Raw genomic sequence first — 121,896 nt, forward strand, 5'->3', positions numbered from 1 at the left:
GTTCAGTTGAACGGAACAGCGAAAATGCACGCCTATAGCCGGTTAAAGCTCATCTGCCTATTGCGATGGTAAATGTACAGAGATATAAGTGTTCCACTAGTTCTATAAAATCAACGAAAATCGGACAAGTGTCAGTCGGACTCGCTCACGAAGGGTTCCGTACCATCGTACCAGAAATACCTAACCCTATGCCTAGGACCGTAACTAAAAGTAAACTTAGCTAACTACACACTGAATTAACATCAAACTATGATTAAATCTAAAAAAAAACTATACCAATTCGAGAGAATCACTCATAGGTGCACTATCATTTCCGAAACTCTCGCAGGTTTGCTAAAAATAGAGTTCAAAATACCAAGTTAAAAAAAAAATAGTTCACACATAAGTTTTTCTTTCTTAAAATCGGTTCATTAGTTTAGGAGCTACGATGCCACAGACAAATACACAGATACACACGTACAGCTTAAAACATCCCTCTTTTTGGGTCGGGGGTTAAAAATAACAAACAAACTGCTCAGCTTTCAAACCTTCCGTGGCCGGGTTTCAGGCTGTTCATATACTTAGAATCTATGTACCTACCTTGTATTTTGCAAATTGAAATCCATGTAGCGTAGGCCCGTCACGTCCTTTGTTAAGGGTTCCTATAATCCTTCAAAGGGTCCACATCTTAGCGGATGACAAGAGGAACGAATTAGGTATGAAAGTTCCTATCCTAATCTCTTCTAATAAGTAACTTACTTATTTACATAAGCAACTTAAAAAAGAGACTATAAAAAGATGATAGTAAGGTGTGGTAAGGTATTAATTAATCCATATTAGAAATACGATAGTAAAGTATGTTTGTTTGTTGGTTGGTTTGTCCTTCAATCATGCCGTAACGGAGCAGCATTAAGTTTTACATCGATACAATAATTAAAGACCTGAATAATGACATATGCTGCTTTTTAGGGTTCCGTAGGTACATCAAAAGGAAAAACGGAACCCTTATAGGATAACTTTGTTGTCTGTCTGTCTGTCTGTCTGTCCGTCCGTCCGGCCGTCGTGTCTGTCAAGAAACCTATAGGTTACTTCCCGTTGACCTAGAATCGTGAAATCTGGAATATTATCCCGGAAAACCCCTCGTAGACGAAGTCGCGGGCATAATCTAATTTTATATTTAAACATTTAGATTAATTTTAAAGAAAAAGGAATTGCTTTAAATCTAACAATTATATTAAAAAGTATAAGTTGAATAAGATTATTATGTACCTACTTATAAGGTACTTTCAGACATTTTAGTTTGTCTGTCAATCCGCACTTGGCCAGCGTGCTTTACGTGCCAAACCCTTCTCATTCAGAGAGGAGACCTGTGTTCAGTAGTGAACTGGCGACGGATTGTTGTTGTTGTTGATGATGATTTTGAAACGTTTGCGGCTTCCATGTAAAATGTCACTAGGACCTTTAACGGTGAAGGAAACCTGCAACCTGACACAGCTACGGCTACAGGCTGAGGAGCCGACTGAATTACTTCCTACTCCTAATACAGCTTTGCGCTTAGTTGGAGGGGAAAGGGGAATATTAGTTATGATTAACATGGCTAATATTCTTTTAAAAAAAAAAAAAACCTGTCTGCCAATCCGCACTTGGCCAGCATGGTACACTATGGCCTAAACCCTTCTCATTCTGAGGAGAAACCCCCGCTCTATAGTGGGCTGGTAGTTTTTATGATGATGATAGGATATTTCTAGTAGGTTTGTCAATAAAATATCGAAATCCCATCTAAATCCCTGCCAGTAACGTTATGTGAAAGTCACAAAGATCCTAATAAAATGGATTCTTAAATACGATTATTGTCCTCGACACGGGTCCAAATTCTGTGAGACTTGACTTTGTCAGCTAAAGGAAAATAACCGTGAAATCGTCCCGAATAAGTAGGCAGGGATATTTGTTTTATATAGGCCGTCGTGAAGGCGAAATCCTGCGATATTTTACTGAAGAATTTCAATATTAAAGTTTATATAAACATTCTGAAGGACCATGCATTAGAGCTAACCTATATTTTATTGCTTGCTAGCGAATAAAAAATCAATACCGATTTTGATACGAAGTAGGTATTACTTTTATTTGGGTTTTTCTTTTAGAAAAGAATATTAGCCTTGCTAATCATGACTAAACTCCCCTTTCCCTCCAATTAAGCGTTGGGGTCCAAGCCTCCAAATAAGGGTGGGGTTTGGACCGCCGACTTTTGGGAATTCAGTCCGCTCCTTAACCGTTGAGCTATCGTGACTTCAAGGTTGATCTAGATAACACTAGAAGTTCTTACACTTTGTTGTAGTGTTATGAGTCTGCCTTTCCGATGGCAGACTCATAAAACACAATAAAAACATAAATAATAATTAAACGTGTTTTGATCAAGTTTATTATAACTCCAAACGAGTAACGTAAAACAATATTCTAAATCCGATCCTTCCAACAAAAAGCATCTCTAATCGTGGTTCGCGTGAATTGTTGCGAACTTTTTGGTTTAATGAAGAGTTTATAATTACTTTTGTGGGAACTTTTCATCGGGAAATATCTATTTTCTTTTCCTGAGTGCTCGGGAATCAAGGTGGACCATTTCACAGATAGCATGTGAAAAATCATGTGAAAAGCATTTTCACATAGGTACATTTGCTACCTTAAGTAGCCTGTGAAGATTATGAAGCAAAATTTCACAGTATGAAAATTATTACATATTTAAATCCGCTTTATTGTTTAAATTTCGCGTTCGCACGGTAGACGACCTGAGCTAAAGATCGCACAAGCGAGAACATTGGCACGAGCAAAAGCGATTCACACTTAGGTAAGTACCTACTAACCTGCAATCATAAAATTTACATTCCGTGAAAACCAAGCTGTTGATTATGGGCATATCAATTCCTAGTTAAATAATAATAATTAATGTAGCAAACTGTTGTGAGTGCGAAAATTGAATAATCACTTTCGATGAAAAGTCGCCTGTGAAATCGAATGTGAAAAAAAAAATTTCAGCAAATGAAAATGATCCCATCGCTACTCGGGATTTTCACCGCAATATCGCTGTGAGTGGCTTAAATTACAAAACCCAATTAAGTATAAGGAGACGCACGAGTTATTAAGATAATTTTACAATGAGACTGCATAATATCTCGAGAGAAACTTCTCTAGGGCTCTGGTTTAATGAGAAGAGCGAAATTGCGAAGATTTTGTGTGCGTTAATTTTTTCTCTATTACTTACCTACTGTCTTTTACTTCGATACACAGACACGTTCGATTCTTTGCGGGAACTGTTTTTTTGCAGGATCAAATTTAGTGGCAATGTTATTCCAATCCACGCGTTCACATAAGCATACGATTGCAGGATCCGGCAAAAAAACGGATCCTGCTAAATTTGAATTCCGATTTTCCGACTACAAATCCGACCGGACGGTCATAGTATAAATGCCGGATCCGATTTAGTAGTAACATTATTTTCAAACATGCTGGGATCAAGAATCCGGCAAAAAAACCAGACAAGGTGAATCGAACGCGGTATCAATTCACTCAGTTGATTGGCTTTAAAAATTAAAGTTGTTGTTAAACGCAAGTTGGCAATAAGTTTTCGTGATGATAATTATTGCACGAACTTCAAAAAGTCAATTGATCACCGGCGCCGTTTACGCCGGACGGGCCGTGTAAACACACTATCCGGTTTTACAAGATCCGATAAAAAGTAGATCCGACAAAACTTGACGCCGTGTGAACGGGGCTAATATCTCAAATCATTAAAAAAACAGCGTTTCTGGCATATTTTATTCACTGATTTTTCTTAAAATCTCCGTATTTTTCACGAAAAAAACGTTTTCAGAGCACGATAATATTTTCAGCGTTGAAACGTTCAGTCTCAAATCCTATTAAGTATAAAGAAAAGATCCAATTCTCCGTCGGAACACGTTAATACCTTAAGCGTGGCTGTATCTAAAGTAATGTTCCAGATTTCTCTACATTTTACCTGTACTTCACAGAGTAAAGGAAAAAGATAGACGGATTCAGAAAATCAAGAGACTTCAACAACGGGAGCCGATATTTGAGATTTCTGTACATTTTCTTGCACTGCATTCACTAAACGAAAAGATAGACGGACCCCAAAAAGTAAAAGATTTCGATAACTCGATCGCGTAATATTTTATGAATCTTGAACGTTATTTATTTATTAAAATCTTCACACATAAATCATGGTTGTTACATTCAATAACATAACAAGGGAAAAGGGTTTCCTTTTTCTTTAGTCTATGCATTTTACCCGTACCAAGAATTCAGATTTTAAAAGTTTCCTAGAACACAGGATATTCTCGTATGCTAAACGTTTTTACTGACGCGAATGAAAAGAGGACCGTTAAAAATAAAAAGGGTGTAAAGACTTTAAGTGCAGTGTTGCGCTTTCTAGAGTGAAAAAATGTTCAAGACACATTTCCCTATCCATAACATAAGATTATAAATGCGAGAGTAGGTAAGTATGTTTCTTTGTTGGCTTATTGGTTTGTTGTTCTTCAAAAACATCGCGACGGGGTAGTTTTCTATTTTAGAATGTACAGATAAGCAAAGCCCTTTCACATTATGATATCTATCCCCCCCCCCCCCCCCCCCCTTTACAAAACTAAAAATAATTTGAATTTTTTTTGATTCCCATGATCATGTCGATGGCTTTAAAAGTTAATGAAATAATCAACTGTGACAAACAGACGGACGGACGGAGAAAGTCGCACCGTAAGGGGTCCATTTATTACCATTTTGGTAGGGAACCATAACGATTGGTAGAACTACAAGTGAAAAGTCTAAGTTTTCACTTGTTTTTGTAACATCTCCACTGTTTACTTATTTTCGCAATAAAGAAATTTGATTTGATTTAACTTTGAAATGGCGTTTCGGTTGCGGCATATAAACAATAATATAATGCAATATAATGTATTCTACATACAGTCCACACAGTCCAATAAACTCATACTTTTAGGCAAACAATGTGATAGAGTACGAGATTACGAGGTTAGGGAATGTCGGGTTGGTGAACCGACGGCCGACGTGCCCGAATACTTTCCCTCGGAATGCAGGTCGGATTGAATGAGATTTAGAAACATTGCGCCGAAACCTGACTGGAATGTGGGGAATACTTTTTATAGAACTTTCTAGAACGTGTGTTATATAATTTTGCTAGCTTAGCCTTCGTCCACGTGGACTAAACAAGTTTCAAACCCCTATTTACCTCCTTAGGGGTTGACTTTTCAAAAATCCTTAGCGAATCCTTACTTAGCGGATGTCTACGTCATAATAGCAGATATCAGCCCGACCCGTCCAGTAATTTGAGATGTGTGTTGATATATCTATTCATCATCATCATCATGATCAACCCATTTCCGCCCCACTACTGAGTACGGGTCTCCGAATGAAAAGGGTTTAGGCCATAGTCTGCCACGCTGGCCCAATGCAGATTGGCAGATAAATCTATTAGTGATGTCTAATTAGGTGACTAACTGTCGCGCTCCGGTTTCGCACGGGTGGTCGTAGGAAGCTTTTCTAAAAAACACTGACTGTTGGAGAAAACTCAAAAATCTGTTTAGTATCTTTATAATATGCTCTGGTTCACCTACTTTAAACTCCTGTACCAAAGGTCAAGACCGATGCAAGGGTTAAAAGGTAACATACAGGTGATATACAAATAAGCAGAATGGAATCATGAATGACGAGTGTATATTGTATAATGTATATATAATAATATATAATAGTATACCTATATAATAAAATTTATAATGTATATTGCATAATGTATTGTAATGCCTACCGAATTCAAATAGCAACATTTTTGTTATGTAAAATTGTATTTCGTTAGCTCGGGATAAACGATATTTCAGCCGACTTCCAAGAAGGAGGTGGTTTTCAATTCGGTCCGTATTTTTTTTTGAGAAGATATTTTTAAAATTGCACTAGCTTTGAGGCACAGCACAGGGAGGCGCAATACTGTGGTGTATAGAACTCCGGGCTACGAGAGACCTATCGGATGTCTATCGGTTAGTGATGATGACGATAATGACTGACTTTGAAACTATAAAAGAACTCGACACGGCCTACGAGGTAGCTAGTTACCTACGTATTTAAAATACCTAATATATTAAACATAACAAGGAGAATTACCTATTTACAGAATTTATTACTGCTAGTCCTTAGTAGGTACTTCATTGAAGTAGAAAATCATCGTAGAAAATGTACAGTAGTGCATATAGCCTAGGAGCAGGCGACTTTGATTTTGATCTGAATTTGTGGCTATATTTGCGGATGGCATAACATCAGGATTCAGGAATTTTGGCAATGCAGGCCGGCAGCGAGATTGAAATGTTTGCTTTCGGAATGCTGTAGTGATTGGACGTCTGTGTGTATCCAGAGTTTAACACAAATCTCGTTTGAATTTTGGATCGCATTGTACCGAGAACTGACTGGAAAGTCAAGACTCAAGCGCTTACAAAATCTCTGTTTTAGAATTTAACAAAGTTATTTACATAGACCGTACCTATAACATATTGCTCTGTGATATTCGGCTTGACCATAGAGATAGGGCTTGACTGTTAGGTACTCTCTCCTTATTGGCTAAAATACACTTATGCAACAAGACTAAAACAAAATATTCAGCCACAGTATTCAGCTAATCACAGCAATTGAGATTGTCGCAATGTTATCATCACAGCTTTCGCAATCGATTTACAATTTTGCAGGTCAATGACCAGTTGAACCGTTCGGAAAGTTAAAGCAACTAAAGGAAAATATTTTTATCAATCGGATTTTATAAATCGCTAATTTGTGATCAAATTAACGTAAAATAGATAAAGTAATATTCTGAATAAATTATTATGATCAGTAATCATGGTCATAGCACAATTACGATATCTGAAATCTGAATATGACATAAAGCGCACACTTTATTTCAGAACGTCCCTATACAACAAAGTGTCAAACAGCAAACTTGTCATTTGTGACTAACTTCATGGCGATTTCGAAACCGAAACAACGAATACGAAAATTATAAAACAAATCTGTGATTAGTGATTACTGTGGGCGTTGCCACATTGTTTCTGATAATAATAATTCAATGAATTTTACAAAGATAACTCGCTAAGGCTTTCGCATCCTTTAGCAGTGTGCTAGATAGCAAGTATTTAATAGATAAGAGGTAAATGTGTCACACTTCATTTCGGTAAAAGTTATTGTCACAAACTTTTTAAAGTGTTTTTTCAATTTTAAGATTTTCGTTTAAAAGTTTCAATACATATGTATTTAGATGAGTTTAATTTATGTGGTTAGTGTTTTAACTTGTAGTTTAAGTCACCAGTGATTCAACAGAAGCGAAACCAAAATATACACAAGTAATATCAAATATGTGAATGAATCATTAAAAATTCTTATTAGACCGTAACTGATCCTGTGAAAATGTTTACAAAAGTGTTATTAACGTTATTTATATTATGTACAAATGTGAAATCTCAGTCAAATAAAGATCTTTACAATGGACAGTTTAACAATGATTACTATAATACCCAACCGCAAGACAAGCCTCGCGATACTAGGCTCCCTAAGCCAGGGGATAGTGACTACAGAACTTATGTGTATAATAACAGGAGGTACGGAACAGACCCGTCGAGATACAACCCATATAATCCTAACATAAACCAACCTGGTGGATTTCCATATAATCCGATTATTACAAATCCACTTGATGATCAGTTTAAATACAATACTGTGAGTATGACAAATTTTACATTTTACTACTTAATACCTCATTAGGCTATCCGTATCTTACAGAGCAAGTTAAATCATATGTCCCCATTATTACCATTAACATAATTTTCTAATAACAATTGTTAAACCAGAGAGTGTTAAACTGTGTCATCCTCTTAGTCAAGCTGGATCCAGAAAGATTTTCTTTAAATTTAAAAATAGATTAGCGCTTGGCTGCAATCAGACCTGCTGGCTAGTGATAATGCAGCCTAAGATGAAGTGCACTTCACTAGAAGATGCCTATTCACTCTAGACTTAAATGTACCCATATTTAAAGTGAAGAGGAAAACTGGTACAGGAAAAGTATTCCATATCCAAGCAGTTCAAATTAGAAATGAGAAACTATTAATATTATGTCACCATTATTATTTTATTAATTAAATTAATGAGTGATGCAGAGGTTAATATTTCTTCTTCTTCTTCTTTTGGACTTATTTCCTTTTCTTCAACAGAACAGAGACCCAAATAATCCTGATGCCTTATTTCCCGGAGTGTTGGGAGGCTGGAGGGAGGACCTGCAAGGGCGAGAGAGGAGGGACTCTCGACAGCTAAAGAGGGACATATTTGTTAACACTAACTTTGGACAGGTTCAGGGGTTCAAGGTAATAGTTTTAAGCTGGTGATTGATTTGTCACCTGCATTATTAGAACTTAGTGTTAAGGTGAAAGCGACGGGCCTGCCCGCGAAATTCAAATTTAATTTGGTTTTTCGCATTTTTAAACTAATACGACAACGTAGGCTTATGGCATTTTCAATTGCGACAATGGCAGTATCATCCTCACAGGTTTATATAAAAATCTTTACTTGAAAGAGTCCAGTTTAAGAAATTAATTCTAGTATCGACTAATGTGTCAGAATTAGTTGTTGAGATGATGATTAATTTCACATTCAAAACACATACTTAACAAACAAAAAGGACAATAGATTAATTATTATGTATACTGTGACCGAAATGCGAATGTTGAGTGTGTGGTGTGACAAGAATGGATAAGATAAAGAATGAATATGGGGAAGTTTGAAAGTAGCATCAGTGGTAGAAACGATGAGGGGTAATAGACTGGCATGGTATGGACATGTAATGCGGAGGGAAGAAAGTCATATCACTGGAAGAATTTTAAATATGCATGTGGAAGGAAAAAAGAGGAGAGGATGACCAAAGAAAAACTGGTGTGAAGGAGGGTATGTATTTGTTTGAAAGGAGAGATAAAGGAAACAAGATGTTGTGCTGACCCTGTCTGTATAATATAATATAGTGGATATAAGTCATAGCACCATTACTTGCAGTGTACTCTGTTAGCTTAATAACTACTAAATAAAATACTATCTAATGATACTTTTCAGGTATATTTATATGACAATCCAGACCCCTTATCTGGGTATAGACCCTGGCTAACACCAGTTGAAAGAATACAGGGAGAAGTTTCAGTATTTCTGGGTATACCGTATGCGCGACCACCTGTTCTTGAAGGGAGATTTAAGGTAAATACTAAATATAACTCGATCAACAAAAAATACAAATCTGCTATCTTAGATTTGAAAATGAACATTATTCCTAGTCATGTCTCCCAAAAACCACTATTATGCACATGTTAACACTAATATGCATATTTCTGCCATTTTCGCTGCCACCCTCAAATTAAAAATGGAAGTAATTATTGTAATCAGCATCTAGAAAATCCTATTTCCAAAAAAAAGAGTCTTTAAATCCTTAAAGTTAAAAGTCCTTAAATTGAAAAATGAAACCTCTTTCATAATCAGCACCTTGAAAAACTCTGGAATTACCCTCATAGGCATTCTTGGATACGAGGACATTGAAATATGTATAACATTTTTGTAATCAGCTTCCCAAAAAAGCAAACATGACACCCATTTGCATTTTCCAAAAAAGTGTTGCTGCCAGTTTTCTTCTTTTCTTCTCTATGGCTCTTTGTACTGCGGTTTTGTGGTACGCAATAATTCCACCAATGTAATTTTTTTAATTTATGTCATTGATATTACAAACTCACTGGCTGACACTGACATATGAATTGTTGCAGCCCCCGCGTCAGCACCCTGGCTGGCAATTAATGCAGGCGGTGGACTGGGGCCCGGCCTGCCCGCAGCCTGTGCGTTTCACGGGCGCCACTAAGGCCATCCGCGATATGGACGAGGACTGCCTCTACTTGAACATTTTCTCCCCCAATGTGAGTATTACAGTCCCCTTTATAGGTAACAGTACCCTGGCTGGCAACTAATGCAGGTGGTAGATTAGGCCCCGCCTGCCCGCAGCCCGTGCATTTCACGGGCGCCACCAAGGCCATCCGCGATATGGACGAGGACTGCCTCTACTTGAACATTTTCTCCCCCAATGTGAGTATTACAGTCCCCTGTATAGGTAACAGTACCCTGGCTGGCAATTAATGCTGGCGATGGACTAGGGCCCGGCCTGTCCGCAGCCCGTGCGTTTCACGGGCGCCACCAAGGCCATCCGCGATATGGACGAGGACTGCCTCTACTTGAACATTTTCTCCCCTAATGTGAGTATTACAGTCCCCTGTATAGGTAACAGTACCCTGGCTGGCAATTAATGCAGGCAATGCATTGGGGCCCAGCTTGCCTGCAGTTTATGTTTGTTGTTGAGCCAAAAAATAAATGCATCTTTATCCAATCTTTATCTTTAGTTCCCAATAAAATGAAACCTTGCACCTTTCAGTCATTTGCTTCACTGTGTCCTACAATTTAAAGGCTCTCTCTCTTTGTATATCATTGTCTCTCTCTCTCTTTCTCTCGCTTTCTTTCCACTCTCTCCCTTTCCCCTCCATTTCTCTTTCTCTCTCTGTAACTCTCTGTCTCTATCTCTTCAACGGAGATGACTCGTGAGTTAGGCTGCTTGGTTGAGAGATAAGAGCCTTGATTTTTACGTTAACTGTCCTGTTAACGTAAAAATCAAGGCTCTTATAATCACTGACACCCTCCTGAAAATCTCGAACCATGTCAGTTAAATCGTACTCCTATAGTTACAAAATTTCAATTTCTCTCGTTAGTATTGCAGTAATTAATTGAGGCATAAATGTCCTGCATTTAGAGTGGCCACACGCTGTTCGTCACGCGTGATTGGGCCATTGATGTCGCCGATGCAGTCGGGAGAGGCGGACTGCTCTTATTGGACCAATTAACTCTCGCTTGCCTCATTAATGACGCGATTCATACTTTAGTATCTGAGTACAGAAATAATATAATATCCTAAAGATCTTTTCATACGCCATGGTCTTTTGCCGCCTGAATTCATCCCTGAGACTCGTTTGATGTCGTCTGTTCATCTGATGGAGCGGTTTTCCAATGGTGAGGTCCCAAGATGCTAGGATGGCAACCTTGTACCGGAAAGCGCAGCGTTGGAAGAAGCCAATTATTTATTGTGGTATATTTGAATTTCTCTCGTCAGTATTGCAATAATTAATTGAGGCATAAATGTCCTGCAATTAGAGTGGCCGCACCTTGTTTGTCACTGACACTCTCCTGAAAATCTCGAGCCGTGTCAGTGAAATCGTATTGCTATAATTACAAAATTTCAATTTCACTCGTCAGTATTGCAGTAATTAATTAAGGCATAAATGTCCTGCAATTAGAGTGGCCGCACGCTGTTCGTCACGCGTGATTGGACCATTGATGTCGCCGATGCGGTCTGGAGCGGCGAACTACTCAAATTGGACCAATTAACTCTCGGCGTGCCTTATTAATGACGTGAATCATATTTTACTATGTGTGTATGAATTGGTACATATTTAAGCACCTGTTTCCATGGGAAGTTAGTTTATGATGCCCAAAAAAAGCGCGCTGAATTGAGAAACTCCTTTTTGGAAGTTGGTTAAATAGATAGTAAAGTGCATAAAAATGAAGATAATAATTAAATTAGTCTTATATTGAGGTCCAAAGGTAAATCTAAGATAGCTAAATCAAAGGTTTGTATTTGGCATATTTTTTTATTTAAGTTTAAAGTATAGGTACATTTTTTTAAGGGTGTATAAATATTTCTATCGCAAAAAGAGTCATCGTTTTTAAAAGAGCTGGGTACCTTGAATTACTTGTCCTTGCTTTACCATACCTACTATATACTTACCTACCTCCTGTATACCTATGAGTATTATACACTCCCTTGGCAATTTATTGTATTCATGTTAGTCTAGTATCTAGATCATACATTGTGCTGCAAATGAATCATGCGCCTACTACCTACTGTAAATATTATCAGATGAACTAGTTTAATTGTCCAATGATTAACCTTAAATCATGTTCCAAAGACTCAGAACGCAAGGTTTTAAAGGCAGAACGAGATTCATAAACTAACTTTATGAATTCATAACTCAATGCTGTTTATAAATGTATTTTTTTTTCAAGAATTCTTAAATCTTAACATAAATTAACTAGTTTATGCCCGCGACTTCGCATGGACTCCACAAATTTCAAACTACTACTTTGCCCTCTTAAGGGCTGAATTTTTAAAGATCCGTTCTTAGCGGATATCTACGTCATTAAAGCTATATCTGCATGCCAAATTTCAGCCCGATCCTTCTGTAGTTTTTTTATTACTCAGATACAAGTTAGCCCTTGACTGCAATCTCACCTGGTGGTAAGTGATGATCCAGTCTAAAATGAAAGCGGGCTAACCTGGAAGGGGTATGGCGGTTTTTCATTAAACCCATCGTACATCGTACTTCGTTTGAGCTGTATGTTTATAGATCAGTCAGTCAGTTTATCTTTTTTTTTTTCAGACCGAAGCAGGATCCACAGCGCAAAAATACCCCGTAATGGTGTACATACACGGTGGACAATTCGCTTCGGGTGCTTCCAATCTCTTTCCTGCTCATGTACTGGCCGCCTTCTACGATGTTGTGGTTGTCTCGTACAATTACAGACTTGGTGCTTTGGGTAAGACCCTAGTAGTGTGTATAAATAATATAATAATATAAATGTGCAGTATAAAAATATAATATACTAGCGGATAACTGGCGTGGCTACTATGCTTAAAAAAGAATGTGCCTAGCTTTAGTCTATTACCATCTTCACAGTATTGCCTTTCTAATGAAACCAATTGACCAATTTTTATTATACCAGGTTTCCTTTCCACGGGCGATGAGAACTCCCCAGGAAACTATGGAATCCTGGACCAGGCGATGGCTCTCCGCTGGATCCGGGATAACATCGCGCGGTTCAACGGTGACCCGGGATCAATCACCCTGTTCGGTCCCGGGGCAGGCGCCGCATCGGCCGGGCTACTTGCTGTTGCGCCACAGACCCGGGATATCGTTGCCAGGGTTATAGCACAGGTGAATTGCATCATCATCACCGGCTCACTACTGAGCACGGGTCTCCTCTCACTATGAGAAGGATTTGGCCATCACCCTGGCCAAGTATTGATTGGCAGACTTCACACACCTTTGAGAACATTATGGAGAACTCTCAGGCATAGGTTTCCTCACCATGTGGACCTTCATAGTTCAAGCAAGTGATATTTAAATTTTTTTAAACGCACATAACTGAAAAGTTAGGTGCGTGCTTGAATCGAAGCCCCGACCTCCCGAATAGGAGGCTGACGTTCTAACCACTAGGCTATCATGACATTAGTTCGCGCCAAACTTTTGACTTCCATTTTTGATGGCCGAAAAATATCTTTAGTTGTAGCTCTTATACTTAAACTTGTTTGCACAGTTACTTGTTATGTTGCTTGATAAGTTTCAAAATGTTTCAATTGATGAAATAAATTAATTGACGCATTCGCAGAAGTTCTTGTCCTTCAACTATATTTACTTTCTTATTTACAAAGTCTTATTCCATGAGATATATCTTATTCGGGGTATATTTATTGTTGTACGTTGTTTCAGGCTGAAATCTATACAGCGCACCATGACTTTACTCAAACTTAAGACACTAAAACGAGACAGCGTTATACCGCTGGCATAAATCTGTCTCATTTTAACTAAAACTTTTTTTTGTTTTAATTATTTAGACTAGCGCTTGGCTGCAATCAGACCTGCTAGCAAGTGATGATGCAGCCTAAGATGGAGTGCGCTTGCCTAGAAGTTGCTATTCACTCTTGACTTGAAGGTACCCATATTATAGGTGGAGGGGAAAACTGACGCCGGAAGGGTGTTCCATATCCTAGCGGTTAAGTCTAAGCAATGTTGAATTGCGCTATATCTATAGATTTCAACCGCAGTCTCAACTAATACCATAATGTCTTTTCAGAGTGGCTCAGCGTTAGCAGATTGGGCGATGATAGAGGATAAATACAGAGTACAGAACACATCTCTAGTGTTTGGGAGGCTGCTGGGGTGCCCAATAGATTCCTCGTGGAAACTGGTCAACTGTTTGCGACAAGGGAGGAGTTTCTATGAATTGGGGAATGCTGAATTTCAGGTAACATTCACTTATCTGTGAAAGTAAGCATTTTGATTACATAATTATTGGACCATTTAGGAAGTTTTGTTCTTTGATTGAAGACGATTTTTTTAAATTCAGATACAAGTTAGCCCTTGACTGCAATCTCACCTGGTGGTATGTGATGATGCAAAAGCGGGCCAACCTGGAAGGTTGGTTTCTACACGGCATCATACTGGAAAGCTTAATCGCTTGGCGGCACGGCTTTGCCGGTAGGGTGTTAACTAGCCACGGCCGGAGCTTCCCACCAGACCAGATCAGAATTTAGAAATTACAAAATTCTAAAACTCGCCGGGAATCGAACCCGGGACCTCCCCACTTATAAGACCACAGCGCTTACTATTCCACCAGGGAGGTCGTCAAAGTTCTACTAGAGTAGTACTAGAGTTATGTAAAGATAATTGAGTGCAAGCCCACCTATGTCGCTTGAATAACTAAAAAGATTTACAGATTTCTGTCTTTTATTCTAACGCCTTTGCCAACAAAGAGACCAACAAAAGTTTTTCGATTTCAGCCAAATGTAGGTTTCATACCATGGGGTCCAGTACTGGAAAACAACTTCACTTTCCCTGGGGACGAATGGTACGAGGGTTGGCGGGAGAGGGACTGGCATTTCCTCTCTACAATGCCTGAGGAGTTGGTGGCGCGGAGACAATTCAACCCTGCACTGCGGTATATGACCGGCGTCACTACTCAAGAAGCTGCTTATGTATTATGTAAGTATGATACTTACATTAAGTCATTATATAGTTACACAAAAACCTAAAAAAATACGACATGTTTTTTTTTGTATGGAATTCGAATGATTGCAATAGCATATAATATGAATTAAAGCGAGAAAATACGCCTGTTTTGTATAACTGCAATTTCAAAGCAAAAAGAGGGCCTTTCAGTGCCACACCACAGCGCGAAAAAGCAGCATGCAGCATATACAAAATAGATTAACCACAAGACGAAAATTTGCAGCCACGTTTACTGGTTGTTTTGAACATGTGCCAACCAATAAAACTTAATAAAATAGTATTATTATTAAAGCTTTATTTTTCTTACACATTAACAATTTTTCACAATTTTTGCTTTAGCTTGTTTTTAGTGTATGGTCCCTTGCAAGTAGCCTTTATCTTTTTCCAGACAAAATGGTATTAAAAGTTTAAAATTGCTATTTTGCTCTTATATTGTACTCTATTTCAGATACAAACGACTCCCTAGCGCCAGACTACATGATCTACGAGCGATGGTTCGACCAGAAAGTGCAAGAGTTCGTGCTCCGATACAACTACACGCTCAACCCTAGAGGAGTGTACGAAGCAATACGGTACATGTACACCTACCATCCCGAGCCGCACAACGTCAGCGCTATACGCGATCAGTACATACATGTGAGTATGAAAACTATGCAAGGTGTGTCTAAAGCTTATGAGAAATGTGGAGTGGCACAGGGGTGGCATTTAAGACCATTGCTATTAAAGTAATCATACGATAACTACAGTTGTGTGCACATAATTAAGAATGTCTACCTACTTCATGGTAAATAGTAACTGTAGAAAACAACTTGTTATAATTGTCATATAAAATTTAAGCCTCAATAGCTCAACGGTTATAGAAGTGGAGTGAAATCTGAAAGGTCGGCGGTTCAAACCCCACCCGTTGCAGTCTTGTTGTACCCACTCCTAGCACAAGCTTAACGCTTAGTTAGTTGGTTTTTTATTAAAAAAAAAAAACCATTCCTAACTTTTAACTATTTTAATAATTTTAATTTATTGTTACAGTTCCTATCAGACTTCCTCTACCGAGCGCCAACAGACAAAATGGTGAAACTTCTCCTCGAACAAAACGTCCCAGTCTACATGTACGTGCTCAACACGACTGTGGAAGCCTTCCAGTGGCCTCAGTGGCGACAGTACGCCCACGATACTGAGCATTTCTTCCTCGTCGGAGCGCCTTTTATGGACCAGGAGTTCTTTCCGAGGAGGCAAAGGATAGACCGACAAGCCTGGACCCCTAATGATCGAAATATGAGTCACTTCTTCATGAAGGCTTATGCTGACTTCGCGAGGTTTGGGTGAGTGTAAATTGTCATTATATTTTTTGGCATTTTCATTGCCAGGAATGGATGAGGAAGATTTATCCAGACAGGTGTCCAAAATAGTCTAGTTTTCTTAAACTCGAAATTTCTCTATCGCGATTCATCTGCGTACAGCGACATCTAGTTTGGACTTTGATGAAAACATTCTAAGGATAACCTAATTAAAAATTTAGTCACTTTTCAGATCTTCATGTCACTCAATCAGGTCTAAGCTTAGGTCAGGTACATCCATGCAAAAAATCACGCCGATGAATTGCTCCTCTGCAGCGTGATTGAAGGACAAACCACAAACAAACACATGTTCGCATTTATGATTGGTGTAGTGATTTGAGCAAATAAAACTGTTTTATCTTTAGCGCACACTGGCATGAGGGTGTAAAAAAAAATTTTCATTTTTTTTTTTTTTCAGAAATCCAACCCGTTCGCGCATCCTCGGCCTGCACTTCGAAATGGCACAAGCGGGACAACTCCGATATCTAAACCTCAATACAACATTCAACTCTAGTATCCAACTCAACTATAGACAGACTGAATTGGCCTTCTGGACGGTCTACCTACCCACTGTCATCGGTAGAATGCTGCCCACATACCGGCCTATCACTGAGGTAACGTACCCTTGATTTTTGGGGTTCCGTGCCTCCTGAGAAAAAACCAAGCGCGAGTCAGACTCGCGCACCGAGGGTGACCGTACTCAAGTACTTTTTAGATATTTTGCATGATATATCAAAAATTATTATGCATAAAAATAAATAGAAATCTGTTAGAATTCACAAAAAAAGGCCTTTCATATGATACCACACTTGAGGTGATACAGGGAATTCAAAGACCTGCATACTACAGAAGAAGAAATAAGAAGAAACAACACGATGAAATTGCCACCAACACCTGGTCTCATACATCAAATTTTTGCACCCAGTTCTGGTGGGAGCCTCAGCAGCCGCTACAGATCGCGTTCTGGTCGGTTTCCAGCGTCTGCATCATGCTCATAGTGTTACTCGTCGTCTTGTGTATGCTGTGGAGGAACGCCAAGAGGTAACCTTTTTATTTTCACTCATCATTGAGTTTTATTCCCAAAGAATTAACTGTATACCTAACATTCTTTGTAACAATAATAAAGACTGTGACTGAATGGCGTGGCCCAGTTGGGAAACGAAAGAGACCTAGGTAGACCTGTCGAAAGCTGGGAAAATGAAATCAAAGAAACGGGAGGCATAAATTGGAAAAAAAGGCCCTAGACAGGAAGACCTGGAGAAATCTGGAGGAGGCCTTTACTCAATGAGAGGTCCTTAATATTAAAATGAAAATTATTTTTTTTTGTCAACCAATTCTTTGTTTAGAAATTTATTAAGGATAAATATAAGGCTTTTTTATTTTATCTTTGTAACAATATCAGCAATATTATTTGTTTTAATGACGTTTTTACATCAGATACTGACCCGAAGATTTAACCAGATCAGTATTGTACAGCACTACCACTTTTATAAGTTACGTCGATGTACTTGCGCAGAAATCTATTTTTGAATGGCGTGAAAATATTTCAGCCAATCATAGCGCGCGTCCGTACGCTATTCGTTGTTGCCTACGCGCCATGTTTTGTACGCGAGAATTGTGAGAGATAGCACGGGTCTCTGTTGTTGCGTTTAAAATCTTAACCTCAAGCAATAAGGTCTGAATTTCATTGGCGTACATTTGGTTTTAGCTTATTTTGCAGATGTGACTTATAAAAGTGTTGGTGGAAAACTCATTTCGAGTCAGTAACTGAGCCAATATAAATACGGCTTAACAGATAGTATTTTAATATTAACCTTTAGTATAGTAAATAAACTACTAATGCTGGTTTAAGAGTGATCTTTGCATTAATAACTAAAAAAACTAACCTACAAATTGTTCTGAAACAGGGCGATACCTCCAAAGTGGAAAATGGTACCCACCACGTAGGTGAATTTATACTAACTTATTTATGACATGGGTTTAAATGCATGACAATTTCACTGCACTATTTAGTTACTTGCTTACATTCAATGCTTTTATTAACTTTTTAATTATTTTGCAAACACACAAAGTTAGCTTCTTAATAAAAATGGAGTAGAATTTTTCAGCAATCTTGTAATTTATTAAGGCTTTGGGTTTTTAGTGCTTTAATATATTTTTGTTTTAATTTTTATCTGCATTTTTGCGATCCAAGCTCTATATTGAGTCCTAAAAAGCAAACATTAATGAAAATTGCAGCAGTGAGGTTATTTTAGTCTGACTAAATATCTTTGTCTCTATCGGCCCATTGGTTTTTACAAGTTTTTACGTGATACAAGCACCATTCTTAAAGTTAATTTAACTGTGTAACTATTATACATGATTTAAACTCATCATTAAGGTGCTAAACGACTTACGGTATTTGACTGTGCAATGCGCAGTCATACGCCTCGTGTTTGAATTAGACTAGCTACTTTTTGCTTGCACTATACGTAACCAATAATATAACTCATTAAAATCCTTATCCATGCGAAAGTGTGTCTGTCTGTCTGTCTGTCTGCTACGTTTTCACGGCCCAACCGCTGAACCGATTTTAATGAAATTTGGTACAGACTTGGGATACATCCCGGGGAAGGATATAGGCTACTTTTTATTCCGGAAAATCAAAAAGTTCCTACGGAATTTAAAAAAATCTGAAATCCACGCGGGCGAAGCCGCGGGCATCGTCTAGTTGTAAATATATTCGTTACAGAGAAAACGACCGCTATTATAACGGCGACATATTCATGGTGCCGGAGATCGAGGACAGCGGCATTGACAACACCACGCGCTCCCGAGACAACATCTACGAGTACAGGGACGTGCCCGTCAAGAGGCCGCCTACGCCGCAAACGCTTAGAACGGTAACTTGGTTTGAGGGGAAAAAGTAAAAAAAAACCGGCCAAGTGAGAGTCAGACTCGCGCACTGAGGGTTCCGTACGCGGGTATTTTTTCAACATTTTGCACGATAAATCAAAAACGATTATGCAAAAAATAAATAAAAATCTGTTTTAGAATATACAGGTAAAGCCCTTTCATATGATATCCCGCTTGGTATAGTTATCTTACTTTGAAAATTGAACACATTTTAATTTTTTTTCTGTGATGGAACCACAAATTCGCGGTTTTCGGATTTTTTCATGTACTTGTGCTGTAAGACCTACCTACCTGCCAAATTTCATGATTCAAGGTCAACGGGAAGTACCCTATAGGTTTTCTTGACAGACACGACAGACGAACAGACAGACAAAGTGATCCTATAAAGGTTCCGTTTTCCCTTTTGAGGTACGGAACCCTAAAACAACATACCTTTTACAGAAAGTACTTGTGCCTTAGTAAAAACTAGTATCACATTCAACTAGGTCCATAGACAGGACATGAGACGTTTAGAGAACTTCCATTAAACTTATTTCAATTAAGGCTTAAACGGTGGCTAATAGAAAGGTGCTTCTACACAGTAGATGAATTTTTGACATTCAAAGAATAGTAGTTTAAATAAATGAATCTTTAATATGAATGACTCTGTAACTTAAATATGAATGACCTTGTACAAATTTTGCATGCCTGATTATGTAAGGTGAAACATTTCTACTAAACATTTAATAACACCTAACTGTAAACAAAAAATGTTTCTGCAAATAAAAATCTTGTATCTTGTATGACGTTTACACAATTACAAACACCACGTGGAATGGGAGGACGTTGTTCTTGTCTAGGGGTTCTTTAATTTTAAATTTTGTCTTGTTTCAGATAAGCCAACCCCAAACACTCCAATCGTCCCGAGCGCCGTCAGAAGCGTCCACAGAGTCGGCCATATCGCTGAAGGAGGGCGTGGTGTCCAGGACCCCCGACCCCCGCCTCCCCGCGCCGCTGCCGCGCGCGAGGTCCCGCACCACTCTAGTACACGGGGTGCCTCAGACCACTGTGTGATGAGTGACCTCCTCAGAGTAGTGTAACTCCCCACACACAGGGTCCTATCTTACATTTTCTAAGTGTATATCTTAAAATTAAAAATGTTCTTATTTTGAAATTAAAAAAGTAATCGATGAAAGCGCCACATTTTCCGTAAAATCAACTTTATAGCTAATTTTGCGAAATAGGTGCTTTTCTCATTGATCATTCAACTTGAAAAAAATAAAACAAACCACTTGAAATGAATATTTTTGACCACGAAGTTGAATGAGTATATCAGCGCAAATTCGATGAAATCAAATTCGGGTAAATACTAGTTCACGCTGTAATGCATTAGTTAAGTGGAATTTACATTACAAAATTAGTGGCACGAAATTAGTTTCACGACATTAATTTCACTATCAATTGCACATGTAAACGTCTAATTTCGTAATACATGCATCTGATTTCCTAATGCATGCATTACGAAATTAGATGTTCGTGATCGTGCCACTAATTTCGTAATGTGAATTCCGCTTAACTAATGCATTACAGCGTGAATTAGTATTTACCCGAATTTGATTTCATCGAATTTGCGCTGATATACTCATTCAACTTCGAGGTCAAAAATATTCATTTCAAGTGATTTGTTTTATTTTTTTCAAGTTGAATGATCAATGAGAAAAGCACCTATTTCGCAAAATTAGCTATAAATTTGATTTTTCGGAAAATGTGGCGCTTTCATCGATTGCATTTTTAATTTCAAAATAATTCACAAACCTCGTGATGAGGCATTATGATATAAAAAATATGAGATTACTGAAAGTTGCAGCTTTTTATAGACGTATTATTAGAACAGTAACTATTGTGTTCATATTGTATTGATAAGGTTTTATGACTTCGTATCTTTTGCAGCTATTTAGAATATATTGTTTTTATAAAGCATTCCATGTATAAATATTATATTAATACCACCGCTAGCGTACATAAGTAATGTTTAAATAATGTAATTTCAGGTACGTATAACTGAGTATGTTCCTGCTGTAGTGGAGGGGAGCGGGAGGGGTGTGATGACGTGACGCGCAAGCTCTGTGATTGGTCAACTTGTGGCAACTGTCTCCCTCCCGCACCGCTCCACCGCAGGAGTCTACTCAGTTATGCGCTATACCTATAGTGTAATGCTTTACCTCATATCCAATTTTGTGACAATGTTGCCATTATAGGCTTTAGACTGAACTGAGTAGTTTTTTATACAGCAAATATGTTAGCTGTAGACACATCACAGCATCATAGCTACATTGACCGCGACAGTCAAGTAAGCGATTGACGTATTAAGTGGAACGAACAACGCACAGGACAATTTGTTCGAAGCATGAAGCTATATTGCTATAATTGCGTTCTTAGCTAAGTTACCAAGAATTTTGGTTGTTCTAACAGTAATAATATTAAGTAGGAATACAGTTTATCCATCAAACAGGTCTACATTGCGTTTATGATGATTTTTATTTAACTACTGAAAAACTACGTTTTAAGCCCTGTATATTATGTTTGAACTTTTTTTGTTTCCTAGTAACTCAAACAGCCTTTTATACAGTACCCGGCAGGAAATATTGTACATCCTTTAGAAAGAGATAACGGTTTCGTAGAGCGTTGACTCTGTCGTTGAGGCCGACAAAACATCACATAAGTATGAGTGACAGAGACAACGCTCTACAAAGCTGAAATTTCCTTCTAAAGGTCGATGTGTAATATTCCTTGTCGGCTACTGTATAGTTCGCGGCAGGTCAAGATGGCAATCGGGGTAAGAGGCGAGGGTGATGTTGAATAAATTTTGACGCTACGGTAAATCCAACTTGGTGCAAATAACAACATAAATTGGAGACAATTGTATGACATTTCACTCAATTCCCCGCAAGCCGCTCTGTACATTTGTTTCTGAACTGTAGGATTGCCAAGCTATACTGATGACTTATTTCATCAAATAAGAACGCTAGGAAGAGTTGCAATAATTAATTTCGCAATCGTTTGCTTCGCTTATAGAAAAGCTTAAGTATTTATAAATATATCGTACAACGGCGTATATTACGTCATAATATTATAAGGATTTTGTAGGTTAACATGTTTTGTAGGATTTTTATAACGAAAAATGTGATTTGTATTCACCGCGACTTGGTATCCAGCACAGTAGGATCAGCGCAGACCGGCCAGTGAAGTGTTCGAGCATATTTATTACCGATATTTAAATATCAACCTCATTCAATCCATACTAATATTAATTATAAATGCGAAAGTGTCTGTCTGTCTGCTACGTTTTCACGGCCCAACCGCTGAACCGATTTTAATGGGTACAGACATGGGATACATCCCGGGGAAGGACATAGGCTATTTTTAATCCCGGAAAATCAAAGAGTTCCTATGGGATTTTAAAAACCGAAATCCACGCGGGCGAAGCCGCGGGCATCCTCTAGTTAAAAATATCATATTGTTGCTTGACAGACATGACAGACAGACAGACAAGACAGACAACAAAGTGATCCTATGAGGATTCCTTTTTCCTGTTGTGGTACGGAACCCTAAAAATAAAGTAAACAGCAATTTATAGTGGTTAATTTAATGGTGGTATCATAATGGTTAGTTTAATTTCGGCCGTTAAAACTTCTTACAAATCTATGCGAATGGAATAAGGACGATATTAATTTGTCCTTCCGAAAAGTGCCCGATCAAATGCTTTCGCTGTCAGATGTTTGGTCTTCGCTTATCCTAAGCTTAATTTTATATAGGTTAATTATTATTTAAGATAAATTATGTGTTATGTGTAAATGTTTGTGATCGTCCAACCGTCCATTTATTATCTTGGGCCTTTAGGCCTGAATGAATTGTGAAATTAAAGTATTTATTGGTATCTTTTTACAACTTAATAAATGAAATAAAACACATTGCAGTCAGTGTAAATTATATATTTAAAATAAATAATTATTTACAATTATTGAATGTTTTATTTTTCGGCAGTACATAGTACGTACCTTAATAAAATATACCTTGGGTAGTAGGTTGCGTACGAGCAATGTACATGATACCATTCGACAGCGCAATTTGATATGAACTCAGCCGGGCGATTCGGTAAGTTATCGTACGTACGTTATCGTTCGATAACTTACCGAATCGAGTGTTCTGAATCGCCCGGCTGGTTGGCCGTTATTTTGACATTGCAGTTCACAAAATGATAGACCCCGCAGTATACACCATTGACGTATTATAAAGGTTTACACCATTTACACAATGACCCAAGTTCTAATAGCACCTCCACATGCTTGCGACATACAGCCAAGCATCGATAAACACCACACAGTACTTTTTAATTTTTATAGACAATATTTAGCTTGCAGCCAATCGGATCGAACGACAAGCGCTCCCAAGCGTTGGCAAGCATACGGAAACATCCATCCACACCCTTGCCAGTGTTTGTTGTTTGCTGTTTGTTGCAAGCATGTGGCGCTGCCATAATAAAGTAAAACAATGGTGCCAACATGATGGCAAGTTATAGTGAACGTTCAACGTTCTGTAGAAAAACGTGGAGGCTTAGCGGTAGTAGTTCGCAGAAATGCTCCATTAGGTATCTAGTTCAATCTGAGATTGTTTTCTAACACCCATTGCCACTTTTTGACACTCTCTTTTAATAATAATAATACTCAAGTATAGCGCAAAGAGCAATGTATCTAATGTAAGTAACTTAGTTACGCTTACATGTTTTTCATAGGTTGAAGTCAAAAAATAAAATAACTAAGATCATATAAATAATCACAATATTTATTCGTAGTTCATTGCGGGTTGTCAGTGTTTGCACTTGCAAATCTCTGGTAGCGCGCGCGCAGTGTATGGCGCGCAGGCAGGACCGCACACCCGCTGTGCTTCGGGTGAGCCTAATGGTAGCAGCTTGCCGGGATGCTCCATAAGATCCACTACGTAGTTTACTCTGAGCAGACCCGCTGGGAAGTTAAGGGGTTTGTCGAGAATTTCATTCTGAAAAATATTGTTTCTTTTAAATTCAAGGACCGGCCAAGTGAAAGTCAGACTCGCGCACGGAGGCCTCCTTACTCGGGTATTTTTTCCGACATTTTGCAGGATAAATCTAAAACTTTTATGCATAGAAATAAATAAAACGTGTTTTAGAATATATAGGTAAAGCAGTTTCATATGATACCTACCCCACTCAGTGTAGTATACTTTGGATATTGAAAATACTATTATTTTTTTTGGGGAAAACCACAAATTCACGGTTTCCGGATTGTTTCCTTTACTTGTGCTATAAGACCTACCTACCTGCCAAACTTCATGATTCAACGGGACATGAGTCAACGGAAAGTAAGTACTCTATAGGTTTCTTAACAAACACGCAACAGACAGACATACAGACAACAAAGTGATCCTATAAGGGTTTCATTTTTCCTTTTGAGAACTAAATAACAGTTCAAATTCATACCGGGTCTATTTCAGGGACAGCGATCTCACACCAGGCATGAGCACTAGAGCGTCTATGCAGAGCGCAGGGCAGACCACATCGGTCGGCTAGCACCTTATACAGCAGGGCTCGCTCCAACTGGCCGCCACACTTGATGTACCCCAGACCGACTAGACGGGAGTTGAGCTCATGCTGAAATGTAAGTTTTTTTTAAATTCAATATAGGCAAGCGCTTGACCACAATCACACTTGATGGAAAGTGATGATGTGGTCTAAGATAGGACGCGTTTACCTAGAAGGTGCCTACAAGGTACAAGGTAGAAGAGTACAAGTTTCTGGGCGTAAATTACTTATCAACATTTAAATCAGATAAATGGCACATAGTTTTACTAGTTCCTATGATTGTTGAATGTCCTGACTTAATAATCGGTGTTTGACAACTGTTCAAATCAGTATCTTTTTATCAAACATCAAAACACGCGCTTAGTATAAGAGTTTCTATGAAATGCTGGCATGTGACGTCACAGTGATTTAATATAATCGTTATTACATTCAATTATTATCAGATACTCAAATACCCCCGTTGTACAACATCCTTTTTTCCACACAGTCTCAAACTGTGGAACCAACTCCCATCGGCGGTGTTCCCACTAGATCACAATATGGGGTTATTCTAGGGGCGCACCAACGAATTTCTGAAAGGCCGGCAATGCATCGGCGGTACCTCCAGTGCTGCAAATGTTCACGGGCGGCGGTAATCACTTAACATCAGGTGACCCGCCTGCTTGTTTGCTCGCTATTTTTGATTTAAAAAAAAATACACAGCGATTTTATGCAAAGCGTTGAGCCAAGTCGCGCAGCAATTTTAAGTTTCGCGACTAGGCGGCTTTGCTCTTACCATCAGGTCCGCCAGATGTAAGTTGACACTGGGCATGGAACAATCCTGCTCCTGTGTCAGGCCGCACATTTGCTCCGCCACGAACTCTCCTAACAGTTGCGCGCGTTGCTTGAGCGACGTCGACACTTCATCGCACTTATCGCGGTACCTAACCAGAAGATATTCTCAGAATTTTGTTGTGGTTATTGTTACTTTTCATACTTACCAAAAGTCGAAGGTTTTTTTTTATATAAAACACCACCACACTATTTTTTGTTTGACCACACTAAACATGACATATTAGCCATCACTAGCCATGTTATAAATGCGAAAGTGTGTTTGTTTGTTGGTTTATTAGTTTGCCTTACAATCATGTCGACTCACAACAGAGATCGACGTGATTCTTTGCTATGATATAGTTAAAAACCTGGTTGTCTCCAGGTTTTTAACTTGCTACTTGCTATCCCGGAAAATCTAAGAGTTCCAAAGGGATTTTTATAAATGTAAATCCACACGAATGAAGTCGCGGGCATCAAAGTCAAGTTATAAGCAAAGGCTCTAAGTTACAACTTACATCAAAAAACTTCAATAAAGATTTGGTTTACGTAACAATGTATTTTTCTCTTTAATCAAGTCAAGAGACTTTTAAGAAAGAAGTAGGGAACTTACCTAACTTCATAATGTGCGTCTTCTATTTCGAAGTAGTGTAGAGATTTAGCACTGGAATAAAAAATCAGTTCATATTCACAAAGATTTTCAAGATATTTAAAGTAAGAAACAATCTAAACAACTTTCTTTTTCATTGAACTTCATTGGTGAGAAAACCTGCATCCTGAGAGTTCTCCATAATGTTCTCAAAGATGTGTGAAGTCTGCCAATCTACACTCGGCCAGCGTTGTAGACTATGGCCAAACTTCTCATTCTGAGAAGAGACCCGTACACAATGAGCCGACGATGGGTTGATAATTGTTGTGAGTATCTCAGAATAATGTCAGTTGTCAGCCGCATACATGTTTATTAGCACAACATGGTGGCAGCGGTGGGATACTTACGGGTCGCCAAACCAGAGGCGCAGGCGCAACAGATAGTTGCGCAAATTGACGTCGTCAGCTATAACGGGGATCCGATCCGACCCCGATGTCGTCAATCTTGATTCTGAGCGACGATCTGAAGGCAAAAGTTTTGGATTAAGTGTTGCACCACTTGTTATCTTTCAATAAAATACTGGACCAATCTTGAAGAAGTTTAGCACAGCAATAGCATTCATCCTGGAGACGGATAAAGAATACCTTTTATCCCGAGATGACAAAGAGCTCTTACGGGATCACGGGAAAATCTAAATATATAAGGGGAAGTCGCAGGCAAAAGAAATTTTCGATAGGTAGGCGACGGAATCCCTCTGCGTCAATTTTTTTTTGTAAAAAAAAACAGGTAACTATTCTTCTAGTCTTCTTGGGTTCAACTGTTATAGAGAGCATATAAGCGTATTTTCTAGGATCTAATCGGACAAGTTCTCAGCTGCCCTAAAGAATTTGCCAGTAATAGTTGGCAGATTGGTTGATTTTGAGTATCAAGACAGACGGTTTGTTAATGTCCGCATGCTTTGCAAAGCATGCAGTAGTAACAAATGGACACAACATTAATTTTTATTATAGCTTGTAACTGGTGCCAATAAAGGTACGAATTATTGAAAATAGCGGCGTTAATCATTGCCTCTCACACTCCCTCTCACACCTGTGTAGTGAGTATGAGTGAGATAAAATAATTAGCGCCGCTTCGTTTCGATTCGTTTCTTTATTGGAACGAATATAATATCACAGATCATATCAATCCAACTCACATGGAGACCTGATATCGAGGCCGGAGGCGACGTCGTAGGCCGGTTGGTGGAACATGCAAATGTATACGGGGTCTTTGTAAGGCTCCGGTGCGACGTATAACTGGTGTACGGTGGGAAATGATTCGCCCAAGCGCTTTTGTGCGTAAAAACCTTCCTGAAATTGGAGAAATAATACAGTTCGATTTTGAATTGGGCCAGTAAACAAATAAATAAATATTCATCTATTCATAGATACTCATCTTTATTTAGATAGAATTTAGATTTTGAAAATCACCTGGGAACTCTTTGATTTTCCAGGATAAAAAGTAGCCTTCAGTCCAGGTCTTCAACTATATTCATGTAAAATACCAGGTCAATATCGGTTGCGCCCTCGCAACGTTATTGAAGGACGAACGAACAAACCATGACCATTTCCGATGGAAATGAACGTTACTTTAAAAAAACTGAGTAAGGGCGATTACGCACTGCATCCAATTCGAATCCATGAAAATACGTTCCAAAGTAGTCATAGAACTATTCGTAACTATTGCTCCAACTTCCGTCATCTGAGTTCTCTCCGTCATCCGTGAGAATATCTCGGATGTGCCTCGGACTCAAATCGGACATATACGTAGGGGAAAGGGGAGTATTAGTCATGATTAGCATGGCGAATATTCTTTTAAAAAAAAAGTGAAAAAAAAATGTCAAAGGTGAATCGCTTGGATTTGGATCAGAGAGCGCGTAAGCAATAACCGAGTTCATTGCGAGTTTTTATATGCGTGTTTTCATGGACTCGGATCGGATGATTTAAGGAATTTAAGTTCAAAAATACTAAAACTAGAACCTGTGTAAAATCATTGATATCCAGTCGTCCGGTATACGCAAACTTCGCAGAGGGGTGATGGCGGAATATCTCCTCTAATGCCGGCTCCCACGCGCTCACTACGTACCGAGCTTGTTTATTTTCCACCATACTGCAAGTTATATACCACTTTTTAAAGTTGGCCCTTATGTCCGTCTAACCTTTTAGGGGCTTCCGAGACGGTCAAACACGTAGTTTTGTTTTGCTTAATCAAGCTGCTTGACGGTCGTATCAAGCTGCTTGATACAACCAAGCAGCTTATTCAAGCGATGGTACGGAACCGTTCAGTGTGAGTTCGACTGGCACTTGACCGGTTTTTTTGCTTCAACTCTACTTGATGTCTAAACATTAACGAAATGAAATTGGATATATTTAATATGCTACGAGTATATTCTGTTGCGAGAAAACTTACTAATGGATAGTCCCAAGCTCAAGGTAAACGTCTGCCCCTTCCTCCGTGACGCTCGCACAAATAAGCGTGCACAGTGCCGTGCGCAGGCCTACGTGCTCAATGCACAAGTTGCTTGAAATCACCTACAAATTAACTATACAAAGAATACAAAGCTTAATTTGCTATAAGCGGAAAAAGGCGAATCTATATGGTACAACATGCCGCATGAGACATGCACTACCCGCCCTCCCACTGCTGAGTATACAGGAAAAGCCAGCCACCAAGCAAGCCCCAAATACCACCACGCAACACAACACAAATCCACCACGACGACGCACGTTTCGCTCCGACACCGGAGCATCCTCAGGAGATGTAGACCTTACAATGCACAATTGCGATTTGAGAACATTATGGAGAACTTTTAGCATGCAGATTTTCTTACCATGTTTTACTTTTCCTCACGTTATAAAAAAAAATGGTTTATTGCCGCCAAAATTTTACAAAGTGACTACTTATTCTAAAGCAAGTGATGCACATAACTCCAAAAATTACAGGCGCGTACCCGGAATCGAACCGCAGACCTCCTGAATAGATTGACTTGGTAACCACTAGACCAAAATGGTTTCCAAGGTTAAAATCAATGTAAACGTCATGATGTGGTCAAGCTTGATCGTGAAAAACCAAAATCGTACCTCTTCGCCTTGTTTCGACGTAAATAACTCCTTGGCTACATCTTCCCTCATGAGTCCTCTCAAAACTGTGCATGTCATTATTTTCAAATAAATATCGATGCGCTGAAAATTTACAGGGTCATTATTGACTATGAATAACAAAACCGGCCAAGTGCGAGTCGTACTCGCACAGAATGGTTCCGTACCATCGTATAAGGTAATATAGCACTATGTACTTTCAAATTTCCATGGCGGCGGTTTTAAAATTTTTACTAAATATGTGTTTGTTATAGCGGCAATAGAAATACACGCTTTGTGAAAATTTTAACTCTCTACTGTTCATGAGATTATAGCCCATTAACAGCCAGACAGACAGACGGACTTCAAGTATGGATTCCTAATAAGTAATCAATGAAGATATTGCTTTATATTCAATCAAATTAAACCTGAAAAAAATTGTTATTTGCCTGTAAAATGTTAAGCAGTTCCTGCATGAAGTCAGCATTGAGCATGGCTTTGGTGCTGACGTGGTAGTTCAGCAGATTGATGTAACATTGCACCGCCAGCCTCTGCGCTTCTATCGGGTTGTCTTTAACTGGAAATGTGATAATAATATAAAATATGTTTGGTACGCTCAAAGACCGAAAACGCTTATTGAGCGAAAAAAACAGCTCACAAGTCACAACGCGTTGTGGCAATCACTAGGCCACGACGCTTCTGAGCACTAAACCAAAACAAAATCTGGTATCTAACGTATTTGCACTGAATATATTTGAAAACCTCCACTTTTTAAAAATAATTCAGAATAAATACTTAGAGTCTGGGATTTTCCTTGATATCTGAAGACACTCTGTTTTTAAGAGAAGTCTCTTGCCAATGGGATGTTAGGTAGGTATCTACTTGTAGCAAAATTGTTGCTGGTATTTCTGGTACAGTACTTGTGGTAAGTTTTAGTAAGATGAATTCTATGTGAGCATACTAACACTTCTTGTTGATATTTCTCAAGGAAGCGAAGGTCTTCGGCTCGACGAGACTGAAAGCCGCTTTAGGAATGATGCGGCAAAGCTCTGCCAATGCGCGTAGAGAATTCATGCGGATATAGAACCACACCGCTCCGTCGTCACTGAGAATAGCTAAGGATAATGAAAAAAAAAAATATTTTAAAATAAGAATAAGAAGATAACAGCACGAAGAAAAAAAATTGCAGAGTGGAGTGCGACTGTGGGTTACTTTCTGAATTTATTTATTTACTGCTTTCCACCAAGTATACTTAAAACTAAATGATAATGGAAAATACGAGGACATCGCTTCACCCGCTTCCACGCTTTCTGCGTGAACACACATTTAAAAGGAGATTTACCAGAAGATTTAGAATCTGACAGAATTTCGTGCAGTATTTCTTAATTAACTTAGTACAAAATCAGTAAAAAAATACATATATGAAAAATCTTAAAACACTAAAGGTCTAGCGCATAACTCAATAGGCGCCTGCGACAGCGGAGGGATGCGGGAGGGGTGACAGTTGTCACAAGTTGACGAATGTTGTCTTTCTCTAAACTGTTAGAATATCTGCATCTTTTTCTTTTTAACATCGCTAAAAAAGGACGTAATATGAATTTTACATTTAAAGAACCCCAATTTTAGTGCACGCTACAAAAACAATAGGCTCGCGACGTGCAGCTAAGTTACGAGATTTGACAGCTCTAAATTAAATTAAAAACTATCAAACCGTATCTGTCCTTTTCATTGTTACATTAGTAAGAAGAGGATACGAATACTCTAAAATTTAGTTGTAACTACTCAGAATCAAACTACCAACTTACCGCAAAGCGCTTCAATGATGTTGGTATCCGACATTCGCACAGCGGATGGAAGCAACTTGGTCATGTTGGCAACGCCCATCGCGGCATCGGCTAACAAGTCCACGTTGGAACTGAGCAATTGGTGACAGAACACCAGGTCCGTTCCCGTTTGATACAGAGCCTGATATAGTGATTTTTATTTTTACGTGTTTACTTTATAGGAACGCCTTAATAAATGGGAAACGCATGGATGGGATATGTTGAAAATGTATTCAGTTCTATTCAGCCGCAATATGATCTAATGATATAGTGCCCGGAAAACAACTTGAACATTGACGCGATTGGCTGGTGAATGGCGGGTGCACGCGATTGGTTGATCAGTCGATCCTTGTTTATCCCGGATTCGGAATTTTCCCCCACTTCTTTTTTTCTTCTATCTTGACAGGTTTCCGCACCTAAAGGCGCATTTTCACTAGGCGACATGTCGCAGATACTTGTCGCTCGACATTCACGTAGTTGTCTCTGTAAAAGTTGTGGGACAATGTCCCGCGACATATGACTCGTTCTCATTGGCCAGTCGTGATCAGTATGTCGCCCGAGGAAGTAGTGCTGTTCAGTGCAGTGGAACACAAAGCGACACACGTTCTCACCACTCAAAGCCTGTCCGGCGATTGTCGAGGGACACGAAGGTCGCGCGCGTCGACGCTCGCAGACCATCGACTAGCGACAAGTTGCGCGACACGTAAATATCCCAAGCGATGTCGGACGACGTCGGGCGACATGGCGCGGGACACGTGAATTTCGTGTCGAGCGACAGAGTCGCGCAACAAATGTCCCCTAGTGAAAATGCGGCTTAATAAACGTTTCCATCTATTGTTGGCGCAATGCCCCGCCCCGCCGGAGTCGATACTCTAGCCCCCCAAGCTCGCCCCAGAAGCTAAGTAGACCGAAGTGCGACCCTTAATCATGTCTTTCCAGCGTATGTCTTGCAAAGCCATATTTCGTTTTGAAGACTGGGGTATCTTAGTATAAGAGAGTCACCAATTACACAGTGGAGTTGACTAAATGTCCGTGACTAAAATACTTACCTACTACGTGTACCACGTAGAAAGAGCTAGATATTTACTAACATCTCTCCCATTAGCAGTAAAGGACATCCTAGTCAGCACAGCTAGGCAGTGGGGCTTCATAGCGGGCAAGGCCATCTCAAGGTACGCCAGTAGTCGAAGGATACACCCCGACTGGTACAGATGGCTTGCGTTCTCTTCAGTCTCCACGTAATTGCGTAACACGCTTAACACTTGGGTGTGGACGTCACGGAACTCATAGGACTGTAGAAAAATATTAAGTCAAAAAAAAAAGTCAAAATCATTTATTCAAAGTAGGTACAATTGTACTCCTTTTGATGGTGGAATTTGTTAAACTATTTAGTTTATTTATTTTTAGTCAAAAGCTTTTCTGGATGTTTTTGAATACCTAATAATATAAATCTTTTGTTGCACTTTCTTCTTGAAGAGATCAGAAGGAAACTAGCTAATAAGGTCGGTAAAAAGGTAAAATTTAGATGTGCATCTCTGGACTTAGGTGCAAGAATCTCTTGAGGGCAGGCTTTTAGCAACTCACTTGAAATTGTCCATCCACCTAGTGACATGAGGAATTTATATAAGGAATAGAAATAGATTTACCTCCAAAATGTCGCAAAGGTCCAGCACGCCAGTGGACGCGCGGAATGTCCTCTGCACATTCTGATCCTTGTATCGGCATATCAGCTGGTCCACGGTCTTCAGGGCCGCGTGCTGTATCGCCAGATACGAGCTCTGCATCAGAGCTAGGATGGACGGCCAGCTGAATTGCTGGCTCTTTGTTACTTCTGTAGCGCATATGGGGTCTTCCAGCAAATTGCTTAAGGTCTGGAAAAATAAGCTGTTGTTTCGGCTAGGGGCAAGTCTATTAGGTGGAATGAGACATATTTGAATGGTAGGGGAACGCCATATCAACGTAGATAAGTCGAAGAATTTTCTTGCGATATTGATCTTAGCTTTCGGAAATTATTTAGATCGATAGTAGATATACTCGTAGAGCAACTTGAAAGCAAAATAACTATATGATTTTTATGGTTTTTACTAGTTATATCTCCAAAACATTAAAGCAGAACACTATGGTCAGTTAAATTGTAAAATCATTCCATAAATGTAGCTACGTTTTATACATCTGCAGGAGACAATACCGCCAAGGCAACATCAAAATCATCAAATTAATCGTAGTAGAATAGGTAGATTTTTAGATATTTCCCAACAAGGTGTTTTCCTATAGGTTCATACTTATTTTGCGAAAATAGTACCTGTAAACAATTCTTCTGAACATCCGGATCGAGGCTGTTCTTCATACGAGAGCAAAGACTGTTGAGAATGTTAGCTGACACCAGTTGCTCGCAGCCGAGAGGCTCCCTCGTCAGTTCCGACAACACCAGCGACGCAAACTCCAACACGAATATATCCTCTATCTGTTTCAAGTACAGAAAGATTTTACTTGTGAAAAGCTTTCTTGCCACTTAATCCATTTGCAAGATTCCATAATTTGCAAAGTAAATCAATCTATCAAGCATAAAAATCTTTGCTAGCTTTTTCGCATTTGCAATATTAGTATGGACTATGGGAGTATGGATAGAAGTTGATAGACGTTTCATAGGTATACCCTTCTATAAATCTGGTCTGGAAGGACTGTAGGTGATTTCAACATCCTCCATCCTCTTGAATTAAGTTATTCAGCGGTTGTTGCAATTTGGTATACTGAACTAGTTAGGCCATAAGTGAGATTTTCTCATTTATCTCAGGCGATAAAAATCTAGATCCAAATCCAGCAATTAAAAAAGTATAAGCAATAGATTTCTGACTTACCTTTCCTATCATAAAGGCAACTTTCCTCAAGTTCTGCGGATCAGACAACACCTGCTCCGGGCCACGGGGTAACTGACACAACTGAGCGAGGGCCTTCAGCGCGAACCGCTTGATGTTCAGCTCGGGGTGCTCAATGTGAGGCAGGATGTACTTGATAGCGTTCAGGTTGAACAACACGTAACGGTTTTGCATCTCTTGAGCTGCGAACTTCGTTATTGCTCGCAGGGTCTGTTAATAGTTGTAGGTATGTACTGCTATAGTAGATTATTGCTAAATGGTAATAAAATTGGTATCAGGAAGGTCAGCCGTGTTTCTTGCTGGTTCTTCTCGGTAGGAAAGGCATTCTGAACTAGTAGTAGATGCCCTTGACGATTCAAAAGTGTACTTGTAAAAGTTTAATTGAATAAAAATATTTTGAATTTGAATTTATCGTAGTCAAAAACCTACATTCCGCCAAGGTGGAGCCGAGGGGCAGCGTTCTCTTATAAGTCAAACTTTATTTAGATATCATGATCAACCCATTTCCGCCCCACTACTGAGTACGGGTCTCCTCTCAGAATGAGAAGGGTTTAGGCCATAGTCTGCCACGCTGGCCCAATGCGGATTGGCAGACTTCACACACCTTTGAGAACATGGAGAACTCTCAGGCATGCAGGTTTCCTCACGATGTTTTCCTTCACCGTTAAAGCAAGTGATATTTAATTGCTTAAAACGCACATAACTGAAAAGTTAGTGGTGCGTGCCCAGGATCGAACCCCCGACCTCCGATTAGTAGGCGGACGTTCTAACCACTAGGCTATCACAGCTTTATTTAGATAGGTTCTATGCAATGGCATAAAAGTGGTGACGAGCGGCAACTGGAACAGGCTAACCCTTTGAATCTCCACCATGTTTTCTTTTCATTAAACTAATGCCAACCCTATGTTCCCGTAAATAAAACTGGCTTTAAGTTGTTATCAAAAAACTTGGCTGTATTAGTTATACTCCGTAGTTTTGCATCGGGCGTAAGTCAGCCAAATGCCAACTGAGCTGTCCCTACTCCCAATACGTCGTCGTACGCACCAGTGTAAGAATGCACCTTCGTGACTCGTGTAGGTACTTACCTATTGTATAGAGCAGACCTTCTGTAACATTTTTTTTTTTTTGGTAAAGCCTACACGACCAAGTAAAAGGTCTGAAGATTAACGATGGAAAGACATTACCTGACATAATATTTCGGGCTCAGTGGATTCAAGGAGTAAAATCGCGGTATGAGCAGTCTCCGGCGTGATATTATAAGGATGGAATGTAAGGTCCTTCTTCTCGGCGGACCGGTTCTCCCTATCCTTTTGTAGAGGTTTTGCCATTTTCTCAAAAGATGGGAGTACGCTTAAATTGAGCTTATTTATTCAAAAAAAAGTAAATATCGTGGGGGAAACATCGAAAAAATTATATTTTTTTTAAATGTCTTTGTGACACATTTTGAAGTTTTCATTTCCGACATTCAAGCGTCAAAATTTATGATCTTTGCTCTTGAACTGCAAAGAGTTTAAATAAATTCTACGAAGGAGTTTTTACCTGCCTTCAGATCATTTAGAGCCATTCCATTTAGAGAGTTTTAAAAATGAATTTGACTTTGTTTTTCAAACATAACTGTCAAGTTGGTAGATTTATATGATTTATTTATTCTTTGGAGAGTTTATGTACGGTGAATATAGATTTATATAAACTTTATGCGTAGGAGAAATATATTTGTGCGTTGTATAGGTTTTATAGCTCGCAAGTTTAGAGCTCTCCAGGAAGTATGGATACTGCCGTGGTGGGGCGGCGGGGGATTGGTCACAGCCCCTCTTTGGGCTCTCGATGCATTCGTGCTAGTTGTAAAGATTTGTTCAACGTGTGCTATGGCGGTGTTCAGAGTTTTCATACCGCCTGCGATGAAGAGTTTGTACGGAGAAACTGTATTGGTATGAAAAAGTCTTACACTAAATTTTAATTGATGAAGCGTGTTGGTAAAGGGATTAGACATTTCGGTATCAAATAGGCACTAAACATTATTAAAAGCACGGTATAGCCTCCTATGTTAAGTAAATTACTATTTAACCATACGAGCTGGTGGTAGTGTGGTGGCCTTGCACCGGAAAGCTGAGGTTGGCAGGTCCCTTACTAGATGGACATTTGGCATCTAACAAGTTACAGGAAGCCGCTGGATTAAGGCAGCGCAAGACCGTGGCATGTGAAAGGGGAAGCCCCTACAAGGGGCTTATATTCAGCAATGGACGTCAATTGGTAAAGCGAAGTTTAAAGAGAAGAAACCAACGGCTATTTAAAGCGACCATAGAGATTTTCCTGATTTTTACAACTTAGATGAAGCCACAACGAGGCGATATTCATATAGTCCTTCAAATTATAAAATGGAAGACCTTTTTGTAAATCTACTGAATGCACCTTTAAAACATATAGGTATAGAGTATAGACAGGAGTAGAATAACAAGGCGTTCAATAAACTCTTTCAGATAACTGGCGCAGGCGGAGGGATAGGACGAGAGCTGGCTATTCAGTTCGCAGAGTTGGGTGCCACAGTTGTATGCTGGGACATTGATGCCAGACGAAACAATGCTGTTGTCAATGAAATCAGGAAGAAGGACGGAGATGTAATTCACCTTACTTAGAATTTTTAGTGTTATTTATCTTTTTGACACTACCGCAAAAATTCTTTCATGCCTTTAAAGCAGGTAAACTAGAAAAGAATATCTCTAGAAACAGTCTAGGGCACACGTTATAAATTTTTTTACAATGTCAAAGTAACCATCCCAAAATATGTTCATGAATTATATTCCAGTGTTTCGGCTACACAGTAGATGTAACAGTACGAGAACAAGTGTTGGCTCTGGCGGCACACATGCGACGGCAACTGACGGATATTTCTATAGTCGTGAGCAACGCGGGCGCCTTGACCTGCGCACCGCTAACTAACTTACGACCTGAAACTGTAGCCAGACTCGTTGAGGTCAACCTTTTGGCACATTTTTGGGTAAGCTTTAACTAACGACTAATTTAACGATAACAGCTGATCTACCTCATATCTCATGGATATCTTGCTGGCCAATAACCTGGCTCTTTCATTGAAAAGACGAAGCATAAAACCACGTGAAATAATCCCAAGTAAATAGGTCTCAAATGATCATGGATTTAGATTACCTACAAAATATGTCTACAGGAAATAAAATCTTGGGAGCCTTTTTTCAGGTCATCCAAGCGTTTTTGCCAAATATGATAGAGCGTCAACAAGGACACATAGTTGCGATCAACTCCAGCGCTGGTCTGATGCCCTGTGCTGATATGGTGCCTTATTGCGCGGCTAAGTTTGGACTTAGAGGTACATTAATCTTCATATTAATAGATTAGATCAATGATTGAATTTGATTGAAATAGAAGTTAAAGGATTTTTTATCCAAATAAACTATTAAAAATGCTTTAGAATCGTCAAAAGAATCTTCCACTAGTTCGGAATTCCAGCAAAAAACTGGCAGTTGTGAGTTGTGTTCTTTGACGCATCTTTTTTTTTAATGAAAATTAAGGATGTTTCTAACATTCTAGTGCCATTCGCTCTTCAGCTAAGCATGAAACGCCATAGTCAAATTGGTTATATCCAAACTTGATAAAAATGTCAGGGATAAAAATCCTTGCTCATATGATCATAAGTTTCATTTACAATTATTCTCATTTTAATTCAGTTTACTATTGCGATTGACGAGAACAAAATGATCCGGCTCGAAGGACCAATTTCCGAAATGCCAACTATATTACTTTTTTCCAATAAAGAAACAACTTTTTAACGATATTTAATCAGGTTTAATGGACTCACTGAGCGAAGAGCTCCGTCTGGACACGTGGACTAAGAACATAAACACCACATCAGTTTACTTGGCGTCTATTTCCACGGGTCTCTATCCACCACCTACCCACCGGTTTGTCTACTGGTATTCTGAGATCACAGCGCAAGAGGCCGCGAGAATTATAATTGAAGGTATATTTACTTGTCGAACTTTTTTTGAAGTCTATTTAAAATATGTAATACCCGCATGCTCCGTAAGAAATTGTTAAAATGTGAAATCTTCCGGATTATCGTTTCCATAATTTTCTCAGAGAAATACCTATGCATGTTTTTAAGCGTATTTATTTAGTTTTTTTTTTCAATATAAAAATGCTCAAGTAAAACTATATAAAAATTATTGAAAGGACTCCAAAATATAATATTTAAAGGATCAAAGACAAAGCTAAGAGTTTTGACGGCAGAAATATATGTCGCAGGTAAACAGATGGGCCTTTAAGACTCCCATGGGAACTCTTTGATTTTTCGGGATAAAAGTAACCTATGTCCGTCCCTGGTATGTAAGCTAACTCTTTAATAAACATCAAAATTGGTTAAACTGTTGGGCCGTGAAAAGCTAGCAGACAGATAGACAGACACTTTCTGACATTTATAATATTAAGTTTGGATAAGTCGCAACTAACTGTTTCTATTAAATTTTTGCAGGTATTCGTAAAAATAAGAAGTGTATCAGCATACCTTCACTGATGAAATCGCTCATAGACCTTAACAACCTTATGCCGTACAGGATAAGGATCATTTTCGCTGATTTCTTCAATTTTGGACATCGAGGCTGGTTTTGTTTTTGCTAAAATGTAACTAATACTAAGCTTGTTCTTGTAGTTTCTCTCTGTATTCACAAAATCTTCTGTGCTACCTACTATTTTAGAGATTTTACGATTTAGTGGTAAAATAATAATTCTGTCTTATAATATATACATTACTTTGTGTGTTTAAGTTTTATTGTACTAATAAATAATTAAATGAATTTATTAATCTTTCTTTTTATTGATTTAAAAATTAATACTTTGAAATATGAAAAAAAAAATTACACTTTCAATACACTTTGGTCCTCTGGTACATTATAGCAGTCCTCTCCTTGCTTCCTTCTCTATTCTCGCTCTCCTGCCAATTATTTTCAAGAGAGCTTCTAAGATTCAAGTCCCGAATTTTAGAATTGTTTCATTTTGTTTTTAACATGTATGACCTTGGCCAATGTTATTTAGTATCAATATGGTCAAATAACTATTATCAGATTGACCACCATTAGCAATATTAGCCAAGCAATTTGGGCAAATGTTTGCAAATCCATCTTGTATAACATTTCCTCTGATTTATCAGCAATCTTGACAAATATGCTCAGGCAACTTATAACTGTCAACAGATTGGCCACACTTTTCACACATGACCATTTCAATGTGTTCCAACACATGATCATCCTTCATTTTCACGTCCGTAAATCCTTTGTGACAAATATGGCACTTGAAGCACTTTGGCGCATGTTGGAGCGAATGGTTCCTCAGAGTTGATTGGTTGGCGAAACTGCGTCCACAAGATTCGCACAGATGTCTAATGGATTCCTTTGCCTGCGTGTGTTTTTGGACATGGCAGAATATTTTCTTGCGATCCTGTGACGTGAAACTACACACTTTACATCTGGAAGAGTTACATTTTCTTTTTATTTAGTTTCAACTGCAGAGCTGAAATATACATACTATACTTCTGTATTCCACATGGGAAAGCGAAAGCCACACAACCCATAAACGGGCAGGATTTAGATATATACTTATTGAGAATGAAGTTACCAAACTGATTGAAAAAACTGCCAAAATGATTGCTAGACTGTAACAGACTCTAATATCTAATTTTTTTTTTTTAAAGATGATGCCACAAATGTTGAAAAATAATATGGATTTTTATTTACATGTTATCCTTATTATACTACCACACTAATATTATAAATGCAAATTACTGTCTGTCAGTTACCTCAACCACTAAACTGATCTTGGAGAAAGGAGATCATTATTTTTGGACCTTTTCTGAAAGTGCCGGCCAACGAAAAAAAATGGTACGGATCGTTAGAACTAGCCATTTGGAGTAATAGTTAATATGGCAGAAAAGTTGTAGGATTGCTCTGAACCAAGTTATACAAGGTCGAAGATTCGTCATTTTCATACATTTTATTGATTTCTAAAAGTGCTGGGAAACATAAAATAATGTTAGATATTGCTAGAACTAATGATTTGAAGCAATTGTCATTATGACCCGAAGGCTGTGGGGCCATTATATGTCGTGTTATACAAGTTATACAAAAAATTAATATACTTTGTATAATTAATTGTAACCGATTTTATGATTTTGTTACTGTTCTGATTGTTTTATACGAATTTGAATACACATACAATTATTTTGACTCCCACGAAGTGCTGGATCAGCTGCAATGTGGACAAAATTCGTTTATACATACCTGGATTGTATGCGGCCTTGTAATACTAGGTGATCTCATCCAGCCATCTCCCAAACTTCTGCCACTGGGATATCTCCGGCGAGCTCTGTGATGAATACACTATTTGGTTATAAGTACTGTTCACCATAGTAACTACGGGCTTGCTTCAGTCGATAGCTGCCCAAAGCTTCGATTCTTCTGTGAATCTAGGAAAGTCATTGAACGGAGGATGTCGGCTTCCATGGCCTGGAAATGAGCTCTTCTTCTATTATAATTATTGTGTGTGATAACAAGTTCTGCTAAACTGTTTTGCGCATTGACCAGTTCATGGATTTTGTCAAGGAAATCACGTCATTGTCTATCAGAACATGATAGCTGTTTAGCGATGTTACCGCGATCATGAAATAATCGATCACGTTACTTAATGCCCGGTCACTCTGATTAATCCTGAGCAAACGAAAATCTCTTTTCAAGCAATTGTTCATCACTTCCACCATCCAGCGGCAAATGGTAACAAGCTTAGATTTATTGGTTTGGTCAGTAATTAGCTGGGTTTCATTTAAATATTTTGTTTCTAGCATTTGTGTCACATAACCGCATGCCTCAAGAAAGAAAGGCTATCTATAAAGGGCATGTACAGACAGATACAGGCGTGTACATATATCTTCAGAAAAGCACTAATTACTTTTTTTAGTGAAAATCGTACCCTAACCACAAGTTCCGAAACCACTAAAAGCCTTTATATTTGTTGCGATGGAACAATAATCTACACGCTGCAGCAACTTACAATGCCTAGATTTTAAATGATACCTTAAATGATATAGAAGATTTTTACTGGATTCTTATCTTAGTTCATGGTTTTAGAGATACCATAAACAATCTTGAGGTAATCTTTCTTTTTTGAGGTGTGCGGTTATGTGGCACAAATGCCAGTAACAAAACATCAGTAAAAACCCAGCTAACTACTGACGAAGCCAATAAATCTAGACTTTTTACCATTTGCTGCTGGATAATGTAAATGATTAACGACCGCTTTGGAAGAGATTTTTGTTTACTCAGGGTTATTCAGGATTTGTAACCGGACATTAAGTAACATGATCGATTATTTCAGGATTTTGTCAGCATTGCTGAACGGCTATCATGTTCTGATAGACAACAACGTGCATGCACGTGATTTTCTTGACGTAATCCATGATCGGCCAGTGAGCAAAACAGTTCAGCAGAACTTGTTATCAAAAACAATATGTAATTATAATAGAAGGAGAGCTCATTTCCAGGCTATGGAAGCCAACATCCTCCGTTCAATGACTTTCCTAGATTCACAAAAGAATCGACGCAGGTTGCTTTGGGCAGCTATCGACTGAAGCAAGCCCGTAGTTACTATGGTGAACAGTACTTATAACCAAATGGTGTAATCATCACAGAGCTCGCCGGAGATATCCCAGTGGCAGAAGTTTGGGAGATGGCTGGATGAGATCACCTAGTATTACAAGGCCGCATACAATCCAGGTATGTATAAACGAATTTTGTCCACATTGCAGCTGATCCAGCACTTCGTGGGAGTCAAAATAATTGTACGTGTATTCAAATTCATATAAAACAATCAGAACAGTAACAAAATCATAAAATCGGTTACAATTAATTATACAAATTATATTAATTTTTTGTATAACTTGTACAACACGACATATAATGGCCCCACAGCCTTCGGGTCATAATGACAATTGCTTCAAATCATTAGTTCTAGCAATATCTAACATTATTTTATGTTTCCCAGCACTTTTAGAAATCAATAAAATGTATGAAAATGACGAATCTTCGACCTTGTATAACTTGGTTCAGAGCAATCCTACAACTTTTCTGCCATATTAACTATTAATCCAAATGGCTAGTTCTAACGATCCGTACCATGTTTTTTCGTTGGCCGGCACTTTCAGAAAAGGCCCAAAAATGTATGGAGCTAGAATGATCTCCTTTGGCAAAGAGACAGATTGCATCCTGGAGATAGACGTAGGATACATTTTATCCTAGAAAATCCAAGTTCCTATAATATTTTCCAAAACCTAAAAATTTTGTTTAGAATAATGAGCAGAATTACCTGTATAATAAATTATCCATCTTATCATGATCTTCTTTCCTATGTTTAGCTAAAGCTTCCTCTCCAATGAATGTGTGACCACATATGTCACAAATTCTTTCCTCTGACTTCTTGATGTGTCCTTTAGCATGCTTATACAGTTGGAACCTGATGAAAATAATTACAGGTAACTATTAGGTATCTAAGTAAAGGTGAGCCGTGATAGCCCAGTGGTAAAGATATCCACCTCCTATTCAGGTGAGAGGTTCAGTCCTGGGCTTGCAACTTTAACTTTTTGGAATTAGGTGCGTTTTAAGCACTAAAATTGCTTTAAGAGGGCTCTCTCCGTCACTCGTTTCCACTCGTTTCATACAATCGTAGTTCCAATTTCATTTGAAAACTAAGCAACCTAAGTCCATGAAATTTTGCAGACATATTCTAGAAACTAATATCTATGTCTGTGGTTTTCCAGATTTCTGTTAAAATATTCGGTTTCAAAGTTACGCGGTCTTAAAATTTTCATACAAATCTTGGAGCCCCCGTAATTTTAAAACTACATATTTTTAGAAAAATCTAAAACACCACAGACACAGATATTAGTTTCTAGAATATGTCTGCAAAATTTCATGGACTTTGCTTGCTTAATATTCAAATGAAATTGGAACTACGATTGTATGAAACGAGTGGAAACGAATGACGGAGAGAGCCCTGTTAATGGTGAAGGAAAACATCGGGACTTCGTCTGTGTTGGCATTTGCTGGCGCGCGTGTGGTGCCTTTTTGGAGTGTTTTTTTGTTGGAAGTGGCCAGTTTTTGTATTTTACTGGTGTTTTATGGTGGTGGAACTGACTGGGAAGCGCTCTAAAGGGACGCACGCGTGTGTCGGCAGGCACTGGCACAGACGAAGTTCATACTTGTAAATAACTACAAACTTGACATTGGCTAATCAGTGTAAAGCTAGATGAGAGAAAAAAAAGGCAAACATCGTGAGGAAACCTGCATAGCCTGACAGTTCTCCATAATGTTCTCAAATATATGTTAAGTCTCCCAATCTGCACTTGGCTAGCATGGTGGACTATAGCCAAACCCTTCTCATTGGGAGAAGAGACTGGCAATCAACCCAATCATCATGATGATGAACCCAATCATCATGTTGATGAACTAAAGGTTTGAATCAAGGTTTCAATCAATCAATGAACTAAGCACTATATAAGCCATTCCAAACAAGGATTTTTCACTCTATGGCATTAAAACAAAAGATGAAGTGACTAAGTTAGAACCTCATTAAAATCCACTGATTTAGAAATTTTAAGCACAGACAAATGATTATGGCTTTGTGTTATACTATTTAGAGATACAAACCTTTCATTAAAAGTCTCCCCACACTGCTTACATGAATAGACAAAGCCCATAGATGCTATATGATCAATCTCACAGTTCTTACAATGCTTCAACAGCTTCTCTTTACTATCAAACCTTTTACCACAGTGGCAAGTTAAAGGTGTTACCACAGAGTGAGTCAATGTATGTTCTCTCATTTTTTGTTTAGAATCAAACAATATGTTACAGTACACACAAGTCCTTAACGCATTATCACAAATACTCAAATGATGCGACAACTTTTGTATTGTATCCAATTTAGTCTTGCAAGCGAAACAAGACAGTTTTTCTACACTTTTAATTTCATTTTTTGGTATTGATCTCTTCATTATTTCCTTAAATATTTTTATATCTGCGTCTAAAATATCAATGTCCATTTTTGTTGTTTGGGATTTATTTGGTGATTCTTTCTTTTTAGGGCTTGGTAGTTTGATGGTTTTGCCATTAATAAGTTTAGTTGAGTCTGCACCTTCAGTTCTGTCTAGCATATTTACTATAGATGGAATGTCTTCTTTACCTGAAAATGAAAAACAAAATTGTTAAGTACTCAATGAATTGTAACTAAAAAATACAGCTTGTAACTAAAAAGTACATATTAATTTATAATATATATTGATATTTAACTATATAATATATAACTATATTGAATTATAACTTATCTTAAAATAAAAGTACTAGGTAAATAATAATCATTTCATTTTATCCAATTATTGGGAATCAAAGCCAGCCACTATTTTTTATGACTTACCCAAGTTATTCAAATATTCCTCAATATTTTCCGTGTTATTGAGAAACTCTAGCAGTGAGTCAGAGTTGTACTCTGAGTCTGGAAGAGGTTGGACCTGCGTTTTGGTTTCTACAGATTTTTTGGACTTTTCTTGTAAAGCTGATTCCAACCAATCTTGCGAACAGCGGGCGTTCAATTGGAAATTATAAAACTCATTCAACTGAGCCACACAGGACTCACAAATGCCTTTAGGAAGATCATCGTTTGCAGAAATATTTATAGGAAGACACGATTTTATATGCAGGTTTATAGAGTCCTCTAGTATCGACACATGCCTGGACTCTATGTCTAAGCAGATGCGGCAACAGTTCTGCACATTATCGCTCATTTTCTAAATTCTTAATAATATGTACTTACTGTTTTCCCAAATAAAATTAAAATCACGTTAAATAAAACTGAACGGATTATTTTTTTTATTGTGTTGTTTGTAAACAGAAAAAAAAATTCGTTCAAAATTTTAAACCAAATTGTCTTTTCCTCGTGGATTTAGGAAGTGATAATTCATATCTTTTCCTACATATTAAATCCGTATAAACTCAGTGGCTTGCTAGGGTAATGACCTTTGATTTGTCATTTGATATAAGGAGGTAATATTAAATAATAAAGGTTAGGTTTTTAACTTAATCAATTCTTGAACGAACATTTGTGTAACTGGGTCACATTTGTCAAACGGTTGCGGGTTGTCAAATGTCAACACTTGTCAGAACCTGGGAATTCGCAAATCCATCAGGCGCGAAATACCATAAAATATCTGCAAAAATAAATACCTACCTACCTACCTACATAATATTTTTCAAAGATATTAATTACCAACCTCGAGTTTGCAAGGTTGCGAATAAGATATTCCAGATCAGTGCACACAGTGGTTAATTACCTATTAGATAGTATGACAACGGAGTACATCTATTTAAAATAATAGACCGCATCTTCAAGAAAGCTTGTTTTAAGACTTTTTATGATGTCCTCTAGAGGAGAGAATTCAAATTTCGAAGCAGAAGAATCTCTGCTGTACTCTGCGCGACATGGAGAGTTAACTGTAGTTAAAGCACTTTTAGATGAGAAGAGGGAAGGGAAATTAACTTTGGACATCAACTGTAAAGGTAAGCTAATATTTACTATTATATTCACGCGCCCCGGCTTCACACGAGGGGGTAGAGCTACTTATTCCAGAGATAAAAATTATTCAGTATCAACTCCAATGAGTTGATAATATTAATAATATTAGTGTAATTTATTAGTATGGATAAGCTGCACTTCGATTCTGCAAAAGTTGCATCAATTATTATTACAATCTCAATGCTTGTGTTTGGCTGAATTTATGGTATTCGTCTTACAACAAGGCACTGTAACCAAAAGTCAACATATATGTGAATAGCTATCAACATACCACTCTCAGGCCCTTGGGCCTTGGTCACTGTTTGAAGCCTTTTATGATTTGTACTTTCTTTTACAGGTAAAAGTAAAAGCAACCTAGGATGGACACCACTACACCTGGCGACATACTTTGGTCACAAAGAAGTCGTGGAAGCACTGATGGACGCAGGAGCAGATGTGGATGAAGTGAATGACTCTGGAGACACAGCCTTACATAAGGCTTCATTTATTGGCAATGAGGTAGATTAACATAGAAATATATTATTCAGATTGCATTTAAGGCTGTTTTATGCCACAGCAACACAGTGAGTCATTGAGGCATGACATAGGTTCCAATGCATGAATAACTTAAAATATAGCAAAATCATTGCCAGATATTGCAATATTCTAACTCTACAGTATGATGCATTCATGGTGTGAAATAAACTGTGGATTTAAGGCTTCAAAATTGATGTTTTGATTTGTAGCATGCAGCATTGTCCAAGATATGTTGCTTCTACAGAAAAATACAGCAAGAGTCACTATTTTTTTAAACATATTTGCGCAGTGAGCCTTCTGTATACTTAGTATGAAATTGTACATCTCAGCACTGTTGATAGAATTTATGCATCGAAACACATCAGAGTTAGAATAAAATGATCCTTAATTGCTTCAAAGTTTGAGTTTGTCCATACATCAACAGCCAATGCTTGAAGCAGCCACCATATTAAATTAAAATCGTTGGTATCTACTAAATTTTTTACTTTAAATCAAGATTGTTAAGGTGTTATTGTGTTTCAATACTCAAATTCTGTCAACGCTTGCAAGATGTTAAATCTCATACTAACGGCACTGTACATGTCAAATATTGTAGTGCCTGGCAAACAATTTGAGTATTGACGTGATTGCCTGGCGAATGGTGGATGCACGCAATTGGTTGGTCAATCGGCGCGAGATTGATACGTCGACTTTCGCTTCCTGGAATTGTCAACTTTCCCCATTTACACTGCTTCAGGTCCAAATTATTTGCTGGGCACTACATCATATCTGTGTGTAGAGACCACTACAGTACCTATACACCCACTTTTATTGTCTTCAGGAGCTAGTAATCCTCCTGCTAAACTACAAAGCAGATGTGAACATAATGAATGGTGAAGGGAAGACGGCGATTGACGTGTGCAAGACACAAGATGTTCAGAGGCTGCTCGAGGCAGCAGGACTTGCTGAGAGGAGAGACAGAGAGAGGAAACTGTTGACTGCTGCTAGAGAGGGACGGGTAGATGAAGTGCAGGAATTGGTATGATTTTTTAATAAGTACCTTATTTTACTACTAAAATATGCACTGCTTTTGTGCTAAGGTATTTGATGACTTCCTTGGCACAGCTGTGAGTGTAGTTGTGAGGTGGGAGGGCCCAGGTTCGATTCTCGTCCAGCGCAATTTGGTAATTTATATTTTTTTATTGTCTCTGGTCTCATCTGGTGAGAGGCTACGGCCGTGGCAAGTTACCGCAGTTACCTACTGCGCAAAGCCGTGCCGTCTAGCGATTTAGCGTTCAGATACGGTGCCGTGTAGAAACTGATAAGAGGTATTGGTTTAATAAAACTGCCATACCCCTTCCAAGTTAGTCTGCTTTCATAAACTGCATCATCACTTAACACCAGGTGAGATTGCAGTCAAAAGCTAACTTGTAATAGAATTGAAAAAAAGTGTACTGTTACCCCTTTCACAGTTGTCCCTGCAGAAAAAATAATACTTAGGAATAGGTTCCACTATTTTTATATTGATTCTTTTAGCAACAGTTGGTTTAATTGGTCGATATTATTTCAGCTAAGCAGCTCGAACCCCCCAAGTATCAACTGCGTGGACGCTCAAGGCAACACTTGCCTGCACTGCACAGCTTACCGAGGCCACGCCAGGGTCGCGGTGTTGTTGTTACAGAATGGAATTGATACCACACTGAGAAACAATAGCGGTAAGTGCATCCCTGTATCCACGCGGATGACATTGCGAGTATCATTTAGTGATTCCATAAATTAATTCAGCAACCCTGATTTATTGGAAAATGATACCAAACTCCTGAAATGATAGACAAACAAATTCCTGAAAGAACGGCAACGCGTCGGCGGTTCCTCTGGTGCTGCAAATGTTCATGGGCGGCGGTACTCACTTAATATCAGGTGACCCGCTTGCCCGTTTGCTCGCTATTTTTTATTTAAAAAAAAAAACATTTACTTTAAAAATCTGGATGGCTCCAGTGCTAAAATCCTTTCCGGAGCCCTAAGAAAATCTCTCACCATATTTTGCCCTTTTTTTATCGTGTAAAGATAGGACTAAACGTTTTACAATGATATATTCACAGCATTAAAAAACTTGTTGAAATCTGTAAATGAAGATATAAATAGTAGTTTTACAATTATATATTCATAGCATTAAAAAGCTCGTAAATAATGAAGATAATTGTGAATGTTGTAGGTCAGCTAGCAATAGACTTGGCGAAAGATAACGAGATGCGTGAAGTGCTAAACGTTCGGCCCGTGCAGAGGTTACAGCGAACAGCCGTCAGGTTCGAAGGACCGCTCATGAAACGTTCGCGGTTTCTTGGCTGGCGACCAATTTGGGTGAGTTTGGAAATACTTATATAATCCAAATATATAAAAGGAAAAGCTGACTGACTGATCTAACAAACAAACACACTGTCGCATTTATAATAATATGGGCAATGAAGAATCTGCTAATAACTTATTTCTTCTTCTAGGAAAATACATCCAGAACAGAGATTTATACAATTATTGTGTACTAGCTGATGCCCACGACTTCGTTCGCGTGGATGTGGTTTTTTTAAAAATCCTGTGGGAACTCTTTGATTTTCCGGGATAAAAAGTAGCCTATGTGCTAATCCAGAGTATAATCTATCTCCATTCTAAATTTCAGCCCAATTCGTTCAGTAGTTTTTGCGTGAAGGAGTAACAAACATACACACACACACACACACACACACAAACTTTCGCCTTTATAATATTAGTGTGATCTGTTGAGCAGGGCGTGCTTCAGCGCGGAGTGTTCCTATACTACGGGTCGAGAGCGGAGGCCGCCAGGGAGGGCGGGCGGTGGCGCGACCGCAAGTACCTGGACGGCGCCAAGCTGAGCGCGCCGGACTCCGAGCCCGCGCTGCTCGTGGTCAACTACAGCGATGGCGATAACCACAGGCTTGCTGTGCCGCAGGGGGAGAGCGTCAACGCGTGTCGACAGGTACATATTAACAAGTGTAAATTAAAAATTTTCAACACCCCCGACAAGTGAAGGTTACAGTAACTAGAAAAGAGCTGATAACATTCAAACGGCTGAACCGATTTTCTTGGACTATTCCAAAGTATCTGAGTTTTCCAAAACATAATTTTCAAATAAATAATTATGTATCTAGGCAACGTCCATCTTGACAGCTTGACATTTGTCAATTGACACTTGAATATTATGAACCTAAGGGTTATCTAACCTTCTTTTCTACAAGAAAACTAGAAAAGAGCTGATAACTTTTAAACAGCTGAACCAATTTTTTTGGATTATAGCTAAGAACACTCTCAATCAAGCCACCTTTCAAACAAAAAAAAGTAATTAAAATTGGTTCATTCGTTTAGGCGCTACGATGCCACAGACAGATACACAGATATACAGACACACAGATACACAGATACACACGTCAAACTTATAACACCCCTCTTTTTGGGTCGGGGGTTAAAAAGATCTTAAAAAACCGGCCAAGTGCGAGTTGGACTCGCACACGAAGGGTTTCGTACCATCGTGTACATAAATAACACTTTTTAATATGTTATAATTTTCATGGCAGTCATTTTTTCCGTACCTAAAGGGACTGTCTGTCTGTCCGCGTGTCACAGGCCCCTAGCTCGTAGACGAAATGAGTTACAAATCTGAAATTTTGGTATTTAGTGTAGAACATTGACCCAAAACTAAATATGGAATTAGAAATTCAATTAAATAATTTTTCAGGGGGGCTCCCATACATGATAAAGTGGCCAGATTTTTTTTTATCCTACGCTAACTTGTGGGGTATCATTGTTTAAATCTCATTGAGTAGAGTACAAATGTATTTTTTTTTATCTTAAAAAATAATCAAATGAGGGGCCTTCAGTGTCAGTTTTAGGCCATTTTTTTTTGTGACGGGGGCTATCTCAAAAACTAAATTAGTTAGGAACATGAAAGTTCGGTAAATTTCGGTAAAGGGCACTAAAAAGAGTCTTTAAATTTCATTTTCATTTTCCGTCCTTTTTTAGCAATATTAAAAAGAAAAAGATGTGCTCTAAATTTAGTTTACCTAGAGTAAAACGTCATGATTAACCCCATGCTTGAATATTATTTTTGAACGCACACGGAGACGAACGACGAAATTATTTTTCTTGCTCTAGTCTTGGATCACCGCACTAAAAGAGCACATAGCATACTCCGGCCACTACCTGTGGGCCGGCGCGCCTCCCGACTCCGCTCGAGAAGCCACGGAAGACCTGGAGGACGAGTGTAAACCATTAGGTACGTTGGAGTTTTCATTTTTGAAGTATTAGCTACAGGCATAACATATAACTGAGTAGGTTCCTGTGTGAGGGGTGTGATGACGGGACGCGAGAGCTCAGTGATTCGTCGACTTGTGACAACTGTCACCCTCCCGCACCGCTCCACTACCGCAGGAGCCTCCTCAGTTTAAAAAAATAGCGAGCTAACAAGCAAGCGGGTCACCTGATGTTAAGTGATTACCGCTGCCCATGAAGATTTGCAGCATCAGAGGAACGGCCGATCGTTGCGTTGCCGGCCTTTCCGGAATTTGTGTTGTGTTTCAGTTGTATGCTATAACTATAATTTAAGCTATCATTTTTTTATTATCTTTGCTCATAATAATGTGATTTGTTGCTAAAATGTAATTTGCTTTCCTGTAGATTACATATAGATGTTACTACATACATACGTATATGAATACCGGTACTTATTTAATACTCAACATTTTAAAAAGTGGACGTCATTTTGAATTTCTTTGTTATTGGAACGAATTCTTTTAAAGTCGATATCGGGGGATATACTTATCATTTAAAAAAATCTATGGCCAAAATTTTAAAGATGCCCGCCGAATAATGAATTTGTTGCGAATATAAACCAAAGAAGTTTCACTTCTTCCACATGTAAGCTAATGATACATGCAACCGTCTTTACTTTCATTTCATCCCATGTAGATTTATTTCACGTTTTCAGTTAAAGTGTGACTTGTTTATTGTAAGCTATCGCGTGGTATTAGTATCGCTCGTTTATCCGTAGGCTCAATGCAAGACGCACTAACTACGGCGACCAATAGCCTGGCGCTGCTCGACACGCAGTTGCGCGAGTGCGCCGCGATAGTGGCCGCGCTCGACAAGAGCGTCAACGTCGGCAACTCGCTACACCACTCCGCTTATATGGTATGCAACATTAGTATCGCACCTGTATCCATAGGCTCGATGCAAGACGCACTAACTACGGCGACCAATAAGCCTGGCGCTGCTCGACACACAGTTGCGCGAGTGCGCCGCGATAGTCGCCGCGCTCGACAAGAGCGTCAACGTCGGCAACTCGCTACACCACTCCGCTTACATGGTATGCAACATTAGTATCGCACCTGTATCCGTGGGCTCAATGCAAGACGCACTAACTACGGCGACCAATAGCCTGGCGCTGCTCGACACGCAGTTGCGCGAGTGCGCCGCGATAGTGGCCGCGCTCGACAAGAGCGTCAACGTCGGCAACTCGCTACACCACTCCGCTTATATGGTATGCAACATTAGTATCGCACCTGTATCCATAGGCTCGATGCAAGACGCACTAACTACGGCGACCAATAGCCTGGCGCTGCTCGACACACAGTTGCGCGAGTGCGCCGCGATAGTCGCCGCGCTCGACAAGAGCGTCAACGTCGGCAACTCGCTACACCACTCCGCTTATATGGTATGCAACATTAGTATCGCACCTGTATCCATAGGCTCGATGCAAGACGCACTAACTACGGCGACCAATAAGCCTGGCGCTGCTCGACACACAGTTGCGCGAGTGCGCCGCGATAGTCGCCGCGCTCGACAAGAGCATCAACGTCGGCAACTCGCTACACCACTCCGCTTATATGGTATGCAACATTAGTATCGCACCTGTATCCATAGGCTCGATGCAAGACGCACTAACTACGGCGACCAATAAGCCTGGCGCTGCTCGACACACAGTTGCGCGAGTGCGCCGCGATAGTGGCCGCGCTCGACAAGAGCGTCAACGTCGGCAACTCGCTACACCACTCCGCTTACATGGTATGCAACATTAGTATCGCACCTGTATCCGTGGGCTTAATGCAAGACGCACTAACTACGGCGACCAATAGCCTGGCGCTGCTCGACACGCAGTTGCGCGAGTGCGCCGCGATAGTGGCCGCGCTCGACAAGAGCGTCAACGTCGGCAACTCGCTACACCACTCCGCTTATATGGTATGCAACATTAGTATCGCACCTGTATCCATAGGCTCGATGCAAGACGCACTAACTACGGCGACCAATAAGCCTGGCGCTGCTCGACACACAGTTGCGCGAGTGCGCCGCGATAGTCGCCGCGCTCGACAAGAGCGTCAACGTCGGCAACTCGCTACACCACTCCGCTTACATGGTATGCAACATTAGTATCGCACCTGTATCCGTGGGCTTAATGCAAGACGCACTAACTACGGCGACCAATAGCCTGGCGCTGCTCGACACGCAGTTGCGCGAGTGCGCCGCGATAGTGGCCGCGCTCGACAAGAGCGTCAACGTCGGCAACTCGCTACACCACTCCGCTTACATGGTATGCAACATTAGTATCGCACCTGTATCCGTGGGCTTAATGCAAGACGCACTAACTACGGCGACCAATAGCCTGGCGCTGCTCGACACGCAGTTGCGCGAGTGCGCCGCGATAGTGGCCGCGCTCGACAAGAGCGTCAACGTCGGCAACTCGCTACACCACTCCGCTTACATGGTATGCAACATTAGTATCGCACCTGTATCCGTGGGCTTAATGCAAGACGCACTAACTACGGCGACCAATAGCCTGGCGCTGCTCGACACGCAGTTGCGCGAGTGCGCCGCGATAGTGGCCGCGCTCGACAAGAGCGTCAACGTCGGCAACTCGCTATACCACTCCGCTTATATGGTATGCAACATTAGTATCGCACCTGTATCCATAGGCTCGATGCAAGACGCACTAACTACGGCGACCAATAAGCCTGGCGCTGCTCGACACACAGTTGCGCGAGTGCGCCGCGATAGTCGCCGCGCTCGACAAGAGCGTCAACGTCGGCAACTCGCTACACCACTCCGCTTACATGGTATGCAACATTAGTATCGCACCTGTATCCGTGGGCTTAATGCAAGACGCACTAACTACGGCGACCAATAGCCTGGCGCTGCTCGACACGCAGTTGCGCGAGTGCGCCGCGATAGTCGCCGCGCTCGACAAGAGCGTCAACGTCGGCAACTCGCTACACCACTCCGCTTACATGGTATGCAACATTAGTATCGCACCTGTATCCGTGGGCTTAATGCAAGACGCACTAACTACGGCGACCAATAGCCTGGCGCTGCTCGACACGCAGTTGCGCGAGTGCGCCGCGATAGTGGCCGCGCTCGACAAGAGCGTCAACGTCGGCAACTCGCTACACCACTCCGCTTACATGGTATGCAACATTAGTATCGCACCTGTATCCGTGGGCTTAATGCAAGACGCACTAACTACGGCGACCAATAAGCCTGGCGCTGCTCGACACGCAGTTGCGCGAGTGCGCCGCGATAGTGGCCGCGCTCGACAAGAGCGTCAACGTCGGCAACTCGCTACACCACTCCGCTTACATGGTATGCAACATTAGTATCGCACCTGTTACGTGGGCTCAATGCAAGACGCACTAACTACGGCGACCAATAGCCTGGCGCTGCTCGACACACAGTTGCGCGAGTGCGCCGCGATAGTGGCCGCGCTCGACAAGAGCGTCAACGTCGGCAACTCGCTACACCACTCCGCTTACATGGTATGCAACATTAGTATCGCACCTGTTACGTGGGCTCAATGCAAGACGCACTAACTACGGCGACCAATAGCCTGGCGCTGCTCGACACACAGTTGCGCGAGTGCGCCGCGATAGTGGCCGCGCTCGACAAGAGCGTCAACGTCGGCAACTCGCTACACCACTCCGCTTACATGGTATGCAACATTAGTATCGCACCTGTTACGTGGGCTCAATGCAAGACGCACTAACTACGGCGACCAATAGCCTGGCGCTGCTCGACACACAGTTGCGCGAGTGCGCCGCGATAGTCGCCGCGCTCGACAAGAGCGTCAACGTCGGCAACTCGCTACACCACTCCGCTTACATGGTATGCAACATTAGTATCGCACCTGTTACGTGGGCTCAATGCAAGACGCACTAACTACGGCGACCAATAGCCTGGCGCTGCTCGACACACAGTTGCGCGAGTGCGCCGCGATAGTCGCCGCGCTCGACAAGAGCGTCAACGTCGGCAACTCGCTACGCCACTCCGCTTACATGGTATGCAACATTAGTGTCACTCTTTAGTCTATGGCTGAGGTCTATAGAGTGTACTTTGACTTTGCCTAGACTCAAGATCGACTTAAAACGTGACATTTATTATTTATATTAGTACAGTACAACCAAATTAATAATGCGCATGCAGATCTTCGCTAATTGTCGTATTCCGAATCATTGAATCGTAAGAGCCCTAAACAATGCACTTGCATTTTGCACCTTGTCATAAACAAATAGGAGTTAATATCATGTGTGTCATACGACCGTTGCCGAACAGTGACGAAGATTTCTATGCGCATTATTAATTTGGTTGTACTGTACCAGTGTTTGGTGACCAATATAGCGTGATCAAATGTTTGTCAGAGGTTCCAACACGCGTGCGGTTCGGGGCAGTCCGCGCTCGCAGCGCTGCGACACTGCGCCGCGCTGGTGGCGCAGGCACGCGACAGGGACAAACACGCTCTCGCCACACAGGTACGCCTTTATAACCTCTATACAATAGTATACAATCCATAAGCACACCCCTAACACTCTTGACAAGCGAATTGACTATTACTACAATCGGCACATCGGCCTGACCGCACACGATTTGTTTGTGTGTGGTTAAAAGTGGCGGGTTGCGGTGCGTTTTAAAATCCATGAATTTAAATCAATCAAAATCCCGTGCGGAATTCATTCCGGAGTGCGCGCGCTTCTATGTAGGTCTATAGTTCACAGAGAAAGCGTACGGAAATTTACCGTGGTGCACGTTAGCTCTAATTTGTAGTGCTGAGCGGGACAAGGATAACGCTATATGCAAGCCATTAATGTATCGATAAAAGTTGATCGAACGCTCCGAATACCTACTGGAAATAAATAACTACTTATCGCTATCCCACTTTGACTGCCTAGTAATAGCTCTCGCTCTCGGTCAGACACCACTGGAGCCCGATCTCCCCCGCATCACTCCACTACCGCAGGAGCCTCCTCAGTGCACTATTCCTATAGTGTTGACAGTTTCATAGAGCACGATTTTTGTGTGTGTGGTTTCTATAAGTATTAATTTAATGGTTTTATCTTTCTCTGTACACAGATAGAGAGAAACAGAGTGCTGGAAGAAGCGTTAGCGGCGCTGGCGAGAACGCATCATGCGCTTGAAATGTCGGTGGCGGAAGAACTTACGAAGGTAGAACTTTTTATGTTTTTTTTTTATGGACTGTCTAAACTGAAACAAAATGTCTAGACTATATAAATTTCAAACTCCTATTTTACTCCCTTAGGGCTTGAATTTTCAAAAATCGTTTCTTAGCGGATATCTACGTCATAATATCGTCTATTTGCATGCGTTTGAGTCCGATCCGTCCAGTAGTTTGAATTGTACGTTGATAGATCTATCAGTGGGTCACCTTTTCATTTTGTATTTTTAGATTGATACTCTGGTGTTAAGATTGATTTATTGTTTGCAGAGCAAAAGAAAAAAGAAAAACTCGCAATCGAATAACGACTCGAAAGATAATTTCTACGACGTTTACGAAGGTATGTTTATGACACTTTTTCCCAACAAAGGTATGTTGTATGACACGTTTTCCCAGCAAATGTATGTTGTATGACACGTTTTCCCAGCAAATGTATGTTGTATGACACGTTTTCCCAGCAAAAGTATGTTGTATGACATGTTTTCCCAGCAAATGTATGTTGTATGACACGTTATCCCAGCAAATGTATATTGTATGTCACATGTTCTCAGCTATGTATGTTGTATGACACGTTTTCCCAGCAAATGTATGTTGTATGACACGTTTAACCCAGCAAGTATGCTGTATGACACGTTTTCACAGCGAAGTATGTTGTGTGACACGTTTTCCCAGCAAATGTATGTTGTATGACACGTTTAACCCAGCAAGTATGTTGTATGACACGTTTTCACAGCGAAGTATGTTGTGTGACACGTTTTCCCAGCAAAGGTATGTTGTTTGACATGTTTTCCCAGCAAAAGTATGAAGTAGTATGAGTCGTTTTCTTTGCTACGGACACTGTCTAACACCTTGTATTCTTGGTGTTTTTAAGAGAGTTTTAATTTTTGAGATTTGTCTTGTGTGTATAGATTCGGATGACGACACGCTGGTGACGGCGGGATTAAACAGTCCTTTAGGAGCCCTCAGCCCGTGGGGCAGCAGCCCTGACCTGACGAGGCGGACCCCTATTGGCAGTGTAGATGGTGACGGTAAGTTGTTTGGTATTCCATTTCCATTTGTACACCACTTTATTTTTACCCCTTTCACAAAAAACGTTAATAATTTATATATTCTTTTAACTCAACTTTCCGAAATTGAAATAACTCATAACGGAAAAGAAACACATTTTAACTGAAGAAGGTTTAATTTTCCCGACTAACTACAACTAATAGAATTTTTTAGGTTTCAATTATAGTGCAAAGTATTTGCTATACTTATGAAAACTTCTCATAGGTGAAAGAACGCCAACGAACGAAGACCGCGAAGATTTCGACCGTCGGTTATCCATGGCGTCATTCTCGTCCGGGTCCCCACAGTCCTTGCACACAGCGCTGAGCCCCGCCAGCTCCAGGGGCACGCTGGTGTCCCAGGGCGGGCACGTGTACAGAAACGCACGACCTTACAAAAAGACCACTAAACCCAGGTAGGATAACTTTCATACCTCCATATCATCCATCCATCCATACATCCATACATCCATATCATCACTTAGGTTCTGTATCTATGTATTCTCCTTATCATCACTTAGGTTATGTAAGTTGAAATTAGCAACTTTACAGGAAGATTTAAAAAACTTGAGCAAATGAGCAGGCAGGTCACCAAATGTTAAGTGATTACCGCCGCCCATGAACATTTGCAGCACCAGAGGAACCGCCGACGCATTGCCGGCCTTTCAGGGCTTTGTTGATCCGGCCCTTGAATAACCCCACGTTGTAATCTAGTGGGAACACCGCCAATGGGAGTTGATGGAAAACTTGCTATTTGCAGAGGTTTGGATTGTTTGATGGATACCGTGGTGATACGTTTTTTTCTTCTTTGTTGGACGTTTTCTTGTTTCTGATTGGCAGAAATGCGCAACTCTCGATTCTCTAGCAAATGGCTTCAAAGTGTTAAAGCCGTTCCGTTCAGAGCGGTGGCCGTAGATTTAGGGACGAACTTGAATTTTAAAACAAGGCAGTTAAGGTCCATTTTTAGTCCAGTTTTGACGCTCGTCGCGGGCTGATTGCGTTAGACTTTATTACGTCTTTAGTTAATTTTTTTAATAATTTCTGTTATTTTTAATTTTTAACCCTGTTTTATTTTTTGTTTCAGTTCAAAATGGTCCCTTTGAATTTGGTTTCCATTTACAAATTATTATAAGTTAAAAATATAAAGTTGACTATGACTAATTATGAAAAATACATATTTTATGAAGCACAAAATATTTCCGATTCTTATGAATTTTCTGTGATATTATTGGCAGTTTTAAAACAAATTAATAAATATTTTTAGCATATGATAATGATTACTGAATTTATAAATTAATTATTTTATTGTTGTTGACTTTCCATGTGTGACATTTTGATTTATGTTAAAAATAAGTGTTTTTATTTTGAATTGCATCTTATGAGTACAAGCATTTATAAACATTCCTAACCTTTTTTTAATACTTAAATGCAACATAATTGTCTGTCTGTCGATTTATGATTATATTATATTTATTAAGGATAAAATAAACTGGACCCATTAAGATCTGTTTTATACACTGCGTAGTCATTCGTTTCGTTTTCAGCTTTGACTACTTTTTTGCGATCACTAGTAATCGTAAAATTAAATTTCTCAACTTTGTGCTAGACTTTGGTTTGGTTATCACACTAATATTATAAAGGCGAAAGTTTGTATGTGTGTGTGTGTGTGTGTGTATATTTGTTACTCCTTCACGCAAAAACTACTGAACGGATTTGGCTGAAATTTAGAATGGAAATAGATATTATCCTGGATTAGCACATAGGCTACTTTTTATCCCGGAAAATCAAAGAGTTCCCATGGGATTTCGAAAAACTTAAATCCACGCGGACGAAGTCGCGGGCATCGGCTAGTTTTAAATACACTCGAAAAATACAAGTAGGTACCTGAGGTTATTATTGGCTATAAAGGCTGATTTACGCCGAAACAACAACATGCGACAATTTGGTATGCTCCAGCGGGCTCTGGATTCTAACTGGTCCTTTTGAGCCTTAGTCCATTTAACGACAATGCAACATCATGCTATAGAATTGCAATGTTACGGCACTAGAATCTGCCACATGACACAAGGTATTGCCATGACGGACAATTGTTACTATATTATACGACTAAATTATTATGCATTATTGCACCATAGCTGTGTAAAAAGACCTATGTAAAATAAGAGTTATTAGCTCTAGATTTAAGTTTACGTAATTAATTATCACTATTACATCTTACTAATTCAACAACTGACCATCAAAGAGGAGTGTACAATGGCACCCAATTTGAATAAATTATTTGACTTGTACGTATGTAGGTACGTGTCATGTGCCTTTCGTGGCATGCCACAATGTCGCACCATGTTGCTCTGGCGTAAATGTAGCTTAACTAGAAAATAATTGAGAATGTTTGTGATAAACGTAATATTAAGAATTTATTTTGTTATTATTTGTATTGTTCGTGATTTTATATTTGATATGGAAATAAAGATTATGTATTTCTTATTTTTATTTTTTATTTATTTAATCCTATAAGTTTTTCTTTTACAAAAATAGGTACAACCCATCGAAAAGCATGGGTCTCTTCTCAAAATGAGAAGGGTTTAGGCCATAAACCACCACGCCGCTGCCCAAGTGTGGGTTAACAGACTTAACACAGCTTTTTTAAAACTGTATCTTACTTACTTAAATTATTAATTACATAAATAATATTTATGTTATATGACTTTCGCCGTTTCGCCGAATTAGTGCCTTTACTTCGCATCGCCCTTTGAAAAAGGACCTCAGACTGGTTCAAATAATAGTCAGGCATGTTCTGACTCACGTGAGTCCAGCCTTAATTTGGATATCACTTACGAAAGTTTAAACACTAAGAATCATATTCGTTTTATGGTGAAATAGTGAAAGCGATTGCGATTTTGCGTACCTTTTTCGAAAATGGCACACGTGAAATCGTTTTAATCTGTTCTGGCGCTGAATATAATTCCACAGAGGCAGTCACTTCATAAAACTGTATCTAGGGAGTAGGTAGGTAGGTACATACCTGCGACATTTGGCGAATTTTCACCGCTATTATTGTGGTGCTGTCACCGTGTCAGTGGGTGAGGGGGTGGTAAGGACCGCCGCACATTTCCTACTAGGGCTTACTGAAGACTAGAAGAAACTTTTGTTTTTGGGGTTCCGTACCGCAAAAGGAAAAACGGAACCCTTATAGGACCACTTTGTTGTCTGTCTGTCCGTCTGTCGTGTCTGTCAAGAAAACCTATTAGGGTAGGTTCCCTATTCCCGTTGAGCTAGAATCACGAAATTTGGCAGGTAGGTAAGTCTTATAGCACAAGTAAAGGAAAAACTCCGAAAACCATGAATTTGTGGTTACATCACAATTATAAAATTAAAATGTGTTTGAATTTTCATAGTAAGATACCTAACTATACCAAGTGGGGTATCATATGAAAGGGCTTTACTTGTACATTCTAAAACAGATTTTTATAGTAGTAGTTAGTATATAGTAGTAGTAGTATAGTAGTTAGTGTATAGTATTTCATAGTAGTTTTTGATTCATCGTGCAAAATGTCGGAAAAAATACCCGAGTACGGAACCCTCGGAGCGCGAGTCTGACTCGCACTTGGCCGATTTTTTTTTTTAATTCATAGACTATCTATCTACTGACTAACGCTCGGCTGCGCACAGATCCGCTGGCAAATAAAGAGCACGCTTGCCTAGAAGATGCCTATATTCACTCTTAACTTAAATATGTACATGTACGAGTATTAAAAGTGAAGGGGGAAAACTGATCCTGGGAGGGTATATCCTAGCAGGTCGAATTAGAAACGAGGAAGCAAATCGCTTTGCAGGTTTCCGTTGAATTATGTATCCGTACGGCTGCAGACCTTCACGATGCTTTGCGGATGTTGTAGATACGAACTTACAGCTTTATGCCCTTGATATTATTATCAAACAAAAGCAAGTGAAGTACAACAGCTTCAATAGTCAACAACAAGAAGTGAAACTCAACAGCTTCATTAGTCGTGGTAGGTACCAAAAGTAGGGAATGTACGAGAGGCCTTACATCGGCCCCACATTGGGCGCCACATTATTTTCGACAAGGGGTGGGGGAACGGCGACGTCGAGTCTCTCCCGCCCGAAGCCAGTCGCGCCGCCGCTTTCGCCGCGGTCACACGTGTCTGCGGCGTTCGCGTACATACCAAACATCTCACACATGCCAGTCGGATCGTGAGTGTCCATCTGGTTACGTAATTGGACTATTTAAACCATTGAATTATTTTTTCTGTGTCGATATTCATGTGATTATTGTATTTATTTATTCGTATTCAAAAGCATTCTTATGACATGAGTAGGCAATTTATTTCTACCCTACCCGTTCGAGTAAATTAGATTTTATCCTATGAAGTTATCGGAATCTGATGAGAGCAAAGCTTCCATAGCTTAAATAGGTATTAAATACTAGTTTTTTTTTACTTACTTACTTATTACGAGTAGTTTTATTTTTATTATTATCTACCTTCTTGGCTTAAGTGAAATATAAAACATGGGTACCTAGTACCTACCTACTGCTTTGCTTAAAAGCTCCAGCGGGAGACATTTGTCTCCCTTACCCTGATTGGGCAGTTAGTTTCTACCTACCTGCGCAAAACATTTATCTCGGGGCAGCATCTCATTTATGAGGGTACTTAGTCTATTTTCGTTTATTTTTCCGACAATTGAAGCTACATTTTTATAGTTACCTTCATAAAAGTGCTATCTATTGGAATAGAAAAGGTTTTTATTCAAATAAGCTCATATCAAGCTCTCTGAAGGCGGAGAGCCATGTTTCGTGGCGCGCTCTTGAAAAGGTCTATGTCCAGCAGTGGACGCATACAGCCTGATATATTGGATTGGAATAAGCTATCTCTACATAAATACAATAGATTATAATAGGCATTAGGTAAATAAAATTATGGTTGTGGTAGTATTCAAAATCAAATCAAATCAGAATCATTTATTCAAAGTACTTAGGTAATATTATACACCTTTTGTTTGTCAGATTTGTTAGATTTGAAAGGTGATATTTAGTTACGTAAACTTAAAACTAAAGCTACGAGGGTTCCAAACGCGCCCAGGTCTAAGAAGAGCCCACAACAAACTCATATATTGTATAAGTACATACTAAGAAGCTACCTACAGCCTACTCCCTTAAATTAAAAACGAATTTCATATTTTCAGGCACGAATCTCTTTGTAGGTAGGTACATAGGTAGAGCTGCAGACCAATTTGCCATGACCTCAAAACTTTGGTGGACGTGTCTTGTTTATGAATCGTACTTTGGACATTTGAATTTGGACCTCGGGGACGTGTTCGTTAAATAGCTTAAAAAGGTTTAAACACCCGAGTATTGATGTATAATTAAGGCCCCGTATTGAAATTTTGCAACTTTCGGAAGCTATTAGTTTAAAAACTATATATTTGCAATTTTGAAAATACTTTTTGGGTCTGAAATAGAAACATTATATCATAGTAGTTACTAGTTATATAGTAGCTATTATGCTTATGAGATTACAAGCTATACCCAATTATGTATCAAGCCGTATCGTTTATCGTAAACCTGCTGATGGCCGCGACTTCGTCGGCGTGGATTTAGGGTTTTCCAAATACCGTGGGATCTCTTTGATTTTCCGGGATAAAAAGTAGCCTATATTTTAATCTAGGATATAATCTATTTTGCATGAAAGAGCAACAAACATATACACGCACATACATTCAAACTCTCGCCTTTATAATATTAGTGTGATATTAGGTACGTGCCTTTGAAATTCAAAAGCCCCTATTATTTACCTACTATGCGTTAGGTATAAACCTATTAGATATACCTAGGTTGAAAACGGGGGTGGTGACTGGCGTCCCCCTTTCCGATAAACTTGGCGAAACGCGACTTGTAATAAGTAGAGGAACGTGTTTAAAGTTAGGCTTCTACGTTTATTTCTTAACTTAATTAAGTAGGTAGTATTATGAACCTAAATGTAATGTATACAGGTAAAGTTAAAGTACACCAAAACCCACACACGTGACCTACCATAGGCAGGTATGGTTAAGCGACTAAAGCAGTGGACTAAGAGCCAGCGCGTGCCAGACCTTCGTTATTTTATAAAAGCTAAAAGTTTCTGTGCGTATTGTCTCCAACACAGGGAGGAATGATCTTATTACTTATTAGAACTATCAAAGCTGTTTGGCAACTCATTCCCAAGCTTTCTTATCATTTAAAAAATCCTTCACATTTTGACGTGACAACGTCTTATAATTCGATAGAGCCGGCTGCACGCACGAAAAAACATGACTCATGCGGCGTTACCTCGCTCTGAGGCGTTCCATGCAAGGCTTGAAGTGCAAGCGAGAGCGCGGAACGAGCGACAAAGAAGCACAATCGGCCTTTGTTGTCACGTTCAACTATCGTCAGTAAACCGACTTTACAGACAACCAATTTTTTAACATTTCCATGGGCTTGCTCACGCGAGTGAAGAGCGGGCTTAACATGTTTCATAACGGAAAATCGATAAGGACGTATTTTCAAATGTTGCCATTGAGTTTGTGCCGGTTTGCTCTTACCCTCTACTTCGGTTATAACAACATCTATCGAACCATTTATCTAACCTCTGGCGTTTGGCCAGCTAAAACAGGTTGTTTTCACATACCTACCTACTAGAACTTTCATGAACTTCAAACCGAAATGGGGAACAGAATACAGATTTGAATGTAGGTACAGTGTGGGGTACCTATTGTTAGGGTCCTACCTTTCTTTTCTTTACCTTTATCTTTTTTTTTCTTTTTTCTTTACCTTTTTTTTTACATTCCTTGGTCCCGAGTGACACTGGAATTGGATATAACTTTTGCGAAAAAATTCAATATGGCGGCTGTACGGCTCCATCTATACTAATAAATAAAATTGGAGTGTCTGTCTGTAATTTCGAAATAACTACCTCATATTAAGCTCATAGGGTTATTTGAACGATACCTTAACTGAATCACACGTTTTTAAAATTTTTGTCTGTCTGTCTGTCTGTCTGTCTGTCTGTCTGTCTGTCTGTCTGTCTGTTTGAAAAGGCTAATCTTTGGAACGGCTGAACCGATTTTGACGGGATTTTCACAGACAAGTAGAGGATTGACCAGGGTGTAACATAGGCTAATTTTTTAACCGACTTTCAAAAAGGGAGTTGTGTTTTTCTACCTATGTACACCGAAATCTCTGAGATTTCTGAACCGATTTGCGTAATTTTTTTTTATCGATAGAAGAACTTTGCGACATTGTTTCATAAAAAATTTGGATTCCAACTCCTCAATCCTGATGCTGCAGGGGATCTGACCAATCCACGCGGGCGAAGCTGCGGGCATCAGCTAGTTTTCAAATATTTTCTTAAAGTTGTAGTTCGTTTTTTGCATTGCTTTTTTGACCGGGTGCTCTTGTTTTTTTAATGTTTTAATAACGTTTTGTTTTATTTACTGGCGCGTTTATACTTTAGAAACACTAAAGGTATGTCAGTTATGTATAATCAAGGGTGTAGGTAATAATAATTCTTAGCTGTACTATGTTGGTACCTACTATTACTTAGGTACTTAGAATTTCTTTGGGTATTATAAAGTGAAAATGGCCATGGCTCATTGCCATTAAAAGGTCAAGGACTCAAGGTTGATTCACGCCGAAACTTCAGCTGAATTCTCAAGCGTAGAAGTAGGGAAGTGGGTGCAATTAGTTTTACCCGCGAAACCCACGCAGGCTTTCGGCTGATTTGAAAGGCAATTTTATTCCGAGGATTTAGGTGTTTATTTTTGAATATGACAGGTATAAATTATCCGGATGGATCTGGATGAATATAAATAACTATATAGATTGTAGGTTACTAATTGCTATTTAAAAGCCTACCTGAGTAGTAGGCACAGGTCTCCTTTCAGAATAATAAGGGATTTTTTTTTATTCACTATAGGCAAGCGCTTGACCACAAGGCTTGGTTCAGGCCATAGTCCGCCATGCTGACCAAGTAGATACGGATTGGTAGATTTTAACTCTAGTGATATCGTTTTCATAATGCTCCGTACGGACACGGTAATATTATGTATCAGTATTCCAACTTCATACAAACGGACGAAACGCGAGCTATACCTACGCACCTCGATGTCGGCAGGCGCTCGACACGCAGACAGTCGCGACTGTGCCGCAGTGACGAACGCGCGGTGTTTTGTTTTTCTAACAATAACCGCGCGATTTTTTCGTTGTATGTGAAACCCGATCAAAGAAGCCACAATTTCAGCTCAGAATGTCGGTATCTAAGGTACCGGGACTACAATAAGATTAATTCGCAAATTTTTTGATTGTACCCAGCGATGATTTTATAGAAATTATAAATATATAGAAAAAATGGAGAAAATATTCCGAACTTCATTTAAAACCAAATATATAAATTGTAAAGTAGCTGTAGGTATCTATAACCAATTAAAAGATATTCATTTTTCTCCATCTTGTCCATGTTTCCCAAAACAATTTTTAATTAAAAGCTTTATACTAGAATGCGGATTTTTTAAACTTTAAAATTTAATAATTCGTAACGTTCGTTTAATTTCCTACGTCTCAGTCGAGGCACAAATATTTTTCGGTCTCAAATGTATAAGACCGATTTGTTATTCAATCATAAACATGGTTTTTTAATTAAATCTACCAATCAAAAAACAACACGTATTTTTATTGAACATTTCCTATGCAATTCACAAAGTATTTTATTTGTTTATATAAAAAAAGTATATTTACAATCACAAAACTAGATGGAAACACAAAGTAGGCAAGTGTAATTAAACTGCTGGAGGCGGGCAGCCCTACCGCATGTTTACGTACCGCGCAACTGTAGGTATCTATTACGGTACGGCCGAGTTAGAATACTGTATAGATAATATTACCGTGGTACGGATCCCTTGTAGAGATCTCTCTTTCCAAGAATTTATTTTGGGAAAGAAAATTGTACAGCTCTAGATCCTCTACATTAGAAAATTAAAACCCACCTAGGTAACTACTTAACTATTTCCGTAAAACGTTAAGCCGATTACACCTGCCTACTTACCTAAGCTGCTAAAGTAACAGGATACATTTAATAAATGGCAAATAAAAGTCACTTTATCCGTGAATTACAGTTTTATATTATCAGGTAGAGTACCTACTAGGTGCATGCTATGTGTCTGTGTCAAATAGACGATGCCCGCAACTTTGTAGGAACATGTATCTACTTAGATTTAGGGTTTTGAGAATCCCGTAGGAATCAGATTTTCCGAGACAAATCCATATCATCCCCGAAAATCGGTTAAATTGATGGGCCGGGATTTAGGAAGGTAGTTAATATAGTAATATTAGTACTACAAGAAAATAATATGTAGCTGTATGGATTTTTGAAGCATCGATAGTTCATCTAAGAGGGGACTTGAGGATCCGCTTGAGGGGATAGGCCGCAGGTTGGAGGGAAATTGAGGTTTGAATTTCGGTCATTGGAATTTATTTTGTGTTACTATTGCTGTTAGTGAGGTCATGCAAAATACTAATGTTATAACACAGCTGGGAATCGAACTCAGAACCTCCCATTTATAAAACCACTGTGCCAGGCCAGCCTGCCAGAGCCACCAGGGAAGTTGTCATACGAATGATAAAACTTGACCCTTTTGTAAAATAAAGAGGTTCTACTGAGTGAGTCACGATAAAATCCCTAGTTTTTAACTGCATTTCCGCTGCAGAACTAGGTAGATCTATATCTACTCGGTATAGTGTAGAGTCATAGAATTCATAGTCAGCAGTGAATAGGTAAATACCCAAAGTAATGATTCATCCGTCTGAAAGGGTGCATTGCATTACTTGAACTTTGCACCAGCAACTTAAATATTTACACACCCGCTGCGGATGCCGTTCATAGACTGTACCTACGTACATACTTAGTATTCCCTAGAAGGTTTTCATTTAGTTCGTTAACTTGTGCAAGCACTTAAGGCCAATTAATTATTGAAGCACGGCGGTCCTCCGTTCTACTGAATTATCAGGGCGACCGACTTATTTGGCAGCGAAGTTACTTAGTAGGTTATTAATAAGACAAACACAAGTAGATTAACTTAATAATATACTGAAATAAGTGCAAAATTATAACTACCTACTTAAATGTTTGTATTACCATCGCCAATACTTATGTACTACCTATAGGTACCTAACTAAGTTGAAAAGGTTTTTTTTTTAATCTATTGAAAACAAGTAAATTTAAAAATCAAATCACGACTGCCGTGCAAAAAACTAAAATTTTTACATGGAAAAATGTTTACTAGACCAACTCCCGATTTTTCTGAATACGATAAAAATAAAAAAATCTATACAAATATGTATTATAAACGGTAAAATTTGTAAGTTTGTTTGCAGGAAGTAATTCCTTGTATTTTGAAAATTATTTCACCATTAGGAAGCAACATTATTCCTGAGTGAGAGGTTTAATTTTATTTTCAAAAAATAGAAATCCCTACGATAATTGTAATAAGATACCCGTGCGAAGCCAGGGCGGGTCACTAATGAACCTCATATTATAAAACTGAGTCGATCAGCGTTGATCAAAAGATTGACTAGGTTGGCCAAAATTGTTTTAACAAAAAATACCTAACGTTTTCTAAGACAGTTTCCCTTGTTCTCCTATGGTTTTAGATTTCCCCATACTGTCCCAGTTAACAAACACACTGTATATACATCTATCTACCCTCAACTTTATTGAAATTTTCACTCATTTTTAACACTACCCGCAGTTTCTGGTTGTGAAGACGATGGGAAGTAAAATATAAACAGTGCTTTCAGAAGAGCTTAGTACATGATAGAGTCGAACATTTGGTGTTGTTTTGTGACTTGTGTGTGGGTTTGTGCGACGCGAGGTAGCTAGGGGACGCGCAGTCTGCGACGGAGGCTGTGGCGGGTGTAAGATGGACAATGACCAACGCCTCTACAAATATCGGTGAGTGTGATTAGCGTTGAATTTCTCTTTAATTTTATGCTAAGTATACTAATATGTTTTGTTACCTATCTATTTTTAACCCCCGACACAAAAAGAGGGGTGTTATAAGTTTAACGTGTGTACCTGTGTATCTGTCTGTGGCATGGCAGCTCCTAAACTAATGAACCAATTTTAATTTAGTTTCTTTTTGTGTGAAAGGTGGCTTGATTGAGAGTGTTCTTAGCTATAATCCAAGAAAATCGCTTCAGCCGTTTGAAAGTTATCAGCTCTTTTTTAGTTACTGTAACCTTCACTTGTCGGGGGTGTTATAAATTTTTAATTTACACTTGTATGACCCAAATATTGAGGATATAATTTTATTTGAAGGACATGCTAAGGATTCAATTTATTAATTGTCATTTTTTGCCAGCGTGTTTTTGTTCGTCCATAGTTCATCACGATACATAGATACACGATTGAAAAAATTGGTATATTTGAAATAAAATATAGCAGTTACTCAGGAATAATGTAGCTTTCTGCTGATGAAAGAATTGTCAAAATCGGTTTAATAGTTCCAGAGGTTAAACCCCCTATAAACAAACTTACAAACCATACTTCTTTATAGCAAGTAGGTATAGATTCATGTATCATGTATGCGCTATTAAACCTAACGCAAATTCGCCACGTGTCCGTGAGCTTATCTACTTGATTTGCAGAACTCTATCTAGGCTAAATAAACAGTTAGCTAAGTAAGGTATCTATCTCAGAACGGAATTACCCCAATATGTGTTAAGTAAACCCTCAAACTTGTAGATCTAATTACACTCCCTAGTAGGGCGATGGCGCTTAGTCATCTGTTGCCGTTCCTCCCTCCACTCAATACTGCCTTCCCTCCTCCTCCATAGGAAGTGGGAGGGAGGGCAGTATTGAGTGGAGGCAGTACTTACGAGCTACGAGGGAATTGATTATGATCGATGCTGTGTGTTTCTTCCATTTTTAATCGACTTCAAAAAAGGGGGATGGCTCTCTATTCGACTATGTCTTTTTTAACCCCCGACCCAAAAAGAGGGGTGTTATAAGTTTGACGTGTGTATCTGTGTATCTGTGTATCTGTGTATCTGTCTGTGGCATCGTAGCGCCTAAACGAATGAACCGATTTTAATTTAGTTTTTTTTGTTTGAAAGGTGGCTTGATCGAGAGTGTTCTTAGCTATAATCTAAAAAAATTGGTTCAGCCGTTTAAGAGTTATCAGCTCTTTTCTAGTTTTCTTGTAGAAAGAAGGTTAGATAACCGTTAGGTTCATAATATTATGTCAATAGACAAATGTCAAGCTGTCAAGATGGACGTTGCCTAAATACATAATTATTTATTTGAAAATGATGTTTTGGAAAACTCAAATACTTTGGATCGTCGGGGGTGTTATAAATTTTTAATTTACACTTGTTAATGTGTTTGTTACGCGATTAAACAGCCAAATATGAACTGATTTTGATCATTCTTGTTTTGTTTGGTAGGCCATATTTCCGAAGTGGTTCCAGTTTAGTTTGGTGAAGATCTGATGAATATCTTCGGAGATAGAGACCAGAACTCCTCAATGGATAAGAGTAAATTACTCGCGTTCAGTGTGATAGCTTAGTAAACAGTAGGTTTTAGGTAAGTGATAGCATCACACTTAATATTATAAAGGCGAAAGTTTGTATGTGTGTGTGTGTGTGTGTGTGTATGTTTGTTACTCCTTCACGCAAAAACTACTGGACGGATTTGGCTGAAATTCAGAATGGAGATAGATAATATCCTGGATTAGCACATAGGCTACTTTTTATCCCGGAAAACCAAAGAGTTCCCACGGGATTTTGAAAAACCTAAATCCACGCGGATGAAGTCGCGGGCGTCAGCTAGTATTTTAATACAGTGGGGCCACTACAAATTTAAAAAAAAAATCAAAAAAAAACAACTTCAATAACCACAAGCACTGAAAGTAAAAAATAATTTGATATTTTATCGAATATATTATGAGTTTTATATATAGTAACATATTTTGAAGTCGGTGCCAATTAGCCGCATAAACTACCTAGTGGTAATGTGTATCTACGAGTAGGTATTTACCAATAAATAGGTACGAATAGTGTCGAGAGAATGTCCTTGATAGGCATTATGTTGACAAAAGGAACCCGATAATGATCGCCCGGGACTCGCCGAGTATTGATCCCGGCTCGTTCGCCGGCTGGCTGCTCCGTTTCGACCTATACCGTAGATAAGTACTATCCTGTAGACTAATAAATAATCAAATGTGACAAATCTAATCCATAGAGATATGGTCCATGATCTAATCAGTTCCAACATATAAGTGTAAATTAGAAAATTTATAACACCCCTGATAATTGAAGGTTACAGTAACTAGAACAGAGCTGATAACTTTCAAATGGCTGAACCGATTTTCTTGGATTATATCGAAGAACACTCTCGATCAAGCCACTTTTCAAACAAAAAAAAAAAAACTAAATTAAAATCGTTTCATTCGTTTAGGCGCTACGATGCCACAGACAGATACACAGATACACACGTCAAACTTATAATACCCCTCTTTTTGGGTCGGGGGCTAAATAATAATACTGTCACAATATTTGTTTGGCCGTAAACTGTTTACACGTGCGGAATACACTTGCTTGGAACACATTCATCCAAAGGAATACTAGCCCAGTAATTTGGTCGTCAAAAAGGGGCTTATCTGGAAAGTTTTCAGAAGGTTATGCAAATTGGTGGTTTTATAGATTTCGATGTGCTCTTTCCGAATTTTTATTTTGCCACCTCGTACCTTTGCCGCTCGCGCCGCCATTTTGGAAAAATGGCGTCCAAAAACAGTTTTTTCACATGAGTGGGAAAGAAGTTCTCGTGAAAAAACTGTTTTTGGGCGCCATTTTTCCAAGATAGCGGCGCGAGCGGCAAAGGTACGAGGTGGCAAAATAAAAATTCGGAAAGAGCACATCGAAATCTATAAAACCACCAATTTGCATAACCTTCTGAAAACTTTCCATCTCATATTACCAAATTACTGGACTATACCTAATCCAGTTATAGTTAGGCACGACACGTACGAATATTTAGGCCAAATACCTACCTCCATTAGACCATGAAGAAACCAAACTAAGTAGTAGGAATTCGAAGAGACTTCTAACTACATAAAGATATGTACAACGGTAGACGGAACCCTAAAAACGACTGCTATTTTTTACATGAGGTCTACTTATAAAACCCTCATTTCCCTCGTGCCTGATATAATTTATTTAGCGGTTAATCAAGCAAGCTGCCGCTGGAGTGTGATGGTTTCAGGCTTTCAGCAATCTGATTATACCGCGACCCTGAAGCCTCAGTGGGAAGCTCGAGGCAGCGAATTGCTATCTCATATTTTACGCATGCTCGGGAGCTTTAATTTATTTTATTTTCAAAATGGTTTAATTTAAACGAAACAGGATGCCGTTGCGTCGAAATAATTTATGTCATGTAGTTTTGACATGCTAGTGGTTCTATTCGGTCTGGGGTTCGATCCCCAGCACGCATTTCTAATTTTGGAGTTTATAATATTCATAACGGTGAAGGAAAACATCGTGAGGAAACTACACGCCTGAGAGTTATCCATAAAGTTCTCAAAAGTGTGTGAAGTCTATCTATCTACACTGAGTCAGCGTGCCAGTCTATGGTCTGGGTAGGTTACTTAGCGGACCATCAAGTCGGAACAGTAGTAATTGGGGTGCAGTAGTTAATAAGCTGATTCTTAACTCAGTGGTCGTAGATCAGAGTCGGCTAAGATCAGTAACCTCGGTCCATCTGCCGTGTAGACTGTAGGTAGATGGTAGGGGGTAGGTTGGCGCAGCATCAATATTGGGGTAGAGTCGTACATCAGAGCGCGGATCTGTCGCTATTGATCCGTCGCGTGACCTTGAAACGCGCCTATTTATTGTAAGTTGCCGTTGCCGTTGCCACTGAAATATGAGCTGCATCTTTTCATACTTCACTCAACAGACAACACTCGCGTCGTATAAATCGTTGCTTGTTGCGGCTACCAATGACCAACAATTATCGCGATAATCAATGCGTTAATCTGAGAGATCATGTTAACGGTTAACGTCTAATGCCATTTGAATTGGGGTTAAAATCGTCTAACGCCAAACGGCATTGTGGATGCCGTTGATCATGACTACATCTACGTTTAACGGGAAACTACGTGTGGTGGCCGTTAATGTGGCCGGGACATCCTAATGCTATAACTAAATGCGAAGGTGTCTGTCTGTCTGCTAGCTTTTAATCGGTCTTGACGGGTAAGGAGATAGCTTGCATCCCGAAGAACTCGGCGCGGCTGGGGGGCAATCATTACCCATAATCCTTGTCCTTCAATCACGTCACAACGGAGTAACGGAGGAAAGGATGGAAGTGATTTTTATATGTCGTCTAGAGGGTAGGTTAGTTTGCGGAGCATCAATATAATTGGGGTAGAGTCGTAAATCAGAGCGCGGAAGCTGCCGCTATCGATCCGTCGCGCGACCTTGAAACGTGCCTATTGTGAGTTGCCGTTGCCACTGAAATACGAGCTGCGTCTTTTCATACATCACTCAACACTCGCTGTTAGGTACCTATACCTACTTACTAAAATACAATAGTTTCCAGGTTGGTAGCCAAAAGAAAGTAAGATATAAAGAAAGGTATTAGGAATTAGGAAATAATAAAGTCTTTAGTAAATATAGGTAGGTAACCTATATTTACTAAATACTTTATTATTTCCCTTCCTTCTTATTTTGTAGGAAGGGGAGATGGGGCGGACTGAAATGTTAAAGTTTGAACTTCACCCACAGAATATAAATAAAGTCGAAATCGTCTGTCTGTAGATGTCTGTCTAAATCATAATCATCATCATGATCAACATATCGCTAGCCCACTACATACGAGTAGGTCTTCTCTACGAATAAGAATAGAATATAATAGATTTTTATTCAAATAAACTTTTACAAGAGCTTTTGAATCGTCAAAATAATTAACCACTGGTTCGGAATGCCGTGGAGAAGAACCAGCAAGAAACTCGGCGGTTGCTCTTTTAAATTGTTCAATTTACAATAAGCCATAATGTAATAATAAGAAAGGTTGAGGCCATAGACCACCAAATGCGTACCTATCGGCAAACTTCACACACCTTGAGAACATTAATGGAGAACTCTCAGGCACCTAGGTTTCCTCACGATATTTTCCTTCACTTATAGCAAGTATTTAGTTGCTTAAAAAGTTAAAATGCACATAGGAACGTCACGGCTTTCTTCTTTTTAATAACTTACTACTTTCTTGCAATACTTCATCTCCCAAGGCATGTCTATATTCTGTGGGCGGCAGTATTGATCGGAGATACGACCTTGAGAGGCTCGGGCCCCCAGGCCCAGACGACACTGAACTTGAGAAAAAGTGTTTTTATAAGAGGAAAACTGTGGGGCACTTGAAAGTTAAAGTGGGGAAAACACTTAAAAACTAATAGGTTGTTACCTAAACTTGTTATTTGAAATGAAGTTATAATGAGTTTTCTTCAAAATAGAGTTTTTAGGTAATACAATTATTAGAGAGCAGAATATAATCCATACCTAATATTATAAATGCGAAAGTGTGTCTGTCTCTCTGTCTGTCTGATGGGTACAGAGTTACCTTACATCCCGGGGAAGAACATAGGCTAGGGATTTTTAAAGGCCCATCCTTTTAACCGATTTATATGGAGTACAAAGGTAGCTTGCATCCCAGCGGAAACTGACATGGGTAATAGATATGCCGGAAAATCAAAGAGTTCCCACGGGATTTTCAAAAACCTAAATCCACGCTGACTTAGTCGCGGGCATCATCTAGAAGAATATATTTTATTCAAGTAAACTTTTACAAGTGATTTTGAATCGTCAAAATAATTTACCACTGGTTCGGAATGCCGTTCCTACTGAGAAGAGATTTACGAGAGAGATTAAGGTAGGTATACCTACTCGTATATAGGTAATCACGCTCTATAGTCTATTATCTCTATGTCCTTTTTACTAAGGCTGAGATTATAGATCTCAGCCTTAGTAATTACCCGCCTTTCGGGTACGGAACCCTAAAAAAGTTCCTAGATGTTCCATAAAGTTGTGCTTATGGTTTCTTTGTTCTCTTCCAGGACGTCTCTCCCTGTGGCCCAATTCAGCCGAGGCGACTTCTCCCTGTGGTCAGTGCTGAAGAACTGCGTGGGCAAGGAGCTCTCCAAGATCACGATGCCCGTCGTGTTCAACGAACCCCTGTCCTTCCTGCAGCGCATGCTGGAGTACTTGGAGTACGCCCATCTCCTGAGGATGGCGTCCGAGCAGACGGACCCGGTGGCGAGGATGGAATATATCGCTGGTACGTTGAATATGCTCTAACTTGGATGAACTGTACTTTTTACACGACATGATCCATATTGTCTGTCTTTCTGTCTGTCCGTCTGCTAGGTTTTCACGGCCCGACAGATTTTATTTATTTATTTATTTATTTATTTATTGTCAACCAAAACAGATTACAATAATTACTTTAACTTAATTCTTAAATTGATACATTTTGACCTTATTGTAATCCTATATGGTCGCACAACATGACTATGGTTTTTTAGGCACGCTTAATTATTATTTAATATTAATAAATTAAATTTAATATAAACACTTAATAAGTACACTTATACTACAATAAATAATAACCTAAGAATTCGACGAAATAACAATGTTATTCTATTATTTTACTTAATTATTTTAACTACTTTTCTAGCAAAGATATTAAATCTGTGATCAAAAATATCTAAGTCTATATCTGTTATATTATTATAGGAGCGATTATAGATTAACCGATTTTGATGAAATTTGTTTCTTACAGAGTTAGGTTACATCGTAGGCTACTTTTCCCCTTAAAATCAAAGAGTTCCCACGGGATTCTTAAAGGCCCATCTCTTTAACCGAGTTTAACTTGGACATTTAAATTAAAATTATATTCGACACGGAGCGGAGGTAGCTTGCGTCCCAGAAATTGAGATGGGCAATTTTTATCCCGAAAAATCAATGAGTTCCCACGGGAGTTTTAAGAAACCTAAATCCACGCAGACGAAGTGGCGGGCATCATCTAAAAACAACCCCTAATTGCTCTCCGTTACATTTTCCTCTTACACGGGTTTTAATTATTAGGTACAATTTTGTACGCCACCACCGGAATCTTTTTCCTTTGGCATTGAACTGAAATGTACGTCCTTGTACTAAAGTAGGTCATTCAGCTGTTGGGGTGTTTTAAATTATATTTTGACGAATGGAGTAGGTATAATGATTCATGAATCATTATTTTGGTAATTTATTTTAAAGTAAATTATGCCCGTGACTTTACATGGATTATGGCAGCGTGGATTTAGGTTTTTTAAAACCCCGTGGGAACATTTTGATTTTTCGGGACAAAAAGTAGCCTATGTCCGTCACTGGGATACCAATTGTCTTTGTACCTTTGTTAAAATTGGTTATGTAGATGGGCCATGAAAAGAGAGTAGACAGACCAATTTCGGCATTAAATATTAGGATACGATATTACAATATAAATGTATCTAGCATAATCTTATAGGTAGGTACCTACCTACACTACAAGTCATGCCCCCGTGGAATGGGGTCAAGAATTCTAGCTTGATATACCTGGAAGCGTATTACGATAGCTTGATTAGTAGAGAAGTCATGCCGCAATGTGAGTTCTACACGTCGTTTTCAACTGGGATAAATTCTTGTTCCTCCAGAACAATTGCGTCTTGTTCGCCGTCAGCTATTGTAATATTTTCCTTTGCTTGCGATGTAGAACAATGTTTTACTAGAGTTTTATGTTCCTTGGAGTTTTTCTTCACTTGTAGAATATTTCCCAGAATTACTTAAGTATTAAATAATTAATAATAATATGAAGTCGGTACCTATACTACGGGTAAGAATATTAGGATTATTTTTGCCAATTTTACTACATATTTGGTAGAAGCCAATCAATAAAATTTTTGTACTTGTGCTCTGTGTATTTCAGTAAACAACATGTTACTACCTTTGTGCTCTGTGTATTTCAGTAAACAACATGTTACTACCTTTGTGCTCTGTGTATTTCAGTAAACAACATGTTACTACCTTTGTGCTCTGTGTATTTCAGTAAACAACATGTTACTACCTTTGTGCTCTGTGTATTTCAGTAAACAACATGTTACTACCTTTGTGCTCTGTGTATTTCAGTAAACAACATGTTACTACCTTTGTGCTCTGTGTATTTCAGTAAACAACATGTTACTACCTTTGTGCTCTGTGTATTTCAGTAAACAACATGTTACTACCTTTGTGCTCTGTGTATTTCAGTAAACAACATGTTACTACCTTTGTGCTCTGTGTATTTCAGTAAACAACATGTTACTACCTTTGTGCTCTGTGTATTTCAGTAAACAACATGTTACTACCTTTGTGCTCTGTGTATTTCAGTAAACAACATGTTACTACCTTTGTGCTCTGTGTATTTCAGTAAACAACATGTTACTACCTTTGTGCTCTGTGTATTTCAGTAAACAACATGGTGACCGTAGTATTAAGCAAAATTCTCTTGAGAATAAACTGAGACTTACTTCACTATACTTTTATTTAACTATTCGAAGGAAACTAAATTAATTCAGACATCTCGTTGCACGTTCAAAGCGATTTTCTCTAGCTTCTTCGCATCTTGCTGACATTTCTCTGTGAACTACTTATTTTCCGAGTTAAGTACCTACTACTTGCGAGAACATAATACAATGGTTCTATTAGAGTAGTAGACAGATGCCTACAGCTAGATTTAAGTCGCTTTTTAACGTCGTAATGAATTTCATTGTTTTACTTTTCTGCTTGAACAGTGGCTGTGTACTTCTTTGTTCTTTATTCTAACTTTCTTAAAGAATTATCACGAAGAAATGAAATATATTTAAAGGTAACCGTGTCACAGAGTCCATGGGTGAGCGTAGGGCTGACAGTTACCTTGGTCAACATTCAACGAGGGTCTGGCTATTCAACGAGGTACCGCAGCCAGCGTTCTGGTACCTTGCCTCGTTACAGTGGTTTAGATGATATTTTTGATTTGTAATTTTTGAAGTGAAAACTTTTTTAGTAGGTAGGTAGGTAGATAAAATGAAAAAGAGACTTTTAATCTTCTCTATTCCAGGTTAACTTGGTTCCGTATTTAAGACTACATCATATCATTACGAACATGAGATTGTAGTTAAACAAAGAAGAAAACTGGGTTAGCTAATGTATATTTTTTGAAACCAATTTGTTGAATTTATCAGATAAACAATTCATGTAGTCTTAAACTAAAGCTACGAGGGTTCCAAACGCACCCTAGTCTGGGAAGAAGACCAAGGCTAAATGATTGTCATTGAATGCAATAACTATTAGTCATTTGTTCCAGCTTTCGCAGTAAGCGCTCTGGCATCCAACTGGGAACGATTAGGAAAGCCTTTCAACCCACTCCTCGGAGAAACCTATGAGCTTGAGAGACCAGAGTTCAGAGCCGTATGTGAACAGGTATGTGACAGAGCAGTCGCCGCGTTTCTAGTCATTACGTATTAGCTATGTACCTACCTATCCATGTTGATTGCCTTCGCCTAAATCTCGAGTTCTCCAATAAACTAAGTCTGACTAGATACCTATATAGGGAAGAACTCCTTCCAATTACGAAAGTTTCGCAATTTGTCTCTTTCATCAGTTTTTGTTATAGCAGAAACAGATACCCATATCCAAACTTCTAATGGACAAAGTCCTGACTAGGTAGACATTATATAAGTAGATAGGTAAGGAAAGCTTTACAATTGCGAAAATTTCGTGTTTAACAGGGCTCTCTCCGTCACTCGCTTCCACTCACTTCATACAATCGTAGTTCCAATTTCATTTGAATATTAAGCAACCAAAGTCCATGAAATTTTGCAGACGTAGTCTAGAAACTAATATCTGTGTCTGTGATGTTTTAGATTTTTCTAAAAATATGTAGTTTTAAAATTACAGGGGCTCAAAGATTTGTAAGTAAATTTTTAAACCGAATATTTTAACAAAAATCTGGAAAACCACAGACATAGATATTAGTTTCTAGAATATGTCTGCAAAATTTCATGGACTTTGGTTGCTTAATATTTAAATGAAATTGGAACTACGTTTGTATGAAGCAAGTGACGGAGAGAACCCTCTTAACTTTCGGTTTCTGAAACAGATAAAGAGAAAAATTTCATTTCTTACAATTTCAAATTATGGTTGGTTTAAACACTGTGCTAATTTTTCAGAGATATTAATATATCATACCTACCCTAACAAATATTGGGTATAATTTTTTTTAATCAGGTGCTTTTCTTTCTCTTCTCTTAAACAGTTTCTACCCTTCGTGGTTAGATTCTGCTAAGAAGGTCATTTGAAAGGTCTGTCGATTATACCTACTTATTTGAAAGCAGTATGTAAAACTCTATTTGAATTTTAAAAATGGTATTTCTATTTTACTGAGACCAAAGTAGAATAAAGGCATAAGTTTAACCTTTAGTTCCCCCTCGTTATAAACTTTGTCGCTCGGGTAAGCGCGAGTGTGTGTAACATAAGATTCACTGGAAAACTTGACGTCAAAGCTTTTGCTGTTCCTTTGAGAACACCAGAGTATAATTTAAAATCCCCTGTGCGATATACAATATACATTATACATCGTGTTATAATATAAGTACAATGAAAGCTTCCATAGCTCAACAGTTAAAGGAGCGGACCAAAATCCGAAACGTCGTTGGTTCAAACCTCGCCCGTTGCATTATTGTTGTACGTTATACTCTGGCAACGTTTACGCTTAGTTGGACGGGAAAGGAGAATATTAGTCATGATAAACATGATTAATTTTTTTCTCTATGAATAAAGAAATGGTGAGAGAATCGAGCGGTCGAGATCTGAGAGCCCGCTGTATTTTATCCCAAAATATTTATGGCAAAAGATCAGCAACCAGGAATACGATGCAGGAAGAGAGAGATTGTAATTAATCAGTACTAGCTGACGCCCACGACTTCGTACTCGTGGATTTAGGTTTTTCAAAATTCAGTAGGAACTCTTTGATTTTCCGGGATAAACCTATGTGTTAATCTATCTTCATTCCGAATTTCAGCCAAATGCCTCAAGAAGTTTTTGTGTGAAAGGGTAACAATACACACATACACACAAAGTTTCGGCTTTATAATATTAGTGTGATGTGATAGTATTTTTCGTTTGTTAGGTATCACATCACCCCCCAGTGTCCGCCTTCCACGCCGACAGCCCTCACTTCGTCTTCCACGGCTCCGTACACCCCAAGCTCAAGTTCTGCGGCAAGAGTGTCGAGATCCAGCCCAAAGGGCACGTCACGGTGGAACTGCCCAGGTAATAATTCCCATAATATAGACCTCAATCGCGAAGTGGAACCTGGAAGTGGTCGAATCAAAAAATGGTCATATCGGGAAGTATCGGAAAGTAGCAAGAATAAACCGTTCTCATTCTGTGAGGAGACCCGTTTTCAGTAGTGGGCCGGCAATTTGGGTTGAGTAAATGAAATACCCATTGGGAAGTGGGAGTTGGTGAGATCTGATGAATATATCTTCGGAGATGGAGAACGGAACTCCTCGATGAATAGTAGTTACTAGTTATGTAATGAAGAGTAGGTAAGTAAATTGTCCGCGATCAGAGTAATAGCTTAGTAAACAGTACGTTTTTAACCAAGCATATTTTAATACATCCAGGGGCCACTAAAAATAATTGTGAAAGGAAAAAATTCCAAAAAAACAAAAACGGAATTCGAAAACCACAAACACTAAAAATATAAAAATAATTAATGTTTTTGGAGTCGATGCTGTGTTTGTGGTTATTGAAGTCGGTTTTTTATTTTTGGTTTTTTAAATTGTTCTATGAATTCCAGGTGGGGCGAAGCATATACCTGGACCAACGTGAACTGCTGTGTGCACAACGTGATCGTGGGCAAGTTGTGGATCGAGCAGTACGGCGCCATGGAGGTGACCTGCCACGGCGGCGCCGGCCTCAAGGCCAGCCTCGCCTTCAAGCCCGCCGGCTTCAACAACCGGGACTTGCACAGAGTAGACGGGTTCATCATAGACCACAAGTGAGTACATAGGTTTTATATGTATGACCTATGTACTCACATAGGTTTTCGTTAAACTTTGACTTCAGTGACTAAGTCCTTTATATTTTTATAACTAACATTATTCTGATATCGTGCATCACAAAAGCAATTGATGAGTAATTTGTTCAATGATTTAACTTCTAACTCCAGCAAGTTAATTTCTGTTATCCTTTTAACGTGTGTCGAAAATATTGTGCCCAGCACGACTCCTAGAAATTCTAATAAGGAATCATGGAATCACAACATGTGAATATCCTAATTCCATGTAAGGGATTAATAAGAAAGCTTTCATTTTCTACCTTGTCTACCTTTACGGATAATCCTATCACATCCATCGCATCGATTGCATCCTATTTAAAATGCTACGCCATTTCTATTATATTTTTAATAAAATCACATAATACAGTAATAAATTCACATAATTAAGTGTACCATATATTCTGTCTTCGTAATTATGTTACAATAAGTTGTTTAAATAAATAAACAATACAAACTCAAATACTCAATTAAAACATACATGAGGATTTGATTCGCTACACACATCAACATATTTGGCTAATTTCATTGATTTCTTTCTCTTTTCTAACCTTTGCTAACTACTCTGTGTCTTAGTAAGACGTAAAATGTTTCACCGTTTTCAGCAAAAAACGTCTCCGCTTCCTCTATGGCAAGTGGACGGAGTACATCAAGGTATGCAGCCCAGCAGCGTACGACCAGTGGGTGAAGGAACGCGGGGAAGAGTCCGGGACCCAGCAGACTCCCTCGCACACCCCCAAGAAGGTGCTCGCTAAACTCAACAGTTTCAAGGTTGGAGCTTTGAGATCCATGTCCATACAGGATGTAAGTGAATTTAAAATATTCTATGAAGTAGTAATAAGTATTGTATTTTTGTGTAAATTTTCCACAACGACATTAAAAATAGTGGGCAGCTTGATAAACTCTGGGTTTACAATAATTTATACCTTGGTTCTAATCAGGCATCATGCTTAAATGAAGGAGATTAATTTTGAGACTTATATTTTCTCATAAAAACTTCTAAGTTTGGCCATTATTAAAAATATATAAAAATTGGACTTCGAAAGAGCTTCTCTCATAACTTAAATAATATCAATCAATCAACTTCCAGCTTTCAGGAAAAACTGGGCATATCATAGTTTCCCTTGTAATTTGAATTATTTGATATCTTCATTATTCTCTCCAGAACGACGAGGCTGAAAATTCTGAAGATGTACCGAAACCTGATGAATCCTATAACATTGATATTCCCGGCTCAGTCACGCTCTGGGAAGCACGGCCGAGGCCCAGCAACAGTGCACAGGTAATTTGAGAAAGTGGAACCATCACAGGTACTCTTTCAGTACATTATGATATTATACCTAACCTATAACCCTAGTTTTTTTCTAGATTTAAACAATTCCTCACAAATCCATGCTCTGCGTGGATTTAGATTTTTTACAAGCTTTCATTTATTTTCATGCTCCTTGTCTAGCAGTGTGTAGCGTAAAAACAGCTCCATAGGAACAAAATGTCGCTCAATTAATTTTTTCTCCAGTATTACCAATTCACCGAATTCGCCATGTCCCTGAACGAGATGGAAAGGGACATGAAGGGCCAGCTGTGCCCCACCGACAGCCGCCTGCGGCCCGACATCCGCCTGCTGGAGCAGGGCGACATCGATGGAGCGGCTGCCGAGAAGACCAGACTCGAGGAGAAGCAGCGAGCCGCGAGGAAGATGTTCAAGAAGAGTGTTGATGGATTCCAGCCACGGTATGTTATTTTTCCAAGCTCATTATTAGGTTTTTGTATCCAAAGGGTACAAACGGGATCCTATAAGGTACTAAGCGTCCACTATCCATTCATCTGTCTGTCAGCGGGCTCTATCTCATGAACTGTAGTAGAAAGTTGAATTTTGCACAGGGTGTTGCCCCTTCAACAACAAAATCCACCCTCCTTTTTCTACAATCGCATCGCATGCCATCGCAAGCTATTTCACCCTCACCACCTGGGTGCCTGGTGCACTTCGACCACCCGTTGTGCCAGATCATTTTTACCACGCACATGCAAACTGTCATCAACTCCTTTTTGCGGCGTTTCCATTAGATTACAACTTGGGGTTAATCAAGGGGCGGACCAGCAATTTTCTGAAAGGCCGGCAACGCATTGGCGGTTCCTCTGGTACTGCAAATGTTCATGGGTGGCAGTAGGTAATCACATAACATCAGGTGCCCGCCTGCTTGTTTGCTCGCTATTTTTATCTAAAAACCCCCTTCTTGTGTGAGTCTGACTCGCAATTTACCGTTTTTTAACGTGACAACGTCTTATAATTCGATAGAGCCGGCTGCGCGCACGAAAAAACATGACTCATGCGGCGTTACCTCGCTCTGAGGCGTTCCATGTAAGGCTTGAAGTGCAAGCGAGAGCACGGAACGAGCGACAAAGAAGCACAATCGGCCTTTGTTGTCACGTGCAACTATCGTCAGTAAACCGACTTTACAGACAACCAATTTTTTTTGCAAACGTTTGTCCCGGCTAACGGCATGATCTGCTTTCCTGCTAAGCCTCTTCCAGTTAGCATGGTCTATTGGTTCTTCCTCCGATAACCGATGGTCTTTCTGTTCCAGATGGTTCAGTCAAGGTACCAACCCGTATACGAAGCAGGAGGACTGGCTCTACAATGGCGGCTATTGGGACCGCAACTACCAGCATTTAAAAGACGTTGATATATTTTAATGCTTCCCTATAGGTCTGTGTATTTTACGACGCTAATATTATGATAAGCCTGAAACAAACAATGCGCGTGGTGGAAACTACATAGTTGAACGGACTACGTAGTACACAGAACGCGCGTGTACTCGTGCACGGTTTGTATGAAGATCACCCAACACTAGCCCGTGTCCGTCAATATTGCGCGTCTTGTTTGTCTCAGCCTCAATCAGAATTATGTATTCTATTATAATTAGCCCCAAAATTAACAAAACAATATTTGTGATTCTTGGAAAAAAGGGGAATGCCCAAGTTTAAATAAATTATATTTTTAAAATTAAAGTATTTTGACAGAATTATATTTGAATTTAATGTAATGAAAATGTTGTTTTTTATTGAGTAAAATACATACTTAAGTAATTTATTTATTTATATCTAAGCGAATTATGCACGCTTGAACGAGTGTGCACTATTTAGAAATTTAAGTTATTAAACGCCAAATAATTTATTTATTTATCTACTCATTAGTTGCTTAGCAACAGAGGTACGGTCCAACCGTTAATAATTGTATTTGTTTTACCTATCATAAGAATTTTAAAGTTAAGAAATATATTTAGATATACTTAAATATAGGTACCTTCCTAACTTAAAGAAACTGATAAGTACCTACGCTACTTACTTTTATTTAAAAGTTATCTATTTGAATAATTTAAAAAATAATAAGAATATTACTTACTTAACTATATTTATTTTCTTACAAAGCTCTAGCAGAAGATTATATTGTATTGTATGGTAAATGCACAAATTAAAAGCAAAGTCAAGAATTACGAATTTCAAAAACACACGTACCTTCGTAAGTTATAAAATTTTATAAAAGAAAGACCTATTCATTAATATTTTGCAGGGTTATTCTTAAAATACAAACCAAACACTTTTGAAGATTTATATATAAAAAATCGAAAATATGTACAAGTCTAAATCTTTACTAAGTATCACAGTATGATAAATTACCTTTTGATTTTTAATTCTTTTAAATATAATATGTGAGAACAGTGCACTAAAAAAGTCGAATTTCAGGTTACTTACCTCAAAAAGCACCTTTAAATAATAGTTTCTACCCAGTATTTTTTTTTTTAAATAAAATAGTTAATTTTTAATAAACTTGTATTTTAGCGATCTTTTTATTTTTGAAAAACGGTCATCTTTTTAAATGATTGATCATTTTTTTCAATGACTAAGCTTAAATAATGCCATTTAAAAATAACCCTGTATAAAATATGTAGAATTTTAACTTCCTGCTAGATTTTACATTAAATAAAATACCATTCAATACCTACTGCACAACACTTTTAGAAAAAATATTATTAGATTACATATTATTATGAAAAATTAAGATATTATTCATATTATACCTATATTTATAGTTGGCTAAATGTACAGACTGGTTTTTAAAATATTAAGTAGGTACCTACCTAAATTGTCTTCTAGTCCGAAACTGTTGATTTAGCAGATTTTTTATCTAATGGCGCTTCCACAACAATAAAAGTTTGCATTGAGTGTCGCCGCCACCGCGCCGCCGCGCCGCAGGTAATATTATGGCCGCAAATTCGATTTTTTTTTCTAATAATATCTACTACTCATAATAGGTGTAAATTTGAAAGTATTTTTGTTTATTGGTTTGTCCTTCAATCACGTTGCAACGAAGCAATGGATTAAACTCATTTTTTACACTGGTACAGTTAAAGACCTGAAAAACGTTGGCCACTTACTTACCTACTCATGTGCTTTAAATAGTTTTTTTAAACGCTAAAGAGCGTCCAACAAGTCCAACAAGACGTGACAATAAAATTAGATGCCGACAAAACCACGGCAACTTTTTACTGTCGTGGACGCGTCTTTATAGGTAGTTAATTTTGTTTCGCATTTTAAACATTGTACCTAGGTGAAATTTGTTATTACTTAATTATTAATTTATCACTACGACCCACCAGGGCTCACTGGGGAAACCGCAAGGTTTTTAGGTTGGTTCTATCAATTAGTACAAATTATTTCCATCTTCATTATAGTTCTTTCATTCTAAAGCTTGTTGTAAAAAATTTCTTGTCATCCTTGTACATGTCCTCAATATTTAATGCCTCAATGAACCTCCCTCAGTTATCAATTATTTTTGGTTCATGCAATTTTAGCGCACACAAATGTTTAAGTTTTTGCCAGCGCAGTTTAAGGGATTTAAGGGGAAAAAATGGAAATAAGTTGTCAAGTTCAGTGGATTATCTTGCTTTATTTTCAACCACGGTCTATTTATGAATGTAACGTTTTACCATGTACCCTCCAGCGAGAGCTGGTGGCGAGTGCACGTACATACTATTGTACATACTCATAGCTATTTTTGCATGATTAAAATAGAGGTGTTCACACAAAGCACAGCATCCTTGCGAGGATTTGCTTCGTCCTGCCGGATAAGGGTGCGTTTCCATTGGAGTGGAGCGAAGCGGAGCCGTGTTCAATACACCAATCAGGTTATATGACGTGATAATTTTATCACGTCGTATCTTATTATTCTAATTTGAAGTCACACGTCTCTGCTCAGCTCAGCTCCTTTTCATTGAAAACGCACTCTAACCCAAGCAAAAGTCTTGCGCGGCCATATGCACGCGCTTCAACCGAGGCAACACTCGTTTCTGGCGCGCCGGTTGACACGCTTAGTGTGAACACAGCTTAATGTGGAATATCAAAAGAATGGAGTTCGAAATATTAGAGGTGAATGTGACATAGAAAAATCGTTGAAGGTGTTTGTATGGAAAACATTGTCCTTAGGGCTTGTGAATATTATTGTAATGAAAATTATCCCTTGAAATGTATACCCGAAATAAATAGGACGCCAAATAGATCTAGAGTTTTATTTGCATTTATACCTACGATAAACCTACCTTACGATATTTTCTCGCGAATAACCGATAGGCGTCCACGGACATTTGATTTCTAATTAGTTTATGATAACAGGCTACCGCTATAATTTTGACAGCTACATAATATGAAAGCTTCTTTCTATCGTTCTAAAAGTGTTCTTTCCAAAAGAAAAATCATGCCTAAGTACCTACTATCATGGCGTGCGCCGTGTAGGCAAACATAAGAATTTAAATAAAATAACAATTATATTCAATCATTTATTTTTATTTTCTTCACTTCACAACCCTTATATAAATAATATCACTTAATTCTTTATTAATGCATAATAAAAAATATATAAAAATTACAAAAGGTTAGGTCATTTTCTTAGATCATTATCAAGAATTAATCATGGGTAAGGTTCTTCGGTTTAAAAAAGACGTCATAAAATTTCTAATTACAATGCGGTCTGTCGCATTAATTTGTCGGAAGAGAAGAGAATCGAATGTGAAATTGAATGGTGAATTAAACATAGTCATGATTTAGAGCTGCAAAGCACACAAGAGGCGCAAAGGCATATTTTTTCAGTAGGTACCTACTAAAAATTCGACGTCAGTAACTTAATAACTTATTATGACGCCACTTCCATTTTCAGTATTAAAAAGTTCGATTCTGACGCCTTTAGCGTTCTTCTCGTCAACGATTTATTCCTATTGTCAAACCAATTTAGTTCGATACCTCAGTTTCAAAGTGTGACAAAACTGAAATTGGAAAAACTTTTAGTTCCAAACTAACTAGGTACTTATTTATAACATGAAAAACTTGAAAAACTTCTGTATGTCATCACTAAATATGTATATTTTTTTCAACCCCATTATTATTAATTATTTAAGACGTGCCTAAGAGCAATCATATTTCTAGATTTATTTTTTAATTTCACATTAATTAGAGTATCTACCTGACGAAAAATATAGGTACTCAATTACATTTCTGATTATCTCATAGGAACCTTTTTCTAAATTGTTACAGTTTGGAACTAAAGTTTCGAGATTTACGTAGGTACCTACTTACTTCAGTTAAAATTGTAATATAAAATACTGTTTTAAAATAATTTTAGAATTTAAATGTTCGATAGTAGCACATAATGAATAAGGAAATACGCTCCTGAGTATGGCCGAATAACCATTTCCTTATATTAAAATTATGCTTAGTCATCAAAACTCAATGTCAGTGAGAACCTAAGTATACAAAACAAAATAAAATAGGTAAGTATGCATTTAAAAATCTTTTGTTTTTGAAAAAAAAATGCTTCACGTAATTGACTTCCTAGTTAAAATGACCTATCAATGGCACTTTAAACTGAACAAAAGCACTTATTACAGCAGAAAAGTATACATAATTATCTATAATACAGTCAGTATAAAAAATACAGGCACAAGATAAATGTATACATGTACAAAAATAACAAAATTAATAACCGTTGTTCATATTGCAACGAATTGTAACAGCAGACACTAGGTAGGGTTGGGCTGTATTGCAACATTATATATATTAGTATTATGGCATGACGATCGGCTTGGGGTGCCTCTCCACTAGAGCGAAACGGAGTGGAGCAGAGAAAAATTAGCAGGCCAATAGTGTTATTGATAGATGAAAGATTTCTTCTTTTTGGACAAGGTGTATATAGGGCATGATCGGCCTCAATACACGTGTTACTTATTTACATCACTTCTGTATACCTAATTTGATTGGTCTCCCAAACACGTATCCGCTTCACTCCGGTTGAGTGAACAGCTACCTTAATTAAGATTTTCATTGTAACAGCTCGAGCTAACGATAGGCTATTTGGTCTAGTGGTAGAAGTACGGAATTAGTCACATTATTTGTTTATTAAAAAATATTTAAAAGATTTCATATAAAAATCATAATATTATATGCTGATATAATAACCCTTTGTTATAACATAAAAAATATTACAATATCATCAACGGTTATTTTTCTCTATCACCCTTATTTATTACCAAGCTTTAGTTAAATCTACCTACTTACCAAATAATACTTATCTAATTAATTATTATTTAAACCTTATCCTAGTTACATGTCATAAAAAATTCGTTAACGTTCTATTTACAATTTTCGAGATCCTAACATTTCTCTAATTTTTAAGGAATTTCGAGAAATGTTAGACTAAATAGTTATGAATGTTGGTTAAGTAAGAATATCAAGGTTAAAAAGAGCAAATAATATTTACAAATCCTACATCAAAATGATTACTCAACTATTTAATTTTAGTAATCAAATCACAGTTGACAATATAAACAAAAGACATACAACAAAAATATCGCTGTTGAAATATTTGAAATTTTTCAAAATATAGTAGGTATTTCTAATTTTATTCCTCTTATCCGTATACTTTTCCTATCTAAAATACAGACGCCATCAATAACATAGAAAAAGTCTAACTAATTGTACTACAATTTCCTGTTATAATGATGTTGACTGTACCATCTTGGTTTAGCAATCATACAGTGAAGAAACGCAACCATAGCAGCCCGGCTAGCATGTGCAGTAGATAAAAATTATCCCCCGATTATATCCACTGATTTCTATGACATCAGTGGCTAGCCGGGTTGTTAGGTGTTTGCTTAGTCTTATGGAAAAGGCATAAACCAAACAAACACCGTTATAGAAGCCGGAGTAGGGGCAGTCTTTGGCGAAGGCAAGCCGAGATTACTATACAAATTTGTTTTATCTTATTATAAGATAGGATTACGCTTGAACAATCATACCTGAGAAACAAAACAATGATGAGGTCTAAATTGGAGCGCGCCTAGAATATGCCTATTGCTTTGAAGGTATTCAAGCTATACTTGCAGTTATTATACTTGGCATGAAACACGGACTTTGAAGGGCATTCCACCCCTTAGCGGTTCGTATCAGAAACATTACGCTTAATTAACTATTCCTATGCGTAAATCAAGATGCGCGACCGCAAACGAACCAGACCGATCAACCCTCGCTGGGTCTCTGTGTTTTATTCTGTTCAGATTTCTACGTTTCATGTCAGAATTGTATGATTGCTAAATTGTGTCCCATGAACATACTTGGTCCCTGGAATTTTGGTAACTAAGGCATATCAGTCAGGCAAATCGTGGTTATAACCTCGATGAAGAAGACGTTACTGCGCCTCCAGACCCGAGTCCAGGAAGTCTTTGATGTGAAGAGGAACGGATCGTGGGAAAACTCGGAACATCTGGAAAAGAGTTTAAACGTTAGCGTCAAGTAAAAAGGCCTTCAGACGACATTGGTGGGAATGTATCTGCGCATATATCTAGTAAGAATATAATAGGTATTAGATGATACCCGCGACTTCACCCGCATTTCTTTGATTTAACCGAATAAAAAGTAGCACTGGTATGTGTTAATCAGGGTACAGTACAACCAAATTAATAATGCGCATAGAAATCTTCGTCACTGTTCGGCAACGGTCGTATTCCCCGAGCGTCAGAAGACGATATTTATATAGAGTGGTAAAGTGCATTTTTTAGGGCATTGTTTAGGGCTCTTAAGATTCAATGATTCGGGTGTTTCTGGGAATACGACAATTAGCGAAGATCTGCATGTATAAGCTATCTCAATTGCAAATTTCGGTTAAATCCATCCAGTAATTTTTGCGTGAAAGAGTAAACAGATATACACACACACACACAAAAACACACACACACAAAAACACACACACACACACACACACACACACACACACACACACACACACACATAAAGGTTGACCGTCGAAACGATGCACAGACGCTCCAAGATGCTACTTTTATGTCCGTCCACTGTGGGGTAAAATTGGCACAATTGGGTGTAACTTGATGAGCCACCCACAATCTTTGCAAGATCCTACCTGGTTAATGTAATAAAGGGAGCTGGGTATGGTGATCTCGTGGTACTCGCGGCGCACGGCGTCCACGATGTGCTCCACCGCCTCCTGCGGCGACAGGATCTTCATCAGCGACGGGAACTTGATCTTGGGGTTCTTGCACAGCCCGGTGTCCACGATGTATGGGCAGATACACGTTAGCTTGATCTGGAAGAAATTTTTCAGATAAGTCAAAGAGAAAGAGGTACCCCTGTCACTCCTTTTCGAATTTATGACAAACATCTGAGAATAAAGGCGTTATGGGGTTCAGAATATTATGATTTCAGATTCGATTTGTAGGTATACCTATATATATATTTTTTTTAATTCAGTGTCTTAGTTATTTAAGAGGAATGAGCGACATCATAAACTCAAGAGAGTTTCAGGATGTCAAATGGAAACCTACAACTAGTATTTGGTTAAATATAGAATTTAAAAAAAATTAGAATACTTGGAATACTTATTCCTCAAGTGCCATATAAAGCCCAGAGATCATTTAATTACTATACAATATCTATCATCAAATCCTACAGATAAATAACATTCAAATAGCAATACAAGCATTCCTACATTGTCAAATCCTTGGTACTAAAAAAAATTCTGGAGTGAACCCCAGAAAAAATGTTTGGCAGGATTTTTTTCCCGCAGCAGTCTTTAAAATTTTATACCAGGCCCATTCTCCTCATCTATGAAGATCCTACAGGTCATGTATGAAAATCCTACAGGTCATTTATGAAGGTCCTTCTTCTTCTTCTTTCTTAGCCTTTGTTAATCCATTGTTGGACATAGGCCTCCTCACGTGCACGCCATTCCTCTCGGTGTTGTGCGAGCCTCCTCCAAGTCTTTCCCGCCAGCTTGGTAATGTCGTCTGACCAACGGGAGGGCTGTCTTCCAAAGAAAGAATGCTGCTTTGAGCCTAGCAGTAAATACTCACCCCACTGAAATTCCTAGGATCTTCCCTCAGCTCCTCATGTACGGCTTCCATCATTCCTCGGACGGCGAACTTCGTGCCACAGTACGGGACCAGGTTGCGGAGACCGATGACGCCGGCCATGGACGACATTGCTACTATGTGCCCGTGGTTCCTTTCCATCATCGCAGGAAGGAAGGCTTGTAGCATCTGTAGAAAAAGCGTACGAGTTTTAGCTCAGTGATTGCAATATAAGCTTCCTGCAAAAGTTTTAAATATGTTGTAGTGATTAGAATAGAATAGATTTTTAAATTTTTACAAGTGCTTTTGGATCGTCAAAATAATTTACCACTTAAATAAAAGTAACCGACTTTTAAAAACCCAATCTTTGTTCTGTTATACTATGAATATTAATCATACATATTTAGTAACTAATACATAATCCTTGCAAGAAAAATTTACACAAAACATTAAAAATATATTTTGAATCGTTCCTAATTCTCACATAACTGGGAAAGGAAATGGCTTTCAGGAAATAACCTTAAATTTTATTGGTTAGGTCATATTATCCGCACTGATCTTGACATTGAGTTTTGCGAGCCAATCCTTTTACGTATCCTGACCGCCATTTAGATGTTAGCTTAGAAAGAACACTAATCCAAAGATGTGCAAGGCAGTTGACCTTAAAGTCAACTAGTCTTCAAAAAGGGTTTGCAACGTATGACAAGTTTTTCACCAAGATCTTCACCTTGCCACCGATTCTTGCGTATCTCGTTTGCTATCTCCTTCGTAGCTAAGAAAGGAAACTTGGAGATACGTACCCAAAGATGTACAAGGCTGCAGTTGATCTCAAATTTGACCCATATTTTCTTCTCGCTCTTCTTGAGCTAGAGCTTAAGATATCACTCCAAAATCGCCACCACGCTAACCACTTATTCCTGTCTGTTACCTCGATAGTAACTTAGTAAGGTAACTTGAAGATACTCACCCAAAGATGAGCAAGGCAGTTGACTTCGAAGGCGACACGTATTTCCTTTTCGCTGGTCTGCAGCAAGGGTTTACAAGGCATGACTCCGGCATTGTTCACCAAGATCGTCACCTCGCCAACCTCCTTGCGAATCTTGTCCGCCATTTCGTTGATAGCTTCCCGGCTTGTAACGTCACATCTGTGAACAAATTATTCTTACTGCGTTTTTTGTTCAAAAAAACAATTCAACAAAATTACAACCTTAGTTCAATGATCTGTTTGTCCCAGACACCCTTTAGGAAATAATTTGTAAACTTCAATTTAATTTTAAATGTAATTTAAATATTATATTATTGTGTATGCTACGCTCCCGTGGAGAAGACAAAATCATAAATACCCAGAAGAATGTTCAAATGCCATCGCTTTTTTTCGGGGAAATAAAACATTCTAAAATCATCAACAATACCGAATACAAACTATACTTACCAGGGTAAAAATGTACAACCGTAGGGATTTTTTTCCAGCAAAGAAAAAAGACGCTCTCCAGCATGATGGACCGACGACATAAAGCGGCTGGCGGGAAGTGGCTGGATGAGTAAGGACCGGGACGGCTGGCACTCTTTAGGGAAAGCCTATGTCCAACAGTGGACGTTCACAGGCTGATGATGATCATTAAAGAAATATATCTAACTTACATGTAGCTATGCGCCTTCCCCTTGCTCTCCTTGATGATGTCGACAGTCTCCTGGTTGCCGCTCAGGTTGATGTCCACGCAAACAATGATGCTGCCGAGCTTGGCGAACCGCAACGCCATTTCCCGTCCCATACCGTGGCCAGCGCCTGTGATCTGAAAATCAAAATTAATCCATTTTAATCTAGAATATAGCTACTGCACTTCAAGCTTTCCCTTCGGAACATATAGGCGATCTGTTAGACCACCTTTTTTAAAACAGACTAGCGCTTGGCTGCATTCAGACCTGCTAGCAAGTGATGATGCAGCCTAAGATGGAGCGCGCTTGCCTAGAAGTTGCCTATTCAATATTCACTCTTGACTTAAAGGTACCCATATTAAAAATACTTAATATCTTACACTTATTACCTTACTTATTACCTTATATTTACTATCGCGGTTGGTCTTTGGCGCTAGAATTCAACAGTTACATATTGCCGTTATGGCGAGAGTGGACGTATATGGTCACCATGGTCTTGCATGTGCCAAAAATACTTACCGGTCGTTTCTCTCGTCACGCTTCCTTGAACGGAATCATCTGTCTTTTGTCACGGTGCCTGCTGTATTAGAACACGTATCCGTGGCAGGCTATACCAAGTTCGTGTTCATGAGTATATTAAATATTTGAATAATATGTTGTGCCTAGATAAATAAAAATTAGCGAAGGCACATTTTTGACATTGAAATTATGCCTTTAGATTATTCATCTTCCTTGTTCCTGAGTAACATTTGGGTACTCAAGATTAAGAAGCCTAATACATTATTTATAAAGTAGATCTCGTATTAGGTAGGTAGGTACTTATATTATTATGCGAAAAGATAAACACGTCTAAAAATCATGGCCATCCCAAATATCGTATTGAGGTCACTAATGGAACGTGTCGAATAATTCAGATAAAAGCAATTTAAATATCTACTTCACAAGTACTTTAAAAAAGTTAAAACCCTGCAGTTTGCGCGTCGTTTGCACTGCATCATATCTGGGCGTTTATTATAATAGGTATTTAGTTCTAACAAATTACCCAAACCTCTGGAAACGCGAGTGAAAAACTCGCGTTTCCAGAGGTTTGGGTTGATTCCGTTGGACATATTGTATTTGTTTCATTTACGTAAACGATTTCGTGGAATTTTATGGCGCTTAAGAGTCGCTGCTGAAACTCAGCTCTGTATGGTCTTGTGTTTGTACCCCTGTACAAACACAAGACCATTATAACACAAGAGACAAGAGAGGTACAACATTAAACTAAACTGATAAGATCTCTTTAGGTAAAACTAGTAAGGCCTGTGTGGCTAAAATCCATAAATTTTTTGATCTATTCAGTGATATGCCACTCATTATGGTATGCTCAACATGGTGCGAAGTGCAAGCAACAAACACCTTCGCATTTATAATATACTCGTAAGCATGGATGTTTAGTTAGTTAATGTAGCTACTTACAAGCACAATTTCTCCTTTAACGCTCTTGGGTTCGGGGGGCACGAAGAACTTGTAGATGCAGTGGAACCAGGTCGCGTACATCTTGACGATGAGCACCAGGATCTCCACGGTCATCATCACCCCCTGGTAGATCTTCATGCCGATGCCTTGCTCGTCAGTCCTGGAAATAAAACATTGTTTTAAACAGATCCATCTAGTAGAAAATTACTAGTGAACTCTAGTTTAATTTAACAATCAACAGTTTTTACTTTTACATGCCCCCGGCTGAGGTTCTCTTTATAACAGTAAAGTTTAATTAAGTTTTGTAAACAGTCGAGGGTTTTTTTGAGTAGGTAGGGACCGTGGTAGAACGTAACCAGCGGGTTGCGAAGCTGAAGTGGCAATGGACAGGGCACATAGTTCGAAACACCGATACTCGTTGGGGACCCAAGGTGATACATTGGAGACCGGAAAACGCACCCTATTAAGGGCCGATTTCACCAACATCAATTAGTGACGTTTAATCGAGGAATAAATTGGGCGTGATGACAGTTTTCGCACTGAAATCCTACCAAAATATTATATCAAATTTACTCTCGGATAGGATTAAATTATTTTACGTTGGTGAAATCGGCCCTAAATAGATGGAAAGACGACATCAAACGAGTCGCAAATAGCTGCTAGATTCAGAGACCGTAGCGTGTGGAAGTCCCTATAGTGTCCCGCAGGCCGATTCAGAACCCTTCGATAACATAATTGTCGATCGATTCGGCAAGTTGTCGTTCGATAAATTGTATTTTCAATTCAGAATAACCGAATCGACAGTGAAATTGTCGAATCCGAAACCGAATCGAACAGACGTAGATATCGTTCGATTACAACTATCAAACGCTATTCACAACAACCTAACCGAATAATATTTGTCGAACGTCCGATAATTTTTTATGTTTACTTATCGAAAGCTATAGGGCATTCGATATCTTTTTGTTCACCTAGTTTCGTACCATCGTACAAGAAACAACAGTTTTGAGACTTTGTAATTTAATATTATTTGTTGTTATAGCGGCAAGAAATACACATTTTGTGAAAATTTCAACTCTCTACCTATTACGCTACACGAGATACAGCCCGCTGACAGACAGACGGACAGCGGAGTCTTAGTAATAGGGTCCCGTTGGTGCCCTTCGGGTACAAAACCCTAAAACCAGCGGACAAAAATCACAACACCGAGCTTAAAAAAGCTAGAACCCAGAGCCGTAAAACCAGTTAATAAAAAAAAAAACAAACTTGCCATTGATTGACAGACGTAATTGATGTTTGACATTTGTGTGTATTTACGAGGATAGCTTTAATAAAACTTCACTAGTACATTTCGATGTTTTTCTCTCGAAATCAATAATTTAATAAGCTATCATTTTAAGTAATGACTTAAATTATCTTCAAGATGAATAAAAGTTATTTTTTTATGTTTAACTTGAATTTAAAAACAAGTAAAATTTTGGTAACATAACATACTTTATAAATGCACATGTAATCGCAATGTTTCTTATCGAAAACGCTATCGTAATCGAAATCGAATCGAATCCTTTTGTCGAACGTTCTGAATTGCACGATAAAATTTGTTCGATTCGAGATCGATACCGAATCGAATCGATTCGTTATGTTATCGAAGTGTTCTGAATCGCCCTGGGTCACATTAACGGCCGACAACGCGATGGTCAACGGCGTTTATTTATTTATTTATTTATTCAAAGGTACACACAACAGGTTGTAACTAAAAATGGTCCAAACATAAAAACAATAGATCCTAATCTAAGTGACAACCCCTAATAGGTGTACACAGCAATACTATACCTAAATAAAATATACATTACACAAGATATACACAGAATTTTTAACATGAAGGCTTAATAAAAATTTACAATAATATTTCCAATATAAAGTGGTTACTACATGATATTAAGTAATTTCCCGTTAAATGTAGATGTAGCTACGATCAACGTACAACAGCATTCAGAAATCACAATGCCGTTCGGCGTTAGACGATTTTAACCCCAATTAAATCGGCATTAGACGTTAACCGTTCAAGTGTGGCTACTCAGTTTAACGGTTGATTATCGCGATAATTATAGCGTTGTTGGGCATTTACGTCAACCTTAATTTAGCCGCAACATAACAAGAGATATATATTCAGCAAAGAACTGTGCTATAAAGTAGTAGGTACAGCACATGTAATAAGTTAGTAGCTACGAGTAGATATACCTGTATGACAAATGAATAATAGAACATGAAATGTAATAATACGGTCGTTTGGAAACAGGCCCCGCACAAACTGGTTGATTCATGGCAATTTACTGCTATTACATGAGGCAGCGCCTGATTGACGGATAACACGAGGATAGCGAAACTGCTAGTTCTAAGCCTAGCCATTTGCAAATAAAACGTGTTATGGAATATCTGGATTACTACATGATGCCCGCAACTACTAGATTTTACTAGATGAAGTTCGCGTGGCTTTGACGTCCTCCCTGGCTCAGTGGTAAGCGCTGTGGTCTTATTAGTGTGAGGTCCCGGGTTCGATTCCCGGCACGGGTTTGGAATTTTATAATTTCTAAATCTCTGGTCTGGTCTGGTGGAAGGCTTTAGCTGTGGCTAGTCAGCCAGTAGGGTATCAACGCTTTTTACACGACTGTCCAAAAAAAGGAGTGTAATGTTTAAAGGGTTCATGTACTTATGTAGATACCTGTATCTATAATAGGTGAGTTTCTTTGTTCCACCATAACTTCTAAATGCCTGAACAGATTTAGATGTATAGGGTATCGTTAGAATACATAAATCACCCCGAGTGACCCTGGCAGTAAATTTTTTGAAAAAAAAAAAATTCAATATGGCAGAGCTGTCGTGTTTTTAGTTGTTATTACTTATTAGAGGATGCCCACGACTTCGTCTGCGTGGATGTAGGTTTTTGAAGATCCCGTGGGAACTGTTTGGTTTTTCGGGATAAAAAGTTGTCTATGTCAATAACATGGACGCAAGCTACCTCGGTACCCATACAAATCAGTTGAGCGGATGGGTCTTTAGGAATCCCGTGGGAACTCTTAGATTTTCCGCGATAAATAGCCTATCTATGTCTGTCCCCGGGATGTAAGCTAACTCTGTACCAAATTTCGTCAGAATCGATTAAAATGTTGGGCCGTGAAAAGGTAGCAGACACTTTCGCATTTATAATATTAGTATGGATATATAGTATGGATCTACTTCTTTCCTACATAATAATATAGCAAGTACATCTACGCGTAGTGGGTGCTAAATATTCTGCATGACTATGTAATTGCTCCTGCAGGTAGGTTTGCGGTTTCCTGCGGTAACGCATCAGCGACCTGCGTGCGATCAAGGTCGCAAGGTTTCGCCAGCTTATCTATACTAATATTATAAAGAGGAAACCTTTGTATTTTTGTATGTTTGTATTGAATAGGCTCAAAAACTACTGGACCGATTTCAAAATTTCTTTTACCATTACTTAGAGGGATTCTTCCGAATCCGTATAGGCTATATTTTATCCCGGAACACCCGTGCTAAGCCGGGGCGGGTCGCTAGTGTATTGATACAGCTAAACATGTAATTATATTGTTCTACTTGATCTTTTTATCACGACTTAGCTTGTTGGTTTGTGGTAGTTGATATCCTATCAACGTAGGTATCTATTCTTTATAGGCTTACAAGTTTTCCACTTCTTTTTATCATACTTGATAGCTGGTTGACTTTGCATTTTTAACCCCCGACCCAAAAAAAAGAGTGTGATAAGTTTGACGTGTGTATCTGTGTAGATGACTGTGGCATCGTAGCTCCTAAACTAATGAACCGATTTTAATTTAGTTTTTTTTAAAGGTGGCTTGATCGAAAGTGTTCTTAGCTATAAACCAAGAAAATTGGTTCAGCCGTTTGAAAGTTATCAGCTTTTTTCTAGTTACTGTAACCTTCGCTTGTCGGGGGTGTTATAAATTTTTAATTTACACTTGTATCATGACTTAGCTTGTTGGTTTGGTTGGTTTGTGATAGTTGATACCCTATCTACGTAGGTATCTATTCTTTATAGGGTTACAATTTTTCCATTTCTTTTTATCATACTTGATAGCTGGTTGACTTTGCATTTTGTTGTTTGACATTGTTTGGTTCTCGATAAACGCATGATAAAGATATCCTATCGGTTAACTACTTTGTTTTCCGTAGATTTATTTTTAATGAGATAGGAAATAATCACACATAGTGATTGTGACAAAATATAACCCCATTATATTTATATTTTTATTATTTAAATTTTATATTATATTTATATTTATATTTTTTTACCTACTTAATCTTTTTATCATGCCTATAAAGTTTTATAGCTTGTTGACAAGCATTGTTTCGGCTCATGATATTCTTATCAGTTAACTACGTCTATTTTCCGTAAATTATAGATAAATACTTAATTAAGTAATTCCCACGACTTCATCCGCGTCATAGAATTTATATAATTCAATACAATTCTTTAGTTGCATAATGTGTGTATGTACGTAAGGTGTTAAATCTAAGGAACATAGTTCAGCACATTAGCCACGTCGGCGTAGAGTGTTAGACAGTTGATATTACTATAATGTATGTATGTATAAAAAATATAATATAAAAATACATGGAAGCATAAAATTAAACTTAGTACGAGTTATAACTATTATATACCAAAAACCCAAACGAATATAGCCTAAATATAGCACTCGGCGATAATTTAGCTAGATATCAGTATTACAGTATTGTATCGAGTGAGATATCAAATGAAGGGGCAAGCGATGGGTCTGCCCGCGAAATTCTAAGCGTACGTTGTCGTATTATTTTACAAATTGCGAAAAACCAAATAAAGTTTGAATTTCGCGGGCAGGCCCGTCGCTTCCACCTCAAAGAGGCAAAAATTCTGAGTTCATAAATATACAATGTTAAAATACACGGAGCGATACAAAAACATTATTTTAATCTTTGATATTATAGGTAGTTGTAGTTAGTAATACAGATGTTAGAATATTTTAAGTAACGATGAGGTGGTAAATAATCAAAAAAAACGAGTGTGTGATGGAAAAGTTTAATCAACTATCCGTTAGTGGAATTATTTGGCGGTTGTTTTTAATTGCATAAGCCAGATATTTCACCGCGGCCGGTCGTGGATATCGCAAGCGGGTCAATGTTAAGGTGAGCGCAATACGTGGGGCAACCACCGACCGCGTGTGTGCGCAACTTTTAGGTACTAGTTGGCCCGTCCCGGCTTCACTTCGTACTTATTCCAAAAACTCCGAATCTAAATATACATAACTACTACATAGGAGTTACTAAGGTACGCGGAGAGCATTGAATGAACAGGATCATTCAGTGCTCTCAGCGTATACATTCGTTCAATATTTAAAATCTATTATTGTATCATATCTTTACCTTTTATTCTTCTTTTTTTTTCTTTTTGTATTTGTATAATAATTAATCATCTAGTTCGTGTAAGTGGCTCTGCCGTTCAATTAGATGTAAATAAATAAATAAATAAATCCTCCTTTTTCAGGTCATAAGTCCAGCCCGCTAGACCGATAACCTGAAGAAGGTAGCGGGGAGTGGGTGGATGAGGAAGGCCGAAGACCGTGTTTGGTGACACGCTCTTGGAAAGGCCTATGTCCAGCAGTGGACAATTACAAGCTGATGGAATGGAATGGAAATACATAAAAGGAAAAGCTGACTGACTGACTGATCTATCAACAGCTTTGCGAGATAACAGGTAACAAAGGTGTACCTACACAATCTTACGTCAAAGTATGAATTCTGTCTTTTTTTTCTTCGGAATAGTATTAGAAATCACGTCATGCATTGCCAGACACTTAGTACCTATCGTGACAACCCCCTGCCAGACATCCTTTGTACACTTTGTTACCTATTATCTCCCAAAGACACCATGATCCAAACTTCATAGTCGTTAATCACGGTGTTGGAGACAATATACAGAGAACCTTTCAGCTTTTATAAAATAACGATGGTCTCGCCCTCACGAGCTCTGTCTCTATAAATGACTGTCTGACTGATCTATCATGGGACAGCTCAAACTACTGGACAGATCGGGGCTGAAATTTGACATGCCGATAACTAGTAGATATCCTCGATGGACTAAGGAGCCCGTGAGGGCTACACCTTTGTTATTTTATAAAAGCTGAAAGTTTCCAGACGCATTGTCCCTGACACAATGAGGAACGATTAGCGAAGACTATGAAGTTTGGATCATGGTGGCTTTAGCAGACATCGTAAAACTGTATGGTTACAGTCGAAGTTGTTGATATATAAAATCTTTCGCCGAAGTATAAAGTCAATTTTTTTTTTATTACTTAATATATTTAAAACTGATAAAACTTAACTACTACACAAGTAGATACCAAAATAAATAATAACAAAAATAACCAAATATTTTAATATGACAAAAACAAATAAATAGGTAAGTAACCGTCCTACCTATTTAATTATGTAATCATGATATTTTATACGATTTCAATTAATATTAATTAATATTAATTTAAATCTTCATACGAGTCGTTTCGCTTTTATAATTGTTAATTCGTAGTGGCATCAAGATTATTGTGTTTTTAAACGGGTCGAATAATTTAACAAAATAAATAAATAATTAATTAAACGTACCTACGAGTAGGCCTACCTAACAACTATAGATGATGCTAACGAATTCATGCGCGTAGATTTAGATTTTCATAAATCTCGTGGGAACTATGATTTTCTGGGATAACAGTAGCACACAGTAGCCTACGTTCGTCTCTGGGATATAAATTACAAGCTTTCTGTGTATCCTCAAAATCAATAAAACAGGTGGGCCATAAAAAGGTGACATATACAAATAGGTACTTTAAATACACTTTCGCAATTGGTAAAGATTCTTAGCACATCATCATTTTATATAAATATATTTTATAAGTAAGTGTAGCATTTCATATACCTATACGAACAAAATCTTAACTTTCGCAATTGATAAAGATTCTCAGCATAGTATTTTAATTTAATTTAATTTAAACAACTCTATTGTTAATAACAAATTACAAAGAGTAAGAATACAGGATAAAGCATTTTATACAAATATATTTTATAAGTGAGTAAGTATAGCATATTTTTATATAAGAACGAAATCGACAGAACGTACCTGCTATATACTTGGTCCAATACACGCATAATTCTATATACATAAACGTACGCTACAGTATCTACAGAGTCTAGAAATAAACCAGCATCTCAGTTACGTGGTTACGTAACTCGGCGTCCTAAATCGGCGCAATTATGTAACTATCGGCAACACGAATCGGCCAGGAAGTACTGTAATCTTATAGAGGAATTATGAGTTTCTAATATCGGGTAATAGTGTTAAACTATTTTAACTAACTAACTGACTAACAACTTTGCTAGTTGTAGACCAGAATGTTTGTTACTCCTTCACGCAAAAACTACTGAACGGATTTGGCTGAAATTTAGAATGGAGATAGATAATATCCTGGATTAGCACGTAGGCTACTTTTTATCCGGAAAATCAAAGAGTTCCCACGGGATTTCGAAAACCTAAATCCACGCGGACGAAGTCGCGGGCATCGGCTAGTAAACTATAAGGACGGCAAAGTTGAAGTTCAGCACATTTTTAGAAACCTATTGCTGCTATATAATATCGTTAGTCGTTACACAAAGGTTATTACTTCCACGAAAAGTAAGCACCGAAAATTTGTGACCTCATTCAATAAGTTTTCCAAAATTATTAAGTATCAGGTTTTTTCAGACAAGTTTTGGAAAAAATACTCCTGAGTTTTGACATTATTTCTCTTTGTTATTTTCTGTTTTTTTGTCCTATCTTGGGAATAATGGAGATATTAAACACTAACGCAATAAAAAATCGCAAGTTGGTCTGGAAAATGTCCGCCCGTTGTGCGCTTAAAAAAACTTTGTGTGTTTAAAAAAACACAAAAAAAATATTTCACTATCAAATAAAGTGAACAAATGTTTTTTGTTCACTTTATTTTTAAAGTGAACAAAAAACATTAAAACTTTGATATCGTTAAAAATGGCGTAGGTGTTTATTTTGAAGTTAAAAAACCAAGTATAATTGCTCAAGTTTGTTTATCTGTCCTCCTTTGATACCTTTTCACCACTCATCCATTTTTTTTCAGAAAAAATCGAATTTAGATGTGCGGATTTTGTTTAGAATTTCCTTGCAACAACCATGCGATGACTTCACGAGGCTAGGCCAAAAACGTATTTAAAAAATAAAAGACTTAAAATGTATATAATTAAGTAGTATGTTTGTACCTAATAGGCTCGACTTAATCAATGATGAAAATTTTTGTATTTTAAAACCGTTTTATTTAAGTACCTGCGAAACTATGTTTGTTTGTTGATTTGTTGATTTGTTGACTTGTCCTTCAATCACGCCGCAACGGAGCAATGGACGTGATTTTTACATCGATAATAGTTAAAGACGAGAGGGACAGTTTAATTTTCATTCTGGAATATTAACGAGTTCCCACGGGTTAAAAGTCAAATCATTTATTCCAATTGGGTACAATTGTACACTTGGTGAATTTGCAATACTTTTAATTTATTGATGGATTTTAAAAAACCTAAATGCTCAAGGAAGTGTGGAAGTCGCGGGTATCAGCTAGTGTGTAATAATGTGCCTTCCTCGTGTTAGGCTTTGAGTTAGAAATTACTGAGCAATTAGTATCGACCTAACAATCTCTATTGTCTTCAGCTAATAAACAACTCTAGGTTAATTGGAATAAAATGGTTATGATGAATAATTAATCATTCAATTAGATTTTTTTTTGCGTTTTTTTTATAATTACCTACTAACTGATAAAGGTGCACGCTACTAAATTGTAGAAGCGGGCTAAATTAACGAGCCATACCTGCGACTTCGTCCGCGTGGATTTAGATTTTTACAAAATCCGTTGGAATGATGGAAGCTCTTCTATTTTCCAGGATAAAAAGGTATCCTATGGCCATCTACAGGATCCAAGCTATTTCTATGCAGTGGTTGAGCCGTGAAAAGGTAACAGACATACAGACACAATTTGGCAACTCAATACACTCAAAATTTGCAAAATAAAAATGTTATGTTTTAGCAAAATAATCAAAACTGTGTTTGTTTGTCTTTCAATCACGCCGCTATGAAGCGACGGATAGACGTGATTTAGGCATACTTAAAGACATGGAGAGTAAACACGAGCTACTTTTTATCCCGGAAAATCGAAGTGTTCCTTTGGGATTTTTAAACCTAAATTCTCGTCAAACGATAAAAAATTACGGGCTAGTTAACTTAATTAACTATATCCATGAAAAAAAATTATTTCGATTCGTTGCTTCGTTGCGTCGTGCTTGAAGGACAAACCAACAAACAAATACACTTTCGCAGTTCTACCTACCTAGTATGAGTAGCACTGATACAGGTGAGATAAACATAACATTTGCAGTACCGGTCTATGCGTTGTCAACTTTTTAGAAATTTGTACACCCCTTTAAATAATTATATGTTGAAAGGTCTTGTACGATTTAACACTGTGTAGTAGATAACCGTCTTACTCAAAAAACAGGATATTCTTCTTCTTCCCGGACTGTATGGACACGTTGAACCACATCACTGAGCACCACGAGTCAAACGAACCGCAAATAAACCACTGTGTTTGAAATTCACAACTATTACGTTGTAGTCAAAGAAGCGTGCGGCCGCGCAGCCAGACTTTCACTAATGCAGCAGCGGGCGCGGGTTGCGCAAGCGCAGGAAGCGTGTGGAAACGCTCACACGTCCTGTGCGTATCCTCCCCCGAATCCGCTGTTTAGCTCATACAGCGATAGTAAATGTTCTACAAGATGGGGCGCTTCGTGCTTACCACAATATGTTCCAACGAACATCAGAAAAAGGCCCCTGGCCCCTTTATGTGATTCGCTAACTCAATGTCTAACACTACTAAATAATACCCACTGAAGTTGGTTTGTTCTACATTGCTGCTTCACTGGGTAATTTCAAAATATTTTTTCGTAGAAAACCTTCAATGGATTAAAAAATGAGCTATCATTCAGTGTTGAATAGAGACTTTAAATAAAAATAGAATATAAAATTATTTATAATTAATATTTTAGTATATAAATCAATCTTAATTATGAATGTATTACTTTTGTAAATTCTTTATTATGTTTTTTTTGTAGCCTGGGGAGATGAATCGGGCGACTGTAAGTCTACTCAGATATGTTTTTAATTAATAAAGAATAAAAATTAAAAACAAAAACTAACATCAGTGTTCGCACAATCCGGTCAATTGTTATCGCAGTCTGTTTGCGCGATAACTCTTAACATTATATTCTATTCACACATAGCTTTGGTACAGATATAATAATATTATCTATGTTCGTAGAAACATGTTACTATGAAGCGCCCCATCTAGTGGGACATTTATATCGCTGAACTTATAATAGCTACAACTAGATTGTCCTGTCCGTTTGTTCTATGATGTTTTAGACGACCTTCCTAGTGCAATGGTGGGCGCAGTGGTTAACGCTGTGGTTAAAAAGTGGGAGGTTTCGAATTCAATAGGGTCTTGGACTGGACTAAAAATAATTTATTTATTTATTTTTAACATAATTAATTATTAACATCACGCTTTACGGAAGGCGATCACGTTACAAGGCATAAACGACAAATATTTTTCCATTTTTTTAATTAAAAATAGAGTAATTTCTGCGAGATAATATTAAATACTAGAGGACGGCCGCGGCTTTGCCCGTGTGGATTTCAGTTTTTTTAATCCTGTAGGAAATCTGATTTTCCGGGATAAAAAGTAGCCAATGTCTGTACCAAATTTCATTAAAATCGATTCAGTGGTTGGGCCATGAAAAATTTAGCAGATAGACAGACAGACACACTTTCGCATTTATAATATTAAGTATGGATTCACAGTTTATAAGCGCTGAAGTAGCGTTCGTTAAACCTCAGTAATCAAGATTCCTTGTAAGCTACGTGCATCACGCACTTATAAGGTTAATAGTGGTCGTGAGACGGACGCGTTGAGTAATAGTGCGTGTAGGGTCTGACTAATGGACGAATTGTAGCCGCTTCCATTGACACCGTTACCGCCCTTGAAATGAGCAAGGCGGTCACGGACTGAGTCCTCGTACACCATCTGTAATGTCCCGGCCACATTAACGGCCTACAACTCGATGTCAACGGTGTTTCCCGTCAAACGATGTACCCACGATCAACGTACAACGGCATTCACAATGCCGTTTGGCGTTGGATGATTTAAACCCAATTCAAACGCGCCAGCCACCCAGACAAAACGTCACGTCAGCGTTTAGTTTCGCCACCCAGGTCTTTTAGAATTTGTAAAAAAAACGGAAGCTTTATTTACCCCGTATTTTATTTTCGCAAATTCTCTCTGTATTAAAAAAACCGGCCAAGTGAGAGTCAGACTCGCGCACTGAGGGTTCCGTACTCGGACATTTTTTCCAATATTTTGCACGATAAATATCATGATTCTAGGTCAACGGGAAGTACCCTATAAGTTTCTTGACAGACAGATAGACAGACAGACAACAAAGTGATCCTATAAGGGTTCCGTTTTTCCTTTTGAGGGACGGAACCCTAAAAAGGGTGAATACGAGGTATTTGGCAATCCTATTATCATGGAACTAGGAGTCAGCTCAGCTTCATTGGTTCTGTGCTAATTAGATTGCGCATGTAGTTATAGGTATTCTTAGAGTGTACCTACTTAATAAACACTAGTTTTACTCATTCATCATACAAACTCTAATGATCTGTTACGCCGTGCCATTACGCCACTAGTGTGGGTACTTATACAACATAATACATACAATACTAGACGCACACGACCGAAAATAGCTCAACATAAGTCCCCAAAATATAACATAGTACCTACAGTCAGCAACAAAGTTAAGTTATCACCTGTCCATAGCCGCTTGTACTGGTGGGTGCATACCTAGCTTTGTTGCTGACTGTCCAACGAAAGATGTGATTACCACAATATGGCGATCTCAATAGTTGTTGTGATTATGGTATTATTGCTGCAAAACTTTATTTTAACCAATAATGACATTCTGTTAGCTAACCACGACACATCACAATCACCTCTGGATTGGCCAATACTCGCTCACTATTGGCTGAAATGCATTGTTGCAGCAAGAATGTCATAAATCCAGTCAAATGATTGATGCAGCTTTTTAACAATCGACCAGCCGAAGTGATGGCGATTGTCACATTGTAGCGGTGATATTACGGTAATTGAACACTGTTATCAGCCAAAGCCATGATATCCTAGTGGTTATGACGTCCACCTCCTATTCCTGAAGTCTGGGGTTCGAACCCGAGCACGCACCTCTGACGCAATTAAGTATCACTTGCTTTAAACATCGTAAGGAAAACTGCATGCGTTGAGTATCCGTAATGTTCTCAAAGGTGATTGAATTCCGCTAATCAGCACTCGGCCAAACGTGGCAGACTATGGCCTAAACCCTTCCCATTCTGAGGGGAGACTCGTACTCAGTAGTGGGCCAGCGTGTTGATCATGACGAGCACCATCTATTGTCAGATTAAAATCGACCTCAGCTATAAAAAAGGGGTCGTCTGCATTAGGACTTATACTACAATAGTTCGATTACACACGGATTGGGAAACATAGCAATCCTTCATCTGTAGCCGCTGAGAAATATATCACAATGTGTGGTATTTACAAATCTAGACCTCATTCTAGACTAGGTGCTTAATGCCTAGGTAATTAGATGTCTTTATTTACAAATACTTTTAAAAAATTACAAAACAAAAAAAAAAAGTCATCCAAATCACTGTAACGAGGCAGGGTGCCCAGAACGCTGGCTGCGTTACCTCGTTGAATGGTCAGACTAATATGCTGACCAAGGTAACTGCCTGACCTCCGGTCACCCGTGGACTCCACGAAACGAGATGACAGGTCCTTAAAAAAGAATCTGGCATCCTCGCCTCACGAACCTATCGTATCTACCTCAAAAGGCATAAATATGAAATTATTTTCTATATTTTCGTATTTGCGCCTCTTGGCCCTTTCCGCCTTAGTAGCTGCCGCTCCGGCCGCCACGGAGGTCACCTGTATGTGAGACAGCGCCAAATAGCCGCCAATGTATCAACACACGAGGCATCCCATACAAGCGACCTTAGGGCCGACCTTATAGTAATCAGGGAGTTCCAGTGCTCATCTTCAATATCCACCATCAGAGACGCTGAGTGGTACTATAAGACATTAATCATCTATTGTGATCGAAACCATACGTGTTTACAAAATTGGACAGTTGGAAGTAGCCGAAATATCGACTACCAATTTCGACCGAATGACTCGCCAAATCGGTCAAGTGCGAGCCGGATTCGCACACAAAGAGTTCCGTACCTTCGTACAAGAAATAATACTTTTTATTTTTTTCATGGCAGTCACTTTGAGATTATTATTTGTTGTTATAGCGGCTATAGAAATACACATTTTGTGAACTTCAACTCTCTACCTATTACGGTTCACGAGATACAGCCCGCTGGCAGACAGACGGGCGTACGGACGTACGGACGGACGGACGGACTGCGGAGTCTCAGTAATAGGGTCCCGTTGGCACCCTACGAATACAGAACCCTAAAAAGCTTTTAAAAAAAATCAGGCATACGCATACCTTGACATTTTACAAACCAGAAGAGATTGTTCTGAAATTCCATACCTACCCGCTTAATCTTTTCTCAGTAGTAGGTAGTATTTCCGTAAAATGATCACTACTTTATATTATAAATGCGAAAGTCTGTTTGTTTGTTGGTTTATTGGTTTGTTGGTTTGGTATTGGTTGGTTGGTTTATCCTGCAATCACGTCGGAACGAAGTAACGGATCGACATAATTTTTGCATGGATAGGTATAGTTATAACCTGGACCTGGAGGCTACTTTTTATCCCCAAAAATCAAACAGATCCCACGGGATTTAAAAACCCAAATACACGCGAACGAAGTCGCAAATATCAGCAAGTATTTATATATCTTAAGCATTTTTTTTTAAAATAATATCATTAAGTTTGTTTTTGCCATCCATAATATTATATTTCCCACATTACATGCACAATCGTTGATTGCGTATCACATTTTACTAGTTTTTATCGTTTGCCAAAAGAATATTATAAATGTGGCGATGATACGTTGATATTTCATACGTTGAGTCATTATTTTTTTGCACAACTAAGTACAACAATAATAAAGTTTTATGGTCATACATATCATTAATTTTTATAAAGGTAGATATACCTATTTCAACGCGCGCTGAGATTCGATTGAAGACCGCGTCTCGGTAAAGATGCTAAAAACCTTATAGTAAAGTATAATATTATATACTTAAAGTAAGGTTTTGAGGTTTTGAAAACCTACATATTTTGACGAAAGATACACAAATAGCTTTGATCCCGGAGCGGGGTCAGACATAGACTTATTATCACGGAAATCAAAGAGTTCTCAGGGGATTTTTGAAAAACCTAAATCCACGCGGACTGTCCGGGCATCTTCATCTGCAGCTGTAATACGAGTGGGAAAACTTTAAAGCTACGGCCACACTTGCACGTTATAAACTTGGGATGCGGGAGCGTCCACGACGCGAATCTGTACGTACACCGTGCAGGTGAAGTGGTTGCGTAGGTGTGCATGGCACCAATAAATATCGCGGAAGGTGACCGCCGCGCGGCTGATGTTCCCGCTTCGCAGTCGCCTTGGTTGGTTAGGTTAGCGTTCTCCAGACCTGCACGACAAGTTATTTTCACACTCAAAGTTCAAGGGGACAAGGGTCTGTTGATACCTACTGTTGTTGTGCTAACTGCTATCCGTGCGAATCTGAGGCTCGCTAATCTAGAGTAAAATCTAAAACTTACCATGGTGCTTTTGCTAATAAGTCTTTCGCGTCACCATTTTTTTGACTTTCCACGGAGGCCATCTGAAAAAATTAAACAAAATGTTATAAAATTGGAAAATAGGTACAGGCACACACAAGTATGGTTATAATTTGTATCTCACCAAACTGTATCTACAGCAGTTTGTTGGCGAGTTTGCACTCATGAGGACTGCAGAGTGGGTTTTAAGACATTAGCAACTGTATTAAAAAAATTATTTCAATTTATTAAAACGGGATTTTTGACCTCTCCGCCAAAGTTAAATAGGCAGATATAGGTACCTATAATATTTATACCGCAGCACAAAATAAAAACTTGATTTCAAACCTCATTTGAGAAGCCCACAACGCCCACAACAAACTAGCCCGATACTCTTTTTTAACCCCCGACCCAAAAAGAGGTGTATTATAATTAAGTTTGATGTGTGAATATCTGTGTGTTTGGGTATCTGTCTGTGGCATCGTAGCTCCTAAACTAATGAACCGATTTTAATTTAGTTTTTTTGTTTGAAATGTGGCTTGATCGAAAGACGTGTTCTTAGCTATAATCCAAGAACATCGGTTCAGCCGTTTGAAAGTTATCAGTTCTTTTCTAGTTAATGTAACCTTCACTTGTCGGGGGTGTTATAAATTTTTAATACACACTGGTGTTAGTTAGCATCTCTTTTTTTGAAGTCTGATCGATTCCTACAAAAATTAGGAAGTTCCTTTAGTTATTTGTTAAGCACCGCAGTTTTTTTTTTAACCAGAAACACGTGTAGGTATAAATTGACCTTGAAATTCGCTAAAACTAGCCAGACATCAATTTGGAAGAACTGGCTAATAAAATTAATTTCGAATAACAACTTTTAGTAGGTAGATACGATTATAGTTATATTATACAAATTATGTTAAAGCTTTTTAGGGTACCGTACGCAAAGGGTGCCAAAGGGGCTCTATTACTAAGCCTCCGTTGTTCGTTCGCCCGTCTGTCCGTCAGCGGTGTAATATAGGTAGAGAATTGAAATTTTCAGTGTCTAGGTATTTCTATTACCGTAGCAACAAATAATAAAAAGCCGGTCAACGGAAATAATTCTTTTCCGAGCTAAAACATCGCAATAAACCGAGAAAGATGAACCCAAAAAATGTTCGTTTGTTTTGGTCACAGCTTACTATAATTATAACTAACTAATTATAATTATATAACTATTTTAAAAAGTAATGTTTTCAGTATTTTTTGTTTAAATACAGTATATGGTACATAATATACTGTTAACAATTAAACTCTCAGATAGTAAAATCAACCCGTATAATGCAATGTAAATCGGTCGGAGCGCAAACAGCAACTGAAGCTTGTCGTTCCACGCCACGTCCTCGCCCTAGCGCCATCTTTTTCGTCTCGATGGAGGGGGCTCTGACGTCACGACCACAGCATAACCACCAACACCAAGCAACACAGAACGTGAGAACGAGGTGTTGCCAACACGGCCATGCTGCATGGTGCCCGCCCCGGGCACCCCACGAGTCGGGATAAAATTACTGCAAAAGAAACAACCGTTAACACCTGATTCACATTACCTACTTGTAAGGATCCTTCCTAACTTCCTAAGGAATATTGCCCATTCATTGTCACTTATCACTTCACAATCATACGACAGCTCGCAACTTAACAAGACACCTCCACTATGTACTCGTAAGATCCAGGAATATTGTCCATTCGTTATCACTCATCACAACAACAGCTTTCAATTTAAAGAACAAAACAACCGCATCTAAAGGGACTTTGCCACACTTAGGGGACCAGATTTGTCGTAGTTGAAAACCAACTGCACTTAAAGAGCGTTTCGCTCACTTAAATGCAGCAAGTTGGTCAAGACCACTTGCACTTAAAGAACATTTCGCTCACTTAAGCGTACCAAGTTGGTGAAGACCACTTGAAGATCACTTGCACTTAAAGAACATTTCGCTCACTTAAGTGTACCAAGTTCACCTTCAAGTTCCAAGCATCATAGAAGACCACTTGAAGACCACTTGCACTTAAAGAGCATTTCACTCACTTAAGCGTACCAAGTTCGCCATCAAGTTCTAAGCATTATAGAAGACCACTTGAAGACTACTTGCACTTAAAGAGCATTTCACTCACTTAAGCGTACCAAGTTCGCCATCAAGGTCAAGCATCGTAGAAGATCACTTGAAGACCACTTGCACTTAAAGAGCATTTCACTCACTTAAGCGTACCAAGTTCGCCTTCAAGTTTAAGCATCGTATTCCAATGTGATATTTTATATTCATGGTACAATATTCCCAATTATCTTTCGAATATTTTATCAAAGTTCAAGCTTCGTATCCCAGTGTGATATCTTATATCCATGGTGCAATATTCCAACTAATTAATCTTCCAAAATTTTATCACGGCTCGCTGTATCAATTATGTTGCTATACATACTTAATTTTAAATAGATTACTCAACATAATACACAAGGTAGCCTTGCCAACACGGTTTTTAATACTCCATGAATATTCTTTAAAGAAGCAATGCATTAGCACTCACGATTAAAATCAGATCATACCTCTTTACTAAATCTCAAAATTCTTTACTAAATTCTGAACACATACTCAATGCCATAGCATCGTGCACCCACACAGTGCTCCGACACTATTCATCCACGTATGCAATCACCACACTATCTTTATCTACCGCGCATCCACGCAAGGGATCACCGGTGCATACAATCATATTTGATCTCATCCATTTTATTTTAACTATCAATGATTTATTATTATAAACGGATCATTTGATTGTAAAGCTGGTGCTATCAAAGTTAACTTTAAATAATTATTATCATACTAAAACTATCACTTTTTAAACTAATCAATATCTTAACTGCAATTATATTAATGATTTCACTAGTTCACTGCATTATTAATTACGAGGGTTGGTCACCAAATATAATCTTATAACCCACAAACTATTTTAATTCATGAATTACTCTAGTATCAAACAATAATAATAATTGGTATTTCATATTCCATATATGCAAATATTAATTACGCTATCTCAAATAATTATTAGGTTAATTAAAAATGATAAACAGAGAGTCATGGATTATGAGCGACACCGATGCATGCCACTGCCAAAACCAAGACTTTCTTTTTAACTCATTCATCTGTCCATTCACGCAGGGAATTCATCTACTGCCACTGTATGCTATCGAATATTTCTATTCGCACAATATACTCTTACTGTCACTCTTTATTATTTTCGGCCTGTCCTGATTATAGCACAGAATTGCAGCTGAGAGCATAAAAATGTTGCATTTGTCTACCCTCTCAAGTTAATAATACCCACTTAGCTATCCGGACAAGAATATTTCTTTGTTCAACGCAAATGTGAAGCTTTTACCCAAATTTGTAATATTAGGTATTAACTACCAACATAAATCATAGTTATTTTTTTTTTAAATATTATTCTAATTTGCATTATTAATGATATACTATGACTTTACAAACTAAATAAAGCTTCATTATCATACTATACACACCACAATCCGTAATTATTATTTGTTTTTGAAGCAGGTACACATCAAATGCAACAAATTTTTGAATTGAACAGACTACAGGCAATAGTTCTAACTCTGAAGAGAAATATTACTTTCATCGTTACTAGTCTGTCTGTGTCTATTTTATTAAAATATAATGTACAATCCTTTTACCTTCGTTCTAGTTCAATCTAATCGACTTGTACATGTATACAAAACGGTTCTCTGTTTGGATGGACAAAAAATAGCTAAAATGCTTTCAGAGGTCAATGTGTATACGAGTCTACTACTACTACATTACTTTTCTCGGGGATAAACCAAATCGGATCACTCTGTTACATTCCGTCCAAGCAAGTTATTACTCCCTAGTACCCAATAGGTACATACCTATAACGTAAAAATAAATTCGCTTAACGCAATTGAATCAAAAGGAATGTTAACACATTTTTTTTTTATTACCCTTTTGTAATTCTGCTAAAAACCCTTGTATCAACAAAAAAATTCAGCTTTATCTTTAAATAGAAACCTTACGTAAAATTATTCATCTTGTATGCCAAAAGTACGCCCTAATATTATAACGATCTAGTCAAACATCATATTGTAATGCATGGTAAATTATTTTGACGATTCAAAAGCATTTGTAAAAGTTTACTTGAATTATTATATCATATTCTATTCTAGTCTAGTCTATTCTATTCTATTGTATATTGAATAGTATATCGAAAAGGGGATGCCTATGTCGATGAGCACGCAGAATATAAAAAATAAAACTAAATAATCTTTACTGTAATAATTTAAAGTTATTATCTATCTAATTAATTATTTACTTAGGTAGCACTAAGGTAAACCTGTACAGTACTTATTTAAAACTGCAACAAAGGCTCTTTTTTAAATATTTACTGATTTAAATAACCTGTATAGCAATAATAATAGATAAAACAAAAGAAACATTATTTAAACAAAACTAAAAAAAATGGCTAATCCAAAAATGTTACTACAGTGTGCATGAACTATTGAATGAATATACCTCAATAATATGATAATACGATATAAGAAGATTGTAATAACTTTGTTAACCACTTTTTATTTGTAAGTACTTTTTTTAAAGTCTGATTAGTTATAATAGGACATAATTTGAAAACTCCCATAATCTTTATTTATATGTGACCTTTTTATTTTATTTTTATTTAATGACCATATAATTAATTCATAATTTTTGCTATTCATATTTCATAAGAATTGTAATATTACCTTTGATTATTTACATATGTTTTACTTTGCAACGCCCCAACGGGGCTTCATGTTGTAATATTATGATATTTTTTTATTTATGATGTAAGACATGAATGCAAATAAAGAAAGAATAAAGAATTACCTCTATAAAGATACGAAAATTCTAAATATAAGTCACTCGTATGCGCTCCAAACTTGTATTCCTATCAGGAAAATAATAACAGGATATATACACTCCCAATTATGCTTTAAAAGAAGAACAATTACGAAAACTTCCCTAAAAACTAGTATTATAAACGTATGGATGTTATTACTTACCCACACAATTATTCAATGTAGATAATATGAAGTACTAAAATGGATACTTGATATCATGTGCGTAAGTACCTACCATTGTAAATGTAAATAGCTGTAATTCCTGATATCTAAAAGACTGTTATGCTCTTTATTGATAAATAAATGTTTTTAAACTGAAATCCCTTTACTAACGATTTTGATATGCGCGGACAACTACTTCCGGTATCCATAAACGCCTCGTGACATGTATCAAAAATATACACTTTTTAACCCCATATATTATGTAAAATTTACTTACAATTAATATAATAACTTATTATTATAACATTAATATTGACATTTAATTAAGAGACATGTTACCATAGAAATTAATTCACTTTTTGGTCTCATCAGGATTATTTGTACGGATTATTCCTGATGAGTATTAAATATTTGCATGCTTATGAAGTAGAATATGAAGGTCGCTACTTAGTTATAATTTTGAACTCAACAACTGATATTCAGCAAATAAATAAATTTCATTTCATTTCAGTATACGAGTTCGGGATTGGTTATCATGATTTATATCTGAGCTAACATTTCACCTAAGACATTCTTCGATTACTTTTACCACTACCACTATAACATTTTAACTTGTTCGTCACGTATACTACCCACATGTTTAATATTTTTATTATAAAAACTTCTATGTAAATAACTAGCTCAATCGTCACACGTTTTTAAATTATTATCTTCTAAGGACGTATATTACTGATGCTACTATAATAATTGACCCACTATAATTTAAATAATATTTTGTTCGAAAAAAAGTTGAGACAAACGTGAATTTAACATTTAGTTCCAAAATAAAATTCGAACAAACTAAAAGTTAACCATTTTAAAAAACATATTCCTTTGAATTTGGAACTAAAAGACAATTTCGTTTACCGATCACTATTCCCACGAGGACCACTTATAGACTGTACGCAATATTAAATTGTGCCAGACTTTTAGCTGATACCTTCAACTTAGTTTAGTAACGAATTATCTCACCTGACTATACAAAAGTTTGAGAATACGATTTAGTAATTTAAACCATATTCACTTAATCTTTAATAATTATTCAAAGTACTCACAGTTTCGGTATCTTTACGAGATACCTTATTACGTTTCCATCGCGGCCGACGGTGTCCTGGCACTTGAAGACCTCTAGGTGGAAAAGTACGTTTGCGTTTCGACCGATTTTTCCTCAAAGCGTAAGTTACTACACACTTCTGATGTTAACAATTAAACTCTCAGATAGTAAAATCAACCCGTATAATGCAATGTAAATCGGTCGGAGCGCAAACAGCAACTGAAGCTTGTCGTTCCACGCCACGTCCTCGCCCTAGCGCCATCTTTTTCGTCTCGATGGAGGGGCTCTGACGTCACGACCACAGCATAACCACCAACACCAAGCAACACAGAACGTGAGAACGAGGTGTTGCCAACAATACCGTTTCGTATTCCGAACTAGTTTAGTTTTTGAGACAGTTTCAGTCACAAAAATAATACCTGCCTCATATCTTTATGATGATACGGAACCCTTCGTGTGCTAGTCCGACTAGCACTTGAACGTTTTTTTGTTTTCCAAATAAAATAATATAAAATAATATGATTATAATAAGTTTAACTACTATTTGCGTGTTTTTTTTTTTGAAAAACCTTGGAATTCGCTAAAAACAAGCCAGACAATTAAATTAGTAAAGGAATTAGGAACTAGATAATAAAATGCAATTCGAATAACAACTTGGTAGGTAAGTAGACACAATTATAGTTATATTATACAAATTATATTAAAGCTATATAAATAGTGCCAACGGGACCCTATCACTAAACCTCCACTGTTCGTCCGTCTGTTCGTCCTTCGTCTGTCAGCGAACATAATAAGTAAAGAGCTGAAATTTTCAGTGTGTGAAAATTTCCGCTACAACAACTAATAATAAAAAACTGAGATGGTGAATTTTAAAATGCCTGCCATGCGAATTAATAAATACAATACTTAGCAGTGTTATATCTGTAAAATGTTACGGAACACTTGGTGTGCGAGTCTGGCTCGCACTTGATTGGTTTTTTTTTTCAAATAAACATCATCTTAAATAAGTTTAGTTCTAACCGCACAATCATACGGCCAGTGATGAATAAATAAAAAAAAAATTGCAACCAAGAAAAAAGAGGAAACTTAATCCGATGAGTTTTTTTTAATTTGACGTGTTTATTTATAATCGTGTGGCGATTTTTGAACCGAGTTGCGTTATTCTTTTTTTTCTATTCGATACAAGTGATGGGTTCTATAAAAAATTCCTCGATTTTGGTTCAGTAATTATAGCAGCTTCATTATATTTTAACTCATTAAGAAGAGTCTCTCCGTCACTCGCTCCATACAAACGTAGTTCCAATTTCATTTGAATATTAAGCAAGTAAAGTCCATGAAATTTTGCAGACATATTCTAGAAACTAATATCTATGCCTGTGGTTTTCCAGATTTCTGTTAAAATATTCGGTTTCAAAGTTACGCGATCTTAAAAATTCACATACAAATCTTTGAGCCCCTGTAATTTTAAAACTACCTATTTTTAGAAAATCTAAAACACCACAGGCACAGATATTAGTTTCTAGAATGTCTGCAAAATATCATGGACTTTGGTTGCTTAATATTCAAATGAAATTGGAACTACGATTGTACGAAGTAAGTGACGGAGAGAGCCCTGTTAATGCCTGCCACAAATTATAAAGCTAAGATGAAAATATTAGTTATCAAAAATTGACTTCAAATGCTAGTACCTACCAAAGGAGTACAAATACGACTACAATCATAGCACTCATAGAGTGACTGTAGAAAAACTGACAGCAAAATCATGGCAAAACCTATCGTCTTTGACAATAAAAACAACGCGAACCCGAACACACAGCATTCTTGCCTCCTCAGCGGCTGACAAGACAAGAATAGAAGAAAGGCAGAAAGACAAGAAGACGAGTAACTGAAAAGGCAAGAATGCAGGTAGTATAAAAGGTAGTAGATAGGTACCTACTAATTACTAAAACTTTTAGATGAAGTAAAACGCTCAAAAGAGTCTCAAAAAAGTAGGTACAAATAGATAGCTTGGTAGGTAGGTATAATTAATAAAGGGTAAATGAAAAATGGGATCCAGATCCTGCAATAAAACCCGGGGTTGAAATTGTTCATGTATCATACATGAGAATGCAAAAAGTGCTATGTACTAAATAATACTGCAATGAAGCGTAATATGGGCAATATAGTTCGTTGTGTTGTGATACTTTGACGACCGACAATACCCACAAAATACTAGAGACCTTCAAAATATGGTGCTAGGAGGTGCTAGCGAAGAATGCTGGGAACTTCTTGGAAAGCAAAGACAGAATAAAGTTTTAGGAAACGCCGGTACCTACAACAAAAATCTGATTTCACCATCAAACGCAGGAAGGTCAATCATCTGGGTTATGTTCTCAGATCGATTCTTCTTCCTTTAGACCATCATGACGTTACATTGTGGGAAAGGAAGCATTGGTAGAAGAACAAAGTCCTCGCTCAAGAACATCTGGAAATGGACCGGAATATCCAACGTAGCACATTTTCGTTTAGCGAAGGATAGATAATTACATATTATATAGTTATAATGATAATTGAAATAATGGTCAGCCTACACTGATATAGATTTTTGACCTCTAATAGTCGAGAGACACAAGAAAGAGAATGAGCTTGTGAGGAAGATGCAACCAGTATTATTATGTACCTACATGTTTTGTACCGTTTTGCTCCTGTTAGGGTAACATAATAAACCAAATTCCTGACCAAGTTACCCCTTATAAATAAATACTACCTATGATTTAAAAAAAATATGAAAAATACTCCAACTAGAAGGTAACAATATAAAAAAGGATAGGACATTTGCAACAAAAGGTGGGAATCCTTGAACTAGAATAGTAATTATACAATCGTAAGATACTAAGGTAGAAGGTATTCATTACATTACTTGAAAGGACTTTTGCAATTAAGGTTGAAACCCTTTGAACTAGAATAGGAAAAGGCTTGAGGAAAAGGTTAATAAAAAATTGATAGTTGATACATTTGCACTAAATAAAATAATTAAAATCCCTAACAATTTTTTCGTAAAACTCTTAAACCCTTACTAACATTAATTATTAATTAACCGATTAATCACGTTAACACGTGACTTATAGTTCGGCGGTTAAAATAACTCATAGTAAAATATTTATGAAGATTAAAGACTTACATTGAATCACTTTTAAAGTATTCAAAATCACTGAACTCTGAAGTTTAAACAATTACGGAAAGTTTTTTTTCTATTCGCTCTCGTTTATTCACGACCGTCCGACGATAAATATTGCGAATGACTGGCGCGAATCGCGATGCGTACAGAATTAGGTCGAAGCTGTTGTGTATTGTCATTGACAAGTTTATCAGATCGAGTGCAAAGCTATCGGTCACTACCGCTACCAGCTAGAGTCTCTAGAAACGTTGGAGCTGCACGTAGGTACCAATCTATTCCCAGATTTTACAGGATGTGATCATCTTCTTTCAAAAAAAGTTGAAAAAACTTTAACCCGACTACGGAAAAAATGAGACAACTTGAACCCGACTTGGTACAAGTAAAATAAACTAAAAAGAAGGACACAAGATAGGTTCTTAGTGCTATAATCGTCTCGAGTAAGATTCAATACGAATGCCGTGGTCATGCGTTGTCGACAGCGTATTTCTCATCCTTGATTGACGGCATTCCCAATGATTTTATTTGTCTACCAAATTAGAATATTTTCTTTTTGCTGGCAAGAATTATTATTACGTATAATAATAACTTATTATTATGTATGATAATAAGCGACTTTTGTACCTACACACATTATTTATATTTTATTTTGCTTACCGTTTACCTCGGCCTTTAAACAGGAAATAAAACACTGTGCTAATTTTATGTCAAACATACTTATTAAAGGAATTTAAATTACAAACACGTTTTTTTAATGTTTTATTAAAAATGCCAAATTACTAAAAATAGAGCCAAAAACACCATTATTAATAAAATTTAAATTTATTATTATTATTAGGTAGTCGTTTCGACGTCATAATGATTATGAACATAATAGGTATGCTCAATCCAACATTTTAAATAAACATGTTTTTTTATGTTTCACTTAAAAATAAACAAAACACTGGAAATAGTGTAAATTAAATCAAAACACCAATATATCTATACCTGCTAAAATTAGGTACTACCTAATGCCCGCGACTTCGACCGCATGGATTTAAGTTTTTAAAAATCCCGTTTCAAATCTTTGATTTTCCGGGATAAAAGGTAGCCTATAGGTTAGGTCTACTCTCCGTCCTTTCAACTACCTGCCAAAAATCAAATCAATTGGTTGAAGTGGCCCAATACTGTACTTGGAACTTGTTCGCGAGGAATTTATTCTTGTCCATTGAAGAGTTTTCCATCTCCGAAGTATAAGAGTCACTCAGAAAAGCAGGTATTATTGATTTTAAATAGTTTTATCGAATTATTGGAATGTCCTCCCAAAACCTACGCAAGATATTCAGCAAAATGGTATCCTCTAACTCTAAAGCATCTGAGAGTGTTTCATAATTTGCATAACGCTAAAAACACAGCAAGAAAAATGCAATAACATGTAGCTATGCCATTAAAAAATTCCGCCCAACCTTGAGGCGTGTAATTCTCGAGCAAGCGCGGGCAAACATGGCGAACCAGAAGTGGATATGAAACAGCGCTTTCTAGTCCAAGGTCGCTTAGCTTTGGACGGTGGACAGTTGGAAAGTTACGAATTGGCTGTTTAGCGGTGATCTCTCCGTGACTCGCTCCATACAAAAGTAGTTTTGTTCTTAATTTGATGACCTTCCTGCGGCGCAGTCGTAAGTGCTGTGGTCTTATAAATAGTCCCAGGTTCCTGGCAATTTTTTTTAATTGTCTCATGTTTGTTCTGGTTTTTCTAGTGTTCTTTAAATTGCACTAACACTATAACAAGATAAACATAGTGAAAAATTTAGTGCTAGTGCATTTTAAAGAACACAAGCACAAAGTGTCTTTCAGTGAAAACTAACTGTAAACTAAGATAAGTTAATGGACCGATTCTTAATTATAAATACTTTTATAAGTTTAGGTTAATATAAAATTGCTTATTAGCTCTACTTGTAAGCTAGATTGCAATGTTAGTAAAATACTGTCGTCAGCACAGACGAATTGAGAACCTCCTCTTTTTTTGAAGTCGGTTAAAAACCTAAATCCGCGCGGACGAATTTGCGGACGCCATCTAATGCGGGTGGGTAGGTATTTTATTATTACTCTTTATTCGTATCACCAAACAAAACAAAAGAACCAATAGGAGAAGAGGAAAAACAGACCACAGGACGTGGTGTCTAATAAATTAATTATCATATACATACACACAAATAACTGTCACAATATTTTGTGCACACTATAAGTTAAATTGGCAGCTAACCCAAACGGCCAATACAACACAACGCGAGTACAGCTAACAGAGCACGTTTACTTTCCCAGTGGTCAGTGCACCGGGCGATGATCTTGGTTACGCCACCACCAAAGCGCCAAAGCCATGGATTGCGCGATTGTTTTGTAGAAATATATGCATTTCTTCAGATAGCCCGCTGCTTGCGAGTGACGACATCTGGCGGAAACATACCGGTTCTTAGGCGTTTCTTGCAAATATAATGGATTGTTTTTCTAAAATTGTATGTGGGACGATCATCATCTCTAAAGATCGCTGGCATACCATGATACTCTATACAATAGCCTCGATAGCTCAACGGGAAAACCGAAAGGTCGCCGGTTCAAACCCGACCCGTTGCACTATTGTCGTACCTACTCCTAGCACAAGCTTTACGCTTAGTTGGAGGGGAAAGGGAATACTAGTCGGCATAATAAACTTGACTAATATTCTTTATAAAAAAACTGCCACAGTATAAAGAGAGACACAGTAGTCCAACGCCTTTTATCTTGTGGTGAATGACAACCCTTCAATACAGGGTCTCATCCCTCAATCTCGGGTAGCTCTCTCGTCCCATTGTTTTTACCTACAGACTTTACACACCTTTTAAAATATTACGGAGAACCCTCAAGCAGGCAGGATATTTTCAATAAGTGATATTTATTGACCTGAGCACTGACCTCAAAATAAGAAAGGATTTGGCCATAGTCTTCCACGGTGTCCAAGTGCGGACTGGCAGACATTACACACCTTTGAGGATGCTATGGAGAACTCCTAGAAAGATTCCAAATGATATTAAATTGTCTGAAACGCACACTCCGAAAAGTTGGACTTCCGAATAGAGGGGCGACATTTAACCACTGAAGTCTGCCACTCCACACTGAGCTAGCCTATGATATCATTCTGAGAAGAGGCCCGTGCTTAGTAGTGAACCGGCGATGGGTTGATCATGATGAAGATGATGATGATGATGATATAACCTTAGATTAAGGATTGGTCTCCGCTGCATTAGACCAAAGAGTAAACGTATATATGGTACGACTTTTCAGGCATTTTGTGTATTTTGTACGCGCGCGCATACCTTGAATAACCCCATATTGTACCTAATGTCACAGTACTTACTCTGGGCTTAATACGCAAGCTCTCGTAAAAGCTGTCTAGCGTGAAATGACGCAAGATAGGCGTTAAGATTGAGTCACTGTGTATAATGATGCATCATAGTTTTGGAGGCCAAAATCCTCTTTGGGCACAGCTGATCTGTGTCTTTGGGTCATTCATTCTGTGAAATAGTATCAGCCGTGGCATAGGTATCGTCAAACAAAACGGCCTAAAATTGTGCTAAAAATAGAGTCCAAAATTCGTGATTTCAATCAAAACGGTATAATTCATTCCTCATACGCATGGCTAAGGTTTGGAATACTCTCCCGCGATCTGTGTTTCCTACCAATTACAAACCGGGTATCTTTAAAACAAGAGTGAATAGGCACGTTCTAGGTAAACGCGTCCCATCTTAGACCACATCATCACTTTCCATCAGGTGTGATTGTGGTCAAGCGCTTGCCTATAGTGAATAATAAAAATAAAAAAAAATACAGTAAACTAGACTAGCGACCCTCCCCGGCTTCCCACGGGTAGATTATTACAATTTTCGTGGGGATCCCTAATCTTTTTTGAAAATAATATAGCCTATGCCACTCAGGATTAATTAAGCTTTACACTGGTGAAAGGATTATCAAAATCGGTTCAGTTGCGGAGATTACTTTCTACAAACAAACTTACAAACTTTACCTCTTTATAATATTAGTATAGACTAACCGATGACTTAGCTCGCGTGGATTTAGGTTTCAAACATTCCTGTGCGAACTCCTTGATTTCCCGAGTTAAAAAGTAGCCTATATGTCAGTCTGCAGGTTTTTAACTGAACTTATGCACTAAATCCGTCGATCCGTTGCTCCGTTGCGACGTGATTGAAGGACACACCAATAAAC

General features: G+C 38.2%; 6 protein-coding genes across 23 annotated transcripts; 3 read left to right on the forward strand and 3 right to left on the reverse strand.

Moving 5' to 3' along the window:
* The first annotated feature begins 7,013 nt into the window (after window positions 1-7,013).
* Window positions 7,014-22,574, forward strand: LOC123877293 (liver carboxylesterase 1F). 2 transcript variants are annotated; one of them, XM_045923919.1, is made up of 15 exons: window positions 7,014-7,758; window positions 8,250-8,399; window positions 9,139-9,276; window positions 9,834-9,980; window positions 12,546-12,702; window positions 12,889-13,100; window positions 14,020-14,190; window positions 14,726-14,927; window positions 15,403-15,590; window positions 15,981-16,273; window positions 16,707-16,902; window positions 17,214-17,329; window positions 18,196-18,231; window positions 19,020-19,170; window positions 20,057-22,574. In XM_045923919.1, exons 1-15 carry the CDS (start codon window positions 7,450-7,452, stop codon window positions 20,234-20,236), a joined length of 2,646 nt encoding a protein of 881 aa, XP_045779875.1. In that variant the 5' UTR covers window positions 7,014-7,449; the 3' UTR covers window positions 20,237-22,574. The 2 variants fall into 2 exon arrangements, with proteins under 2 accessions (XP_045779875.1, XP_045779878.1); XM_045923922.1 differs by lacking the exon at window positions 18,196-18,231.
* Window positions 22,575-23,990: 1,416 nt separating this feature from the next.
* Window positions 23,991-35,441, reverse strand: LOC123877306. 2 transcript variants are annotated; one of them, XM_045923929.1, is made up of 17 exons: window positions 35,178-35,441; window positions 33,976-34,203; window positions 33,420-33,581; window positions 32,764-32,988; window positions 32,209-32,409; window positions 31,100-31,259; window positions 30,260-30,409; window positions 29,744-29,871; window positions 29,298-29,399; window positions 28,627-28,748; window positions 28,197-28,326; window positions 27,374-27,527; window positions 26,586-26,700; window positions 26,203-26,253; window positions 25,555-25,702; window positions 24,678-24,848; window positions 23,991-24,217 (listed from the first exon to the last, which is right to left on the reverse strand). In XM_045923929.1, the coding sequence occupies exons 1-17, from the start codon at window positions 35,319-35,321 to the stop codon at window positions 24,029-24,031; spliced, it is 2,580 nt and encodes an 859-aa protein (XP_045779885.1). In that variant the 5' UTR covers window positions 35,322-35,441; the 3' UTR covers window positions 23,991-24,028. The 2 variants fall into 2 exon arrangements, with proteins under 2 accessions (XP_045779885.1, XP_045779890.1); XM_045923934.1 differs by lacking the exon at window positions 26,203-26,253.
* A 125-nt stretch (window positions 35,442-35,566) lies between these two features.
* On the forward strand, window positions 35,567-45,579 carry LOC123877375 (17-beta-hydroxysteroid dehydrogenase 13-like). 2 transcript variants are annotated; one of them, XM_045924094.1, is made up of 6 exons: window positions 35,567-35,921; window positions 36,471-36,608; window positions 36,797-36,988; window positions 37,204-37,333; window positions 37,808-37,984; window positions 45,437-45,579. In XM_045924094.1, exons 1-6 carry the CDS (start codon window positions 35,688-35,690, stop codon window positions 45,484-45,486), a joined length of 921 nt encoding a protein of 306 aa, XP_045780050.1. In that variant the 5' UTR covers window positions 35,567-35,687; the 3' UTR covers window positions 45,487-45,579. The 2 variants fall into 2 exon arrangements, with proteins under 2 accessions (XP_045780050.1, XP_045780039.1); XM_045924083.1 differs by lacking the exon at window positions 45,437-45,579 and adding an exon at window positions 38,495-38,669.
* On the reverse strand, window positions 39,162-61,910 carry LOC123877368 (zinc finger protein 254-like). Its single transcript, XM_045924069.1, has 5 exons — window positions 61,895-61,910; window positions 44,479-44,862; window positions 43,713-44,247; window positions 42,373-42,519; window positions 39,162-39,484 (listed from the first exon to the last, which is right to left on the reverse strand). The coding sequence occupies exons 2-5, from the start codon at window positions 44,843-44,845 to the stop codon at window positions 39,166-39,168; spliced, it is 1,368 nt and encodes a 455-aa protein (XP_045780025.1). The 5' UTR covers window positions 44,846-44,862; window positions 61,895-61,910; the 3' UTR covers window positions 39,162-39,165.
* On the forward strand, window positions 45,473-84,588 carry LOC123877318 (oxysterol-binding protein-related protein 1). Of its 14 annotated transcripts, XM_045924056.1 has the most exons (21): window positions 45,473-45,617; window positions 45,971-46,131; window positions 46,970-47,167; window positions 47,699-47,843; window positions 48,344-48,489; window positions 48,911-49,120; window positions 50,293-50,413; window positions 51,188-51,327; window positions 54,822-54,932; window positions 55,531-55,623; window positions 55,904-55,973; window positions 56,542-56,661; window positions 56,906-57,095; window positions 73,813-74,033; window positions 77,097-77,212; window positions 78,921-79,063; window positions 79,596-79,796; window positions 80,459-80,657; window positions 81,019-81,135; window positions 81,370-81,584; window positions 82,439-84,575. In XM_045924056.1, the coding sequence occupies exons 1-21, from the start codon at window positions 45,473-45,475 to the stop codon at window positions 82,545-82,547; spliced, it is 3,171 nt and encodes a 1,056-aa protein (XP_045780012.1). In that variant the 3' UTR covers window positions 82,548-84,575. The 14 variants fall into 14 exon arrangements, with proteins under 14 accessions (XP_045780012.1, XP_045779938.1, XP_045779944.1 ...); XM_045923982.1 differs by lacking the exons at window positions 45,473-45,617; window positions 45,971-46,131; window positions 46,970-47,167; ... (3 more) ...; window positions 50,293-50,413; window positions 51,188-51,327 and adding an exon at window positions 51,405-51,502 and having other exon boundaries at window positions 82,439-84,583; XM_045923988.1 differs by lacking the exons at window positions 45,473-45,617; window positions 45,971-46,131; window positions 46,970-47,167; ... (3 more) ...; window positions 50,293-50,413; window positions 51,188-51,327 and adding an exon at window positions 53,149-53,246 and having other exon boundaries at window positions 82,439-84,583.
* Window positions 84,589-87,355: 2,767 nt separating this feature from the next.
* On the reverse strand, window positions 87,356-117,801 carry LOC123877382 (17-beta-hydroxysteroid dehydrogenase 13-like). 2 transcript variants are annotated; one of them, XM_045924107.1, is made up of 8 exons: window positions 117,667-117,801; window positions 108,328-108,389; window positions 93,377-93,536; window positions 91,904-92,055; window positions 91,230-91,407; window positions 90,266-90,451; window positions 89,317-89,499; window positions 87,356-88,662 (listed from the first exon to the last, which is right to left on the reverse strand). In XM_045924107.1, exons 2-8 carry the CDS (start codon window positions 108,387-108,389, stop codon window positions 88,588-88,590), a joined length of 996 nt encoding a protein of 331 aa, XP_045780063.1. In that variant the 5' UTR covers window positions 117,667-117,801; the 3' UTR covers window positions 87,356-88,587. The 2 variants fall into 2 exon arrangements, with proteins under 2 accessions (XP_045780063.1, XP_045780072.1); XM_045924116.1 differs by lacking the exons at window positions 108,328-108,389; window positions 117,667-117,801 and adding an exon at window positions 102,980-103,140.
* Between the last annotated feature and the right edge of the window lie 4,095 nt (window positions 117,802-121,896).

Source organism: Maniola jurtina, chromosome 2 (genome assembly GCF_905333055.1).
Source record: "Maniola jurtina chromosome 2, ilManJurt1.1, whole genome shotgun sequence".
In the NCBI taxonomy this organism is placed as follows: Eukaryota; Metazoa; Arthropoda; class Insecta; order Lepidoptera; family Nymphalidae; genus Maniola; species Maniola jurtina.

Bases quoted from the DNA above. Each gene is read 5' to 3' on its own strand.
- LOC123877382 (XM_045924107.1), bottom strand. From the start codon at position 108,389: ATGGCCTCCGTGGAAAGTCAAAAAAATGGTGACGCGAAAGACTTATTA. The intron at 91,408-91,903 runs GTAAGTTAGATA...ATTTGTTCACAG, and splicing joins GGGAAGGCGCATAGCTACAT to ATGTGACGTTACAAGCCGGG. The intron at 89,500-90,265 runs GTGAGTATTTAC...AATTTCTTCCAG, and splicing joins ATCCTAGGAATTTCAGTGGG to ATCAAGCTAACGTGTATCTG.
- LOC123877368 (XM_045924069.1), bottom strand. From the start codon at position 44,845: ATGAGCGATAATGTGCAGAACTGTTGCCGCATCTGCTTAGACATAGAG. The intron at 44,248-44,478 runs GTAAGTCATAAA...TTTCATTTTCAG, and splicing joins GGAATATTTGAATAACTTGG to GTAAAGAAGACATTCCATCT. The intron at 42,520-43,712 runs GTTTGTATCTCT...TATTTTCATCAG, and splicing joins GGGGAGACTTTTAATGAAAG to GTTCCAACTGTATAAGCATG.
- LOC123877318 (XM_045924056.1), top strand. From the start codon at position 45,473: ATGATGTCCTCTAGAGGAGAGAATTCAAATTTCGAAGCAGAAGAATCT. The intron at 50,414-51,187 runs GTACGTTGGAGT...GTTTATCCGTAG, and splicing joins GGACGAGTGTAAACCATTAG to GCTCAATGCAAGACGCACTA. The intron at 57,096-73,812 runs GTAGGATAACTT...GTTCTCTTCCAG, and splicing joins AAAAAGACCACTAAACCCAG to GACGTCTCTCCCTGTGGCCC.
- LOC123877375 (XM_045924083.1), top strand. From the start codon at position 35,688: ATGCGTAGGAGAAATATATTTGTGCGTTGTATAGGTTTTATAGCTCGC. The intron at 35,922-36,470 runs GTATGAAAAAGT...AAACTCTTTCAG, and splicing joins TGTACGGAGAAACTGTATTG to ATAACTGGCGCAGGCGGAGG. The intron at 36,609-36,796 runs GTAATTCACCTT...ATTATATTCCAG, and splicing joins TCAGGAAGAAGGACGGAGAT to TGTTTCGGCTACACAGTAGA.
- LOC123877306 (XM_045923929.1), bottom strand. From the start codon at position 35,321: ATGGCAAAACCTCTACAAAAGGATAGGGAGAACCGGTCCGCCGAGAAG. The intron at 26,254-26,585 runs GTAAGTATCCCA...TTTTTATTCCAG, and splicing joins CGCCTCTGGTTTGGCGACCC to TGCTAAATCTCTACACTACT. The intron at 25,703-26,202 runs GTAAGTTCCCTA...TCTTCTGGTTAG, and splicing joins GACGCACATTATGAAGTTAG to GTACCGCGATAAGTGCGATG.
- LOC123877293 (XM_045923919.1), top strand. From the start codon at position 7,450: ATGTTTACAAAAGTGTTATTAACGTTATTTATATTATGTACAAATGTG. The intron at 12,703-12,888 runs GTAAGACCCTAG...TTATTATACCAG, and splicing joins TTACAGACTTGGTGCTTTGG to GTTTCCTTTCCACGGGCGAT. The intron at 18,232-19,019 runs GTAGGTGAATTT...TATTCGTTACAG, and splicing joins TGGAAAATGGTACCCACCAC to AGAAAACGACCGCTATTATA.